The sequence below is a fragment of the Mesoplodon mirus genome (assembly GCF_964341445.2).
Source record: "Mesoplodon mirus genome assembly, chromosome: 7".
Taxonomy (NCBI): Eukaryota; Metazoa; Chordata; class Mammalia; order Artiodactyla; family Ziphiidae; genus Mesoplodon; species Mesoplodon mirus.
In genome coordinates this window covers 66,346,464-66,490,642 of record NC_138983.1, presented here as the reverse complement: position 1 = coordinate 66,490,642, position 144,179 = coordinate 66,346,464, and the positions used below count along the sequence as shown (strand labels likewise).

General features: G+C 39.4%; 1 protein-coding gene, 1 long non-coding RNA gene and 1 pseudogene across 5 annotated transcripts; 2 read left to right on the top strand and 1 right to left on the bottom strand.

Annotated features, from left to right (window-relative positions):
- Positions 1 to 50,512: 50,512 nt before the first annotated feature.
- On the bottom strand, positions 50,513 to 125,700 carry FAR1 (fatty acyl-CoA reductase 1). Of its 3 annotated transcripts, none has more exons than XM_082627919.1 (13): positions 125,553 to 125,700; positions 123,734 to 123,829; positions 91,088 to 91,283; positions 80,693 to 80,868; positions 73,643 to 73,822; positions 70,523 to 70,700; positions 69,428 to 69,472; positions 69,186 to 69,304; positions 68,193 to 68,260; positions 66,524 to 66,695; positions 59,338 to 59,467; positions 56,827 to 56,954; positions 50,513 to 54,254 (listed from the first exon to the last, which is right to left on the bottom strand). In XM_082627919.1, the coding sequence occupies exons 3-13, from the start codon at positions 91,274 to 91,276 to the stop codon at positions 54,092 to 54,094; spliced, it is 1,548 nt and encodes a 515-aa protein (XP_082484045.1). In that variant the 5' UTR covers positions 91,277 to 91,283; positions 123,734 to 123,829; positions 125,553 to 125,700; the 3' UTR covers positions 50,513 to 54,091. The 3 variants fall into 3 exon arrangements, with proteins under 3 accessions (XP_082484045.1, XP_082484047.1, XP_082484046.1); XM_082627921.1 differs by lacking the exon at positions 125,553 to 125,700 and adding an exon at positions 125,212 to 125,351; XM_082627920.1 differs by lacking the exon at positions 123,734 to 123,829.
- Positions 107,405 to 114,383, top strand: LOC309807965 (small ribosomal subunit protein eS24-like; annotated as a pseudogene). Its single transcript has 2 exons — positions 107,405 to 107,466; positions 113,873 to 114,383. The product of its transcript is annotated as a small ribosomal subunit protein eS24-like (transcript).
- A 364-nt stretch (positions 125,701 to 126,064) lies between the features above and the next one.
- Positions 126,065 to 134,204, top strand: LOC309807921. Its single transcript, XR_014294697.1, has 4 exons — positions 126,065 to 126,383; positions 128,665 to 128,783; positions 130,471 to 130,601; positions 133,593 to 134,204. It is a non-coding gene; the product is annotated as an uncharacterized lncRNA (long non-coding RNA).
- The last annotated feature ends 9,975 nt before the right edge of the window (positions 134,205 to 144,179 follow it).

Below are 144,179 nucleotides of genomic sequence, written 5' to 3'. Positions count from 1 at the left end.
AATACCACCAATATTTTGTATATATGTATACCATTTATATGTATGTGCTTTATACATAAAGCACATAACCAAGCACCCATTTTCACTCCCTTGGGGTGATATTGCCCCTGTCAAGAATGCATGGCCTTAAGATGATTTATACAATAAAACATCTAATTGGTCTTCACAATAAAGCTGATGGAAAATGCATTCAATGTGAGACATGAACCCATTTCTCAAAGGGCATACCTGGACCTAAGAAAGCAAACATGGCTGGAGGGGCCTGGTTTGAAGCCAAGCTGTAGTTACCCCCAGAGCTGCATATGACTAGCCTTAGAGGGAACTGTCTACTGAGAACCTGTTTGCATGAGGAGGCCAGGAGACTTCTGGAAAAGAGCACAAGTTTGGTTTAGAGACAGTGAGCCAGTGGGAGAGGTGAACAGAGGCCTGAGCCCAGCATGGGGTCTGTCTGTAGCTTGCTCTTCATCCCAATGGGCTCATGCTGAGTCCTAAAGCAAAGGAGCTGTAACATAAAAGAAATAAAAACTGAAATATCCTACATGCCCTCCCCCCCACCTCCCCCCGTCCCCATGGCATGCTGAGCAGCAAGGCACCTGCATCAGCAGTGCAGGGACTACGTGCGTACAACTGGTGGGAGGGCTCTCATGGCTACTGCAGGTAACTTGTAACTGTTGTCATCATGCCAGTCTCAGCTCCCCTCTGCTCGTGGCCTGGGAGCCCTGGATCATACCCATATTACAATGGATGTTGATATGCCCGCCCAATAGCATTCAACATCTCAGCATATCATTCAAGGTTCTTCATGAGAGAGGTTGAGCTTCTTTTGGGCTCTGGTGTTGAAGTCAGTTAGACTCAGGTTTGATTAAGCAACTTCCCCAAGATCAGCAGCAGAACTGAATTCAAATCCACGTCTTCTGGCTCGTAGCTCCTTGCTGTTCTATGATATCATGTTTTCTGTCTCTGATACTGAAGCAGACTTGAGGGTTGAGAAATAGTAGAGTCAACCTGTTTTAGGAAGAACTTTGAGGGGAGAATGGAGATATTCTGTGCTCATAGGATTGGTGTTAGGGAGTGAAAAGGTGGTAGCAGTGATTGTCCTTCTACATACCTAGAGGGCTGCCATCCTTTCCACAGATGAGGGGCCTGAAGCCTCCTCTGACCTCTACTGATCTGTATTCTCATCCTTCCCAATCCCAGTCCTATACACACACACACACACAATTCAGGTAAAATCCAAGAAAGAAAACACCTTTGAGCAAACATCAGTTATCAACTAGTATAAAGCTGGACTCACTTCCCAGCACAGGCATTAAGGGACCTGCTTCAATGAAAAGATCAGGCTTGTGATGAATCCAATAATGGCAGCTCCAAAAAAACCAGCCATCCTATTTTTCTCATTTTGGGAACGATGGATAATAACTTTTGAACTTCCCAAAGAATAAGAAAAACTGAATTTAAAGTTATCTCAATCTACATATTTTGGTAAAATAACTAAGTTCATTTATATTTGCTTTTTGCTGTGATGATCCTTTAACTCATCTTAGATTTTTGCATGCTTTGTCCTTTCCCATGGGTAGCATCCCCATGACCAGAATCTGCCTCCACTTGGTAGCAGCAATTAATTAAAAATTGACTTAAGCTCAGTGGCCAGTGAACTAAGCCTCAGTCTCACCAAGACCAAGGAAAGAAACACACTTAGGATAAGAAACTTCTGACTGTAAAATAGAAAGCATATTTCTTAACAAATGTCACAAAATAATGACCTGAGGGATAGAGCGCTTGTGCAAAGCTTGTGCTTGGGGACTTCGTAAGAAATGCTGACATCTCTGTAATGCCAGCTTAGGAATCAAAGCCCAGCAGTATTTCCTCCTAGAACAATTATCTACTTTCTTTGTATGTTTAGGAGACAATTAAGCAAGAGCAGCAGAAGATACTGTCCCCAGGACCCTCAAAGGGTGAGCTGTGTCAACAGACATTTCAAGGTGGGAGAAATGCCCACGTCAAGAAAAGTCCTATCTGGAGAGTGCCAGATGGGACCCCACCCCTGGTAGGTATGGACTGGTTTAGATATCCCTCTCCAAGAGAGTAGAAGTTTCTGTTTGCCCCCCTGGGCATCAGGATTGTGACTCTACATAGAGATTGGGTTGCTCTCCGAAATGACCCTTTTTATCAGTCATTGATTCAACAAGCGTTTATTGGATGTTTACTCTCTGCCGGGTACTGAGATAAAAATGGTCCAGCTAACATAGTAAGTCCAAGGCCTTGTGACAACCACCTTACATGCATTACCCAGTTAGTCCTCAGGATAATGCTAATTGGTTGCTATTTTCCCTATTTTACAGTTGAAGTCCCTGAAGCCTGGTGAGTCTATGTAATTTGCTCAAGGTCACAATGATAGTGGCAGAGAGGGGATTCGAACCCAGGCACCTGATTGGAGAGTCCATGTCCTTAACCACTTTGCTAGAATGAGAACAACCACTTAGGACTATTAAGGATACAAATTTACTAAGGCATGATTGTTCCCCATTCCCCCTGCTCCTTGCCAGGGAGCTCAGAGTCCCATCAGGAAGAGTCAAGGCAATAATATTTCAATACTGTCAGGTAAGAGCTATTGTAGTATGTATGTAACATGTATGTTGTTCAAGATACACACGTGACACCAAATGCACAAGTAACAAAAGAAAAAAAACTATCAACTGGACTTCATGAAAAATAAACTTTTGTGCTTCAAAAGACATCATCAAGAAAGTGAAAAGACAATCCATAGAATGGGAAAATTTTTTGCAAATTATATATCTGTGACATATCTAGAATATGTTGATAACTCTTTATATTAAGAGTTCAAATAACATAATGATAAAAGTGATATATCAAATGATAAGAAGAAAAATAACCCTATCAAAAAGTGTGCAAAGGAACCAAATAGACATTTCTCTAAAGAAGATGTATAACTGACTGAATAAACACATGAAATGATACATACCATCATTAGCCATCAAGGAAATGTAATCAAAACTGCAGTGAGATTCACCTTCACACCCACTAGGATGGCTACAAAAAAAAGATAACAAGAGATGGTGAGGATGTAGAGAAATCAGAGCCCTCATATACTGCTATGTAAAATGATGCAGCTGCTTTAGAAAAACTGTTTGACAGTTTCTTCAAGGTTAAACACACAGTTACCACCTGACCCAATTTTTGTATACACAAAAACTTGTACAGAGCATCTAAACATTCATATTCATATGTTACCATTTAAGTAGCCAAAAGGTGGAAACAATGTAAATGTCCATCAAATATTGGATAAAACGTTTATCCATAAAATAGAATATTGTTTGGCAATAAAAATAAATGAAGTACTGATATGTGCTACAATATGGATGAAATTTGATTACACATATTGTATTATCCCATTTATACCCATATCCAGAAGAGGCAAATCCATAAAGACAAAGTAGAATAGTGATTGCTAAAGCTAGAGACTGTTGGAGGAAATGGAGAGTGACTGAGAATCAGCACAGCGTTTCCTTTGTGGGCAATAAAAATGTTCTAAAATTAATTGTAGTGATGATTGCACAGCTCTGCGAATATACTAAAAACCATTGAATTACATACTTTAAATGGGTGAGTCGTATGGTATGTGAATTATATCTCAATCAAGCAGTTTTTTTAAAAAAGATACACTGGTAACAAACAGAATGAAGCAATCAGCTGGGAATGCCTGCATTCAGCAAAACGTGCTGGGGTGCCAGGTGCCATGCTGGGTGAGCGGTGATACAGAAGTGAATTGAGGGGGGTGCTTCAAGATGGCAGAGGAGTAAGATGTGGAGATCACCTTTCTCCCCACAAATATATCAAAAATACATCTACACTTGGAACAACTCCTACAGAACTCCTACAGAACACCTACTGAATGCTGGCAGAAGACCTCAGACTTCCCAAAAGGCAAGGAACTCCCCACGTACCTGGGTAGGGCAAAAGGAAAAAGAAAAAACAGAGACAAAAGAATAGGGACGGGACCTGCACATCTGGGAGGGAGCTGTGAAGGAGGAAAGGTTTCCACACACTAGGAAGCCTCTTCACTGGCGGAGACGGGGCGCGGGGGGGAAGCTTCAGAGCTACGGAGGAGAGTGCAGCAACATGGGTGCAGAGGGCAGAGCGGAAATATTCCTGCACAGAGGATCGGTGCTGACCAGCACTCACCAGCTGGGGCGGGTGGGGGCTGGGAGCTGAGGCTTGGGCTTCGGAGGTCAGATCCCAGGGAGAGGACTGGGGTTGGCTGCGTTAACACAGCCTGAAGGGGGCTAGTGCGCCACAGCTAGCTGGGAGGGAGTCCGGGAAAAAGTCTGGACCTGCCTAAGAGGCAAGAGACCATTGTTTCGGGGTGCGCAAGGAGAGGGGATTCAGAGCACTGCCTAAATGAACTCCACAGATGGGTGCAATCTGCGGCTATCAGCGCGGACCCCAGAGACGGGCATGAAACGCTAAGGCTGCTGTTCCAGGCACCAAGAAGCCTATGTGCAAGCACAGGTCACTATCCACACCTCCCTTCCCGGGAGCCGGTGCAGCCCACCACTGCTGTGATCCAGGGACAGCATCCCTGAGAGAACATACGGTGCACCCCAGACTGTTGCAATGTCATGCCGGCCTCTGCCGCTGCAGGTTTGCCCCTCATTCCATACCCCTCCCTTTCCCAGGCCTGAGTGAACCAGAGCCCCCTAATCAGCTGCTACTTTAACCCGGTCCTGTTTGGGCGGGGAACAGATGCCCTCAGGCGACCTACATGTAGAGGTGGGGCCAAAACCAAAGCTGAACTCCAGGAGCTGTGCGAACAAAGAAGAGAAAGGGAAATCTCTCCCAGCAGCCTCAGGAGCAGTGGATTAAATCCCCACAGTTAACTTGATGTACCCTGCATCTGTGGAATACCTGAACAGACAACGAATCATCCCAAAATTGAGGCGGTGGACTTTGGGAGCAACTGTAGACTTGGTGTTTTCTGTCTGTGACTGACTTGTCTCTGATTTTTATGTTTATCTTAGTATAGTTTTTAGCACTTGATATCATTGGTGGATTTGTTTACTGGTTTGGTTGCACTCTTCTTTTTTTATTACTTAAAAAAATTTTTTTTATCTTAATAATTATTTTTCAATTTAATTATTTTATTTTATTACTCTTTATTTTTCTTCCTTTTTTTCTCCCTGTTCTTCTGAGTCATGTGGCTGACAGGGTCTTGATGCTCCAGCCTAGTGTCAAGCCTGAGCCTCTGAGGTGGAAGAGCTGAGTTCAGGACATTGGACCACCAGAGACCTCCCAGCCCCACATAATATCAATTGGTGGGAGCTCTCCCAGAGATCTCCATCTCAAAGCTAAGACCCAGCTCCACTGAACGGCCCACAAGCTCCAGGGCTGGACACCCCATGTGAAACAACTAACAAGACAAGAACACAACCCCACCCATTAGCAGAGAGGCTGCCAAAAATCATACTAAGTTCACAGACACCCCAAAACACACCACCAGACACGATCCTGCTCACCAGAAAGACAAGACCCAGCCCCACCCACTAGTACACAGGCACCAGTCCCCTCCATCAGGAAGCCTACACAAGCCCCTGAATCAACCTTACCCACTGGGGGGCAGACACCAAAAACAACGGGAACTATGAACATGTAGCCCATGAAAAGAGGACCCCAAACACAGTAAGTTAAGCAAAATGTGATGACAGAGAAATATGCAGCAGATGAAGGAGTAAGGTAAAAACCCACCAGACCAAACATGAACAGGAACTGGGCAGTCTACCTGAAAAAGAATTCAGAGTAATGATAGTAAAGATGATGCAAAATCTTGGAAATAGAATGGAGAAAATATAAGAAATGTTTAACAAGGACCTACAAGAACTAAAGAGCAAACAAACAATGATGAACGACACAATAAATGAAATTAAAAATTCTCTAGGAGGAATCAATAGCAGAATAACTGAGGCAGAAGAACGGATAAGTGATCTGGAAGATAAAATAGTGGAAATAACTACTGCAGAGCAGAATAAAGAAAAAAGAATGAAAAGAATTGAGGACAGCCTCAGAGACCTCAGGGACAACATTAAACACACCAACATTTGAATTATAGGGCTCCCAGAAGAAGTAGAGAAAAAGAGAGGGTCTGAGAAAATATTTGAAGAGATTATAGTTGAAAACTTCCCTAACATGGGAAAGGAAATAGCCACTCAAGTCAAGGAAGCACAGAGAGTCCCAGGCAGGATAAACCCAAGGAGAAACATGCCGAGACACATAGTAATCAAACTGACAAAAATTAAAGACAAAGAAAAATTATTAAAAGCAACGAGGGAAAAATGACACCTACATACAAGGGAACCCCCATAAGGTGAACAGCTGATTTCTCAGCAGGAACAGCAAGCCAGAGAGAGTGGCAGGACATATTTAAAGTGATGAAAGGGAAAAACCTACAACCAACATTACTCTACCCAGCAAGGATCTCATTCAGATTTGAAGGAGAAATCAAAAGCTTTACAGACGAGCAAAGGCTAAGAGAATTCAGCACCACCAGACTAGCTCTACAACAAATGCTAAAGGAACTTCTCTAAGTGGGAAGAGAAGAAAAGGACCTAAAAAACAAGCCCAAAACAATTAAGAAAATGGTAATAGAAACATACATATTGATAATTACCCTAAATGTGAGTGGATTAAATGCTCCAACCAAAAGACACAGGCTGGCTGAATGGACACAAAAACAAGACCTGTATATATGCAGTCTACACAAGACCCACTTCAGACCTAGGGACACATACAGACTGAAAGTGGGGAGATGGAAAAAGATATTCCATGCAAATGGAAATCAAAAGAAAGCTGGAGTAGCAATCCTCATATCAGATAAAATAGACTTTAAAATAAAGACTATTACAAGAGACAAAGAAGGACACTACATGACGATCAAGGGATCAATTCAAGAAGAAGATATAACATTTGTAAATATTTATGCACCCAACATAGAAGCACCTCAATACATAAGGCAAATGCTAACAGCCATAAAAGGGGAAATCGACAGTAACACAATAATAGTAAGGGACTTTAGCACCCAGCTTTCACCAGTGGACAAACCATCCAAAATGAAAATAAATAAGGAAACACAAGCTTTAAATGACACATTAAACAAGATGGATTTAATTGATATTTATAGGACATTCCATTCAAAAACAACAGAATACACTTTCTTCTCAAGTGCTCATGGAACATTCTCCAGGGTAGATCATATCTTGGGACACAAATCAAGCCTTGGTAAATTTGAGAAAATTGAAGTCATATCAAGTATCTTTTCGACCACAATGGTATGGGGCTAGATATCAGTTACAGGAGAAAAAACTGTAAAAAATACAAACACATGGAGGCTAAACAATACACCACTAAATAACCAAGAGATCACTGAAGAACTCAAAGGGGAAATCAAAAACTACCTAGAAAAAAATGACAATGAAAACAAGACGACCCAAAACCTATGGGATGCAGCAAAAGCAGTTGTAAGAGGGAAGTTTATACCAATGCAATCCTACCTTAAGAAACAAGAAAAATCTCAAATAAACAACCTAACCTTACACCTAAAGCAATTAGAGAAAGAAGAACAAAAAACCCCCAAAGTTAGCAGAAGGAAAGAAATCATAAAGATCTGATCAGAAATAAATGAAAAAGAAATGAAGGAAACAATAGCAAAGATCAATAAAACTAAAAGCTGGTTATTTGAGAAGTTAAACAAAATTGATAAACCACTAGCCAGACTCATCAAGAAAAAAAGGGAGAAGACTCAAATCAACAGAATTAGAAATGAAAAAGGAGAAGTAACAACTGACAGTGCAGAAATACAAAGAATCTTGAGGAGTTACTACAAGCAACTATATGCCAATAAAATGGACAACCTGGAAGAACCTGGAAGAAATGGACAAATTCTTAGAAAAGCTCAGCCTTCCAAGACTGAACCAGGAAGAAATAGAAAATATCAACAGACCAATCACAAGCACTGAAATTGAAACTGTGATTAAATATTTTCCAACAAACAAAAGCCCAGGACCAGATGGCTTCACAGGCGAAGCCATCAAACATTTAGAGAAGAGCTAACACCTATCCTTCTCAAACTCTTCCAAAATATAGCAGATGGAGGAACACTCCCAAACTCATTCTACAAGGTCACCATACCAAAACCAGACAAAGATGTTCCAAAAAAAGAAAACTACAGACCAATATCACTGGTTAACAGAGATGCAAAAATCCTCAACAAAATACTAGCAAACAGAATCCAACAGCACAATAAAAAGATCATACACCATGACCAAGTGGGGTTTATCCCAGGAATGCAAGGGTTCTTCAATATATGCAAATCAATCAATGCGATATACCATATTAACAAACTGAAAGATAAAAACCATATGATAATCTCAATAGATGCAGAAAAACCTTTCAACAAAATTCAACACCCATTTATAAAACCTCTCAAAAACGTAGGCATAGAGGGAACTTTCCTCAACATAATAAAGGCCATATATGACAAACCCACAGCCAACATCATCCTCGATGGTAAAAAACTGAAACCATTTCCTCTAAAATCAGGAACAAGACAAGGATGTCCACTCTCACCACTATTATTCAACATAGTTTTGGAAGTTTTAGCCACAGCAATCAGAGGAGAAAAAGAAATAAAAGGAATCCAAATCAGAAAAGAAGAAGTAACACTGTCACTGTTTGCAGATGACATGATATGATATATAGAGAATCCTAAAGATGCTACCAGAAAACTATTAGAGCTAATCAATGAATTTGGTAAAGTAGTAGGATATAACATTAATGCACAGAAATCTCTTGCATTCCTATACACTAATGATGAAGAATCTGAAAGAGAAATTAAGGAAACACTCCCATTTACCATTGCAAAAAAAAAAAAAGAATAAAATACCTAGGAATAAACTTACCTAAGGAGACAAAAGACCTGATTTCAGAAAACTACAAGACACTGATGAAAGAAATCAAAGATGACACAAACAGATGGAGAGATATACCATGTTCTTGGACTGGAAGAATCAACATTGTGAAAATGACTATACTACCCAAAGCAATCTACAGATTCAATGCAATCCCTATCAAACTACCACTGGCATTTTTCACAGAATTAGAACAAAAAATTTCACAATTTGTATGGAAACACAAAAGGCCCCAAATAGCCAGAGCAATCTTGAGAAAGAAAAACGGAGCTGGAGGAATCAGGCTCCCTGACTTCAGACTATACTACAAAGCTACAGTAATCAAGACAGTCTGGTACTGGCACAAAAACAGAAACATAGATCAGTGGAATAGGATAGAAAGCCCAGAGATAAACCCACACACATATGCTCACCTTATCTTTATAAAGGAGGCAAGAATATATAATGGAGATAAGACAGCCTCTTCAATCAGTGGTGCTGAGAAAACTGGACAGCTACATGAAAAACAATGAAATTAGAACACTCCCTGACATCATACACAAAAATAAACTCAAAATGGATTAAAGACCTAAATGTAAGACCAGACACTATAAATAAAACTGTTAGAGGAAAACATAGGCAGAATACTCTATGACATAAATCACAGCAAGATCCTTTTTGACCCACCTCCTAGAGAAATGGAAATAAAAACAAAAATAAACAAATGGGACCGAATGAAACTTAAAAGCTTTTGCACAGCAAAGGAAACCTTAAACAAGATGAAAAGACAGCCCTCAGAATGGGAGAAAATATTTACAGATGAAGCAACTGACAAAGGATTAATCTCCAAAATATACAAGCAGCTCATGCAGCTCAATATCAAAAAATCAAACAACCCAATCCAAAAATGGGCAGAAGACTTAAATAGACATTTCTCCAAAGATGATATACAGATTGCCAACAAACACATGAAAGGACACTAAACATCACTAATCATTAGAAAAGTGCAAATCAAAACAATGAGGTATCACCTCATGCCAGTCAGAATGGCCATCATCAAAAAATCTACTAACAATAAATGCTGGAGAGGGTGTGGAGAAAAGGGAACCCTCTTGCACCGTTGGTGGGAATGTAAATTGATATCGCCACTATGGAGAACAGTATGGAGGTTCCTTAAAAAACTAAAAATAGATCTACCATACGACCCAGCAATCCCACTACTGGGCATACACTCCGAGAAAACTGTCATTCAAAAAGAGTCATGTACCACAATGTTCATTGCGTTCTATTTACAATAGCCAGGACATGGAAGCAACCTAAGTGTCCATCGACAGATGAATGGATATAGAAGAAGTGGCACATATATACAATGGAATATTACTCAGCCATAAAAAGAAATGAAATTGAGTTATTTGTAGTGAGGTGGATGGACCTAGAGTCTGTCATACAGAGTGAAGTAAGTCAGAAAGAGAAAAACAAATACCGTATGCTAACACATATATATGGAATCTACAAAAAAAAAAAACAGGTTCTGAATAACCTAGGGGCAGGACAGGAATAAATATGCAGATATAGAGAATGGACTTGAGGACAAGGGGAGGGGGAAGGTTAAGCTGGGACAAAGTGAGAGAGCAGCCCTGACATATATACACTACCAAATGTAGAATAGATAGCTAGTGGGAAGCAGCTGCATCGCAAAGGGAGATCAGCTCAGTGCTTTGTGACCACCTACAGGGGTGGGATAGGGAGGGTGGGAGGCAGACGCAAGAGGGAGGCGATATGGGGATATATGTATACATATAGCTGATTCACTTTGTTACACAGCAGAAAATAGCACACCATTGTAAAGCAATTATATGCCAATAAAGATGTTTAAAAAAAAAGATATGTTGAAATCCTCACCCCCAAGAATGCAATCATAGTTGGAAATAGGGTCATTGTAGATGTAATTAGTTAAGGTGAGGTCATACTGGAGAAGAGCAGACTCCCTAATCCAACATGACTGGCACCCTCATAAAAAGAATGCCACGTGAAGATGAAGGCAGATATTGGGGTACTGTGTCTACAAGCCAAGGAACATCAAAGAAGAGGCATGGAACAGGATTCTTTCTCATACCCTCAGAAGGAACCAACCCTGCCAACACCATGATCTCAGACTTCTAGCCTCCAGAACTGTGAGAGAATAAATTTCTGTTGTCTTAGCCACCCAGTGTGTGGTACTTTGTTATGGCAGCCCTAGAAAACTGATACATCATCCAAGCACAGTTTATGGGAGACGATGCCTTGGCCAATGGACTTTGCACATCCTGGACCACGAGGTGCAAGCATCATTCATTCCCTATATGTCCCTTAGTTCTGTTTCCACGCTTACCAAGTTATAGATAATTATGATACTTAGCCCCTCCCCATCCCAGGGAAAAGATTTTTCAGAACCAGTATGCCAGCCCATTGCCTCTCAGGGCCTGAGCTCTCCTGAACATTGACAAGGGAGAATCTCTGTCTCAGAGCAGAGAGCCAGACCCAGGTGGCCTCACCTTAGGCTGGTGGTTTCCCAAGTGTGCACAGAGTGTGCGAGGCAAGGGATGAACAAGATCTTCCATTGGGGGTGAAGGAAGGATATATTAGACGTTATTTAGAATTTCTTTTAAATTAGAAATAAAGTTTAATAGTATTTAATGCCTGATTTGACAAGAAAACCCGTAAATAACTCATGAATAAATATTCATGTGTGGTGGATGTGTGCTTCAAAACAGTTGCAGTGGTAGGACTTGGTGGTCACTGCCTTACACATGGCCTTAGATAATATCACTGCCGTTTTTCTGATTCATAAATCATAAAAGACCTTAAGTGTCAGGCTAAGGGATCTGGTTTCTATCCTGTGGGCTGTGAAAGCCCTCGGAAGGTCTTAAGTGGGAAATACACAGTAGCAATTCTGGGGGGAGGTTAACGGCATAATAATTAGTGTGGATTCTGGAACCAGGTGAATAATTTACTAGCTGTAATATTTCCTACCAGTTTAACCTTGGGCAAGTTATTTAGCCTCTTCAAGTCTCTGTTTCCTCATCTGTAAAACGAGGATAATAAGAGTAACCACCTCTTTTTATATATATATAAATTTTGTTTATTCATTTATTTATTTTTGGCTGTGTTGGGTCTTCATTGCTGTGCGTGGGCTTCTAATTGCGGTGGCTTCTCTTTGCAGAGTACGGGCTCTAAGCGTGCAGGCTTCAGTAGTTGTGCCACAGGGCTCAATAGTTGTGGCTTGTGGGCTCTAGAACGCAGGCTCAGTAGTCGTGGCAAATGGGCTTAGGTGCTCTGCGGCATGTGGGATTTTCCCGGACCAGGAATCAAACCCGTGTCCCCTGCATTGACAGGTGGATTCTTAACCACTGCGCCACCAGGGAAGCCCAAGAGCAACCACCTCTTGATGTTGTAGTAAGGACTGAGAGAAAAAGAACATTCAGAGCATCTCCTGCAGGGCAACTGGCACATGGTAGCCATCAATAGTGGTATGATTCTATTTTAGGATATCATTTTCTTACATCTCAATGTAAGATTCAGACCTCAAGTTGCTATGTTCTAGAACTAGCTCTTCGAATAGAGGTGGAAGCTGCCTACAAAGCAATATTTGACAATCCATCCTGGTTTACTCAGTCCTGGGCATAATGGCTTTGAAGGCCTCTGGTAACATGCAAAGGCATACCTGGAAGGTGTAAGCCATTATATGCATCATTTGTGTACAAGATTTAAATCCAGGTCACCACAGGCCAGCGTACCATTATTAATAATAATGGTACACTGTCATTATTCTAATGTGGTAGGCTCTAAAACTAGTTTCTCCTGAAGTGCTTTATATTTTTTACTTCCGAATAGTTTTACTTGCCAGTTTAACATCACAGTCTTGCGGCTGTACCTGCCCCTACCACGAATCAGCATTAATTGGATTTGGAAATCCAAAAGAAAAATGACAGGTAGTGTTATGTTCTTAGCCACTCGGCCTTTAACTGGTTTTAAAACTGCATTCCTCTCCCCCTTGGAAAATCCAAGTCATTTTCTCAGTTTAAGAAAGAGTATTTGCAGGTGCTGAATTTGTTATTGTAGCTCCAAATCTGAGGGGTCCTCTGGCAGATTACATTCAAGAGCACCATCTCTTGGCCAAAGTTTAAAATGAAAAGAAAATGAAAGAATAAGCAGGTGCCTAAATGGTCTTGTGCCTTTAATCAGCAGCTTAACTACTTAACCATGAGAATGAGCTTCCCCGGGCTAATGACAGTCGCTCAATTTGCAGAAACCGGGTGTTTATTTTTGTAGCACAATTTTCCAGCTGCCTGCATCCTGTGTCCTTTACAGTGTGTGGCATCTGCTTATGCTGTGTTGTTGGTGTATATAGTTTTGTTTAAAGGCTCCTCCTGGATGCTGAGAGACAGAGCACAAGTTAGGTCACCCAGGTTTGAAAATTGGATTCAGGGATCCAGAAAAATTCCTGGGTTCAGCCTATCAGGACCCAGGAATCAGATTCAAGTCTCTTTATATTTCAATACTAGACCAAAAAAAAAAAAAAAGTGATAAGACAGGTTGAACTTTGATGATACTGTATAAAAGCAAGGAAAGTCAATGAGAACTGAAACAATGTGGTCCAGGCTCAGCACATCTAGAGCTATCTACCATTTTGCTCTTTTAAAAAGTGCAAGTGTTTCTGCAATAATGAGATATATGTGTTCCTGTGGGAGAGGACAAAAAGACACGTTCTGCAAATTGCAAACTAAAAATAATAAGACTTATGGGGGAAAGAGGATTGAGGCAGACAGTTTAAAACTTACACAACTTTACAACTAGAACACTAACAAAAGCAATAAAAATCTTAATTTTAAAATATCAGCAGAGTTGAAAAAGAATGCTCAGCACTTAATAAATAAAATAAAACATTTTGCAGAAAACAAAGGACTTTGCCTGAAAAAGAAAAAAAAGAAAGAGAAGGTAATTTGATAGCAGGCAGTGTGGGAGAAGCGTAGTCTTCTGAGTCTTGGAAATAAGGGAACAATGCGCAGGATGGGGGCGCACTGAGCAGGAAGCACTCCTAGACCAAGGTGATGGCTCAGCTAAGGCGACAGGGAGGACCATGCACCAGACCGCCTCCCTCCTCAGCTTGCTGCCGTCAGCCGTGGTCCTAAACTTTGCCTTCGTCTTCTGACGGGCTAGGAGCATCTCCTATGAACCAGCACAACTTCCACATTTCACTGACACCATTCCACCATTTATCAACTACATTTGAGCTAATTTATGTTACAATCACTCACAAACACACAAGTGTTATAGCAAACAGACTGAACGTGGGATGCTTCCCTGGAACACATCTGACAATAACCCCTGCTGAAAGGATGGATCTGTCAGCCCTCTTTCTTGCTCTGGCTTCTCTCCCTACAAACTCAATGTTGGATTCACAAATGTCTCACCTCCTGCTAGGGAGGCGCCATCAAGGCTCTGGGCTCCCAGGCTTCAATTATGTCTGAGGTGCTAACAGGTAGTTAACAATACAGTATATATTTGACAAGTTTATTTTGGTTACTAGTGAGGGAACCTAAACCCAAACTGTCTTAAGAAAAGGATTACATTTTGCTAACCTAATCAAAAGTTCAGCTGTAGATATGGCTTTAGGCTCAGCTGTAGTCAGGGGCTCAAATTTGGTCCCTGTCTCTCTCACCTGAACTCTCCCCATTTTCCACTTTCCTTGGTGATAGCATCCTTCTTTTCCAGGCCCTCTCCCACTTATGGCACCTGGATCTTCCAGATTTATAATATTCATAGCTAGCAATGCCAGAGGAAAGAGAGCTTCTCTTTCCCCATAATTTTTGCAAAAATAATAATATTAACAACAACAAACAAACAAACAGAAATGGTCTCATTGGTGTGGCTTGATGCACTACTCCCTAACCTTGCCCTAGTCCACCAGGGATGATCAGAGGATCAGGTTATGGCTGACCCTTGGATTCAGGGGTTCAGTCGGCCCCAGCCAAACCACCTGTACTTGGAGAGGGAGCAGTCCTCAAATGAGAGACAGGTCCAGTGCATGGAAAGGAGGAACGGATCAACGCAGATACCCATCACCCACAGTGGTCCAAGCCAGGCACCCATCTAGTAGCTTGTGAGGTTTGGGGAATCTGGTTTCTGATGAATATGATATCTTAGACCAACTATTTATCTTGGATTTAAACAAAGGAACAGAAAAAGATGGATCCGGCCTGCTTGAATATTTTGTTTGGCTCAATAGTGCTGTTTTTTTGTTTTTGTAATTGGCTGCCAACATTTAGAACTTGCAAAATTTAGGGCTTCTCTTAAACTGGAGCCACACTGTGCCCATTTTCCCACATGGAGACATAGGCTCCATTGAATAGGGGCTGCCTCTTTATTGAGACAACCTCTCCTGTTCACAGAAGACCCCACTCCTCCTCCGTCCTCCCCCCGTTCACTTATTTTGTTATCCACCTGGCCCCTGGTGGCATTTGAATTTGCAATCTGCCAAGTGAGTTTAGCTCTGGCCACCCAGCCTCTCCAGTGGCAGTTGGCAAGAGTTCTCTGGTCAGGAAGGGCTGGGTCATGTGCCCTCTGTCTTCCTCTGCTGTCCTGTCCTCATAGTGTTTCAAACATGCCTGAAACTGAGTCATTGGTCAGGTGCTCTATTACTAGGACTTGCTGCCTTACCATTACACCTTCTAAAGTTAATTAGCAGGCAATTTACTGAGATATTTATTCTAGCTTATTCCCCCAGCTGAAGGCAAATGAAAAGGTAAAATTTCCCTCCCCTATTCCTGGAAGAACAGACAAACATTTGTGTCCAAAAGATCTAAGTGACTTTTGTCTTATGGGAGAATTAACAGGCTTTTATTTTCAAGGACCTAGTCACCTAGAACCTAGAGCTGGATTGTTCCAGAGAAGAAAGTATCCCAAGGGTTGAAGAGAGAGAAAACTTGCAAACAAGAAGAGAATTACACTCTTTAAGACTCAGGCTAGAGGGGAGAGGCTGGGTTCATAAATGACCATGACCTTCACCTCACTTAATATCCCCAGGATGAGCAGGACTCAATAATATTAGGATTCCTTCTATTGCAAATGAGAGAAGACACAGCCAAACAGGCTTAAAGAGGAGAAAAAAGATGAGGTTGGGTAATTTATTTGTTTGTTACTAAAAAGTGCATGGGTAACTAACTTCAGGTGTGGGTTGATCCAGGGATCTAAAATATATCACGAGGACTGTTTCTATTCATCTCTCAACATTGCATTTCCCTCTCTCTGTTGACTTCATTATCAAGATCCATGTAATGTTCCCCCAGCAGCTGTCTCAAACAAACAAACAAACTCTCACTGGCTTCTCAACAGAATATATGTCAATTACTGAGCCGATTACTAAAGCCATGAGACATAGTACTCTAATTGGCCAGTCACATATTTCTTCCCTGAAACTGTGAGAATTGGGTACTATAACTGGAAGAAGTCAGGTATGGATGCTGCGTAGCAAAAAACTACTAGAGGCTCCAAAAAGAGATGGTTAAGAACACTGGGCACAAGGAACCAGGGCTTAGGTAGGAATCTTGGCAAAGATCTCTGTGTTTGGGCTTGTTATAACATACACGGAATCTGCTGCTTCTGAATGGATCCAACAAGACATGACCAAGAAGTAGCAAGAGCTGCACCCACCTGCAAAAGCCTTCTTTTGGGAATACCCCATAAGCCCCCAGGGCTCTTGCATAATTGCTGGATAGGAAAGGTGTGCACATAGGCATGCACGTGTGCACACACATGCACACACACAGAGGCACGTGCAATGACAGACTTTGCTTTTCTCATTAATTCTGGCAGATAAAGGACTAAGCCAAATCTATTTGATTTGGACTGTGATGTTTCTAACACTTAAATAACCCTAGTGGATTGTTTTCATCATATAAACATTGTCTCCAATCTACTGTCTTTTTCCTGTGGTCTCTGAGCAATTACAACTGTATTCCACTCCTCTCTCCTCTTCTTTCATTGTCTCTAAGTCAACTCTTTCCAGGGCTCTTTCATCACCCAGTGCCACATTTCACTGCCCACACCTGTCTTGTTCTGTTGGCATTAAAGCTGTGTACTCTATGCAGTCCTGGCTTATCTACAGGCTAACCCTAAACTATACAGTCGAAGGAGATACTTACATCCCTTCAAAATTCTTCTTCATTTATGTTAGAAAGAACTGGCCAGAGGACAGACAGCTGTGCATGACAGAACTGGGTATTAAACCACCAGCACCCCTAGCACGGTTTGTAGGCACCAACCTGCATCGAGGAGTAGAAAAGCATGAATGGACTCAGCCTGAGCACAGGTATGTAGAAATACCTGGGGCGGGGGGGCTTTGGAACCACCTGGAACTCCTTTGTGAGCAGATGGGACTCACAGCACTCAAGATGTGGGATTCTATGTTAATTCAGTGTATTTTACACTCTCAGGCAGGTGAAGCCAGGGGGATTTAAGGTTACATAGGTGAGGTTAGCAGTGGCCAGCAAATAGTAGGTATGGCCTCTGTGGTCCTCCATCCACCCCTTTCCCCCTTTACAATTAAAGTCCCTCTAGCCCAGATTCTGCTGTCTTTGTGTTTCAATAAGAACCCTCATCATTCATTTCACCTTATTGGCATTGTAGTCCAGCTCTTCTATGTTATACTATGTATAAAGTGAACATATGGTCTCTGTTGCCTGGCAACGAGAAAAAGCTGATATACGAGGCTAAGTGAATAAGCAGAGATGATACTCATTCATTCATTCAACAAATATTTAGCCTAATATGTGCCAGGCATTGTGTTGGTTCCAAACCAAATTGTATAGTTACCTTAAAACAAATCTAGTAGCAGAACTGGCACATCTAGAAGATGCATTTTTCCTTCTGTATTATGCTTTTTACCTTCTGTATGAGATTTTACTATTGGAAGAACTAGTATTTACCATTAACATTAAGACACACACACACACACCCCAAAACCGTAGCAACTTCTGCCTAAACATCATAACACCCAGCACACCTTCCTGCTTTCAAATGTCATTCACTCTTTTTTTTTTTTCAAATGTCATTCGCTCTTAAAATCATGGTTGGATAAGCTGTCCCTCCAGTGAGTAATTACTGAGCATGATCTGGGTCCAGACATATGCTAAAAAAAAGCAGTGTAAAAATAACTCTGTCCCAAGAGAGCTTATACCCCAGTTGGAAGGATGAGATATATACCTAAAATAACAACATTCCCCTAAAAGGGACACTCAGTAGGACTACCTTCCTGGCCCCCTTGTGCAGGGATGAGGCCTTGTGACTAGTTTGGTGTCACTTTCAGGACAAACATTTAATTGTCCTTGCAAGACTCAGATTCTCTTTCCCTCTGGCACAATGACCGGCACCACTTGAGTTACAGCAGCTCTATCATCGTGGGTCTCTGAGTGTCTGCCATGAGCAGAGCCCTCTGCCAACCTGTGATGAATATGTATTGGGAATGAGAAATAAACCTGTTTTTGTTTGAAGCCATCATGTGTTGGAGGTTGTTTATTACCACAGCATAACCTGGGTTATTCTGACTGAAACACTAAAGGGACGAAATGGTCAAACTTCTAGAGCACTTTAGAGCATAAGGAAGGACATTAAAGAACTGAGACTAGCAAATGCAGTGATTCTTTTTAAAAGAGTGTTCCGAAACTACAGGCTGCCAAGCTTGGTGCTGGCTCTCTACAAGAGTCTGGAAGGAATAAGTACTGTGAAGAGAATGGTCTGTGAGCACTTAGGAAAAAAGCAGAGACCATAAGGAGTCAATGTGGTTTAAAGACAATCACAACCAACTAATTTTCATTTGCTTTGCAGACAGATTTTATATCAGTCTGGGTCTTGGCAAGTAACAGTGTACACATATTAGGATGGTTTAAAAGAGAGTCTTATACACAAAGATGAGCAGGATGTAGGAAAACCACAGGGAATAGTACAGTACCTTGGGCTAGAACAGTGGGGACGTTACCACCCAAGCCTGAAGGAGTGAGGGTGAGAGGGCAAACCTGGAAGCAGAGTGACTGTCTACAGGGCCACACCCCTTGGCCAGCTCAAGTAATCTTGAATTAAGGGACCTGGAGAATAAATATCCCAACTCATCCTTCTCTTTCCCTTCAATTTCTTGTCTCCATTGGCCAATTCCAACTGGAAATCCAACCAGAGGGCAAAGGAGTCATTGATGCAGTCCAGAGAAGTCAGCCTCCTGGGCACAGAACAGGCTAGAGAAGGGTGGAGGGCAGATCTGGAGGGGCAAATAGAAGACATCCAGCTGAGGAATACTAGGGAAATTAAATACACAACGTATCTGGACTTGAATGAGGTATTTGACAAAGGTTGTTGGGAATTTCTTAAAGAAGCAATATTGGTCACACCCTCTTCTGTGTGCCCACAGCTCTGTGCACTTGTACCCCGGAGTGGACAGTGGTAACTGTAGTTTTATCTTCTCATCATGCTTCCCCAGCTCACTTCTGGCAATAGCACCCTCATTCCCAAGGAAACTTGCCCCCAGTCCTTGTGTTTTGGATGTGGTCAATTACCACATCTTGTCTATGCCTAATCCCCAACTCCAAAGGGTGGACACCTGAGTCAGTCAAACCAGAGTCTTAAGAACATGCCTGCTGACACTAGCAAGAAAGATGCTATCTTACCTTCAGGTCACAGTGCTAGAAAGCTGCAAATTTGGAGCAATGGACAGCCATCTTGTGTAGCTTGGCAGGAGACGTCATTTACAGTAAGAAAGTTTGTGGTCATCACACAAAGAGAAGCAGGAAAAAAAAATCTAAGATTAAAAAAAGACATACTATTGTCTGAGTTTCTGGATTAAACTGTTCCTGAGGTAAGTCACCACTAAATTTCTCACTTATATGATCTACTCCATTACCATTTCCACTTTTGCTAGTTTGAGCTGGATTTCTTTTGCTTATATCAGAGATCTCTGATTAATCTACCTGTATTACAAAGCTTCCAACTTAACCTCAGTGTTATCAATAGTTATTTATTAAAATACATTTTAACCCAAATAATAAAGGCTAGTATGTGATAATAGCAACTACTACTGTGGAGTGCTCCCTAAACGTTCATGGGATGAATGATCATCACCAAAGTAAAAAAGCCTTGTCAAAAGACAGGGCAGGACCCAGCTGAGGCTACGTAGTCCTGTGTCCCTCTCTAGGAATTTCAGTTCCTGCTTGTCCTACCTCCCCATATAACGTCTGCCACTGCTGGAGAAGCCACAGAAGGAAAAGAAGGTAATGGTCAGTTTCTTCCCTCTTCCTTGCTCCACTGCCTTCCACTTGTTCAAGCTGCCATGTTGGGCCTTCTTTCAGGTCACATACGGGAAGAGCAGGAGATCTGAGGAAAAGGGCAAGGTCCTCCATAGATAACATTTTAACACAGGTTTGGGACACTCTGGGTGGGAGGTATCAACATCCTGGCTCCTTCTCCCATGGAGGCCTTTTGTGGGTTTCTCAAAAACTCCCTTCAGTGGGGCGCTCTCACTGCACCATCCTCAGCTGTGAGTGACACAAACTCTGGCTGGCTGCTCACACCTGGCCCCTCCATCCCTGCTCCTTTGGTGCATTCCATGCAGCCTTTCTGTCCTGGCATGTGGTCCTCTGGGCTGGCTCCTTCAAGGTGACTAGTGTCCCATGGAGAACATGCCCCTTGCCCTGCCATAAGCATGGCTCACCTTATTCACTCTGCAGCCCTCCCTCCCTCCTCTGACTTCAGGGTCAACCCCAGCCAGACTCATTCCCTGGCTTCTCCTGGCACTAGTCAGGCATCAGCTTCTGTACTGCACAGAAGCTTCCCTTATTTGGTTCAAATTGGAGAAAGGGAATAGCCCTCCTCTCCTCCATTAGTAGGGGAATGAAATCACACAGCACTCCAACAACTCTTTTCAGAGAAATTCTCACTCCCCAGTTCTCTTCCTCCAATCCCCTAGCTCCTCTTACAAATGGTCTAGACATTGATAGTGGTGGGCTAAGATTCACGAGCTGGCTTGCAGACTTCCAATGAGCAAGATCTTTCTGGATGGTGAAATTCCTTTCTTCAGAACCACACCACCCAATATGGCCGCTATTAGCCTTGTATGACTGTTGAGCACTTGAAGTATGGTTGGTCCAAAGTGGGATGAGTTATGTCACCAAGACACCAGTTTTCAAAGACTTAGTATGAATAGAAGATTGTAAAATATCTCATTAATATTTTTATATTAATTAGATGTCGAAATAGTATTTTTGATGTATTGCATGAATTTACTATCTCATTAAAATTGATTTCACCACTTTGTCCTTTTTTAAAACATGGCTACTGGAAATTTTTAATTACATATACAGCTCACGTTATATTTCTATTGGATAGCACTGCTTTAAAATGCATGGGCACATGGCTTCAGGGCCTGGTCCAAACTCTGAGATAGGAAAAGTCCCATTCAAGAGGCTGTTATGTGATGTTTGCAAATCCCTTAGACCGCTGCCTGGCACATATTAAGCACTCAGTAATTAGGACAGAGGAGAGAGTGGAGGTGGAAGAAGAGATGTTATTTTTATAGTAGTAGCTGGTGTTGTTAATGATATTATTCATCTCCCTTTGCTCATCTGAAAAATAAGAATAATAATTTAAGCTCTGCCGACTCCCAAGGTCGCAATGCGCTTTGCGTGAAATAGTGTGCATGAAATAAAAGCTCTTTAAACTGTAAACAGCTGCATAAACAGTGATTGCCACAGTGATAATAATCATGATGGTTGCGAGCGCCTCCGTAACTGGGCCTCAGGAGCCCAGGCTGGGGGCGGGCTGGCCGCGGGCCCAGCCGCTCTTTCCATTGCATCAAAGCGAGCGCTGGGTCGCCGCCAGGTGGCAGTGGAAGCCCAGCTGCGGTCCCGCCGGGTCTCCTGGAGCGCGCCCCGCCCTGCCTGGGAAGACGCGGCGCTACTCCGAGGCACCCAGGGTGAAGCACCTTTTGCATCTCGAGCTTGATGGTAGGCACTGTGAGGACTACAAAAAAAGCTTCTAAGATGTGGTCCAGCCTTCAGGGGCTGCAGGTTAACGAGGGAAATCGACCTCCAAACAACCCGTCCAATAGTGGAGATCCCAGCAGGGTCAGAGGGAAGGACTGACTGTGGCTGTGACTTGGCCTGCGGGGAATTAGGAGGAGCTTCCAGAGATGTGATGCTTCTCTAGGTGGAGAAGTGGGGGTGGGAGGGACATTCCAGGCAGAGGCTCAGGCAAGTGCAAAGAGCACCTGGTGCATTTGGAAAAGGGGGAAGGCATTTGGAAATGAATGGTAAAGGGGTGGGTGCAACGGACATTTAGTGAGTGGAGGCCAGTGAAGTCAAATGTCCTGAACCATGCAGGACAGTCCTGTATTATGAAGACATGTCCGGCCTGAAATGGCAGTAGCAGCCCCACTGAGAAACTGAGAGTCTGGGTGGGGAAGGACAGCTTGAGTGTGAGATGTAAGTGAAAAGATAAATTAGGGCCAAATCGTAAACGGCCTCATGGCTACATGATGGGCTTTGGGCCCTCCTGCAGGTGACACAGAGCCACTGAATTCCTTCTCGTCTGCAGGGAACGGCTCCCACCATTTCTAAAAGCCAGCAGGCATCCCTGCAGGCCTCTGTGGGGAGGTGCTGTGATGGATGTGCTCACAAGGTGCCCAGGTATGCTCCCTAGGCTCCTCCCCTCCCCCACAGCTCTTGCTCAGATTCCCAGTCGTCCTGTCCCTGGCCCCAGAATGATGCCATCCTCCCTTTGAAACTCCTGACTAAGTGTGGATATAAACAGGCAACTAAAAAACATTTGCCAAATTGAATTCACTTCCAAGACCTGGTGCACCAGCTCAGTGAAAGTAAACCCTTGTTCCGTGTTGCTCGTGTATATTTCCATTGGCTAAAGTGACACCACTGGATTGTCAGAATATTTGCTCTTAGCCTGTACAAGGGCTTTCATCCCAGGAGGAGGCCAAAAAACTTGCTCTGCCAGCTTGCCTGTAATGATGATAAGAGCTAGCATTTATTAAGCAAGCTACTCTGAGTCAGGCGTTGTCCCGGTACGTTACATGAAATGATCACAGTTCATCGTCGCAGTGACTCATTTTGCACTCAGGTTAGAAAACTGAGGCTAGGAGAAGTAAATGAGTTGCCTAAGGTGCCCAAGTGGAGAACCAGGCCTTGAACCCAGATCTTTCTGACTCTAAAGGCCTTTGCCCTTTCCCCTACACCGGCCTGGTCCTCTCAGTCACAAGGAAATGGTAGTTTCTTGAAAGGGAGGAAAGGGCCCAAAGCCAGGTAACCCCCAGGCAGTGAAGACAGGCATGCTCTTTCAGCCGCCTGGCAGGACAGGTCTGCAGAGGACTACAGTGGGTTCCATGCACGATGGTGCGAGGGCTCCATGCCCACTACTCTCCGGGCCCTCGCTCAGCTCACAATAGGGCCAGGAGAGCTGCAGAGTGGACGCAGGAAGGGGAGTAGAACTTGGGTGGGGTGTTCTCTTCCAGGGCTGCCCAAAGTTGCCTCAGCCAATTCCTCGCTTTCGGCTGGCGCCTTGGCTGCACAGGGATGTACAGATCTAGCCACCTTTACATGGGGAAGAGGAGCCAGACCCTGTGGAGGCAGCACCTCATGGAAGCACTCCCCTCTCCCCAGGGCACCATAAAGGCCCACAGCTCACAGTCCCCAGAGCCAATGCACAAGCCAGATCCACCACTGAGTGTTTTTCTTTGCATCCTCCTGGGTGAGGGTCAAGTCTCTCACTGTCAGAGGACTATTATCCTGCCTGAAGAAACAAGAGAAAATTGCTATTGGGACTGGCCTGGGCAGGACTGCTATGGCCTCCTTAAATCCCTTGGATTTGGGGCAAGGAATCAATAGAATAGTCTTTTCATCCATCCGTCCATCCAATCATCCATCCATTTATCATCTGTTATGTCCAAGCACTGTGCTTAGCCTCAAGGAGTGAAAAAGGAATAAGAATACTCCAATCCTTAGATTTTGGGGGTCCAGTATGGGGAGACTGAAAATATAAACTCAATGTCCCCAGTCCTCAGCAGCTTATGAATACAGATGGGGGCTCATGCATTCAAATAACTCACTCAGAGACTTTAATTCCCTAAAAAGAGTCCCTCGAATATTTCTTGAAGTTTCCAAGGACTGTTTGACCTATAATCATGAATCAACCCATCAGTTTAACCAACACTTAACCCCTACCCTATAGCTTGCCCTGGTTCTCTCTTGTCAATGTCCTGTGTCCTCACAGGTGCACAAGGGAGCCTTTCCACACCCAGAAATGACAGTGCCCTTTCCAGGAAAGCCATGGTTACTCCAACAGAGCCGCCACAAGACCATAAAATCTTCTATGCAAAGCAGAGGAAGGTCTTGCTTACTTTGGGTGGACTTGAGCTCTATTCCCAACCCTTTGTCCGGGAGCCCACGTGGAAGTCACAACCTGTGTAACCATACAAGGTAGGGCTGGGTGCCAAGGATGCTCCCCAAACCTCTAGACCTCAGGGTGCCAGACTGATACTGGTCCATGCTGAGGAGAGAACAGCCTCTCCTTACATTTGCATTGTACTTCGTCACCTGGGGGCCAACTAATGCTGCCAGAGCCCAGAGCTGCACAAGGTTTATGACTCACCCTCACCAGGACTCAAATTTCAAGGGGCTTGGCAGAGAATAAATGCCTCTCTGCACAGCCCCAAATGTCCTCCTATCTCCCATCTTTCTCTCAGTCATCCAATTGTCCAATCTCACACTCAGTACTTCCCCCTAAACTACCCTCATGCATATCAGCTCTTGCCAAAAGAATCCAAGGGCTGTCCAGTCCACCAATTCTGACTCCCATTCTAGGCTCACTTAGAACACTCTTTTGCATAAGTCACTACAGTGCAATGGTGACACAAGCTATCATAGGTGCAAGCTCGGAGAAGGGGCATGTAAATCAGATGTGTGTCTTGGAGAAGGAACATCAGAATTGAGCGTTAAATAAGGAGTAGGGAAAGTGAAAGGGGAAATATAAGGAGAACAGATTCCAGACAGAAAGAACAGCATGAACAAAGTTACAGAGGCATCAGCTTGTTGCTGGAGTGTAAAATGCAAGGCATGGGGGGAGAAGGGAAGCTGGAGGAGTCGACAGGAGCCAGTTCAGAGATGGTTTTATAGACTACAATGAGGAGATTATACTTTAAGAGAGCCATTGAAGGTGTCTAGCAGAGGAGTGAGATGATCAGCTGTGTGCTCTGTGAGATTGTTCTGATTACACAGAATGAGTTTCAGGAGTGTCAGACAGGAGGAGGTGACTCTACTAGGGGGCTATTGGAGTGACTGGAGTAAGAGGAGATAAGGGCCAGAGTAGAGCAGTGGTAATGGAGGAGAGAGAGGAAGAGGGGGAGGAGGAGGGGAGGGGGACTGAGGCAAGTGCACAAATAGAGGAGCAAGGATGACTCCCAGGTGCTTGGCCTGGGCAACCACATGTACTGAGTGACTAGGACAGATAACACAGGAGACATGACTAAGATAACACAGGAGAAGGGAGAAATGGAAGGTGGGAAGACGACCAGTTCCTTTTTGAAAATGTCTATGTACATCCTCAAGGGGTGACAGGTGGAAATGTGGATCTGAAGCTCAGGAGAGGTATCTGAGCTGAGGATACAGACTTGGAATCACTAGAGGGGAACTCATGCTTGTGTATGGGTCACTGCCAGGGAGCACTTGAAGGAGAGAAGAGTACTGAGGACAGAGCTTGTGTAAAGAGAAGGGGAAAAAAAGGAAAGCAATGTCAATAAAGGAGACTGGGGACACCCAGGATACAGCTGTGTTAGGGAAAGCCAAGGGAGGGGAGAGATCAAGGAGAATGGAGAGGCCAACTGTGCCAACTGGTACAGCAAGGTCAAAGGAGATAAGGACTTGCGGACAAGGATCTGTTGGATGTGACTAGCCTGAGCACAACGTGCTGAAGTGTGGGTGGCAGGGAGGGAGCCAAGATAGAAAAGCAAGAAAGAACTGCTCTTTCAAGATTGGAAGTGACAGGAGAGAAACAAGAAGGCATTCGTGTGAAAAGGAGCCAGTGGAGAGTCTCTGTCTCTTGATGGGGTACATCTGAGCAGGTGGCTAGGGAAGAGGAAAGGAAGCAGGGGGAGCGAGAGGTTAGAAAGAATCATAGAGAGGTTAAGTGTCCTGGAACAGTCAAGGCAGGAAGGGCACCTGAGGACAGGGGTGGGCCTGGCCTTGACCAGGTGGAGGGATGCAGCTTCTGAGACCCAGGGGAGGGCGGCAGTGCCGAGCGGTGAGTCTGTAAGTAGAAGGGTTCAGGCCTGAAGGTCTGTGATTTGGGGGAAAGGAGTCTGGACTGATGTGGGAACTTGCAGAGGGTGAAGAAGAGTACTAAATGACCACAACAGGAAGTGGGCGAAGCCACCCACCAGGGGTGCTCAGAAGAGTTGTGCTTTGTATTTTCCCCTGCAGCCTAGGTGCAAGAGAATCTGCCCCAGCAGAAAACAACAGCTTGAGCATTCGTACTAATCCTTTCTTTTTTCTTTGGCTTTTCTCCAAAAGGCAAGTATCTTGCAAAACCTTCAGCTGTCTTTTTCTTGCCATAGATGCAGCATGGGCCAGGGCTTTGAGGGAAGGCCTAAATTGCCCAGAAATAATATTACTGCTGAAGTTTCTAAAAGGCCGCCCTCAAGTCTTCAGGTCCGCTCCCTTAGGCCCCGGTCAGGCAACGCCTATTGGAATATTGGCTGCAGGGCTCCAGACCTTCCGAAGGCCATTTTTCCTCACAGCCTGACTGGATCTGCCTGGGTGAGAAGGTGATGTAAGCAGGTATGTTTTGGATATGGGAGCTGTGTCTCTGCAGCAGGCAGAAGAAATATTTCCAGGTTGAAGCATACTGTAGGAGAGTTTTGAGCTTGCTTTAAGCTCCCCAAACAGCAGAGGCCTGAGAAACGATGGCTGCAGCCCTAGGTACACCCAGGGCATCTTCCTCCGCCTGCCCTCTGTTGGCTGAAGTCCTCAGCAGAGGGTCATCATCAGCCAAGTGAGGCTGGTGCCCATTTCAGGGCTGGTCTTCCTGTTTCTCATTCACCGTGACTTTCTCTCTTTGAAGATCAGCCTCCTCCTAGGTCAGCTCTGGGTCAGGGAGAAGGCAGCAGGAGCACGAAGGAGAGAGTAAGGGACCACAAAGTAAGCTCGTCTGAGAAAGGACATTTAGAAACAGGACCCTCAACCCCAGAAGGAAGCTGACCTGTCTCCACTGTCTGAATCTGTGCCCCTCCCACCTGTCACAGTCACTACTGGTGCCCCTCACCCCACTCCACTCCTATGTCCACCCAGCCTGTTTCCTCCCCCCTCATTTCTGGATTCACTACACTGTCTTCAGTTCCTCAAAGCTCAGCTGCACCCTGTGCCCAGACACCTCAGGGCTCTGGCCCATCAGGATTGCCACAGAGCCAAGGGCCTATTTCTCCTGTGCCACCCCAGGCACCTCAGCCCGAGGCCTGACCGTTTTATGCCAGCTATTGCCAGCCCAGCCCTGTCATGGCCTCATGGCTGCTACTTTCTCATGTGGGCTGACTTCGTAGTGCCTCCCATTTGCCTTGATACTGGCTTCTGGGCCCAGAAGCAGTGGGACAACTGACTAGCTGAGGCCCTCCTGCTGTGGATCCAGTCATCTGCCCAGGTCACACTGAGGGCTGCTGTGCTCTCTGTGATGTCACCCTCATTGACTCTGGGTTCCTTGAGGACAGAGAAGGTGTCATAGCCACAATTACCTTCCCAACACATGTCTAAGAATCTGGCACAGGGAACATTTGTGGGTGGACCCGTGGAAAGACGGACAGATGGTTGGATAAATGGGTCAATGCTTGCTGGACTCCCTGCCATGACTTTACCCCAGTGAGGCTCCATGACAGTCCAGATCTCACTACTTCCTGGTATTTCAAAGGATGAGTCCAGCTGGCTCCAGAATTTCTATTTAGAAGGAGCTTAGGAGTAGCAATCAGGTTGGGAAGATTGGCAAGGGGATTTGTCTTAAAGTTGCATTTCCATGGCAAGCACTTTTTTTGTGTGGTAGACATGGAGGTTTACCACCACAGTCCCCTTCGAGGGAGGACTTGCTGCTCAGCTGCAGGGAGCATGGTCAGCAGACAGCCTTTGATGTCAGCTCCTACAGGGTCTGCCTCTGCCTTTGCCATGTCCAAAACCATGCCCTCACTGGGGCAGCCCCTATCTGGTGACTGAGGGAGGTGGCGTATCTAGGCTTAGCCATTTTGGCTTGATGTAAGACATCTAACAGGCAATGCTGACTCCTGGGCTCCCTGCTGGAGGGCTGAGGCTCTATCAGCATCCAACACAGTTTGATTTCCACCTCTACCAATTTCACAGGTGTTAATCCCTAACAAACAGCTTGATCCCAGAACCCCAACCCAGAGTCTATTCCCCAAAACCCAAACTGCCACATTTTTTAAAATTTAAAGATAAATACAAATATCAGTATTTTCTAAACTTCTTGTATTCAAGCTTTTCATACATTTGAGAAAAATCATCCCTACCGAAGAATACCAAGTGGTGGCTCCGGGGTGTTAGTGGAGATGATGGAGAAGCTGAAGGCCCTCCAGTCCTCCCTTTTCACCACACTGACATCTGGTAGAGCTTTCTGGTTTGGAAGCCCTGTGTGTACAGACAAACTTAGCAAGGAGTACATCAGGGACAGGGAGCTGGGTGCCCCAGGTGGATCTAGGGGGAGAAAGGGAGCTGCAGATTTCTTCCTGGATATCAGGCACCTCCCTAATGAGATGGCCAGAAACAGTAGCAAGATCACCTGCTTCTCTCTCAGGAGGGACTTCCAGAGCCTTGGGGAGCCCAGGATTGAGGGTGGTCTTCCTAGGTGGAGGAAATAGAGAGCAGAGTCTGGAGCCGCTGAGGTGCCTGGAAATTGAGAGGATATCAGAGAGGAGGGAGCTGCACAGGGAAGGAGCTCCTGCAATCTGCGTATGAACCCCCTTGGGTCTTTGACCAAATACTAACCTGTAGATGCACAGAGAAAGATACCACAGGTCTGTCAGAAAGGAATTATCCATTGTGGTCTGTATAAGCTAAATGAGGATTCTGAAGGTTGCACAGTGCTAAGACATTGGTGTTCCAACTAGCCAGAATAAAGTGACACCCCAGGCATTCAGTGGAGAGCTCAGAAGGGCCATATCTTAGAAGTAGGTTTACTCTAGCCTTAGAATAAGGGCTACTCTAGTCCCACCCTAATAAAGCCTAAAACCAAGTCCCAATTGGATCAAACTGATGTGCAGGGCCTCCCTGGTGGCGCAGTGGTTGAGAGTCCGCCTGCCGATGCAGGGGATACGGGTTCGTGCCCCGGTCTGGGAGGATCCCATATGCCGCGGAGCGGCTGGGCCCGTGAGCCATGGCCGCTGGGCCTGCGCGTCCGGAGCCTGTGCTCCGCAACGGGAGAGGCCACAACAGTGAGAGGCCCGCGTACGAGAAAAAAAAAAAAAAAAAAAAAAAAAAAAAAAAAAAAAACTGATGTGCAAATACATTAACTACCTAAAAGAACAAAAAGACAACACTCTTTGAGGGAAGAAAACAAATCCAGACTCTCAGTAATGTAATATCCACATGGCTCAGCAAGCAATAACAATCATTAGACCTGGAAAGGAGCAAGAAAATGTGACCCATAACCAGGAGTAGCAACAACAAAAACAAAATGGTCCAAAGAAACAGACTCTGAGAGGACACTGGAATTAACAGCCAAGGGCTTTAAAACAGCTATTATAAATATATTCAAGATTAAAAAAAAAAAGATGGAGGTAAAGGCATCTCAGCAGAGAAATGGAAACTATTAAAAAAAAAAAAAGAACAGAATGGAAATTCTAAAACTAAAAATTATAATATTTAAAATGAAATTTTGGGATTTCCCTGGCAGTCCAGTGGTTAAGACTCTGCACTTCCACTGCAGGGGGTGCAGGTTTGATCCGTGGTCAGGGAACTAAGATCCCACATGCTGTGCAACATGGACAAGGAGAAAAAACAAAAAATAAAGAACAAAACAAAACAAAACAAAAATTTACTGGATGGGCTTAACAGCAAGTTGGACACTACAAAACAAAAATCAATATATTTGAAAACAGGTGAATAGAAAATATCCAAACTGAAACACAGAAAGAAAAAGGATTGAAAAACACAGCCTCAGTGACTTATGAGATAATCTCAAGCAGTCTAATATATGTATATATGGAGCCTCAGAGGGAAAGAAATATCTGCACAGAAAAGATTTTGAAGACATAATGGCCAAAATTTTCTCAATTTGATAAAAACTGTAAACCCACAGATCCCAGAAGAAGCTCAATAAAACACAAGCAACATAAACATTAAAAAAAAAAAAAACTAAACTAAAAACCCATCATAGTCAAATTGCTAAAAGAAAATAAAAATAAAGCACCCAGAGGAAAAAAGGCACATTACATATGGGGGCCAATGATAAGAATAATCACTGACTGCTCATGAGAAGCAATGGAGATCAAAAGACAACAGAATGGAGACATTCAAGATGGCGGAAGAGTAACACGTGGAGATCACCTGCCTCCCCACAAATACATCAAAAATACATCTATAGGGTTTCCCTGGTGGCGCAGTGGCTGAGAGTCCGCCTGCCGATGCAGGGGACACGGGTTCGTGCCCCGGTCTGGGAAAATCCCACATGCTGCGGAGCGGCTGGGCCCGTGAGCCATGGCCGCTGAGCCTGCGCGTCCAGAGCCTGTGCTCCGCAACGGGAGAGGCCACAACAGTGAGAGGCCCGCGTACCACAAAAAAAAAAAAAAAATACATCTATATGTCGAACAACTCCTACAGAACACCTACTGAATGCTGGCTGAAGACCTCAGACTTCCCAAAAGGCAAGAAACTCCCCATGTACCTGGGTAGGGTAAAAGAAAAAAGAAAAAACAGAGAGAAAAGAATAGGGACGGGACCTGCACCAGTGGGAGGGAGCTGTGAAGCATGAAAAGTTTCCACACACCAGAAAGCCCCTTCACTGGTGGAGACGGGGGCGGGGGGGTGAGGGGGAAGCTTTGGAGCCACAGAGGAGAGTGCAGCAACAGGGCTGCAGAGGGCAAAGTGGAGAGACTGCCGCACAGTCGGGGGCTGGGAGCTGAGGCTCTGGCTTCGGAGGTCAGATCCCAGGGAGAGGACTGGGGTTGGCTGCGTTAACACAGCCTGAAAGGGGCTAGTGCACCACAGCTAGCCGGGACGGAGTCCAGGAAAACGTCTGGACCTGCCTAAGAGGCAAGAGACCATTGTTTCAGGGTGTGCGAGGAGAGAGGATTCAGAGCACTGCCTAAACGAGCTCCAGAGACAGGTGCGAGTCTCGGCTATCAGCACGGACCCCAGAGATGGGCATGAAATGCTAAGGCTGCTGCTGCAGCCACCAAGAAGCCTGTGTGCAAGCACAGGTCACTATCCACACCTCCCTTCCCAGGAGCCTGTGCAGCCCGCCACTGCCAGGGTCCTGTGATCCAGGGACAACTTCCCCAGGAGAACACACAGTGCACCTCAGGCTGGTGCAATGTCATGCTGGCCTCTGCCACCACAGGCTCAACCCTCATGCCGTACCCCTCCCTCCCCCTGGCCTGAGTGAAACAGAGCCCCCTAATCAGCTACTACTTTAACCCCATCCTGTTTGAGCAAAGAACAGACGCCCTCAGGTGACCTACATGCAGAGGCGGGGCCAAATCCAAAGCTGAACACCAGGAGCTGTGCGAACAAAGAAGAGAAAGGGATATCTCTCCCAGCAGCCTCAGGAGCAGCGGATTAAATCTCCACAATGAACTTGATGTACCCTGCATCTGTGGAATACCTGAATAGACAACGAATCATCTCAAACTTAGGCGGTGGACTTTGGGAGCAACGATTATATATATATATATATTTTTTTTTCCTTTTTCTCCTTTTGTGAGTGTGTATGTGTATGCTTCTGTGTGTGATTTTTGTCTTGTATAGCTTTGCTTTTACCATTTGTCCTAGGGTTCTGCCTGTCCATTTTTTGTTTTTGTTTTTTTTTGTTGTTGTTTTTAGTATAGTTTTTACTGCTTGTTATCACTGGTGGATTTGTTTTTTGGTTTGGTTGCTCTCTTCTTTCTTTCTTTCTTTTTTTTCTATTACTTTTTAATTTTTAATAATTATTTTTTATTTTAACAACTTTTTTTTTTCTTTCTTTCTTTTTTTCTCTTTTTTATTCTGAGCCATGTGGATGACAGGGTCTTGGTGCTCTGGCCAGGTGTTAGGTCTGTGCCTCTGAGGTGGGAGAGCTGAGTTCAGGACATTGGTCCACCAGAGACCTCCCAGCTCCACGTAATATCAAACGGTGAAAATCTCCCAGAGATCTCCATCTCAACGCCAAGGCCCAGCTCCACTCAATGACCAGCAAGCTACAGTGCTGGACACCCTATGCCAAACAACTAGTAAGACAGGAACGCTACCCCACCCACTAGCAGAAAAACAGCCTAAAATCGTACTAAGGTCACAGACACCCCAGAACACACCACTGGACACAGACCTGCCCACCAAAAGACACGACACAGCCTCATCCACCAGAACACAGGCACTAGTCCCCTCCACCACGAAGCCTACCCAACCCACTGAACCAACCTTAGCTACTGGGGGCAGACACCCAAAACAACAGGGACTACAAACCTGTAGCCTGTGAAAAGGATACCTCAAGCACAGTAAGTTACACAAAATGAGAACAGAGAAACAGCAGATGAAGCAGCAAGGTAAAACCCCACCAGACCAAACAAATGAAGAGGAAATAGGCAGTCTACCTGAAAAAGAAGTCAGAGTAATGATAGTAAAGATGATGCAAAATCTTGGAAATAGAATGGAGAAAATACAAGAAACGATTAATAAGGACCTAGAAGAACTAAAGAGCAAACAAACAATGATGAACGACACAACAAATGAAATTAAAAATTCTCTAGAGGGACTCAATAACAGAATATCTAGGGAGAAGAACGGATAAGTGACCTGGAAGATAAAATAGTGGATATAACTATTGTAGAGCAGAATAAAGAAAAAAGAATGAAAAGAATTGAGGACAGTCTCAGAGACTACTGGGACAACATTAAACGCACCAACATTTGATTTATAGGGGTCCCAGAAGAAGAGGACAAAAAGAAAGGGACTGAGAAAATATTTGAAGAGATTATAGTTGAAAATTTCCCTAATATGGAAAAGGAAACAGTCAATCAAGGCCAGGAAGCACAGAGAGTCCCATACTCTCTGAGATAAATCCAAGGAGAAACACACCAAGACACATATTAATCAAACTATCAAAAATTAAATACAAAGAAAAAATATTAAAAGCAGCAGGGAAAAACAACAAATAACATACAAGGGAGACTTCCGGGGAAGATGGCGGAAGAGTAAGATGCGGAGATCACCTTCCTCCCCACGGATACACCAGAAATACAGCTACACGTGGAACAACTCCTACAGAACGCCTACAGAACGCTGGCAGAAGACCCCAGACCTCCCAAAAGGCAAGAAACTCCCCACGTACCTGGGTAGGGCAAAGCGGAGAGATTCCCGCACAGAGGATCGGTGCCGAGCGGCACTCACCAGCCCGAGAGGCTTGTCTGCTTGCCCGCCGGAGCGGGCGGCGCTGGAAGTTGAGGCTCCGGCTTCGGTCAGAGCGCAGGGAGAGGACTGGGGCTGGCGGCGAGAACTCAGCCTGAAGGGGGCTAACGTGCCACAGCTAGCCGGGAAGGAGTCCGGGAAAACTCTGGAGCTGCCGAAGAGGCAAGAGACTTTTTCTTCCCTCTTGGTTTCCTGGTGCGCGAGGAGAGGGGATTAAGAGCACTGCTTAAAGCAGCTCCACAGACGGGCGCGAGTCGCGGCTGAAAGCGCGGAGCCGAGACGGGCGTGGGACGCTGGGGCTGCTGCTGCCGCCGCCAAGAAGCCTGTGTGCGAGCGCAGGTCACTGTCCACACCACCCTTCCAGGACCCTGTGCAGCCCGCCACTGCCGGGGTCCCGGGATCCAGGGGCGGCTTCCCTGGGAGAACGCACGGCGCGCCTCAGGCTGGTGCAACGTCACGCCGGCCTCTGCCGCTGCAGGCTCGCCCCGCACTCTGTGCCCCTCCCTCCCGCCCGGCCTGAGTGAGCCAGAGTCCCCGAAGAGGCTGCTCCTTTAACCCTGTCCTGTCTGAGCGAAGAACAGACGCCCTCCGGCGACCTACACGCAGAGGCGGGGCCAAATCCAAAGCTGAGACCCAGGAGCTGTGAGAACAAAGAACAGAAAGGGAAACCTCTCCCAGCAGCCTCAGAAGCAGCGGATTAAAGCTCCACAATCAACTTGATGTACCCTGCATCTGTGGAATACATGAATAGACAACACATCATCCCAAATTGAGGAGCCAGGAGTCAGTGCTGAGCCTCTGAGGTGGGAGAGCCAACTTCAGGACACTGGTCCACAAGAGACCTCCCAGCTCCACATAATATCAAACAGCGAAAATCTTCCAGAGATCTCCATCTCAACACCAGCACCCAGCTTCACTCAACGACCAGCAAGCTACAGTGCTGGACACCCTATGCCAAACAACTAGCAAGACAGGAACACAACGCCACCCATTAGCAGAGAGGCTGCCTAAAATCATAAAAAGTCCGCAGACACCCCAAAACACACCACCAGATGTGGACCTGCCCACCAGAAAGACAAGATCCAGCCTCATCCACCAGAACACAGGAACTAGTCCCCTCCACCAGGAAGCCTACACAACCCACTAAACCAACCTTAGCCACTGGGGACAGACACCAAAAACAATGGGAACTACGAACCTGCAGCCTGCAAAAAGGAGACCCCAAACACAGTAACATAAGCAAAATGAGAAGACAGAAAAACACACAGCAGGTGAAGGAGCAAGATAAAAACCCACCAGACCTAACAAATGAAGAGGTAATAGGCAGTCTACCTGAAAAAGAATTCAGAATAATGATAGTAAAGATGATCCAAGATTCTATTTCCCAGATCCAAAATCTTGGAAATAGAATAGACAAAATGCAAGAAACAGTTAACAAGGACCTAGAAGAACTAAAGATGAACCAAGCATCGATTAAAAACACAATAAATGAAATAAAAAATACTCTAGATGGGATCAACAGCAGAATAACTGAGGCAGAAGAACGGATAAGTGAGGTGGAAGATAAAATAGTGGAAATAACTGCTGCAGAGCAAAATAAAGAAAAAAGAATGAAAAGAACAGAGGACAGTCTCAGAGACCTCTGGGACAACATTAAACGCACCAACATTCGAATTATAGGGGTTCCAGAAGAAGAAGAGAAAAAGAAAGGGACTGAGAAAATATTTGAAGAGATTATAGTTGAAAATTTCCCTAATATGGGAAAGGAAATAGTTAATCAAGTCCAGGAGGCACAGAGAGTCCCATACAGAATAAATCCAAGGAGAAATACGCCAAGACACATATTAATCAAACTGTCAAAAATTAAACACAAAGAAATCATATTAAAAGCAGCAAGGCAAAAACAACAAATAACACACAAGGGAATCCCCATAAGGTTAACAGCTGATCTCTCAGCAGAAACTCTACAAGCCAGAAGGGAGTGGCAGGACATAATTAAAGTGATGAAGGAGAAAAACCTGCAACCAAGATTACTCTACCCAGCAAGGATCTCATTCAGCTTTGATGGAGAAATTAAAACGTTTACAGACAAGCAAAAGCTGAGAGAGTTCAGCACCACCAAACCAGCTTTACAACAAATGCTAAAGGAACTTCTCTAGGCAAGAAACACAAGAGAAGGAAAAGACCTACAATAACGAACCCAAAACAATTAAGATAATGGGAATAGGAACATACATATCGATAATTACCTTAAATGTAAATGGACTAAATGCTCCCACCAAAAGACACAGATTGGCTGAATGGATACAAAAACAAGACCCATATATATGCTGTCTACAAGAGACCCACTTCAGACCTAGAGACACATACAGACTGAAAGTAAGGGGATGGAAAAAGATATTCCATGCAAATGGAAACCAAAAGAAAGCTGGAGTAGCAATTCTCATATCAGACAAAATAGACTTTAAAATAAAGACTCTTAGAAGAGACAAAGAAGAACACTACATAATGATCAAGGGATCAATCCAAGAAGATATAACAATTTTAAATATTTATGCACCTAACATAGGAGCACCTCAATACATAAGGCAAATACTAACAGCCATAAAAGGAGAAATCGACAGTAACACAATCATAATAGGGGACTTTAACACCCCACTTTCACCAATGGACAGATCATCCAAAATGAAAATAAATAAGGAAACACAAGCTTTAAATGATACATTAAACAAGATGGACTTAATTGATATTTATAGGACATTCCATCCAAAAACAACAGAATACACATTTTTCTCAAGTGCTCATGGAACATTCTCCAGGATAGATCATATCTTGGGTCACAAGTCAAGCCTTGGTAAATTTAAGAAAATTGAAATTGTATCAAGTATCTTTTCTGACCACAGTGCTATGAGACTAGATATCAATTACAGGAAAAGAGCTGTAAAAAATACAAACACATGGAGGCTAAACAATACACTACTTAATAATGAAGTGATCACTGAAGAAATCAAAGAGGAAATTAAAAAATACCTAGAAACAAATGACAATGAAAGCATGATGACTCAAAACCTATGGGATGCAGCAAAAGCAATTCTACAAGGGAAGTTTATAGCAATACAATCCTAACTTAAGAAACAAGAAACATCTCAAATAAACAACCTAACCTTATACTGAAAGCAATTAGAGAAATAAGGACAAAAAAAACCCTCCAAAGTTAGCAGAAGGAAAGAAATCATAAAGATCAGATCAGAAATAAATGAAAAAGAAATGAAGGAAACAATAGCAAAGATCAATAAAACTAAAAGCTGGTTCTTTGAGAAGATAAACAAAATTGATAAACCATTAGCCAGACTCATCAAGAAAAAAGGGAGAAGACTCACATCAAAATAATTAGAAATGAAAAAGGAGAAGTAACAACTGACACTGCAGAAATACAAAGGATCATGAGAGATTACTACAAGCAACTCTATGCCAATAAAATGGACAACCTGGAAGAAATGGACAAATTCTTAGAAAAGCACAACCTTCCAAGACTGAACCAGGAAGAAATAGAAAATATCAACAGACCAATCACAAGCACTGAAATTGAAACTGTGATTAAAAATCTTCCAACAAACAAAAGCCCAGGACCAGATGGCTTCACAGGCAAAGCCACAAACATTTAGAGAAGAGCTAACACCTATCCTTCTCAAATTCTTCCAAAATATAGCAGAGGAAGTAACACTTCCAAACTCATTCTACAAGGCCACCATCACCCTGATTCCAAAACCAGACAAAGATGTCACAAAGAAAGAAAACTACAGGCCAATATCACTGATGAAAATAGATGCAAAAATCCTCAACAAAATACTAGCAAACAGAATCCAACAGCACATTAAAAGGATCATACACCATGATCAAGGGGGGTTTATCCCAGGAATGCAAGGATTCTTCAACATATGCAAATCAATCAATGTGATATACCATATTAACAAATTGAAGAATAAAAACAATAAGATCATCTCAATAGATGCAGAAAAAGCTTTGAACAAAATTCAACACCCATTTATGATAAAAACCCTCCAGAAAGTAGGCATAGAGGGAACTTATCTCAACATAATAAAGGCCATTTATGACAAAACCACAGCCAACATCATCCTCAATGGGGAAAAACTGAAACCATTTTCACTAAGATCAGGAAAAAGACAAGGTTGCCCACTCTCACCACTCTTATTCAACATAGTTTTGGAAGTTTTAGCTACAGCAATCAGAGAAGAAAAAGAAATAAAAGGAATCCAAATTGGAAAAGAAGTAGTAAAGCTGTCACTTTTTGCAGATGACATGATACTATACATAGAGAATCCTAAAGATGCTACCAGAAAACTACTAGAGCTAATCAATGAATCTGGTAAAGTAGCAGGATACAAAATTAATGCACAGAAATCTCTTGCATTCCTATACACTAATGATGAAAAATCTGAAAGAGAAATTAAGGAAACACTCCCATTTACCACTGCAACAAAAAGAATAAAATACTTAGGAATAAACATACCTAAGGAGAAAAAAGACCTGTATGCAGAAAACTATAAGACACTGATGAAAGAAATTAAAGATGATAGAAACAGATGGAGAGATACACCATGTTCTTGGACTGGAAGAATCAACATTGTGAAAATGACTCTACTACCCAAAGCAATCTACAGATTCAATGCAATCCCTATCAAACTACCACTGGCATTTTTCACAGAATTAGAACAAAAAATTTCACAATTTGTATGGAAACACAAAAGACCCTGAATAGCCAGAGCAATCCTGAGAAAGAAAAACGGAGCTGGAGGAATCAGGCTCCCTGACTTCAGACTATACTACAAAGCTACAGTAATCAAGACAGTCTGGTACTGGCACAAAAACAGAAATATAGACCAATGGAACAGGATAGAAAGCCCAGAGATAAACCCACGCACATATGGTCACATTATTTTTGATAAAGGAGGCAAGAATATACAATGGAAAATAGCCTCTTCAATCAGTGGTGCTGGGAAAACTGGACAGCTACATGTAAAAGAATGAAATTAGAACACTCCCTAACACCATACACGAAAATAAACTCTAAATGGATTAAAGACCTAAATGTAAGACCAGACACTATAAAACTCTTAGAGGAAAACATAGGCAGAACACCTCTATGACATAAATCACAGCAAGATCCTTTTTGATCCATCTCCTAGAGAAAGGGAAATAAAAACAAAAATAAACAAATGGGACCTAATGAAACTTAAAAGCTTTTGCACAGCAAAGGAAACCCTACAGAAGACGAAAAGACAACCCTCAGAATGGGAGAAAATACTTGCAAATGAAGCAACGGACAAAGAATTAATCTCTGAAATTTACAAGCAGCTCAAGCAGCTCAATATCAAAAAAACAAACAACCCAATCCAAAAAAGGGCAGAAGACTTAAATAGACATTTCTCCAAAGAAGATAAACAGATTGCCAACAAACACATGAAAGAATGCTCAACATCATTAATCATTAGAGAAATGCAAATCAAACTGCAATGAGGTATCACCTCACACCAGTCAGAATGGCCATCATCAAACAATCTACAAACAATAAATGCTGGAGAAGGTGTGGAGCAGAGGGAACCCTCTTGCACTCTTGGTGGGAATGTAAATTGATACAGCCACTATGGAGAACAGTATGGAGGTTCCTTAAAAAACTAAAAATAGAACTACCCTACGACCCAGCAATCCCACTACTGGGCATATACCCTGAGAAAACCACAATTCAGAAAGAGTCATGTACCACAATGTTCACTGCAGCTCTATTTACAATAGCCAGGACATGGAAGCAACCTAAGTGTCCATCGACAGATGAATGGATAAAGAAGAAGTGGCACATATATACAATGGAATATTACTCAGCCATAAAAAGAAACAAAATTGAGTTATCTGTAGTGAGGTGGATGGACCTAGAGTCTGTCATACAGAGTGAAGTAAGTCAGAAAGAGAAAAACAAATACCGTATGCTAACACATATATATGGAATCTAAAAAAAAAAATGGTTATGAAGAACCTAGGGAGAGGACGGGAATCAAGATGCAGGCCTACTAGAGAATGGACTTGAGGACACAGGGAGGGGGAAGGGTAAGCTGGGACGAAGTGAGAGAGTGGCATGGACTTATATATACTATCAAATGTAAAATAGATAGCTAGTAGGAAGCAGCCGCATAGCACAGGGAGATCAGGTCGGTGCTTTGTGACCACGTAGAGGGGTGGGATAGGCAGGGTGGGAGGGAGACACAAGAGGGAGGAGATATGGGGATATATGTATATGTATAGCTGATTCACTGTGTTATAAAGCAGAAACTAACACACCACTGTAAAGAAATTACACTCCAATAAAGATGTTAAAAAAAAAGAGAACAGAATGATATATGTAAAGTGCTAAAGTCAACCTAGAATTCTTTTTCCAGAGATAATATCCTATAAAATGAAGATGAAATATAGACATTTCCAGACAAAAGCAAAAGAATTCATCACCAGCAGACCTACACTACAAGATATGTTAATGCTTTCAGGCCAAAGGGAAATGGCACCAGATGGAAATATGAATCTACATGAAGAAATGAAGAGCTCCAGAAATGTTAAATACTTTTTCTTAAAAGTACTTTAGAAAATACAAAGTCTTGTTTTCATTACAAGAAAAACAGCTGACTGTTTAAAGCAAAATTATTAACAATTTATTACAGTTTATAACATTTGGAAAAGAAAAAAGAAAGAAAAAGAAAAATGTTTGGTAACAGTATCATGAAGAATGGGAAGGGGGTAATTGGAAATATACTGTTGTAAGGTTCTTATATGCTAAGTGGTGTAACATTAATTCCAAGTAGACTGTGATAAGTAGAGATATTAGCAAGCCAAACTCAGTAGTGTATACAAAAGACACTATACCAAAACTAAATTGGGTTTAATCCTAGAAAAGTGAGGTTGTTTTATAATTTAAAGTGGAATAATTCACTCTACACAAATTACAGGAGAAAAAAATAATCATAATGTTTTTCCTATTCTAGATTGTCCTTTTCCATTCTGACAAGCTAACTGTGCAACTTCTAACCAGGCCACATAGAGATGCTTAAGTTTGACAAAAGATGGCAGATATATTGCACACATGACATGTTTCTGTTTTCTGCACCCATGGCAGACATCACTAAATGATCATGCCTCGCATTCTCTTCTGCTGAGCCTCTCTTGGGTCTCAAATTTTTTCTCAATACAGATATTAGTTATCAACTGACTGGCAATAATACCTAAGATAAAGTCCGTTTACGATCCCTGATTTGGACCAGAAGAATGAGATGTGGAATGGAGTTTTATCAGAACTCTGGGATCACTTAAGAATGATAGGTTAGAAGACTAATATTATTATAAATAATAACAGTAATGATTATGATGACAGTAATAATGAATCAATGCTATCAACTGCCTGTCTCCAGATTTCTTATATAAGAAATATTAATAGCAATCTGTTTTGGGGTATTTGCCATTGAAAGCATTCTTGATACAGACTTGATGCCTAAATTGAAATGTGAAAGATGGGTGAGAGCTGACAAAATTTTGCAGGTAGAGGCACGTCGTGATCAAGACAAGACAGAGATTAGAACTTTGGTAGAAGAGCAAGTGGTTGAGGCATGAGGAACAGGAAAAACTGTAGGAGATGAAAATGTTCAGATCGTACTGAGCTTTAGAAATCTGTGTCATGAAGTACAAACTTTATCCTGGGTACAGGGTACAAATGGCAAGTCACTTAGGGGGTTGTTTTTGCTGTTGTTGTTGTTTTTTGCGGTACGCGAGCCTCTCACTGCTGTGGCCTCTCCCGTTGTGGAGCACAGGCTCCGGACGCGCAGGCTCAGCGGCCACGGCTCACGGGCCCAGCCGCTCCGCGGCATGTGGGATCTTCCCGGACCGGGGCACGAACCCGTGTCCCCTGCGTCGGCAGGCGGACTCTCAACCACTGCACCACCAGGGAAGCCCCCCACTTAGGGGTTTTAAGTATGGAAACCAACATATCAGAATTGTGATTTAGAAAGATCATTCACTTGTTGAAGAGAGCATGCTTTGGAGAGGAACCAGACTAGAGGCAAGGAAATCAGTTAGGAAAATGTCATCATGATCCAGGTAAGAGAAATGTTGGTCTCCGGACCACAGCGGTAGCAATGAAGATGGAAGGAAGTTAACATATCCCCAATGTTAAGGGAATAGAATGGCAAAGATCTGGTGACTAATGCAAAAATTAGTATAAAGAGAGGGAAGAGCAAAGAATGATTCCCATTTCTAGTTTACCTGGGTGGATGATGGGGTCCATCTGATGGGACAGAGGAGGAGAGTTTGGGGGACAGGGAGAAAAATATAAGAGATAATTTCCATTTTTGGACAACCTTGAACAGTCTCTTCCAGAGCTGAATTCATCTTAAGGAACGGATGAAGGGCTCTTTATTGAAGTACTACAACCGTGACTCCACTGACAAACAACAGAACAGTGTGTGTGTGCGTGTGTGTGTGCGCGTGCGCATGTGTGCGCATGCCTTTTTGGGAATGGGATGTATAGATGGGGAAGACACACTAGGTAGAAAGAGTGGGTTTTGTTTTCAGGCAAAGAATTTGCCTTCTAGATGTTGGTGGGCGGACCAAATCTGCGAATTAGCAATCGGTTCCACAGTGATATAATACATATGGAAGAGCAAGGATGATTCCCCTGTAATGATGGTGTGCCCATATCAGGTACTGACAAAGGAAGTAGTAGCCAACTTGAAAAAGTGAGAAAGGCAGTGAACATTTTTTCAGGACCAATCAGTAGGCTTTATTCCACCACAGTTGGGGTCCTGAACTGTGTTAGTGGAAGGTACCAGCATTGCTAAGATGTAGATGAGGAGCTGTATCCAAACCGGACAGGAAACAGATGGCACACTGAGAAAAGTAATAGAGGTCAAGGAAGGGACTACAAAAGTATGAGCAGGGTTAAAGCAACAACGAAGAACGGTGAAGCACAGGGCCTATCAACAGTGGGGAGCTGCAGGCAAGGGGAGGAGATGACGACTGGAACTCTGAGAACTGCGGAGCTGTAGGAGGGAGGCCACCCTGCAGCAGCATTGGCATTTGGTAGAGGAATGCAACCTCTGCCAAACCAGAGCTCGGAGGGAATGACTGAGGAGCAAACAGCCCTGTCCTTTCTCTCCTCTGGTCCTCTACTCCTGCCAGTGCCTCTCACGAGCTGAATCCAACTGGAAGCCAGAAGGCAAGGGAAGCCAAATGTGTCATCCACAGAGGTCAGCTTGATGTGGCAAAGAGCAGCGTGGAGAATAGAGTGGGTCTGCAGGGGCAAAGCAGAACATTCAGCAGGGGAACTTTCTTCTTGAGGGAAAAGGGTGAGGGGGTGCCTCTAAAGTGAGGACTGTGAATCAGAATTAGAAGCTCAAATGAAATAACCAGCAAGTTCTAACCAAGGAAGAAAGGTAAAAAGTAACTAGACTTATCTTGGAAAAAAAATTGAAGTCCAGGGTGGGGGTGGGGGGGGGAAGAGGGGAACCTGACAACTGATGTGGAAACACTGTACATTCTCCTTTGAAAATGAGAAAGAGTGAGAAAGCTGTGCAGAATGCCTGGCAAAGCAAAGAACCAAATCTAGAGCTAAGAATCTGTGATTTAACAGTATACAAATACACGTACCCTGCAATTTCTAGTTGTAAGTGAAAACTTCCTGAAGATTTTTGATTCTGAGGAAGAAGCTTTGTTCGAAAACAAAGATTTTAAATGTGTATGTGTGAGGGTGGGATGATTTCCAGAATTTCCTTCTGGATAGTTCAAGGCTTTTCCTAATTACAGGCCACTGATCAGGACTGAGGACTACAGAGCTAATGGAATGCGAAATGCTCCAGCAGCCAAGTTATATAAACAACTAGAAAAAATGGACATTTTGCAGTTCAAGTTTGTTTTATCTCTTTTAAATAAAAGCAAGAGGAGGGAAACTCCCCAAAGAATTCTTGGAACACAAATGAGGCCCAGGTCACGTGCTATAATCTCTTTACCTCAGCAAGAAGACAAACTATTGGGTTGACTACAGATCATTAGGGCAGATAAAGAGGGCCAGTTGTCTCAACATGCCCGCGGGTGAAATGACTAAGGGGGACTTATATTCCCGTATAAGGAAATTTTGAAGGATCCTTATTTTACCCAGTGGGCAAAGTCCTGTTGATTGCAGAAAAGCCACAGTGGAGAAGGGTGCTCAATTAAAGTGATAATAACATTAACACTGCAAGGTGTAAAGAGAACTGATTTCTTATACTTTTATTCAGAATGTTCAAAACTTGTATTCCTTAATGATTAAAAAAAAGTGGTATCAGGGACTTTCCTGGTGGTCCAGTGGTTGGGACTTCACCATCCAATGCAGGGGGTACGGGTTTGATCCCTGGTTGGGGACTAGGATCCCACCTGCCTCGGGGCCAAGAAACCAAAAACATAAAAGCAAGGGCAATATTGTGTCAAATTCAATAAAGACTTTAAAAAATGAGGACTTCCCTGGTGGCACTGTGGTTAAGAATCCACCTGCCAATGCAGGGGACACAGGTTCGATCCCTGGTCGGGGAAGATCCCACATGCCGTGGGGCAACTAAGCCCATGTGCCACAACTACTGAGCCTGCACTCTAGAGCCCATGAGCCACAACTTCTGAGCCCACGTGCCACAACTACTGAACCCGCAACATAGAGCCTGTGCTCCGCAACGAGAAGCCACTGCAATGAGAAGCCCGTGTGCCACAACGAAGAGTAGCCCCCGCTCGCCGCAACTAGAGAAAGCCCGTGCACAGCAACGAAGGCCCAACGCAGCCAAAAATAAATAAATAAATAAATTTATATATATATATATATTTTTTTTTTTTCTTTTTGCGGTATGCGGGCCTCTCACTGTTGTGGCCTCTCCCGTTGCGGAGCACAGGCTCCGGATGCGCAGGCCCAGCGGCCATGGCTCACGGGACCAGCCGCTCCGCGGCATATGGGATCCTCCCAGACCGGGGCACGAACCCGTATCCCCTGCATCGGCAGGCGGACTCTCAACCACTGCGCCACCAGGGAGGCCCTATAAATTTATATTTTTAAAAAAGACTTTAAAAAATGGCCCACATTAAAAAAATCTTTTAAAAAAAGTGATAGGGCTTCCCTGGTGGCGCAGTGGTTGAGAGTTCGCCTGCCGATGCAGGGGACGCGGGTTCGTGCCCCGGTCTGGGAGGATCCCACATGCCGCAGAGTGGCTGGGCCCGTGAGCCATGGCCGCTGAGCCTGCGCGTCCGGAGCCTGTGCTTCGCAACGGGAGAGGCCAAAACAGTGAGAGGCCCGCGTACAGCACAAAAAAAAAAAAAAAAAAAAAAAAAAAGTAATATCAGAAATGGGGAAATCATAGTATAAAATTGGAGAATATAAATTGCATTGCATTAGTATAACTAATTCCATAATTATTCCATAGTTTTATTCCTTAAGCATTTTTGGTGATTTTGAAGAAATAGTTACTCAACACTTACTATGTAACACACACTTTATATTCATTATATCATTTAATCCTTACAACCACGTTCCTGGGCAGGTATTTTACAAAAGTGGAAACTGAGTCTGAGAGGTTAAATGACTCATTCATAGTCACACAGCTGATAAGTGGCAGTTGATTCATGCCTAGTCTTACAGCAAAACTAATGCTTTTTCTACTATACAATTCTGCTTCTCTGTCCTTACGGAAGTTTTGTTGTAATAGTATTTTTTAAAATTTTAGAAGTAACTATGTACTTGTGCTCCAGTTACCATGGAACAGTATGTTAGAAAAGTAGACATGGAGTATTCACATACAAGAACAATTAGAGTATCTGTGAGAATCCCTTTCGACACTAATCTGTAACTGCTTAGTTATTATTATTATTATTATTATTATTAACATGCCTGTGCCACGTGGCTTGTGGGATCTTACTTCCCTGACTAGGGATCGAACCCAGGCCACGGTAGTGAAAGCACTGAGTCTTAACCACTGGGCCGCCAGGGAATTCCGCTTAGTTATTTTTTAAAACAGCAAATCCTTCATGTGTGCAGACCTTAGAGGAATTAAGCCTCCTAGAAGGAATATTAGTCCAATTCCCTGCAAGAAGAATATCAGTAATCCTGGAAGACTCACTGCAGCTGGAAAGGGAGTTTTCAAATGGGAAATGCGGAAGACAAGAGCAGAGACAGAACTGTCAAGAACTATGTGACAAAAGGCAGAGTAGCAATGGGACCAGAGTGGGCAAACAAGCAGTAGTGACTCTCAAACAGATGAGGCTAGGTTTTGGTACATTACCTGGGCTTTGTAAAGAAGTTCCAGAGCTGGAGTTTTAAAATGCCTCAAAGTCAATGTTTTCCCCTTGCATTTTTTCTGTGTTAAGAAAAAAAAGGTTTCTTTTCAGACAAAAGGGATTCCTCCTAGGATGCCCAACCTAGGGGATGGTTCTGTGTGTCTTTCTGAGATTATGCTAATACATATGCCTAGTGCCAAGGAGGATCTCGGGATACTCCAGGATCCCAGTACTGACATTTCTTGAAGAATTTGTCCTTATGCTCTGTGATGACCTAGAATTTTATGGTCTGTTAAGCAGCGTATTGATGTATATGGATACAATATGCTTGCAGGTAAAGTGCATCTGACAATTCGAGAAGTAGGAGGGTGCTCATAACATGGTATAAGTTTGAACAATACTGTAATTATACAATGAGGAAATTGAGGGTTGAAGTGATGTCAGAGCAGGGCGGGCATTTCATATAGTGTACTGAACATTACCCCTTGTGTCAAAGGGAAAAAATTCAAAAATTGGCCTAGGCCTGCAAGATCATTCTGGTATACTGGGGAAGAAGGCAGATGATATAGCCAGGTCAAAAATGTGCCATCAGGCCATTCTACTGTGCTGCCAGATGTTACATGCACAGTCGACCCTCCCAGTTGCTTTCGCACCACTGAGCTAAGCAGATTCATAAAGCTTATCCAGAGATTTTCTAATCTAAAGCACACACCACTAGGAATCACCACACACCAGGAATCAAGTTGCCCTTCAATCTAGACAACTAGATTTCTTTGGATAAGTGTCTTCATAAAGAAAAACTCTAGAAGTAGTACAGACAGCAGAACTAGTACTTTATGATCCACTAAGAATTCAGAAGATTGTATTTAGCATGACTTTACATTAGTGGATAGCAAAGAGCCAATCAATGCTTATCAAATAAAAGACTTAATAAAGTTTGTCAATTGTGGAGTTTCTAACTTGGAGCATTTGCATTGTCTTTTGTTAGCATCTCTAGGTGAGGGGAAAAAATGAAATTATTGGTGTCAACTTTAATATTCCTTTTGGCAAATTCTTGATTGTAAAATTTTGTATTATATAGGAAAAGGAAGCTTAACAATTCTGGGGCTGATAGAAGGAAGGACAAACTTCATATTATCAATTAAGCTGAGACATTTATTTATTTATTTATTTATTATTATTTTTTTTGCGGTGCGCGAGCCTCTCACTGCTGTGGCCTCTCCCGTTGCAGAGCACAGGCTCCGGACACGCAGGCTCAGTGGCCATGACTCACGGGCCCAGCCGCTCCGCAGCATGTGGGATCTTCCCGGACCGGGGCATGAACCCGTGTCCCCTGCATCCGCAGGCGGACTCTCAACCACTGTGCCCCCAGGGAAGCCCGAGACATTTATTGAGTAACTTCCATGTGCCAGGTTCCTTAAAGAAATAGGCCCTGCCCTATGGGAGAGCTCACAAGTGTATGAAGGAAACAAAGTAAACAGGTATTTTCAATCTAATGGGGTTAGATCCTGTTTTCATATAGCTTAAGGCAAACCCCCTAATCATTTCAGATTTTCTCAAGTAAAACATTCTAAAATTAGCAATACTTTCAACTGCCTGCATGCTTTGGTAATTATGCGAGGTCCCCATGGCACAGGCTCTAGAACCCAGTTTTGACGACAGAAACACCTTCTCAACCTACTAAGAGCTGAGCACGCTCTGTGACAGCTGACTCTCCATAAACTCACAATTAATTGATATATAAAATGAGCATTATAATGGGAATTACAATGGGAAAGTAAGCTAGTTGGAGGACTGTGGTAACTTGGCTGCACAGAAAGGACATACACTCATGGTCAGTACCAGATAAAGACCGAGTAAGAAACTAGTAAGCACAGAACTGAATATACTTACCGAGTTTACCAAAAACATAACAAAGACCTGGACAATTTCAAAGGCTATCATAGCATAGTAAGTTGTTGTTCTCTAACCATGAGACAAAAATGCCATCTCAAGATCTGGAGTTAAAAACCCAGAATGAATGAACTTTTTTTTTTTTAAGGCTTTTCTTATTTTTCCAGATTCCACACACCCTCATTTGTTACTGTAAAATAAAAACTTTTGCTTTAGTTTACAAAAAATTCAGGCTCATTGCAGAAAACGTAGAAAATATGAAAGTATAAGGGTCAAAAAGCTAGACCACCCATAATTATCACATAAGGCTAACTTCTTGAACATTTTGGCATTATTCCCGTGAGGCCAGACCATTTCCTATGTATTACTATGTGTTTTGTGTCATGTTTTATATATTGATTTTTAGTTTCAAGTGGGACCTTCCAGACCTTGTCCCAGGTCCTAGGAATGTACTCTACTTGGACCTTGCTGGTATCTCAGGAAGACTGACTACTCAGACCAGCAGTTCTCCAACTTTAGTGTGCATAACAATCACTTGGAGGCCACGTCAGAACAGGCTGCTGGGCCCCACCCAGTTTCTGATTCAGTAAGCCTGGGTGGGATCTGAAAGTTGCATTTCTATTGAGTTCCCAGGTGATGCAAATGCTGATGGCAGCTGGTCTGGGATCATACGTTGAGAATCACAGAAAACTGAAAACAGAGACCAGCTATTTAAACACTGGTGTGGTTTGTATTCTCAAAAATACTTAGTGTCACTATTTAAGTAGAATTTTTTCCCTTGATTTCATTCAGGAAATAAGTGTAATAGGTCAGTTCACTGAAGTCCAAAATCTATTCATATTTAATAGGAATTGGTGTGCTTTGGCTAGGAGGACCTTCTGAGTGTTTTTGACCACAGCCATTCCACATTCCATAGTGAATTCTGAGCATATAAAGGCCCTCGGTTGGCCCCCAATTGCCTCCCCAGCCTCATCTTCCCTTAGTCATCCTCCCCTTTGGCACCAAAATATTTCCTCATGGCTCCCCACACTTCCCTTTACACATGTCCTCCTCTGTTCCTGGAATGCTTCCCTTTCCCACCATTCTTCCAATCAGACTTAAAACCACAATTCAACTGTTGTATGTCTGTATGAGCTCTTCCCTGAAACACTAAATCACTCCTTTGTGCTTTTAGTATTTTGTTCTTTTCTTTATATGTTATATTAAAACTATGTTTACTTACCTATGTTAAGTCATACAACCCTAAAGGGTAGGTAGTGTGTCATACTCCGATCTGAACCACTGACAAGTTTAGAGTGTGTTGAGTGATACAGACAAACAGATAACTGCAATACATAAAACACAGTGCCTAACCCAACAGCATATAAGAGAACCTCTCTAAATGGTCCAGAAGCACGTGTTCCTATAGTGAAAGACAGTATAGTGTGATGGACAAGTGTAGCAGGCTTTTGACCTAGACTCACCTGAGTTCAAACCTTGGCTCTGCCACTAGCAGTGTAACATGGATAAATTACTAACGTTACACACCTTAGTTACCACACCTATAAAACATGGGTAACAGAGGTGCCCTTCTCAAAGGGTTGCTGTAAGGCACAAATGGGTTAATACATGTAAAATGCTTAGAGTAGTGCCTGGCACATAGTGAGTGCTCAACAAGTGTTCACTAATGTTATTTCTACAGTGTAAAAGGTGCGAGCTTGTTTTCCTCTCAACAACCAGAAATCAACAACCCAGTTCGGGAAAATGACAAACCTGTGAAAGATGTAACATAAAGCAGAGAAGTAGGTATTATATGTCAAAAAATTAAGTACTGATGAAATAAATATATATTCTCCTGGGATGACTATTTTAAATAAAATCCATTCATCTGTATGTTTAGGTTCAGGTGTGTTTGTTAAAAAATAAAACAAAAAAAGCAGCTCTAGTACTAGGGTAGAGTCATATGAGATTATCTTTGTAGTTCAAAGACCATCAAGTATTAGCATTTTTATGTGTTTCAACCTAACACTTTCTAGTTACACTTTGCTCTCAAAAACTGCAGATAAGCTTTCCACAGATATATGTGAGACAGAGAGAAAGAGAGAAAGAGAATTAGGTTTTCTGTATAACAGCAGAAAATAAAGGAATTCTGCCTCCAAAGCATCTTTGGAGGACACCTAATTCAACCCCATAGAAAAACAAAGTCAAATGTCTAGGAGAGAATCTCAAAGTAATTATTTTGAAGAGAATAATGAGGTATGCTTATATATTTTAATGAATTCAGAAAAATCTCCACTGCCTCTCATCTTTTTTTAAAATTTCTTGGCTGCGCCACGCAGCATGTAGGATCTTAGTTCCCTGACCAGGGATCGAACCTACACCCACTGCATCCCTGCATTGGAAGTGTGGAGTCTTAACCACTGGACTGCCAGGGAAGTCCCTGCCTCTCTTCATCTTGTATAAAAGTATAGGTACTATATGTGATCTGTGACAAAGGAAGGGAGGGAGGGAGGGAAAGAAAGGGAGAAAGAAAAGAAAGAAAATGACAATTATAGCCTTATTTGCCCACCATAAAGATATTAAACTCATATTTATCACTTTACATTTTTCTATATAAATGTATTTTTATAGCCATCAACTTGCAAAGGAGCACGTCAAACTTAATGTTACTCAAAGTTTTCTTTAATAAAGAAAAATCAAAGGAATAATTTAACAAATATGCTCAAATGACAAAGATGATTTGTTTAGGAATCTTAAGGGTAGCAGAGATGTGTGCTAAGAGAGTATCATCATAAAAAAAAGGCATTCATTCATTCTATGACTTGAAAATGTCTCAAGATAAAAATACTAATTCAATAAGAAAATATTTCATATTTCTTTTATCACAGAGACTGTAAATTTAATTAACTCATTTCTCTATCAAGTTATGCAGTATACCTTCCTTTCTTTAGCTTCTCATGCAGAAGATTAGGGAGTTTTTCTCAAAATAGAGCAAGTCAGTGCTAATATTTTCAAGTCACAGCTTGGAGTCAGCCTAGAAGAGCTTGGCTAGGAAGGACATTTATACTCATCTATACCCCAGCCTGATATCAGCTCTCTCCTTCTTTAGTTACCCTCTATTACTAATGAATGATTCCTTATACTTACTCAATAGACAAATTACAACAAATGTATTTATAAATTAATATAGTATCATTCAATGTGGAGGAGAGGAGCTGGAGCCTAATGACACCCTGGCACTGTTTTTAGAAAAACCACCTCATTCCAGCTAATAAATAAAAATAATACTTTAACAAAAAGTATTCATCCTGCCCATATGCTTCCCCTAAAATTCTGTGTAAGAGACTTAGAATTCAATAAAATTAGGATATAAAAAGTAATGAGTACACCTTTAAAAAGGTAAGAAGTATAAATGAGAACTGTTTCCTGTAATCCTAACCCACATTACCTCATGAGTAATTTTCAGGACAATTATTGTAAAAATACAATAAATACTATAATGGAAATATAGGGATTCATTTATTACTTTTTGGTTTACAAACAAAGGCACCCAATAATGCTTCTATTTATTTCTTATAAAAGACTATCGATTTACATTTAAAACAAAAAGCAAAAAACCCTGAAACAGTTCCTACAGACAAGCACAAAAAAGGGAGAGAAGATCTTTCCTCCCTGCTTCCAAGCTTTATTACACAGATTCAGAAAATATTTTATACCACCCTTAAGTCAAAGAATGTATTGCCATGCTTCTCTGTGTTGAGTTCTTGAACATATTAATGTTGCCAAGTCAAGTTTAAATATAGTTATAATGACTTCATGACTGACAAATGCATATGTCAGAATTATAACAATCAAGGGTGAATAGGGGGAAAAAAACCCAATGTTTAAAAAGCAGCTTTATCAAATGAGTTAAATGAAATATTAGATTTATTTAACAGGCTATCCTGTTAAAATTTGAGTTTGTGTGTAAAACACAATCAGAAAGAACTAAAAACCATGTCTAGCAAATGACATAAATACAAATGATTTCCAAAATCTTTGTTTGAGTTAAGCTTAAAGTCAAGTTGGTGAGGATTAACAACCTATATACTTTTTATACTAATTTTAGAACTTTAAGTTCCAGAATGACATATTAATTTATTCATTAGCTTTCTTTTGACAAAAGAATTCTAAACACACAAAATTAATGCAGTGGCCTCAGCACCCTCCCAGTTTTCATTCCTTTAAGTTAGATTACAAGAACAATGACAGAGTTCAGAGACATACACCTTCCATGTACTTCACACACCTGCCGAAGTTGTACCTGATTCTTTTGCAAGACACAAAGACAATTCATCTGATTCTAAGTATATTCAGCAGATGTGTAAAAATCATACAAATGTTAGCAACACATTATGGAAATGTATTTGGAGAGATGGAGTACTCAATGTATAGAGCATCTATAGTTAACTTTGTGGGCCACTTCAAATCAAAGGCATCATCATTTACTCCATTTTTAGACACTGCCATGGTCTCTCACACCTTACACAAGGTATGGTCCTAAACCAGAGACTTTAGTATCATTGTAAAGAATACATATGTATTTATATTTATATACATATTTCTTTTAAAATAATGTTTTAAAAGGTTTACTACAGAAAATCTGGCTTCAACATGTAAGCATTTTCCTTTTCAAGATTATACACCTGCATGGAAGAAGGTGGTTTCCTTTACATTTAGTTTTTTCACAATAACAAAATAAACTTCTTATACATTGCAATTAAATTGATGAAGAAAATTAAGATGTAAAGTTCTATGTAACTTTTTGTATTGTGAACTGACTTCATTAAACATATTCAAGATACACTGTTAATGATTTAAATATAGTACAACTTGATCAGCTAAATTAGAACATGTTATGCTGATATGTTAAAGCAAATGTGTTATAACAGTAAGGAGAGTTACCTACTATTAAGATTTAAAGGGGATTATAATGTATCATTAAAATATACATCGATTTTCTTGCTATTACTTGTTTCTATAATGAATTCCTTTCTAAAAGCTAAAACCACATGCAGAAAAAAATAAATGATATCTTTAAACTCATTCAACAGTTTGCTACTTTATGTGGTATGTAAATAAAGTTCTTTAATTTTATACACATACATTTTATGTATTATTTTGTTTTTCTGGAAGAAATTCAGCTCTCAAGGTCAAAAATTAGTATGTGTTTACACACATGAGAACATTTTCTTAATGCTATGACTACCTGCAAATACATTCTTCCATAGTAATGTACTTTTAGTTTTCATTGGAAAGACAGTATAAGCCTTTTAAAGTCCTATTAATAAAATTTATAAAGGGCAGAGAGCACAAGTATGGTGAATTCCTCCCTGAACCCACACCTGCTTGTCAAAGTCTCAAGTAATCATCCAGCTTCAAAATATGAACAAAATGTCACGGAACGGATTTTCATTTGGTCATAATGTGGTCAAGAAAAATGTATTCCTATTCTTTTTGATACTAACGGTCTCACTGAATTTTCATTTTCCTTCTAAAAACACATAGCATATGTTGACATGGATTCTCAAACTCATTTAAATCCAGTAGGGCCTCTATAATAATATATGGCCTTCTGATTATGAAAGCAGCTGACTGCTTATAGAAAAATGATATGCATCAGACCTCTAATCAGAGAAAGAAAAATGAGAACGTGTCTCTCATGTCTGAGACCACTCAGTAACTTACAGGATGAGGTGAAAATAGTTTGACTGTAATTTTAACAAAACTAAAACCCACTTGAATTGATGAAAAAAAATCAAACACTGAAGAATCAAATATCTACCACTTAGCTAGTATTCCTGTCCAAATAAATGTTTTCCACTGCACTAAATATTATAATTAGAAAATCACTGTATGTTAAGGCATATTTTAATTAATATGTTCCAGAATTGCACAGTTATACTGGTCAGTGTTCCTATTTCCCCACTCCTACCCTCACCCAACCCCTTTTCCCCAGGGATCAAAATGTTAAGTCATGGTTTTGGTGGCTATTATAGATTTGAGTTGGCATACCACAGTGTATTCACTAGGTTTTTATGAGCATACATTAAAATGTTACATAAAATATACCATAATTTACTCCACACTCTGAGTTAAGATGGTTTAATGTCTTGACAAAAGGTGAAATGACTTAAGTACATTTTATATTTTGTGCATTTAGACCACCATATGCATAGATGTTCTAATGCTAAATTCTTGTCTTCAGTATCTCATAGTGCTGGATGCTCGGAAGTAAGACAGAAACTTGTAACACAGACTAACCACGAAGTACCAGATGTTTCTTGCCATTTGTGATCTTGCGATAAAAATGCGCCAAATCAGGATCACGAGGATAGTATTGAAACCGTAACGTATGTTCCTCAACCTGAAAAGCAAATCAAGAAATGTACTGGATACTATTTTCTAGAATAGAATATTGTTGGACAGCAGGTAATTCATGCTCAGTTTTAATCTAATCAAAGTTCAAATCCATATTAAGCTGCAACTTATTTAAAAACTAACTAGAAGGGACTTCCCTGGTGGTACAGTGGTTAAGAATCCACCTGCTGACGCAGGGGACATGGGTTCGAGACCTGGTCCGGGAAGATCCCACATGCCGCAGAGCAACTAAGCCCATGTGCCACAACTACTGAGCCTGCGCTCTAGAGCCCGTGAGCCACAACTACTGAGCCTGTGTGCCACAACTACTGAAGCCCGTGTGCCTAGAGCCAGTGCTCCACAGCAAGAGGAGCCATCTCAATGAGAAGCTTGCGCACCGCAATGAAGAGTAGCCCCCGCTCTCCACAACTAGAGAAAGTCCACTCACAGCAACTAAGAACCAACGCAGCCAAAAGTAAATAAATGAATCTATTAAAAAAAAAAACCAACTAACTAGAAGTCCTTAAATTAGAAAGTTAGCAAACATCAAACAAACCTGACTGTGCACATTCTGGACAAGAGTCCATCAAACAATGCATTACCTCTATTAACAATGAATAATGCAAAGTTTTTTTATAACAGTACATTTGGGATGCAAATTTATTTATTTAACAAGTATTATTTAGCATCCTTCTGTATGCCCTATACTGTGCTAGTCAGCAAGTACATTAGTAGCTAAAATAGACACATCTCTTGCACTTCGGAGCTTCCTATCTAATCTAAAAAGGTAGATTCATCATATACATCATCCTACAGACAAAATAAACAGTTTTTGGACATCTTTAGCTGCTTACAAGTTGTCAGACAAGTGAATTTACTCCTTCAGTCACAGGATCAAAAGCCAACTGGACGGGCTTCCCTGGTGGGGCAGTGGTTGAGAGTCCGCCTGCCGATGCAGAGGACACGGGTTCGTGCCCCGGTGCGGGAGGATCCCACGTGCCGCGGAGCGGCTGGGCCCGTGAGCCGTGGCGGCTTAGCCTGTGGGTCCGGAGCCTGTGCTCCGCAACGGGAGAGGCCACAGCAGTGAGAGGCCCGCGTACCACAAAAAAAAAAAAAAAGCCAACTGGACAAGTCCTCATTCATGAATGAAACATGGCACTTGCCCTAAATAGGAAGACCCTCCTATTCTCAAAGAGCAACATGCACATTATCTTGCTCATGTTTCAAAACATTTTTGATGTTTTTTAATGGTGTTAGAAAGGAATATAAATCCTTTAGATATGCAACACTGTTACATAAATTCCATTAACTTCAACAGGCAGTGAAAGATATAGGACTACAGTTGATCCTTGAACAAAGTGGGGGTTAGGGCATCGACCCTCTAACAATCCAAGTATAACTTCACAGTCAGCCCTTCTTACCCGAATTTCTGCATCAGTGATTCAACCAACTTCATATTGTGTAGTAATATAGTATGTATTTATAGAAAAAAATCTACATGTTTCAATAAATGGACCCACGCAGTTCAAACCCATGTTGTTCAAGGGTTAACCGTACAACACACGAACAATGGGTGTAGACAAAAGAGCTTTGAATTAGGAGTCAAAGATCAGTATTCTAGTTTGCCCTGCCACTTAACACAATACGACCTTGTCAAACACAACTTTCCTAAGTCTCCATTTCCTCATCTATACAACTAGCTGCCCTATAAATTCTCAAAGAGTTGAAAGGACAAGAATAATAATGTGAAACCTTTGAAAACTGTTATAAAACTTGTATTAAAAAATTACTATGGGGGCTTCCCTGGTGGCACGGTGGTTGAGAGTCCACCTGCCGATGCAGGGGACACGGGTTCGTGCCCCGGTCCGGGAAGATCCCACATGCCGTGGAGCGGCTGGGCCGGTGAGCCATGGCTGCTGAGCCTGCACGTCTGGAGCCTGTGCTCCACAACGGGAGAGGCCACAACAGTGAGAGGCCCGCATACCGCAAAAATAAATAAATAAATAAATAAATTACTATGAATAAAAGAGATTACTATTAAAACTAACTGCATCTCTGAATAATGGATTAATAGTAATTTTTCCTTTTCTATTTTCTGAGTTTTTTTTAACAATTAGTATGTATTACTTTTATAAGAGACTAAGGGAATAATTACAACTATTTTATAAACAAGGAAAAAAGTTCTATAGTAAATAATGTATTATTATACCTCTTTTCCTCTTCTAAAGATGTATTTAAATAGGGTAAAAGAAACTTTACATTACCCCCTGTTTAAAATATATTTTTATTTTCTCCTAATATCTTTACTTCTTCACTAGCAATAAAGGAAGATAAAAGTGATATTTAAAACTAAATTCCACCTGACTTTATTACTAATGGACAGTATAATCTGATGAAAATAGTAAGGTTCAACAATCATAGGCTAAATTAATACTACCATAGTTACAGCCCAAAAGCAACCACTTTTCTTAAATATTGATACAATATATTATTAGCGGTATCTCAATTTATCAGCTTAGAAAAAACTGTAATATTTCATAAGGAAGACAAGATGAAATCAAACCCATATAAAAACGTACTTGTTCAGATGTTTTCTAGCTGCAGGGAGGCCAGACATTTCTTCATTCAATACATATTTCTTAGTTCCCATACAGTAGTTCTCTATATATTCTGCCCAATGTAACTGTCGTACATCAATATTAAAAGTCTACATAAACAAAAAAATTATTGGTTACTTTCTTGGATAATTTTTTTCACAACCAGTCAAAAATTCACACTTTTTCTAAAGGCTACTTCGACATGACATGATTACAAAACATTTACTATATTAATTTTTTAAATGTTACTGCTATTCACAAAAAAATTCTTATTCCTATTTCATATTGTCCATTAAACAAAGAAACATTTGAGAAGATAATCTGAAAACATGTCAGCTTTTAAAGAGGAGTACATGAAGAAGCCTGCACCATTAAAAATAAATAAATAAATAAACCAACAAAATCCCATTGTCCAAATAGACCTAAGAATTCCTTTTATACATGTATCAATACACCTGTTTCCAGTTTCCTTCTGTCTACACTATCTCTTCTTTTTGAACATCCTGCATATCACGCAGATTAATTTTCCTAGAGAAATAGTACTGACATCAAGAGATAGAATATGTTATGAAAGCTGGCTTAGGAATTTAGATAATTGTAAGTAGGCCATTTGATGAAAAGGGTAGATAAACCTGGAAAAGAAAGCCTTATAAAAATGCTATTTCATGACAAAATAAGAGGGCTATACACTGCTCAGTGCTCCTCCACACACAATCAGGTAATTTTTCTGGCGTAATAAATTATTCACAATTCAATTTACTATCATTTCTGAAAATAGCAAGTTCTAGGCCAAAAATAGTAAAGCTACCATAAATAAATCATTAAAGTACCAGTGCACTGAAATGGAGACTTAAGATATGAGATATTATGAGAAGGTCACACATATGTGCAACTGGATTCCCATACGAAGAGTGAAAAACAATAGAACAGAAGCAGTATCTGAAAAGACAATGGCTGGAAATTTTCCAAAAATGGTGAGACACCAAGCCAAAGATTCAAAACACACATATACCACATATACACATATATATCTACACATATTAGAGTAAAACTACTGAAAGTCAAAGAAAAAATTTTTTTTAAAAACCAGAGAAGGCACTGTGGATTACCTCCAAAGAAACATTAGTCTGACCAACTGACTTCTGAAAAGAAGCAATGGAAGCTGAAAGACTATGAGAAGATGTCTTCCAAGTGCTCAAAGAAAGCTGCTATCGTAGAATTCTATACCAGTATAAATATCTTTGAAAAATAAAATATTCCCAGAAGAATAAAAACTGATACAAACTGACATCAATAGAAGACACACACTAGAAGAAGTATACTAATGGGTACTCTTTAGGCAGAATGAAAATGATTCCAGATTGAAGTCTGGAATCATTAGAGGAGGATGGAGGATGGAGGAAGAAATAAGAGCAGTAAAAGGACAATTATGCCAGTAAATCTATATGAATACTAATTGACTAGACTACAACAGGAACGATTGTGAGGCACATAACATAAATACAGAATTAAAAAACATAACAACATAGCAGATAGGTGTTACCCTTTGCATTATCCAAGAAAAGGTAGAAGTATCAATATTATATTAGACCTTGCTAAATTAAGAAAGGATACTGTAAAGCAGCTGCAAATTAGACTGGCTTTTCAACACCAAGAATATAAGACAAATATAAAAAGAAAGTTGTCTTTAATGTGCTGAAATCATGCAACATAATCACAAACTGAGAATTCACTACCAACATACCTACAACTCAAAACATATTCTTGTATTCTGGATATATTTCAAGCAGAAAAAAAATGACCCTAAAGAGAAGATCTGATAGCAAAGACACTAGTAAATATATAGTTAAATCTAAGTAAAACTGAACAAAATAATCATTTCTAATTATTAGGTTTAAGTAGAGAACTAAAGTAACATATAACCATATAAGTTAATGAGGATGGTAATCAGAGCTAAAACATTTTATGGTCCTAAATATCATTAAGGAAGAGGCTATACAAATTGTTCAATTTAGACTTTGTTAAGTATGCATGTTCAAATATCTAAGGTAACCTTAAAAAGAAAATACAGAGTTTAAGTTTCAAACTAACAGAGAGCAAAATGTGGAATGGCAAAAAGTAAAAGAGTATACAAAAGCAATTTCTGAGAGAAGGTTTTCCTTAAAACTTAAAGAAAACAGAGTGTTTTGGGGGAAAATGCATAAAGAAGTCAAAATTCTCTTTGAATCTGACATTAAAGAGAAAAAGAGAATCAACATGTCAATCATGCTTTGAAAATACCTCTGCTAGTCTCATACTTACATTAGAAATTCTAGGATAAAGCAACTTTATCACCACCAATTATGACTGAAGCTTTAATGGGAGACTATAAATAGATCAACTTTCTTATTATATAATGGTTGGGGAAAATACTCAATTATTTCTCGGGTTGCTAATTAGCATACTCCAATTAGTATGCTACTTGTTTTCTAATATAAAACAGAAAATACTTGCCTTTTTATCTTCTGGGTTTAGTTGATTCATTAACATATTGACATTGTCAGTATTCCAAACCCAAGAATTACTTGTGAAATATTCAAGAAACACCATAGCTTTGTGAAGACGAGTTATTGTCTTCATCATCCTGTATTATAAGAAAAATTGAGATTCATAATTTGCATAGATAGGGAAAAAAATCTCATCACCACCCAGGGTACCAGTTTCTATTTTGAGACATTAACAATAAAATTGTAACACGTAATTCAATAAGTGTACCAAACCACCAGGAAATAAGAATATTTCTGCATCTTAGAAGAACATTTTATAAATCCAAAATGCATTTAATACAGGAGCAGTAAGTTTAAGCAGCAGTAAATGAATTTAATACTGCCTAAAGAGAGTTCTGCTGATATATGAAATTAATTTTCAAAGGAAATGCAATACTTCAAGGTCAAATTTTCTACATACAATACTAAGCAAATAAATGGATTCAATTAGTATTCCTTTCCTTTTTGTTCCTTAAGCCACATTTTAGTTCAGCTGCATTTTACTAAGATTATCTGTGAATTCCTAACATACTGTTCCATTATAATCTCAACTCTTCAGCATCATGGAAGCAAAGTATACAGAAATATTCATTTGCCATTTAGTCAACTCTCTCTATATATTTTAAATAACTTTCTCTTGAACACTAATGGGTACTGTGATTGTCTGGACGTGCCATGAAATCAATGACTCATGTTGACAGCTTTCTGAAATAGATATTCAAGATATTCACTCATCTTCCCAAGTCCCCAATATCCATCCTTATAGAAATAAGGGAGTTCAATACTTTTTTTGTTTCTTTTTAGAAGGGTGAAGGGCTTTAATCTTTAAATTTGTCATTTTATATATCATGGCTCACTATAAGTCATTGATATCGTAACACTAACCAGAAAAGCAACATCTATACAATAATAATTACCTATGGTAAGTAGAGAAATGGAAGAAAGAACTTTTTGAAAGAAAACACACACCAAAAATTCCTAACCTCTGGTAAACAGAAAAATTACGTGTGAAGTAATACTTAAAAAGAATTCTATTTATAGTCCCACAATAAGGATTAGCATTATATGCAGTTTAGAAGTCCCAAAATTAGGGGCTTCAGAAACGGGGGAAATAGGAGAAAATTAGAACATTAGAAATGGGGGGGAAATCAAAACAGTAACATTAGCTAAGAAATTCTGATGACATATACATTTAGAAAGAAACCCTAAATTCAGAATACTGAAAGAAAATGAGGCAACATGGACTATGTAAAGAAAAACTGTAATTCATGCAAGGAAGCAATTCCAAAATAAAACCTCCATTAAACACAAAAAGAATCATTGAGCATCAAAGGCTAAATCTGGACAGGAATAGTTCAAATAGAAAGTACTTGAAGGGAAAAAAAAACAAGACATGCTGCTTTTAGAAAAGAGATAAGGCAATTTTTTTCTAGAAAACAACAAAAAGATTTAACAGATTTGTAATTAATACCCACTATCACAGCCAGTATACTACACTTGAATCACACATATACACATATTTGGCTAATGTGATTTTCCAACATACATCTTACTAAAAAGTTTTTCTTCCTAACTCCTTTTTCACTGACAATTCTCACTTAGTCTTATTTTCAGATTCATTCAAGTGACAGAATTACCCTAAAACCAATCACTGATTCAGCCATAATTACAATAAAAAATTGGAGGGGGAGAAGGAAATTTGAAAGGTCATATATGTGTGAAGTTCACAGAATACTTATCAAGCAATAAAACTCTGGATTGAATACTATGGGGGATAAAAAGAAACTTAAAACTTTGCACCATCAATCTTTGGTTAAACATGCTGTAAGAGCAGATGCCTGGGACTACACTGCCATGTATGTTCTGAGTATTTATTCTTTATTACAGCAACCTGTAAAAAATAATCACAATCTTTTAGAGGCGGGCAAGATCTTAATGGTCATCTAGTCCAGGGTTTCTCAACCTCAGCACTATAGACATCTTAGGGCAGATAATTATTTGTGGTAGGGGGCTGTCCTGTGCACTCTACCCACTAGATGCTAGCAGCACCCATCCCCCAGTTGTGATAACTAAAAACATCTCCAAAAATTGTCCAATGTCCCTTGAGGGAGGCAAAATTGTCCTCCACTGAGAATCACAAAGATAAAAAATATCAGATTCAGAGAAGTTAAGCTGGAGAAAGTTAAGCTAAATAATAAAAAAAAACAAGACAATGGAAATATTTTTTTAAATACCATTTTAAGAGTGATGAAATATCTACTACATTTCAAGAGCTAGAGTAAATAATTTATACTGCTTCTACATGTGATAATATCATGCATTCTAGTCCCCAGTGACTATTAATCAGTAATCCATATGATGTGTATAATTTTTAAATTATGTCAAGATATACAGTAAGTCAGATTTTTATCTAGCTGGTACTCAGAATAATGTAAATGAGTAAACTGGACACCACGAATGACATGACTGACATTAGTTTAATGCAGAAGTAGGCATTATATTAAGGCCCCAATATAAGGTATAGAGGCCAGTACCTTGCTCAGTAAATATCTGAACAAATTAAATAATATAAATGATATATTTATATTTGTAAATATGTAATTTATATTACATATAAATTAATATAAAGTTACTATATTTATATTTAACATTTATAATATTGCCTAAATAAAAAACCTTTATGTCTCTTGTTGCTTTTACAATATAGGCTCCCAAAGCATTCCTGCTTTGATACTTAGGAAGCCTTGTACAGGACAAACCTCAGGTAAGAAGATTCTTTATTTGATGCTTCCTATTTGTTGCAAATTTTAATTTCCAAAGGTGGCTGTAAATATTATCTCCCATCTTACATGTTCACCTATAATATCACCTTAATTATCACCCCATTAAGAGGTGAAGGTAACTTATACAAAAAGAATGAGGTGGAAGTGACACTGTGTGACTTCCGTGGGGAGGTAAGAAAAAGTGATGTAGCTTTCTGCCTTGCTCACTGGAATACTCACCCTTGAAGCCTTCAGAGGTCATGTATGCTGTCCAACTCCCCCTGAGGCTGCCAGGCTGTGAGGAGGCCCAAATTAGTCCACGTGTAGAGACCACACTGAGAGGCTCTGAGACTATATGAAGAGAGAAAGATGCCTAGCCACCCAGCTGCTCTGTACCCTTTCTCTCCTTTACCATTCCTACAGTGTACCTGCTCCAGCCCCTGTGACTGCAACCACTTGAAAGATCCTGAGAAAAAAACCACCCCATCAAAGGCTTCTAGAATTTCTGACCCACAGAAATCATGAGCAATAAATGATTACTGTTTTAAGATACTAAGTTTGATGTCAATTAGATCTCAATTTTTTTAAAAAAAGAAAGATACTAAATTTGAAAGATTTGCTATGCAGCACAAATAATGGGAACTGAAAGATTTGTTATGCAGCACAAATAATGGGAACAGATATCAGTACTGGGAGTGAGGGACTGCTATAATAAAAATCTAAAACATGCAGTACTGACTTTAGGATTAGGGGGCAGACAGAAACTGGAAAGCCCTTGAAACCACTGCTAAAACCTGGAAGGACCAAGAGTGTTAGTGGAAAAACTAAAAGGGCTCTAAGGAAACTGTTGGTGAGAGTTTCAAGGTAAATGAGGAAAATAATGTTGGAAGTTAAAAGAACAAAACTGTCACCTGTGGTCACATGGAAAATAGAAAATGTTATCTAATAAACTCGATGATCTAGCTAAGATTTCCTCAAAGAGGACAAAGATGATCTTAAAAAATGAACTATCTGTTTGGGTGCAATTTGGAAGGAATGTAAAATTCCAGCCAGGAATTCTTTAAGAAACATCTTCTGGGGATAGATCAAATCCAGAATGTAAATATAAGATTCTTTGTTAGGACCTCAGAAAGATTTAAGGTAGTATACTTCATAGAACCTTTCAGACAAACAAAAGTTTCACTCTAGATGTTAAAGACATGTCTTAGATAAGCTCTATTGTTTAAGAGGCAGGATGTAAGAGTCTAAGGATCTAAGATCCAAGAGTGCTATCCCACAGCAACCTCATAAGGAACCCAAGATAGAGAAGGGTATGTCTCAAAAAGATACGTGGGCTTTGGTCTAATGGAGTGGATTGTTTTAAAATAGATACATGGGAAACCCACACAGTTTTAAAAGGAATCCTATCAGTTTACACTTAAAAGGACAGAGACAGTACCAAATGAAAAGAGGCCTCTGGATCAAGGGCCAGCAAACCAGAGCTTAGGGGCCAAATCCACCTGTTTTTGTAAAAAAAGTCTGATTGGAACACAGTCATGCTTATTCATTTACATATTGCCTAAGGCTGCAGAATTGAGTAGTTACAAGGTGGAAGCTACATTTAACAGCAGAGTTAAGTAGTTACAACAGAATCCATGGCTCACAAAGGCTAAAATATTTACTATATGGCCCTTTACAGAAAGTTTGCCAATCCCTGCCCTGAAGATTCCCAACTTTTTACAGGCAGGAAGTAGGGTAGGAAGGCTATTCAGTTGCAAACACAGGCCATTTTTTTTACGGGAATAGAAGGATGACTCAGAGGGGAGAGCCAAAAGCCTCAGAAAACCACCAGGGAGTGGGAATGAACCCTAACTAAGAAACCATCAAACAGGACCCTGCTGGAATGCAGAACTGTTATGGACCAGTGATTGCTGCATGCCTCTCTTTTTCTCTCTTTCGAACAAGACTGTCTAAAGTATTTCCTATGCTTGTCTCACTATTATATGTTGGGTGGACGGGCAGCAGGTAACCTGTCACTTTAGTTCACAGGTTTTCAGATTAATACTTGAGGAACTATACCTGAAAAAACACTCCTGAAGAGCTTCATCCACAATTTACCAGATTTCGCTGACCACACTGGCTTCAAGCTGATGTCAGAGAGGTTTTGGGGGGAAAAGGCAAGAGTATTTTCCATGTGGGAGGAATATGAATTGTTTGCACCAGAGGCCTGACTATAGTAGACTGCACTTTCCAAAAATGGCTGCAACAATACCTTTCATCTCACCCGTTCATTTACAAGATGATCTTGACTATTCTCTATATCCCTTCTTCTTCGATCTTGGAGGATCTGTGACTCGCCTGTGACTAAAAGAATGAGGTGGAAGTAGTGCTGCATGATTTCCTTAGGTAGGTCAGAAAATGCACATAGCTTCCACCTTGCCTGCTGAAGCACTTTTCCTTGAAGCCTTCAGTTGCCATGTAAGTAGTCCAATTCCCCTAAGGCTACCACTGGTCCTTGCAAAGAGACTCTATGAAGAGATCCTGACACAATATGAAGAAACAATGATATCAGCTGTTCCACTGCACGCCCCCCTTTCAGCTCCATCTGACCACAATCACATGAAAGACCTCTAAGACAAAGCTGCCCAGTGGATTCCTTCCTGAATTCCAGATCCTGAAAGAAATAAAATGACTACTGCTGTTTTAAGCCACTAAATTTGAGATGATTTGTTATGTAGCAACATCTACTATAAATTATTTAATAAACTTTGGCTCTTCATTCATTTTTTAAGTTTACTAAGCCCCATTTTCTGTGTAAGGCACTGTGATATATTTAACTTATTTTACTTTTTTGACCTAGTTTTGATTGTTCTGCTCTAATTTGCAACAACTTTATTAATATCAAGACAGCATCACTGCCATCACTCATAAATTTACATCTGCTTTTTAGCCACGAAAGAATGTTGCCAATGACAAATACTGCACTTTGCAGATCATTCTAGGAAAACTTGAAGATAGTTTTAATGTATTTTGGATCTTCTTTCCACTGAGTATTTCTTTACCTATGCTAAAGTTGTGCAATTCAACACCTCTCTTGTATTTCAATATTTAACATACAGGGTTAGAAACATAAGGGACAACTGAATCCACAGAAAATTCCCTACATGTAACTCAGATCCTGATACACTATAACTGGAAGATACCTCACTTTTTTTGGAGCAGTTGATGGAAGTTCTGGAATCAGCATCTTCTTTATACATAAATACTCAAATCCTGAACTCTCTAATCAAAGGCTCCACTATAATGCCAATGTAGTTAAAAAAATAAATATTTTTATAGTACATTTCACTATAATTGTGGTAAAGACAGTAGGATTACTTTATTTAAGTTTGTGGGGTTTCAATAAAAAAGAAAAGAAAGAAAGGCCATAACAACTATAATAGAAAGTTTTCCATTTGTTTTAAATTCTCAATCTTAAAAATTAGTCAAAAACGGTAATTACGATATTATAAGCTGAATAGGAAGCTGAGAGAGCTCAAGCAGTTAATTTTCTAGAAGCATCCTAGGTTTTTTCATATAAAACTGCACAATCCACTTAAAGCAAAACATTTAACCCTTAATCCCCTATAAAACTCACCTCCAAGTTTTTAACGGGGAGAGAAGGGCTCAATTTCAGCTTATAATAACAATGACAACCTTGACGCTGGACATTTCCTATATTATGGGATTCTGGAGGATCAATGGCCCAATAAGATGAGATCCACAGTTAGTCTCCCCAAATATCCTTAATTTCTAAGAAATGTCCTAGCATCCTGACTGTGATTGTAATTAATCAGGTTAGTAATTCTAAAGGTAAAGCTCATGCTAGCGACTTTTTGTCTCTCCAGCAAGCTTCCACCACCTTACCAATACATAGTGTATTTACTGCTATTCTTCTTACCACGGTTTCTGACCTGTCAACCTGAGTGCAAGATCGAGCAATAATGCAGGTACTGTATGTCTGACACCCTTCCAATAATGAAGCAATAAGTTGTTGGAATACAACTTAATATTGGGGCGCCTGAATACTTGGTTTAAAGGATTCATCTTGAAGGAATGATTTAGATAATATCCTGTAGGAAAAATAAGCGTCAAAGCATTTTGAATGTTATTTGTTATTCAGAAAAAATACCTGAAGTTAGACCTAGAATTCAGCACATGACAATAATTTATCATTCAAACTTTAGAACAGTGAATTATAATACCACCTTTGCTTTTCTGACAAATTCTTAAATTCAAGAGTCTTCTCATTCACAAAAGGCCATTAAGCCTTATCATAAGCATAAACAAATACAGAGTTAATATGCATTTTAGTGTAAGCATGGGTTGCTTAACAGTCAGAGGAACAGAGAAGACAGAGCTAGTCACCATTACCTTGGGCTTCTTCCAGTCATCCTGAGGTAGATATCATACAGGAATGCTGGGGCCTTATGGCTTACAGCAATCCAGTAATGATATAAAAGGTGATTGGAGGTTAGATTTACATTGGGCCGTCTGAAGGCCTGTTCGAGAGGATTCCTCTTGAAAGTGGAAATTACATGGTATTCTGAGGAAGAAAAGTTGTGTAACAGCTTTGATAATAACCATGTAATGAAGTTTTGAAAAAAAAAAAAAACACGTTTTTACAAAGCAAAATATTTTACCAAAGATATAAGAGTTTGCTCATTTAAAAAACAAACTTTTCCATTTTCTATAGTAGCTAAGAGAATATGGGTATTAGACTGCTGAACTCAAATGGTTTTAGAACTGCCACTATTTATGAATTTTAATTAGATGAATGAATTTTTGCTAAAATTCACTCTTAAAAATCCTTTTAGTGTTTTACCTACATCAGTTTACAATGTCACTTTCTATATTTCACCTCTCACGATAGCTTCTTTCTTTCTGTTCCTCTTTCCAGATTCTTATTACTGTACTTACTTAAAAAAGAAAAGGGAAACCACCATCCTTTGCTTGTGAATAATTAAGTTGCTCAAATTAACATATATCAACAAGCTTAAAACAACCCCAAATTAACTTCTGTTGTAATTTATTTAGGTTATGCAATATCAAAATAATCAAATCTATTATGTATGTTAATACTTCAATGGAAATGTATACTGGAATATTCACTAAAATAAAGCTCAACTTGATTTTTGCTAAACTTCATAACACAATGAAAGACTACAAAAAACCTAACTCATTAAAGTGTTTCAAAATTCTTAAAAGAATACAAATAATTATCATAAAATTAAAAGCACCCTAGATTTTTTTTTCTTATATGCTCTAACAGTCAATCTTTCAATTGAAATAAAAATGCCATAAAAAACCCTAGGATGAAAGACAAAGATTTACTTTAAAATCAAATCGCTCCTCAAGGGTAACAAAAATTGTTCAATTAGAGGTAAAATAAGACCTAGTACTAAATCAACACTGTAAATACATTTTACTTTAAATTTGAAAACATATACCAACAACTTAAAAATGATTCAATTTAAGTAGGCCTTTAAGTTATACTATTTCTATTCTAAAACAAGTAACATAGCATACACAGTACCTGCTGTGAATCTGTGAATTTAAACAGATTAATAAATGTAATAGAAAATATTCTGGCAACATGTATTCTACTTGCTAATTCCTTCAGTTATTACTCTTAGGACAACTAGCTATCTCCTACAATATACCAACTCTTGTAGTTGGAAGTGATACTGCCTGTGAACAGGGAACATCAGGATTGAGAGTACCCACGAGGGAGGAAAAAAGCATTATTTCCATACCACGAGTATCTATAGGCGTTGCTGCAAATGGCAGCAGAGAAATAGTAAGGGTCAGACAAGGGTGGGATGAGGAAGGAATATACAGCAGGATATTTTAAAATTTATGAAACATTATTAAGGACCAAAAGGCAGTACTAGTAGATATTCTAACATGGTAATTAAAATAAGAATAAATTGGTAACTGGTGGCTTTAATGCCTCATGGGTTATTCTAACGTACAAACTCAGTGAACATTTTAAGTTCTTTAAAATTTATTCTAACATTCAAAAACACAGGTAAAATCATACCAATTTCACCCCAGTGGAAAGGATTAGTGCTGCCTGTTGTACAATTATACACCATGATGTTTCTTGGTCTGCAAAGACAAAGATCAAAGCAATGAAACATAAAAAGAGGCTAAACTTAACCAATCTAAATCTTACATGATACTTAAGTAGGAAGAAATGAGGATGATGGGTACCTTTTCTACAGTGAATATTTAAAATATTATCTTTAAAGGATTAATTTTTGTGTCTGAACGACTATTTACACTACCCTTTTTCCCTAACCTACTAAAAAATTATTTATAAAAAATAATATAAACTTCATATTTTCTTCTTTGTATTAGCAGGAGTGTCTGTTTTTCATGCGAGGAAAAGGAACAACAAACAACCTCAGCTCTTCCTATCTCCTTCCCATTTTCAGAGGCTCTAGCTGAAAAAATTATGAATTGAGTTCCCTTTCACCAGAAACAATATATTCATATAATCATATCCCTCCTTTTTAAGATATAGAATACTGACTTCAAAAATAAGGGCAGTTTATTATTTAGAAAAAAAGTTATTGAGAAGCTTAGGTGTTCAGGCTTAGGTGTTACCTGTAAATGCTACTAGTCCCTTTTAAAAGGAGGCCCATGAGTTGATTAAAGTGCTTTAGTGTGCATGTTTGATATATGTAAGCCATTCTCTGCCAATTTTAGCTCTTTATATATGCCAAGTTTATACCAAGTTCTAGTTTGGATTAAAAAAAAATCATGTTTTCTTTTTTTTTTTTTTAATTTCTAATGACCTTGTCCATCCTGTGGGTAGTACACAAGAATTTATGTCAATTCTTAATAATTGCTGATGGAACCACTTCATCGTCTATTTAAACCAACTCTTGCAGTTGAAAGTGATAATGCCTATATAATATTGGTATGGGTTAATAAAACTGATAAATATCAGTAATGAGGGATTATTTAACATTAGTATTCCCATCTCAGTTATTATATATTTAACAAGCGACATTGTCATCTCATATACCTATTAACTCCGGAATACCAGGCTGCCGCAAGACTCATGTTGACAACTACATCTACAGGAACAAGATCTGCAAGGGCATTGTTGGAGGCACGCATTGTTCGAAGAATTCCTTTCCCTGCCTTTGTTGAAATTAAAAACAACACCTTAAGATATATAAGCCAAAGCACATATACACAATATACAGATACACAGAAAACAGAAAAAAAGTACAGAATATTCAACAAAACAAAAGGCTTACTTACCGCAATAAAGAGACCACTTGGTCCATTAAAGTTATCAATCCATCCCTAATACCAAAAATTAAAAAAAGGGAGGGAGCTTAGAAATATTATGAAACTAGAGATTTATCATTTGAAATCTATAACTCTACATATATACTTGGTAGTTTTCTTCTAAAAACTAAAGAACAGACTAGATTCAGGCCAGAATATTTCTCCCCATCTTAAATAGAAGCAGTCTTCCTCTGAGATTGCAAATGACTAAGTAAAATCGTTTTCAAAGGGCTACCCACTCTTCCATTAACTCTCTGCAAAGAGAATTTTTAAAAAAGGAGTTTATATCTGTCAAATATTTTAGCTAAATGATGGCTGTTTAAGTTTGATTTTGTGCTATTTACTAAGGCAGTAGCCTGAGATTGAGGGAAATGGTAAATCCTCCTCAAAATTACTGAATAAAACAGAAGAAAACAGAATAATGCCAAAGCAACAGAAGAGATACTATCATTTACTACCATTACAGAGACCTAAGTTTTTCCTAAATCAATTTATCTCTTATGTTTTCTCTTATTTCAGGGATTCACAAATACCATAATGCCTTGCTTTCTACAGCAGATCACAGAAATCTCTTATCTTCCTTAGCTTGTAATCTATACAGGGAGGAGTCAACCTCTTGGAAGGCCCGCCTCTTTTTGGTACTAAAAAGCAAATGAAATAAAATAAGATCTGAATATTCTCATCTCTATTTCCTTCACCTCCGCAAGGGAAACTAATCTGCAAATAATTTTAAAAGCCAACAAATGTTGACTTGTCAGAGTCCAATCCCTCATCAATCATGAAGAAAACTCATGGTCTCCTTTGACTCCAGACAACACCATAGCCTTCGATTTAATTTTCAATTAACATTTTAAAAATTGATCTGCGTATCTATACGTACAGCATTACATTAGAAATAAAAGTACCAATAAGAGTGTCTCTTTCTACAAATAGAAACAACTTTGCCATAGTAAGCCATGTTCAGTAAACAAAACCTGCTCATAAAAAATTGCCAAATCTTTTTGTACAGAATTATGCCTTAAAATTCCCAATTCCAATTATTTACAAAGATTTCTAACAACTTACTGGAAAAGGTTCTTTCCAACTGGCACCAACAATTGATGGCCTTACAATCGCCACATTTAGCTTTGCTCCTTCTTGTTGTACAACATACTCTGCCAATGCTTTTGTGTATATGTATGTATTAGGTCTGTCTCCTATCAATTTTGGCGTGATATCATTTACTAGGCCGTCATCCATCCACCTGGTAAACAAAGAAATTGCATGCAAAAATATTTTCGGATGTTTTACTATAAAATGAAAAACCACTTGGCATATTTCAAACATATCTGTTGCTCTGACTCAAGTGATTTGACAACAACTTATACTAAAAAAATGGAAATTAGCTTTACTTTCATAAAATATCAACCAGAACTCCATATCTCTTATATCCAGTTTCTATATCCACAAAGGTCTGAAAACCAAGAGTTCTTTCATAAATCATATGGTAGGTAGCAAAAGTGAACCAGAACTGATTTATGGTCTTTTTTTTTTAAAAAAACATTATTTAGTTGTAAGTATTCATATACTTCATATGTGTTTGATGAGGGGTGCTACCCCGAATCCAGTTGAAGTTATTTCATATTACACAATACATAGATTATTATTTCCTTTCTAAAGTCTAAATAAATTCTAAAATACATCTGGTCCCAAGGGTTTCAGATTAGGAATTATAGGTTTGTATATAATCACCATAACAGCATAACATGTAAATTATATACCTTTTAAATGAACATATATTTACAATCAACACAAAAGATCTAGTAATCTAAATATTTAAGGTGAAGCACTAAAAATTGTTATGCTCTCATTAGCAACACTAACAAATACTGGGGTAAATGATAAAAATAAATTGAACCACGCTATAAAAATTCAATTAGCAACCTACTATGAAGTCACAAAATTCCTCCAATTCTCTCAGTGTCTCTGAAGAAAAGTTCTACTATGATAATCTGTAAGAGGAGGTGATAATCTGTAAGAGGCTAGGTGATCTCTATAGTCTTTTCCAGTCTAAATTTCTAATTCCAATACATTATGTACTTGTTTTCAGATAGTTTTTCTTCCTGTCTATAATACAATGCATACTTGTATGCATACTAAGTATTCTATCAGTGCACAAATGATACCCATACTAACTGATAAGGATGCATAAAATGGAGACTATCAAGATAAACTTTCTTCTGTATGTGGAAGTACTTTTTGCATGCAGAAGGAAAAGAACACTAACAAAATTAAAGGGAGGTTGCTACTCAACTTAGGAAAAATTCCATAGTTCGAGATGAACTTTGAAAAATGGAAGAGAGAGTTGCTATATTAAAAAAAAACAAGGGCTTCCCTGGTGGCGCAGTGGTTGAGAGTCCACCTGCCGATGCAGGGGACATGGGTTCATGCCCCGGTCCAGGAAGATCCCACATGCCGTGGAGCAGCTGGGCCCGTGAGCCGTGGCCGCTGAGCCTGCGTGTCCGGAGCTTGTGCTCCGCAACGGGAGAGGCCACAACAGTGAGAGGCCCGAGTACCGCAAAAAAAAAAAACCCAAAACAAAACAAAACTGGCTAAACCAAGGAAAGACTTTTAGAGTCAGTAAGCCTCATCACTGGAGTGAGTTTACAGAGCCAATCTATGAGTTATCCTAAAATTATCTGTTGGCCAGTTGGTCAGATTTCTTTGTAAGCAAAGAAAGGAAATAATAGAATTAGAAGGTTATAGGCTCTTTCTCAGCAACTTCGATGTATGGATATACAAACTGCTAATAAGAGAAAAAGTAAAAAGATTTATTAACTTCCACACCCAGCTTTTCCCAGAGATATTAAACACTTCTGCCTACTGACCTGAGGAAAATGAGGTAGACATTTGGGACCATCTAAGAAACGAATTAGAAAACAGAAACCAGGGAATTACCATAAGAATGTCTCAGTAAGCTCCCATACTTATTAGTTTTCTTACAAATCTGTCAACTCCCTCATATTTCCAGGAAAGCCTTAAAGAAATGGACTTATGTGTTTATTTTAGAAGAAAACTTGGAGAAGGAGCTACCAACATTCTGTAGCACCCTTGGGAAGAAAAGAATTCGACTGAGAAAACAGGGGATGGTAACTGAAGAGCTGAACGTGAATAGGATTCCTTGGAAGAAAAGAGACCAAAGAGCAAACAGAATAAAGGAGGATAAAGCCCACAGGAATATTATATGACGATTAACAAATATGTGAAGATATGGATACTGGAATTTTCTATAATTATTGTCTATAAAAGAAAAGACCCTCTATTTATTCTTGCTCTGATACTGTTTGTTTCACTCGATGAGAAAGTAAAGGCTGAAGCAAATGAAATCCTGGCCATGCCTATTTGTATCCATCAAATGCAAACATTTCTCAAGTAATAATTGATGACAGGATCCTAGTCCTCAGAAAGATGACAAAAAACACTAGGAGTATCAATTAAAGGACCATGACTCCTCCAATTCCCTAATAATTCAAGCCCCCTCTGTAGATATACAGTTGACACTTGAAAAACATGGGGTCGGGGCATTGACCCCTGCGCAGTCAAAAATCCACATATAACTCTACAGTCAGCCCTCTGTATCGTGGTTCTGCATCAAAAGATTCAACCAACTGCAGATTGTGTAGTGATAGAGTACTTATTTATTGAAAAAAATCTGCATATAAGTGAACCCACATAGTTCAAACCCGTGTTGTTCAAGGGTCAACTGTACTCCATTGGGCAAAATAAAAGGATAATCTTTTAATAAATTAGACCTTGCTATTGAATAGGCAGTCATTAGTCTCCATGGATATCAGGCACTTCTTAGAGGCTAAGATTGATTCCTCGGAAAAACAGAGACTCTAATACCATGGATGAGTTGTTCAGAGGCTTTCCTCCAACCATCACACCTGGTCAAAAGTGAAAGCTCTACACTGACTTTACACATTGACTTTATGGAGAGTCATTTAAGTACAAATCTATACAATAAAAACAACATAGTAGATACACAATAATTTGTTGAATAAGTAAGAGATAAATGTATACATAAGTGTGGGTGGAGATTTAGAGACAGAAACTGAAACAGACCAAGAGATACATGTAAATAGATAAACTCGGATCCAAAGTTTGAGGTCAAAGCAAATGTATATAAATTTCAAACAAACGTACTCTAAAGAATCAATCAGCTTCTTGGGATCCACAGGGGGTGGATAGACTACTTCATCAATATGCTTTCGATTGCAGTAGGCATATGCCGTTGATACATGCATGAACACTTCCAGATTCTTCATCTGTTGTGCAAGCAGAATAAGCTGTCGTGTAGCAATCACATTTAACTGAACAGCATCTCTGTAAAAGAAAAAGTGACAATAAAAAATTGGGAAGCTGTGTCATTTTTTCACCTGTTAAAAAAATCTTATTTCCATTTTAGAGCATCAGAGACAGAAAGGGACAAAGAGGTTTTTGTTTCTTTACAACTGATCCCTTAGCTCAGATTTTGTGTGTTATTTCAACATGAAGTACAACCATTCTATCAGTTGTGTTTAAATTTTTTCTGATTATAAAATAAACTTCATATTAGGATTGTAAAAATAAAAGCACAAATTAAAAATTTTAAATTACCCAGAAGTAGACACAGATCATTTCAGTCTTTGGCTTTTATGCATACATTTTTGAAGTCATTTTAGACTTCTTTTGCCTCTTAATTTTTGAAAGCATACTGTTTTATGAATGGCTATACCACCCGAAGAAGTAAGAATCATTAAGTAATTTTAAAATGCTATGGTAGAGTCATCAATAAGGGTAAAACAGTCAAAGAAAACTCAAAAACATTAAATTATATTAACATGTAATCAAGTAAAAGTATGCTGACTTCTCTCTTTGTAGCAATTAACCCAAACACCTTTTTGAGACTACCTTACAAAATTCAAAGGGGTGTTATAACACATTTGTTACAAGAGGCAAATGCAAGACCCCAAGATGATCTATATATTCCCTTCTTGAAATTTATTTGAGGTAAATAATTTCACAAATGCAAAAGTATATATGCCGAAAAATAATCGATGAAGCATCATCTAGTAATAGCAAAAGCCTAGAGAGCCCAAATATTCACTATGAAATGGTATAATAAAGTAGGTATCTCATCACAATGAAAGAATACAGCCATTAAAATAATTGACAACTATAAAAACATGGAAAATCTGTGTGAATAATATTTTTTAAATATATAGATTATGAAGTGAAACAGGATTAAAAACAAGACTCTGGAATAAGACCTGGGTTCAAACCCTGGTTTAGCCTGCCTATCAGCTAGGATTAGGTGACCTTGTAAAGTCATTCAAGCACTCAGGCCTCAATTTCTTCTTCTGTAAAGGAGAATACGTAATGGAGACTAACTACTAAGATTTGTATAAAGTTAAATTAAACAAAACAGCTTGCAAGTATTCAGCATTATTCTTAACATAGTCCCAAAATAGGCATTCAATAAATATTACTTAAGGGGTGGATAGTTTTTGCTTTCTATTATACTTTTGTTTATAACTTACTTGAAGGAAAAAAAGTTGAAATACCCAAAACCAGTAATACTGTGAAAAAATTGGCAAAGTAATACACTGTTGGTGACACTATAAACTGATACAACTGATCTGAAAGAGACTAGGTCAAAGTACCAGGAATTACAGAAATGACAGAGTTATTAATCTAGTTAACCCACTGAAATTAACTGAGAGGAAAAACTTGTTCTAACCGTAATTTTTCAAACAGAAAGAAATTAAGATTCCCTAAATTTGTTTTTTGGGTTTTTTGGTTGTGTTTTTGCTTTTGTTTTTTAATTGAAGTACACTTGATTTACAACGTTGTGTTAGCTTCTGGTGTACAGCAAAGTGATTCAGTTATACATATATATTCTTCTTCATATTCTTTTCCATTATGGTTTATTACAGGATATTAAATACAGTTCCTGGTGTACACATTAGGACCTTGTTGTTTATCCATTCTATCTATAATAATTTGCATCTTCTAGTCCCTAACTCCCAATCCAACCCTCCCCCGCCCCTACCCCTTGGCAACCACAAGTCTGTTCTCTATGTCTGTGAGTCAGTTTGTTTTGTAGATAAGTTCATTTGTGTCATATTTTAGATTCTGCATATAAGTGATATCATATGGTATTTGTCTTTCTCTTTCTGACTTACTTCATGTAATATGATAATCTCTAGGTCCATCCATGTAGTTGCAAATGGTGTTATTTCATTCTTTTTCATGGTTGAGTAATATCTGTGTGTGTGTGTATGCACACACATGCACACACACACACACACACACACCACCACCACCACCACATCTTCTCTATCCATTCATCTGTTGATGGACAGTTAGGTTGTTTCCATGTCTTGGCTATTGTAAATAGTGCTGCTATGAACACAGGGTTGCACATATCTTTTTGAATTATAGTTTTGTCCAGATATATGTGCCCAGGAGTGGGATTGCTGGACCATATGGCAACTCTATTTTTAGTTTTTGAGGAACTTGCATACTGTTCTCCATAGAAATTGGCTGCACCAATTTACATTCCCACCAACAGTGTAGGAGGGTTCCCTTTTCTCCACACCCTCAGAAAAATTCCCTATATTTGCTATACTAAGTGAACATGACATAAATTACAGTATAGTAACATGATGAAATATCATCACATCATGAAAATTATAACTATGAAAAAGTTAGAAATATGGCAATTGTTTCAATAAGTAAAATTACAAATTCTATGTTTACGTTTTATAGAAAACATATTTTCAAAGACAGACCACAAGAAAAATTTTTTTTAAATAAAAATAGTTTTGAGTACTTTCCAAAATTCTTACATTTTCAGTATTTAAGAAGAAAAAAATCCAACTGTTCTTTTAAAAGGCCAGGATATGTCACAGATAGAATCTGGTCTACTTGACTGTAAAGTAGTTCTTTGATGCGTATCACATTTGCAAAACAGTGGGAATGGGGAGGGTACTGTTTTGGAAAAGGTATACAGAGAATATCCTGTTACAGGTTTCTGAGGACAGAACAACAAGTTCTGGGTCACTAGGAATAAGAAATAATTCATGAGAGGAAAAACTCTTGGGACTTATTTTTTCTTTTAATTTAATATTATCTGAGAACCTATGAAAACATACTAAAAGGAAAAAACATTTTTAATGGACTAATTGGGTTGGGATCTTAAAAACATGAGTATATCTTTTTCCTTCCTTATCTCAACTGAGGGAGGAAAATCTATTTAAATAGATATCCAGCAAAAAAGACGCTTCACAGAGAGGATACTGTCCGCTAGACTATAAGGCAATGTGCTATTTTCTTTTGCATTTGCAAAACAATAGTGGTAGGGAGAGCGATGTTTTGGGAACAGAACACAAAGGATATTTTGTTACAGGTTCCTGAGGATGGTGACAGAATTTCTGGGTCACTGAAAATAAGGAATAACTTGAGAGAGGAAGCACTCCTGAGCTTTGCCTACTCACCTCTTCCCATCCATCCACACCTGACAGCGCAAACCTGAAGGCATTTTGTGCCCATGTAAATAACTCTTAGTATCTCTGCCAGGCTAGTATCCTCACTGTTTTACTACCATCCAATTTGTACACCTTGAACTTTAGGCTGAGACCCTGACATGTTAGATCTGAAAGCATTTAGTAGTACCAAACAAACATAAAGTTCTCACTATGTTTTGGTTATGGGGATTCATAAACTCATCTTATATAACACTGGCTTTTGGGGGGGAGAGCAAAAAGGAACAAATCTTTGTAATTATGGTCCATCACTAATGTAGACAGAAACCACTTTAATAAAGGAAAAAGCTCAACTTGAACTGCCAATAAATTTTCTTATTCACCTGTCTTCTATTGACATATTGGGCTGTTCAAAATCTATGCTGATAACACTTCTAAGACCTTAAACCAGAGATCATGCTTTGCTTGACAGACACCTGTGAGCTTATTAAAAATGCAGATTGCTGGACCTCATCTTCAGACACTTTTTAATGTGTCTTAAATCACATCTTTTTTTTTTTTTTTTTTTGCGGTACGCGGGCCTCTCACTGTTGTGGCCTCTCCCGTTGCGGAGCACAGGCTCTGGACGCGCAGGCTCCACGGCATGTGGGATCTTCCCAGACCGGGGCATGAACCTGTGTCCCCTGCATCGGCAGGCGGACTCCCAACCACTGCGCCAGCACGGAAGCCCTTAAATCACATCTTATATAAGCTCCCCAGGCCATTCTGATCTCTCCCTCATCACTCCCTTCCCCACCTCTGAGAAAATACTACCTACATGAGATCTCATCACTATACTGCTGCTGAATTTTTTTTAACTTAATGAAGATATAGAAACAGATGTCTATTAAGGGGACAATTAATCAATCAGGGTAGGGGATCCAGTCATTTGTAATTTAAATCACACCCTAGGCTCTTATTAAAAATGAGGATTCCTGGGTATTATCTCAAAACTAGAGCGTCTGAATTTGGCAAATACAGTCCAAGACTATGCATTTTAAACACATTTTCCAGTAATCCTTAAGATTCATAATACACTCTAAAGTTTGAGAATCCATGCCCTTAGGCTCAACAGTTTCTCGATCTTTTCTAAATCATCTATCTTTACTTCCACTCCTTTCTGAACACCTACTCTCATATTCATACCCTGGGCCCTCTCACCCAAAATTGCTCTAGCTTTAAAATCTTATACTATGAATTTTCCCCAGACCACACTATCTGTCCTCCCATTTCTGCCCGTAAGCCTCTTTTCTATCCTCATCATGGTCTTTAGTCTCCTGATACTTCTTTACTCTCAAGTCCAATGGCCCTGTTCTACCTTCACTTTCCTTACTAAGAGATACCATACCTATGGTCAACTATTTAAGTAACTCCCTTTATTATCCTCAATATCACTCTCTCCTCATCTTTTGTCAGTATTTCTTTATAATTCCTAATCTTGATATCCATTTTTTCCCACTTCAAGATTTATAGACCACAATATCTGAAAATAAATGAGCTCTGTCACCTCTCAACTCTCACAGCACTTTAATGTATGCTCTTCAGTAACTCCACATTTTCTATCCTATTTTATGGTTATTTAAGTATATTCCATTTCCTCTAAAAGACAATATGGACTTTGCAAATAGGATCTGTGTACAATTTATTTTGATTTCTCCCAAAATACAGAGTATAATGTTGGGAGTAAAATCTGGATTTTCTTGTCCCGGCAGTAAAGGCTCTGAACCATTTTTTATTTGTGGGCTAACTTAAAAAGTGGTTATAAAGAATAATTGTTTTGTAAGTAGTTATTATATGTCAACTTACAGTATTTTAGAATGTATCACCACTTAGACATCAATATCCATTAAAACTGCTCCACAGAAAACAATAATTTCAACTAAAGACTAGGATTAGGTCAGTAAATATGCATGCCCTGACAAGGAAGAGAAGAACAACAAATTTTCTTGTTCACCTGTCTACCTCCTTCCACTATGGTATCTCTAGTGAAAAAAGAAAGAATAATAATAAAAAGATTTCCCTTTTGTTAATGGTAACCTTGCTTACCCTGAGGGGAAGAGAAAGAGGAGAGAACATTCCCCAAAAGTATTACACTTTGGTCCTCCTCATAAGGTTACTTGGATGAGTTTCACCCTAATGAATGTTGCCTGTTTGCAAAACAATTTCCCCTTCAAAAGCATCTGATTTTCCCTTTGAGGACTATACCATAATTATCAGGTATCTATATACCTCTTTCCTTGAAAACAGTTTCATAAGGCTATGTGAACTCTTTCTTTTGGTTATGAAAAAAATGAAAGCTAGAACTACCGGGAAAAATACCAGTTAGATGGACTATTTCATATTAAAAACCTACCTATAATCGCACTATCCAAATATAATAACTAGCCAATATTAAAAGATATGTATATAAATACACATCTATGTACACACATATTTTATGAAAATGAGATTATACTGTAGTTCTAATAAGATTCTTTTGTCACTTTTGAATCCTGAACACATAACTGCTGCATAAAAAGAACTAAAATGTAAATAAATTATTACCACCAGATAATAAAGGATAAAGTCAAGATTAGAACTAAGGTATGTAATTCCAAAGCTCACGCCCTCTCCATTATACAGTGCTGCCTCAGCTTCCTCAAGTATAAAATGGATTTGACCATTACATTACATTGGGTAACATTAAGCATGGAATGAAATAATGAGCGAGAAAACACCCTGAAACTATAAAGCATTGTTAGAGGAATCTAAGGGACTATTACAGTGTCCTTACCTGCAATATAGGCAAAACTCACTGTAATGCTTTGGCACTGAACTGTCATGTTATACACTGTCGATTAAGGTTTATACTTCTATATTTAGACAATATGGGGGATAATCTCAAAACCCTTTATAATCATAATTGAACTTAAAAACATTTTAAGGAGGCCTTCAAGCAATTATGAAACCTAAAGAAGTGTGCACCATTTTAACTGATATAAGACCATACAATTAGATTAACATTATAAAACTGTATACAAAATCAAAAAATGCTCTGAATTAAGCACCATCATTTGAAATGTGTATTTGTTAGATTTTTAAAAACATAGTGACCATTTAAAATGTTATTTTTTTCTTGAAATAGGGCATTTTGAAGGAAGTCCAAACCGTTTCTAAAGTAAACCTATATCCAATGTACCCTGCCCTTAACACTGATACCGAAGTTTTAAAACAAAAACAGGGTATGACTTCAATGTATAAGCCATTTCATCTTACTCTGCAAAACCTGAGCCCAACTTTTTAAAATTTTCAGATGAATATGTGTGAAGTAGACAAAGCTGCTGGGGTATACACTTCTGAAAGAATGGAGGGCAGAGGAAATAAACACTATTAGTTGTTAAGACTAATACTCCTACCCAAGGTAAACTTCTCTTTCTTCTACTCCACACTTCCCATTTCTTGCCTCCTCCCTGCCCCATATATAAATTCATGGCAACTTCTAATAAACATATACTAGCTATCCGATGTTTTTAAACTGTTAAGAAGAGAAAGAAAATTCTTTTAATACTCTGTAGGACACGGAATGCTACAATTAACAGAGAGCAAACATTTTCAAAACACTTTCAAATGACTTGACTAAAAAGTAGAATTCAAATTAGATCTTTTAACTGTGCTGCAGTTCAAATATCATATAAATACCTTTACTTACCTCAAATTTTCATTAAACCTTACTGTAGCTGCACAGTGGAATATAATATTGGTAGACTCTATGATGATCTCTTTATCTTCTTCACTAAGAGCCAGTTTAGGTTGGGTGAGTTCACTGTTGACTGCTATAATTTTCTCCCTAAAATCTGGATTTTCATCTCTCAATCTGTCAAAAAGCTATCAAAGGGGAAAAACATTTTAGGGCAGTATTTTTCAACTTTCTAAAACCCATCATCGCCACCTTTTCCTCCCCCAAGGATCACTATTTTTTAAATTTCAACTACGTGAATCCTAAGGTTGCTTAAATTGCTATCATTCTGCATGAAAAACACTCTATGGGGTCCACACTATTATCCCCATTTTATAGATGAGGAATCTGAGACACAGAGAGGTTAAGTAACTTGCCAAAGGACACAGGGCTGGTAGCTTGCAGAGTTAAATTTTAACTGTCCATGCCTTTGTTGATTAGATTATATTATCTCTCAGAATAGACATAAGCAGCACAGACATCAGAACAATGTTTAAAATGATCATTCAGGGACTTCCTGGTGGCGCAGCGGTTAAGAATCTGCCTGCCAATGCAGGGCACACAGGTTCGATCCCTGGTCTGGGAAGATCCCACATACTGCGGAGCAACTAAGCCTGTGCATCACAACCACTGAGCCTGCACTCTAGAACCCGCGAGCCACAACTACTGAAGCCTGCGCACCTAGAGCCCATGCTCTGCAACAAGAAAAGCCACCGCAATGAGAAGCCGTGCACCTCAATGAAGAGTAGCCCCTGCTCTCCACAACTAGAGAAAGCCTGCATGCAGCAACGAAGACCCAACTCAGACAAAAATAAATTACATTTTAAAATAAATAAATAAAAATAAAATGATCATTCAGATTTCTAAAATCCAAACCTTAATTTATCACTTCATTTTATTTTGGTTTTAGTCTCTTTTAGTAGATTAAAATACCATTAATTATACTCTACCTAAAATCTTAGAAAAATTTTAAAGGGAAAAACAAAGTAAGTATGTTAAAGGAAAAAAAGTTGGTAAGCAAATGTGAATATGAAGTTGGATAAACTTGAGATATACATATAGGATTCTAACTTGAAAATAGAAAATTCAGTATTCCTTAAGTATACTCAAAGGAATAAATTTAACTAGAGAATCAGATCCCAAAATGGTTACAGTATAAAGGTACATTCAATTGTGAGTCAAATTTAATTTTTTATCCCAGATTTTATAGAGGAACACTGATGTCACCTCTGGATCACTGTTCTATTACACCCTGACTCTCCACTCCATTGAAAGTCCATATTTGTATCTTAAGCAGAGATTCTGAAATCTGGGGAAAAAAGTCTATAAAACATGTATGGTACTCGCTTTCACCTTCCCAGGTGACTTTTAGTAAGTAACAGTCTTCCCCTCAACCACTGCTAGCTAGTGACTTCAATATTATTGTTTTCTTATATTAATTAATAAAATATTTACTAATCATTTCAGATGAACTAAGTACCTTCTAGACACTGAGAAAACAAGAATTATGACCTTTGCCTCAGGCTATTTAGAGTCTAATAGGAAAAATTAGACAAGTAAACAGACAGTTAAAATATAATGTTATAAATAATAAAATAGGGATAATATAAGTGTTATGAGACTGTACAGGAGCAACATCTAGCCCTGCTAGTTGGGAAGGACCTGAGATTATAAAGTAGAAGAATAGTGTTTCAGGTAGAGAAAGTAGCATGTACAACCACCTAGAAGTAACAGAGCATTAATGTTTGGGAAATTTAAAAAACTCAGTAAGACTTGGCCAATGACTGGACGAGGGATAAGGAATGTAAACTCCACGTGGACAGGGACTAGGTCTATTTTGCTCAGAACAAAGGCCCTAGATAACAGAGTGCCTGGCAAGACAGTGACATGATAAACATTTGTTAAATGAATAAATTCATTAGGTGGAAAACACTGGAAGAGAAAGAAGTACAGCTATGGAGATATGAGTTCAGTTTTGTGAATGTTGAGTATAAAGTGCCAATGAGAACACCCCAGAAGACTGGTCTAGTAGAGATAACTGGCTCTGTGGGTCCTGAGTTCAGGGAAGAAAGAGCCAGACTACTGATATAGATTTTATTAACCACACAGGTAGCCCTGGGAGAATATCACCCAGGTAGCAACAGTGATGAGCACCCAAGGTCCAGACTATATGAAGCTTTTTCCAAACCTAATTTAAAATACAACCTTTCACCTCACACAAAACACAAGGTGCTGAGTAATTACCTAACTGGACCTAGTAAGAAGAGATCAAGGCCTAGGACAGAATTCTGAAGAATATTTAAGGGGCTAGCAGAGAAAAAGGAGCCTGAGGAATGACCAGAAAAGTACTGTTAACACACTGAATTCAGACTTTTTCATTCTCCCAGACTGCCAATGACCTTTAATTCCCCTTCATATCAGATATCTCCACCACTACCACCAATATATGATCACGCTGCTTCACAAGTTACATCTCAAATGTGATGCTCTTCCTTTCTTTAGCTACCATCTCTTTATTCAATACCATCTTTTCCAAAGTTTTTAACCCACTGGTACCCCAATTAGTTCCTACTTTACTAAGTCTACTAATGCCCTCTTTAATGTATTTTATTCCCTTTCCAGAATTTATTTCATGGTCAACTATTTGCACTCCTTGCCAGCAATGAGGTTTACCTTCCCAGAGACATTCCTGTAAATCAGTGGTTCTCAAGCTGGGGCAATTTTAGCCCCCAGGGAACATTTGGTGATGTCTGAAGACATTTTTCTTTGTCAGAACTGGGATGGTGAGGAGAGGGAGCTGCTGGCATTTAGTGGGTAGAGGCCAGGAATGCTGACCACCCTACAATGCATAGGACAGCTCCCCATAACAAAGAATTATCTGGCCCAAAAGGTGAATAGTACTGAAGTTGAGAAATTCTGCTATAAGACAATGTCCCACTATAGTATATGCTCTATGCCTATGCTCTTTTATTCCCGTTTCAAAATCATAGAATGCTCTACCTAAAAGTTTCTTAACAACTTTAAGTGTACATATTCACTGCTACTTGATATAAAAAGAACTCATTTTATTGATTCACCAGAAATGCTATACATAAGTGGGAATGAATGGCCCTAGGAGTAAGTGGTGGGATGTGCCGGGGGGAATTAAAAGCATAAGATAAAATGACAAAATTTTATAGAGTATTTTAGTCAAATATTTATTTAGACAAATACTTGGGGACAAGGCATTTTTATATTGAAAATAATGGCCATATGTTTAGACTAAACTATAAAAGTTCAATGAAATTTCAGGCTTTCAGTAGAAGATAATCATTTTCTTTACAAATCAGACTTACTGGTGAGGAAAAATTTTAGAAGCATTACCCTGGAGACCCCAGAGAAGATGCCCAACTCTTTCACATTTTACTTAGGTCCTCAGTTCCAACCAAGACATCAGCTTCAATAATTGCTCCTATCCAATCCTCTTAACACCTCTACACTCTCTCTTCCTTCCCTCCTCCCTCTTAAAAACTCTCTAGACTGCAGGCTCCATTAAGGCAGGGACTCTTATTTATTCCTGAATTCAACCCCTTACATCAAGTCAAGTGCCCAGCACTGAATAGGCACAATAAATGTTTTCTGAAAAATAAAAAATGAATAAAAATAAATAACCTCTCACTAGGGGGAAGGAGGGTGTTGGGAATTACAATATACCAATTACAAGTGGTTCATGATAAAATGCCAAGATGAGTAAACAAAGGGCAGAGATGGCAGCAAAACACACATGCAGGCATTATTACTTAAAATAGGCCTTGTGGTCTGATAGCCCCCTTGATGACTCCCTTCTCACAGGTTTTCAGGGAAGCAAAGAATTCCAAAAGGATTTGGCAAAAAATCAGAAAGAGGAAAAAGAAGAGAGACTAACATACACTATCTGAGTAGTTAAGAAGTTTAGGGATAACTTCTAAATTTTGGAGAAAGGATTTTACATCCTACAGTTAAATAAAAATAAAAGCAACATGTTAAGTATCTGCTGCATGATGTCAAAGAAAAGCTACTGTGACATGACAATTAGTTCTAATCCAAAGAACTATCACAAAGGTATACGAAGTTCATTCAAAGTAAAAAGTCTGGTTAGTTGTTATGTAAGGATTTGCTAATTTTTTTGTTTTTTCCAACAGGACTATAAGAATTTAGATAGACAAATGAGCATCATTCTCTTCCAAAAAAAAAAAATAATAATGCTATCATTGACATTTCTTTGGAGGGATATGCCTATAGAGTCAGAGCCCTTGCAAAACTGAGCTCACAGCTTTCTAATCACTTTTGTTTCTGACTCCAATTTTATTCTCTGAATCTTTACTGCCAAGCTTGGGTTCAAATTAATCTTGGATGTCTGCAAAAGTCAACTCTCTCCTTAAAGCATGAACATTTGCCCCTATTCAGTATATCCATTAGAATGTGCCAGTAGGCTGTCCCCACATGGTCTAAGCAACACTGTACGCTCTGAATCAGCACCAGTTCTCAAAGTGTGGAAGATCCTAGGAGTCCCTGAGACTCCTACTTAGGGAGTTCACAAAGTCAAAACCATTTTCATAATAAAAGTAAAACATGATTTGCATTTTTCACTTTCATTCTCTCACAAGTATAGAGAGGAATTTTCCAAAGCTACATGTGTAATGACATCATCACTCTCGATGGCTCATGGAATGTATGCTTGTATGTATATTCTTTTACTTTAAAAATTTCTCAATTTTAAATGGGACCTAATGAAACTTAAAAGCTTTTGCACAGCAAAGGAAACCCTACAGAAGACGAAAAGACAACCCTCAGAATGGGAGAAAATATTTGGAAATGAAGCAACTGACAAAGGATTAATCTCCAAAATTTACAAGCAGCTCATGCAACTCAATATCAAAAAAAAAAAACACACAACCCAATCCAAAAATGGGCAGAAGACCTAAACAGACATTTCTCCAAAGAAGATACACAGATTGCCAACAAACACATGAAAGGATACTTAACATCACTAATCATTAGAGAAATGCAAATCAAAAGTACAATGAGGTATCACCTCACACCAGTCAGAATGGTCATCATCAAAAAATCTACAAACAATAAATGCTGGAGGGTGTGGAGAAAAGGGAACCCTCTTGCACTGTTGGTGGGAATGTAAATTGATACAGCCACTATGGAGAACAGTATGGAGGTTCCTTAAAAAACTAAAAATAGAACTACCATATGGCCTAGCAATCCCACTACTGGGCATATACCCTGAGAAAACCATAATTCAAAAAGGGGCATGTACCACAATGTTCACTGCAGTTCTATTTACAATAGCCAGGACATGGAAGGAACCAAGGTGTCCATCGACAGATGAATGGATAAAGAATTGGCACATATATACAATGGAATATTACTCAGCCATAAAAAGAAACAAAACTGAGTTATTTGTAGTGAGGTGGATGGACCTAGAGACTGTCATACAGAGTGAAGGAAGTCAGAAAGAGAAAAATAAATACTGTATGCTAACACATATATATGGAATCTAAAGAAAAAAAATGATTCTGAAGAACCTAGGGGCAGGACAGGAATAAAGACTCAGATGTAGAGAATGGACTTGAGCACAAAGGGAGGGGGAAGGGTAAGCTGGGACAAAGTGAGCGAGTGGCATGGACTTACATATACTAACAAAGGTAAAATAGATAACTAGTGGGAAGCAGCCCATAGCACAGGGAAATCAGCTCGGTGCTTTGTGACCACCTAGAGGGGTGGGATAGGGAGGGTGGTAGGGAGATGCAAGAGGGAGGAGATACGGGGATATATGTATATGTATAGCTAATTCACTTTGTTATAAAGCATTAACTAACACACCATTGTAAAGCAATTATACTCCAATAAGGATGCTAAAAAAAAGAAAAAAAAGAAAAGAGGAAACTAGAAGAGGAATACAGCGTAAAGCTTACTTTGATAAATCTATACACAGAAAAAGATGGGTGAAGAGCTGAACTGGGGAAGCATAGATCATACCTACAGTGTGAATACCTGACTGTTTGGAAAATTGTTCTTGTTAAATAACTCTCAGCACTCGATGAATGATCTAGCAATCCAGTATAAAATAATATTAATATTAATATTGCACTACAATTATCATAAGTACTAAATCACTATCATTGCTATTACTGCTTCTATCATGTTTTGAGTTTTTACTATGGCCCAGGCTTTGTGCAAAATGTTTTAAATAGTAGTATCTTATTTGAATCAATCATTCAACATGTATTTAACACGTGGTCTGTGTAAGGTATTGTTTAAGTCTCAAAACTTTATAAAGAGGTGTTACGGACTGAAAAAAAAATTCTCAATTTTAATCTCTACTACGATAAACATCAATAAGATATTTGAAATAAAACCTCACAAAAACAAAATCTCTTTGAAGTCCTCAATAATTTTTAAGAGTGTACAGGGGTCCAGAGATCAAAAGTTTGAGAATCACTGCCTTAAATAAACAGAATCTTTCAACCTATTTGGATGATATGAAAAAATATAGCCATAAAGTAATAATATCAGTCTGCAATACACTGCAGTCAATATACATTATCAAATAATTTGCTCAAGAGTTTTAATTAAAAGTCACTTGGAAAAAAGCTATAAATTATATGTTTTTTAAAAAGTCCTTATACTAGGCTACCAAATAGTTTTAGTTTTAAAATGATATTGAATACAGTTTAGTTGATCTTCCCAGTTCTCAGGAAAAACTGAAAATGACCTTTTGTCAAATGACCTACCTACCACACTTTAAGATGGCAAATTCTTCAAGCATAGTTATTATGTAGCTAGATTTTACGGTAGTAAATACTGAAATATTAACTCACATCTTTTTTTTATTGTCTCTAAAGAATTTAGAAACAATAATGAAAATGACTAAAACTTGTCTTTTTTTTTTTTTTTTTTTTTTTGTGGCCATGCCACATGGCACCCGGGATCTTAGTTCCCTGACTAGGGATCGAACCCATGCCCCCTCCAGTGGAAGCAAAGAGTCTTAACCAATGGATCGCCAGGGAAGTCCCTTGTCTTTTTTTTAATTGAGATAACTAACACTGGTTTATAACATCATATAAGTTCCACGATTAGGACATTATATTTTGACTCCTATATACACTATAGCACGCTCACCAACAAAAGTTTAGTTTCCATCTGTCACCATACAGTTGACCCCCTTTACCCATTTCACCCTACCCCCAACCCCTTCCTCTCTGGTAATCACTACTCTGTTCTCTGTTTTCACGTTTAAACCACATCTTACTTTTAAAAATAAGTACATAGAAAGTTCATGTGATAATTCCTTAATCTAAGAGTTTAAAGTTAATACTAGCTACATTTTTCTCAGGTGTAAGTATAAATATTTGTTTGAAGCCCTCTTCCTCAAGTCAAACAAGCAAAAATTTAAAAGAATAATTAACAATTTCAATTGTATTTTAAAAGGCAAAAACCTCACTTGGGGAGAGGAAGAGTGTTAGGAGGAATACTCCAGCACTTAGTATTTAGTTTACATGCCTTATACAGAGTCCAGTAAAGCAAACACCACAGCTTGCTCTGACACTCTTCCAACCTGCCAAGCAGTTCTCAGAGCCTTTGCCCATGCTGTTCCCTCTACCTTTAACACTCTTCCTCCACTTACCACATGGATTCTTCCTCACTTCATCATTCAGGTCTCTGACCAAACGTCACCTCAGAGAGAACTTTTTCTGACCATCGTATCTAAAGCAGCACCTCCATCACTTTCAATCCCCCTTTTCTGCTTTACTTTTTAACAGCACGTGCCACTATTCAACATGTTATATAGTTGTTAACTTGTCTCCCTAACTAGAATGTAAATTCCAAATGCTGGGATTTTGTTTGCTTCACTGCCGTATCTCTAGTAACCTGAACAGCTTCTAGTATATAGCAGGACTCACATCTTTGTGGAAGGGAGGGCAAATGGGAAGAACACAAGTGCACGAGAGTTTGGGGCAATGGGAAGAACGTTACTAGAGTATAACCTCCTTTGTGAGCTATACTGTCACTGAGTAGCCCTCAAAGAAGTAGATTTGTTTTAAAAAGTAATTCAGAGAAAAGAAGTTTTTCTAGTTGAAGTAAAGATTATTTAAAGTTTTCATGTGGGGACAAACTCAATAAACAGTGGGACAAAAGTAAATATTATTTTTATTCTTTAATGCCCTATTAATAGTTTCAAACAATTTATTTTTAAAAGTAAAAACAAATATTAATTTACACCTCACTGTTAAAACCCTGTGGGTCTAGGATTACCTCTTAATGGGGAGGAGGGGGAATACAAACAAGAAAAATGTGGATGCTTCACAAAAGAGAGTTTATCTTTCTGAACCAAAATTATATTTGAATGGAAATCATTCTCAAACAATGTAACATCTTAGTAAAGAAAACATTCTAAATATAGTTTAACCTTTTCTTAATTTATCCTAAGTCACTGTAGTGAATATTGGTGATTGTATTTTATTATAACACGTAATGTTAAGAAAATTAAAAGTTATATTTAAACCCTCCCACACTTCTGTACAGGTCCTATTGTGTACCTTCTCTTTTTCTCTTAATTGTTTTTCTGTTATCATACTTTATCACTCCTAGGAGATAAGCTTCCCACTACTGCCCTAACCCATAAACTGACTCTTATTCCTTCTGATGTTAACCTCTGTTATTCACTGCCCTTCACGCACTTCTCTTTTGCTTTTGTCATCTTCTCTTTTAATTTTTGTAAACTTGGGCACCAAGCTTTTTGCCATTGGCTTCAGGAAATTAAGCTATTTTTACTCAGTGTGTACCAGCTACAATATTTACAACTAGTAAGGTATCCAACTCTCAAGATTACTTTTTCCATTTTATCACAAAGCGTTCCATCATCTCTGCCTTACTTTCTTATCTACTGGGGAAGTAATGCTATAAAGTAGAAAGGGATTTGTAATCAAGTCATCTGCGTTATATCCGACATCTATTAGCTACACAACTTCAGATAAAATAACCATCTCTGAGACTCATTGTCCATATTTGTAAAATGGGGTATATCAAAATCTGTCCCTACCAGAGCATAAGCTCTGGGTTCAATCGTCAGAGTCCACAGACATTGGCTCTAACACTAACTATATGACCTTGTAGAATGGGAATAAGACCAGTACTTACCTTGAAGAGTTCCTGTGATAATTAAATACATACAAGGTGCTTTGCACACAGTGCCTGGCACAACTTAAGCACTCAATAAATGTCAGCCACTATTAACTATGGATTTCTACTGAAAGATCAAAACAGGCTGGAATACAAATCATGTCTAATAAATTATTTATTAACTCTAGAGAATTGTTAACCTATAATTAATCAACATATCTTTTGATACTTTTCAGCAATTCTTTCACTGCTCAGAGTAACTCAGAGGTTTCTAGTTTTGGTCTTTTTTGTTTTTTTATACATAAGTCAAAGCTGCCCTAGGTTAAAAGGTACCAGATACCTACCTAATAACTAAAAAATTACATAGCTACTATACCAAACTTACTAACAATGAATGTCAGATAAATTCTAAAGCTTAGGACTGTGAAATAATTTTACTCCAGCTCATTTCCATTTTTTCTTAGCCATATTTTACTAAAGGTTCAAGTGTATGACATACTCTTGTATTCTATATAACCCCTCTGTCACCATGTTATTATTTGTCAAATGGGAATATGTGATTTTGCTACTTCCTAATACTTTTGTGGGGAGCAATTAGTGCTTACAAATTTTTTTTTTTTTTTTGCGTTACGCAGGCCTCTCACTGTTGTGGCCTCTTCCGTTGTGGAGCACAGGCTCCGGACGCGTAGGCTCCGGATGCACATGCTCAGTGGCCGTGGCTCACGGGCCCAGCCGCTCCGTGGCATGTGGGATCTTCCCGGACTGGGGCACGAACCCGTGTCCCCTGCATCGGCAAGGCAGACTCTCAACCACTGCGCCACCAGGGAAGCCCGCTTACAAATTTTTAACTGTTATCAAAGCACTGTGTCTCACAGCATAGTAGGAGTTAGAAACTAACCCATTATTATTATTCTGAAACTATTTAAACATCTAGTAATTACAAATAACCTGCCTCAAATATTCTAAAAACACATTAAACCTTTACCATAAGGTAATTTAGAACTTGTTATATAATTTTGTTCATCATAGAAGAAAGCTTTTTTCTCCTACTGATCACAAGTCATATTCAGTTTACTGCCATTCTTATAGGATTTTTTTTTTACCAATTTTTTTCAGGATAGTTAAGAAATATTCTAAGCTGATGATGATTACAATAATTACATGCACAAACACACACTTTTTTCTCTCTTCCAAATGATCATTTTCCATACTTACCTTGCCACTAATGACTTCTTCTACTCGCTCCTGGGATGTCTGTCCAGCTTTCTGCCTCACCAAAACATACACTGAATTCACCTTAGGACAAGACCTCAGCAACTTTTCCAGAAGTACCTTCCCTAGGAAACCAGTAGCTCCAGTGAGGAGGACATTCTTGCCTTCATAGTATTCTGGGATTGAAACCATTCTGATCCTAAAGAAAATATGACAAATAAGCATCACTTCAAAGATTTATGTTCATTGTTACATACCGAAAATCTCTTGGTATTCAAATAAGTATTTTAAAGGACAGGCAAAAATCAAAGTTCAATGTTAACACAAAAGGGGACATTAACGTTTGGCTCATTGTAGTAAGGTGGAAAGTACAATGAACTGCAACACTGGCTTCTAATCCCTGTTTTTACCTGGACCACCTCGGACAAGTCACTCACCTACTCTGGGCCTGGGTTTCTTTAGTACAGTTTGTACCAAGTGACCTCTAAAAATTCCTTCAGCAATAAGAATCCAAATCTTCACTTAAACCTCAGTTAAACCCCAAACATGAATAAGTGGTGTTTCTCTGTCTCCAAAAGTATTTATAACACCAAATAGAGGTCAGCAGCAAGACTCAATTGCCTAGCTTGTATAACATGGTGAGGTGTCATATTCACCTATCATCACCAGTTGAAACAAGAGGTAACACCAAGTCCTTTCTTTTACATGTCTGTAGTGACAATATATTCAAAAGGTACTTAAATCTCCCTTTTAAAAAAGTCATAGCAAGAAATATATAGACTGACTTATCCTCCCTACCCAAGTTCCACTGAAACAGCAGAAAAGAGAGTATACTAATAGAATGAACACACAAAAGAACCATGATGAGTAGAAAAAACAAGATGCAGAAGGACTCATGCAGTATGTCACTATTCAAGGCTCAAACACATTCAAAATGATGCTATTTATTGTTTAGAAATGCATACACATGATAATATTAATAAATGCATTAGAGTATAATACAATCAGAGAAGAGAATAAGAAGCTTCAACTGTATTTATGTTTTGTTTAAGCTAAGGAGTAGATACCTGTATTTGATATCTAAATTTTTCATAATAATAAAAAGTTAAATTCATAACAATCTGAAAACCCATTAACAAGCAAAAAGAAAAGAAGGAAGGAAGGTAGGAACGAAGGCAAGAAAAAAATAATTTCCACAAGAAATAGATGAGACTAAATTGATAGAGAAGCCATAGCATAAGAAATAACAACCTAAGCAAAACAAACATAGGAAAGCACCATAAGGAGGCAAGAGCTGTCTCAACCCCCTAAATAGAAAACACCAAGTTCAGGATCGAGAAGCTGAATAAAAGCATAGGGAAATTAAGGTAACTAAGGGTTGCTAACAGAACAGCAGAGCCACTCCTGACAGTCTTACTTCCTGTATAAACTTTGGCCCCCAGGCTTAGTATCCAGATCTGCTGAGAACATCCAGCATGGGTGCTAAGGACAAAAGAGAAGTAGGGCTGAGTTTGAGGTTGCTCTGTACATCCACAAATGGAGGTGGGGCACTGGGAGAAAGGAAACAAAAACAACCAAAAGGAAAAAAGTCTTCAGAGCACTTGTGCCCCAGAAATATTTTAGGTCCTCAGATTATCTGGCTGCTGCTGGCCCTTAAAACAAACTCATACAGAGCTCTCAGTAATTCCACTTGGAGAAAAGATCTCTTGGAAAAACCAGGCTTCAGAAAACTGAGAGGAAGGCGGTATCAGCTACCAAAACCAATCATACTAGTCCTTCAAAAATATGGATAACTAAGGATCATCAGATATTTAAGAAATATCTACAAAATTAAGAAGGACCAAAATGAAAAGCAACAGAACCAATCACGAAGAAAACTAAGGTAATCAAAAATTTACAGGAAATTTAAATTCTAATAAATACTCTCCAAGTCATTCACAAGAATACTGCATCCAACGAGTAAACTACTACGAAAAAGGAACAGAGAATAAGAAACCATTGGAGACGGAGCTCTGCCCACCACAGCAACAGCCAGCTCTACCCACCATCAGTCCCTCCTATCAGGTAACTTGCACAAGTCTCTTAGATAGCTTCATCCACCAGAGGGCAGACAGCAGAAGCAAGAAGAACTACAATCCTGCAGCCTGTGGAACAAAAACCACATTCACAGAAAGATAGACAAGATGAAAAGGCAGAGGGCTAATGTACCAGATGAAGGAACAAGATAAAACCCCAGAAAAACAACTAAATGAAGTGGAGATAGGCAACCTTCCAGAAAAAGAATTCAGAAAAATGACAGTGAAGATGATCCAGGACCTCGCAAAAAGAATGGAGGCAAAGATCAAGAAGATGCAAGAAATGTTTAACAAAGACCTTGAAGAATTAAAGAACAAACAAACAGAGATGAACAACACAATAACTCAAATGAAAAACACACTAGAAGGAATCAATAGCAGAATAACTGAGGCAGAAGAACGGATGAGTGACCTGGAAGACAGAATGGTGGAATTCACTGCTGCAGAACAGAATAAAGAAGAAAGAATGAAAAGAAATGAAGACAGCCTAAGAGACCTCTGGGACATTAAACACAACAACGTTTGCATTATAGGGGTCCCAGAAGGAGAAGAGAGAGAAAAGACCTGAGAAAATATTTGAAGAGATTATAGGCAAAAACTTCCCTAACATGGTAAAGGAAATAGCCACAAATGTCCAGGAAGCACAGATAGTCCCATACAGGATAAACCCAAGGAGAAACACACTGAGACACACAGTAATCAAACTGGCAAAAATTAAAGACAGAAGAAAATTATTGAAAGCAGCAAGGGAAAAACAACAAATAACATACAAGGGAACTCCCATAAGGTTAACAGCTGATCTCTCAGCAGAAACTCTACATGCCAGAAGGGAGTGGCATGGCATATACAAAGTAACGAAAGGGAAGAACCTACAACCAAGATTACTCTACCCGGCAGGGATCTCATTCAGATTTGATGGAGAAATCAAAAGCTTTACAGACAAGCAAAAGCTAAGAGAATTCAGCACCACCAAACCAGCTCTACAACAAATGCTAAAGGAACTTCTCTAAGTGGGAAACACAAGAGAAGAAAAGGACCTACAAAAACAAACCCAAAACAATTAAGAAAATGGTAATAGGAATGTATCTATTGATAATTACCTTAAACGTGAAAGGATTAAATGCTCCAACAAAACACACAGGCTTGCTGAATGGATACAAAAACAAGACCCATATGTATGCTGTCTCTAAGAGACCAACTTCAGACCTAGGAACACATACAGACTGAAAGTGAGGGGATGGAAAAAGATATTCCATGCATATGGAAATCAAAAGAAAGCTGGAGTGGCAAAACTCATATCAGAAAAAATAGACTTTAAAATAAAGAATGTTACAAGACACAAGGAAGGACACTACATAAGGATCAAGGGATCAATCCAAGAAGACATAACAATTATAAATATATATGCACCCAACATAGGAGCACCTCAATGCATAAGGCAACTGCTAACAGCTATAAAAGAATAAATCGGGGCTTCCTTGGTGGCACAGTGGTTGAGAGTCCGCCTGCCGATGCAGGGGACACGGGTTCGTGCCCCAGTCCGGGAAGATCCCGCATGCCGTGGAGCGGCTGGGCCCGTGAGTCATGGCCACTGAGCCTGCGTGCCTGGAGCCTGTGCTCCGCAATGGGAGAGGCCACAACAGTGAGAGGCACATGTACCGCAAAAAAAAAAAAAAAAAAGAATAAATCAACAGTAACACAGTAATAGTGGGGGACTTTAACACCTCACAGACATCAATGGACAGATCATCCAAACAGAAATTAATAAGGGAACACAACCTTTAAATGATACAGTAGACCAGATAGAATTAACTGATATCTATAGGACATTCCATCCAAAAACAGCAGATTACACCTTTTCTCAAGTGCGCACAGAACATTCTCCAGGATAGATCACGTCTTGAGTCACAAATCAAGCCTCAGTAAATTTAAGAAAATTCAAATCATATCAAGCATCTTTTCTGACCACAACGCTACGGGATTAGAAAGCAATTACAGGGGGAAAAATGTAAAAAACACAAACACATGGATTGATTTGCGTATACTGAAGAATCCTTGCATCCCTGGGATAAATCTTGATCATGGTGTATGATCCTCTTAATAGGTTGTTGCATTCTGTTTGCTAGTATTTTGTTGAGGACTTTTGCATCTATATTCATCAGTGATATTGGTCTGTAATTTTCTTTTTTGTAGTATCTTTGTCTGGTTTTGGTATCAGGGTGATGGTGGCCTCATAGAATGAGTTTGGGCATGTTACTTCCTCTGCAATTTTTTGGAAGAGTTTGACAAGGATGGGTGGTAGCTCTTCTCTAAATGTTTGACAGAATTCCCCTTGAAGCCATCTGGTCCTGGACTTTTGTTTGTTGGAAGATTTTTAATCAGTTTCAATTTCAGTGCTTGTGATTGGTCTGTTCATATTTTGACAAAACAATATGTTACAAAATAACCAAGAGATCACTGAAGAAGTCAAAGAGGAAATCAAAAAAATACCTAGAGACAAAAGACAATGAAAACACAATGATCCAAAATCTATGGGATGCAGCAGAAGCAGTTCTAAGAGGGAAGTTTATAGCAATACAAGCCTACCTCAAGAAACAAGAAAAATCTCAAACAACCTAACCATATGCCTAAAGGAACTAGAGAAAGAAGAACAAACAAAACCCAAAGTTAGCAGAAGGAAAGAAATCATAAAGATCGGAGAAGAAATAAATGAAATAGAAACAAAGAAGAAAATAGCAAAGATCAACAAAGCTACAAGCTGGTTCTTTGAGAAGATACACAAAATTGATAAACCATTAGCCAGACTCATCAAGAAAAAGAAGGAGAAGACTCAAATCAATAAAATTAGAAATGAAAAAGGAGAAGTTACAACAGACACCGCAGAAGTACAAAGCATCCTAAGATACTACTACAAACAACTCTATGCCAATAAAATGGACAACCTGGAAGAAATGGACAAATTCTTAGAAAGCTATAACCTTCCAAGACTGAACCATCACCCTGATACCAAAACCAGACAAAGATACTACAAAAAAAGAAAATTACAGACCAATATCACTGATGAATATAGATGCAAAAGTCCTCAACAAAATACTAGCAAACAGAATCCAACAACACATTAAAAGGATCATACACCATGATCAAGTGGGATTTATCCCAGGGATGCAAGGATTCTTCAATATATGAAAATCAATCAATGTGATACACCATATTATCAAATTGAAGAATAAAAACCATATGATCATCTCAATAGATGTAGAAAAAGTTTTGACAAAAGTCAACATGTATTTATGATAAAAACTCTCCAGAAAGTAGGCATAGAGGGAACCTACCTCAACATAATAAAGGCCATATATGACAAACCCATAGCAAACATCATTCTCAATGGTGGAAAACTGAAAGCATTTCCTCTAAGATCAGGAACAAGACAAGGATGTCCACTCTCACCACTATTATTCAACATAGTCTTGGAAGTCCTAGCCACAGCAATCAGAGAAGAAAAAGAAATAAAAGGAATACAAATTGGAATAGAAGAAGTAAAACTGTCACTGTTTGCAGATGACATGATACTATACACAGAGGATCCTAAAGATGCCACCAGAAACACTATACATACAGAATCCTAAAGATGCCACCAGAAAGCTACTAGAGCTAATCAATGAATTTGGTCAAGTTGCAGGATACAAAATTAATGCACAGAAATCTCTTGCATTCCTATATGCTAATGATGAAAAATCTGAAAGAGAAATTAAGGAAACACTCTCATTTACCATTGCAACAAAAAGAATAAAATACCTAGGAATAAACCTACCTAGGGAGACAGAAGACCCGTATGCAGAAAACAATATGACACTGATGAAAGAAATTAATGATACAAACAGATGGAGAGATATACCATGTTCTTGGATTGGAAGAATCAATATTGTGAAAATGACTCTACTACCCAAAGCAATCTACAGATTCAATGCAATCCCTATCAAATTACCAGCAGCATTTCTTACATAACTGGAACAACAAATCTTAAAATTTGTATGGAGACACAAAAGACCCCGAATAGCCAAAGCAATCTTCAGGGAGAAAAATGGAGCTGGAGGAATCAGACTCCCTGACTTCAGACTATACTACAAAGCTACAGTAATCAAGACGATATGATGGTACTGGCACAAAAACAGAAATATAGATCAATGGAACAGGACAGAAAGCCCAGAGATAAACCCACACACCTATGGTCACCTAATCTATGACAAAGGAGGCAAGGATATACAATGGAGAAAAGACAGCCTCTTCAATAAGTGGTGCTGGGAAAACTGGACAGCAACATGTAAAAGAATGAAATTAGAACACTCCCTAACACCATACACAAAACTCAAAATGGATTAGAGACCTAAATGTAAGGCCAGACACTACAAGACTCTTAGAGGAAAATATAGGAAGAACACTCTTGGACATAAATCACAGCAAGACGTTTTTTGATCGACCTCTTAGAGTAATGGAAATAATAACAAAAATAAACAAATGGGACCTAATGAAATTTAAAAGCTTTTGCAAAGCAAAGGAAACTACAAACAAGATGAAAAGACAACCCTCAGAATGGGAGAAAAATATCTGCAAACGAATCAACGGACAAAGGATTAATCTCCAAAATATATAAACAGCTCATGCAGCTCAATATTAAAAAAACAAACAACCCAATCCAAAAAATGGGCAGAAGACCTAAACAGACATTTCTGTAAAGAAGACATACAGATGGCCAAGAAGCACATGAAAAGCGGCTCTACATCACTAATTATTAGAGAAATGCAAATCAAAAGTACAATGAGGTATCACCTCATGCCAGTTAGAAGGGGCATCATCAGAAAATCTACAAACAACAAATGCTGGAGAGGGTGTGGAGAAAAGGGAACCCTCTTGCACTGTTGGTGGGAATGTAAATTGATACCGCCACTATAGAGAACTGTATGGAGGTTCCTTAAAAAACTAAAAATAGAATTACCATATGACCCAGCAATACCACTACTGGGCATATACTCAGAGAAAACCATAATTCAAAAAGATACATGCACATCAATGTTCACTGCAGCACTATTTACTATAGCCAGGTCATGGAAGCAACCTAAATGACCATCAACAGACAAGTGGATAAAGAAGATGTGGTACATACATACAATGGAATATCACTCAGCCATAAAAAGGAAAGAAATTGGGTCATCTGTAGAGACATGGATGAATCTAGAGACTGTCATACAGAGCGAAGTAAGTCAGGAAAAGAAAAAAATACCGTATATTAACACATATATGTGGAACCTAGAAAAATGGTACAGATGAACCAGTTTGCAGGTCAGAAATTGAGACACAGTTGTAGAGAACAAACATATGGACACCAAGGGAGGAAAACAGCGGGGGGGTGGGGGGGGTGATGAACTGGGAGTTTGGGATTGACATATATACACTAATATGTATAAAACGGGTAACTAATAAGAACCTGCTGTATAAAAAAATAAATAAAATTTTAAAATTTTAAAAAAGGAAGCACTGGAAATCAGAAATGCAAATGTACATAGAAAATTCAATCAATACATAAGTAAACTATTAGAATTACCAAGTGAATTTGAGAACTAGATACAAGGGTTATACAGAAAAAAAACAAATGTATTTCTATACACCACCAACACACAAGAAATAAAGTTAAAAAAAAACTATACCACTTATAATACCATCCAAAACACCAAAAAATTATGGAAAATATCAAGTATCAATTGATGAGGATGCAGAGAAACTGGAACTCATGCACATTGCTGATGGGAATGAAAAATGATTCAGCTGCTGTGGGAAAGTTTGGCAGTTCCTCAAAAAGTTAAACAAAAAACTATCATATGACCCTGCAATTCTGCTCCTAGGTATACACCCCAAAAGATCTGCAGATAGGTACTCAAAAAGTACACATACACACTTGTTTATAGCAGCAGTGTTTACAACAGCCAAATAGTACAAACAGCCCAAAAGTCCATCAACAAATGAATGGATCAACAAACCATGGTATATATAGTGGAATATTATTCAGTCATAATAAGGAATGAAGTACTGACACGTACTACAATGGGGGATGAACCTCAAAAACATACTAAGTTTAAAAAATCAGATATAGAAGATCACATACTATAGGATTTCATTTATATGAAATATCCAGAATAGATAAATCCATAGAGACAATGCAGACTGGTGGCTGGCAGGAGCTGAAGAGTGGAGAGAGTGGGCAGTGGAGGAAAACTGCTTCAGGAGCTTTACTTTGGAGTGAAGGAATTCTGGAACTAGACAGAGGTGGCAGCTGCACAACATTGTGAATGTAGCAAATGTCATTGAATTTTTCACTTTAAAATGATTAATTTTATATTATGTGAATTTCACCTCAACGAATTTTTGGTGGGGGGCTGAGTTGGGTCTTCGTTGCGGTGCACGGGCTTCTCATTGCGGTGGCTTCTCTTGTTGCAGAGCACAGGCTCTAGGCACATGGGTTTCAGTAGCTGTGGCTCATGGACTCTAGAGCACAGGCTCAGTAGTTGTGGTGCACAGGCTTAACTGCTCCGTGGCATGTGGCATCTTCCCAGGTCAGGGCTCGAACCCGTATCCCCTGCATTGGCAGGCAGATTCTTAACCACTGCACCACCAGGGAAGCCCCTGAATTATTTTTTTTTGAGAACACCAAAAATTAGAAATAAATGTAAAAGATACTAATGGAAAACTACAAAACATTAATAGAAATCAAACAATACTTAAATAAATGGAGAGATGTACTACATTCCTTAGATTCAATACAATCCCAATCAAAATTTAAGCTATTTTTATTTACGTATGGAAACTAAGACTCTAAAATGTTACAGAAATGCAAAGGGCCAAGAGTAGCCAAGACAAGCATTAAGAACAAGAAAGCTGGAGAACTTATATTACCATGTATCAAGATATATTATAAAGCTATAGAAATGTGGTATTGGGACAAGAAGAGAAGAGTACAATCAATTGGATATCCATATAGCAAAAAAAGAATGTTGACCTCTATACCGCACCACACACAAAATAATTCCAGACAGACTATACACCCAAATGTGAAAGGTAAAATAGTTATGATTCTAGAAGATGACACAGAACATCTCCATGATCATGGGGTAGGCAAATATTTATTAAATAGGACACAAGAAGTGCTAACCAAAAAGGAAAAGTATTGATAAACTAGAAGACACTAAAACTGAGTTCATCCCACAACACCATTAACAGAGAGAAAAGGCAAACCAGGTAAAAGATATTTGCAGTAGTATGTATAAATGACAACTGATTACTACCCGGAATATATGAACTACAAATCAATAAGGAGAAGTGAAAAAAACAAAAGAAAAATGGGAAAGGCTTGAACAGAAAAGGAAGCATAAGGGAGAGTATCCAAATGACCAATTAGCACATTTTAAAAAGCGCTGAGGACTTCCCTGGTGGCGTAGTGGTTAAGAATCCACCTGCCAATGCAGGGGACACGGGTTCGATCCCTGGTCTGGGAAGATCCCACATGCCACGGAGCAACTATGCCTGTGTGCCACAACTACTGAGCCCACACACCGAGAACCTGTGCTCCACAACAAGAGAAGCCACCGCAATGAGAAGCCCGCGCATACAAATGAAGAGTAGCCCCCGCTCCCCGCAACTGGAGAAAGCCTGCGCACAGCAACAAAGACCCAATACAACCAAAAATAAATAAATAAAAATAAAATACAGTTTAAAAAATAAAAAAAGGGCTGAACTTCATTAGTTATCAAACCTCAATGTGATCCTGGTACACTGTCCCCAGAATGGCTAAAATGAAAAAGACAGACAATACATAGTACCGGTAAAGTTTCAGAGAGAGAAAAATGGAACTCTCATCTACTGCTGGAGGAAGTACAGATAGTTATAACACTTAGTAAAAGTGGTACAACCTAATAAAGCTAAACAATCACATATCATATGATGTAGCAGTTCCATTCCTGATTATATACCCAACAGAAATGAGTACATTTGTTCACCAAAAGACTCATAAACAATGTTTATATGTTTGTAGCAGCACTATTCCTACTGACCCAAAATTTTAAAAACCCAATGTCTGGTCAATAGTATATTACATAAATTATAGTATATTCATACAATGGAATATTAAAAAACAATGAGAATGAAGGAATTATCCTATACACCACATGGATGGGGATCACAAAGAGAACACTGAGCCAAAGAGGCCAGACACAAAAGGTGTATACTGTATGATATCATGCATATGAAGTTCAAAAACAGGCAAAAATCATCTACGGTTAAAAGTCAGAACAATGGTTATATTCCAGGGGAGGAAGAGGTAGTGACCAAAAAGGGTGTGAGGGAGGCTTCTGGGATACTGGTTATGTTCTATTTCTTGATCTGGGTGGCTCATTTTTTAAAACTCGTCAAGTTGTACACAGGATTTATGGACTTTCTGAAGGTATGTTACAGGTCAATAAAAAGTTTACTGTAAAAAATAAAAGTAAATATAGGGTGACCATATATGTCCCGGTTTTCCTGGAATAAGCCTGGTTTTACACATTATTCCAGCTTAACTTTGATTAGAGCCCCCTCTTCTCAAAAGTGTTCCAATTTTCATAGTATGGTTACTCTACTTATAACCTGCTTCAGGTCTAATAAGACTATTTCAAGACTTTGTTGACCCCCAAACCTAATTGAAACTATAGAGCATTAAAGTTAAAATGTTGTCATAGGGGAGAAATGAAGAATAATTCTGCATCAATACACCTAACAAATCTGGTAAGTATTAATGACAATTACATACTAAATATATATTAAACACAGTGTCCTAGACACATGACCTAGAACAAGTTATTTAAATCTCTGAGCTTCATTTTCTTCATATGTAAGAATCTATTCAAGAAATATTTATTAAGCACCTACCAGATACCAGGAACCAGAAAGTTTTCCATAGGTGTACACATGCATTTAAGACAGAAAAAGATACTAAGTAGTTTGCCCTTTAATAATTGAGGATTTAGGGGCCTCCCTGGTGGTGCAGTGGTTGAGAGTCCGCCTGCCAATTCAGGGGACACGGGTTCATGCCCTGGTCCGGGAAGATCCCACATGCCGCGGAGCGGCTGGGCCCGTGAGTCGTGGCCGCTGAGCCTGCGCGTCCGGAGCCTGTGCTCCGCAACGGGAGAGGCCACAACAGTGAGAGGCCCGCATACCGCAAAAAAATAAATAAATAAAATAATAATAATAATAATAATTGAGGATTTATAGCCTGAATATGTGATTGGCTCAACCCTTCCTCACCTACCGGGACACCCTCCCTATAAAAATCTGTTAAAACCAAACAACAGAAAATTTTTACCGAACTTAATACTCTCTCCTAATAACAGTATAAAGATTATTTGCTAAGAGAGTTGTAGAATGAAACTACTTCTTACCAGTTTCAGGTAACTAGCTTAAAGCTAATTGCATGTGATTTTATCCTTAAGGTTCTCTTCATGGAAGAAAGAACAGATTCCCACAGCTCCCCAACTTTATCACAGCGCAACCAAAAACTTTATGAGCACCAAGTATTTTTAAACTCTGTCTCCAGGTATTCTTGATTCCCCCACCCACCAATATACTTTACCCTATTAACTTACTGGCAAAGCAAGTACAAATGAGCATTCCTTTTAAGGAAAGTCTAGACTTATCACATCTTCCACATAGTCCTGCTAGTATGGCCAAAAGCTACAGGAAAAGCAGAAGCCAGGAAAGAAATGCTGCCAATCCTTCCAGAGCATGCTGTTTAGATTCCTACTGTGTGATTCTACTTACACAGGAAAATATCTAAAGCTCCTATCAACTGTTAAAAAGTAGCTGCAGCACTGCAATAATGAGAAAAGCAGCAATATTATTCCATGTGCCAGGGCAAAGAAACTGTGAAACATGACTCATATTTATTTTCACTGTTCCTGAGATGCCTTAGGATACACCACCTAGCAGTGGCAGCTGGGTATTTTCTTCAAAAAGTACCTTATCCTATGGTTCAAAAGTTAAAGACGCAGAAAATCTTTCAGAAGACCAGCAAAATGGTGGGTACCAAATATCACAATTACTTTTGAGGCTTTCTTGCTAAAGTGGGTTTTCCTAGTGGGTTTTTTGTTGTTGTTGTTTTTTGCGGTACGCGGGCCTCTCACTGTTGTGGCCTCTTCCGTTGCGGAGCACAGGCTCCAGAGGCACAGGCTCAGCGGCCATGGCTCACGGGCCCAGCCGCTCCGCAGCATGTGGGATCTTCCCGGACCGGGGCACGAACCCATGTCCCCTGCATCAGCAGGCAGACTCTCAACCACTGCGCCACCAGGGAAGCCCTCCTAGTGGGTTTTATATTATGCACATAAACTTACATTAAGAGAACATATTACAAAGCTACTTAAACTAAGACACCTACACTTGCTAGTGGCTGAGGTCCAGGCTCCGCCACTTTGAAGCCATGAGATCCTAAGATAACACTACTATTCTTAACCTGTTTCCTTATCTATAAAAGGAGAACATGCAGGCTCATGGGCCAAAAGAGCCTGGAATGGACGCAAATGGAGAAACCACAGATAATTCTAAGATAGCACTCACCCAATCAATATAAACTGCACCCTTGTAACATAATTGTAGTCTCTTAATAGATGTCCTAAAATTAATGGAAAGCCAATCATGTTATCTCATTATTTTCAGAAACCTAGTTAAGATAAATAATTAGAGACAAGTTCCTTCTCTCATTTTCAACTTTTTAAAAAAGAGTTCTTTATACTGTGTATAAAGTGGATGACTGGTGAGAGTCTGCTGGGTGGTACAGGGAGCTCTACTCGGTGTTCTGTGGTGACCTAGATGGGAGGAAAATCCAAAAAAGAGGGGATATGTGTAAAAAACTAAAAATATAAACTTAAATTTTTAAAAAAGGGTTCTTTAAATAGACAAAGCAATCAAAGTGAGAGATTGGGGTATTACAGTAACATGAAAACCACAAAAATCTGCCAAAAAAAAAAAAAAGCAGCTCTTTAGTGCCAAGAAATGGGAATTCCTTTGCCTATATTAGCGCTAAAAACAACTCAAATTAATTAAAACTTTTAATATACTGTCAAGTAGTTGTTTCAGAAACTTGCTAAGCAGACAGACAAATGTGAACAAGTACATGGAGATAAGGATATGGTGAGAGGAACGAGGTGGGTCCAAGGGCTTGAAGCAAAGTTTTACAGAAGACTCATCAGTGATGAGAAAAATAAATAATAAAAGGAAGACAGGAAAAGGAGAGATTAAGCACAAAAAACTATATCTCTCATGCTTTCCGATACAATTTCCTACAAGTCTTCTTAATAATTTTTCTTGTCTAAGGTCACTCAGCACCTGTATATAGACAGAGGCAAATTTAAACCAGTATCTTCTAACTAAATTCCACATTTATAGAGAGTATAAAAAGTTTCCACTTGTCCGACAGTGAGGTAAAAGCATCAACTCATGGGTAAGGAGTGAGTGCACAGCACTGGAAGAGAAGTTCAGGAAAGTGAAGAGGCTGGAATAGATGGTCTTCCTTTCCATTTCTAAAGTTGTATGATTCACTGTAAGAGGAAATGGACAGTATCTTTACTACAGGGTCTTCTTGGCATATAACAGACAAGAATCTGCTCCACAGAAAATTTTAGCAGATAAAATAAGGCAAATTCTGGCTGAAAAATCCTTAAAACTCCACATCATTTCACAGTAAAAGTTGATGGGCCAATTCAGCAACACGGTTTAGAAATAATATTAACTGGTTCAGGTAGACTCTTAAACAATTAAAGCTCAAAAGCAATTAGACTTTTGAGCTTTAATTGTTTTTTGCTTCAGTATTTCCCTGAAGGCCATTTCCAGAGACACCCAACAAAGAGAATGAGAAAGGAAAAGGTCTGTTGTCCAACTTAGAACTCGACTCACAAGACCACCGAAGCGGACTTAATTATCGCCACTATCAGTTTGAATAAAAAGACATCATTCTCAAGTTAAGAAATAAACACTTATCGAAGGTTAGTGGATTTATTTCCAACTCTACTCTACCCGACCCACTGAAAGACCTTTCCTAAGCAACTATTTATTGGAAGACTAGAAACAAAAAACTCAGGGCAGTAGAGGTAATAAGATAAAGACAAGAAGCTCTGAGAGCTTCTTAAGGTCTTGCTTAAGATTAATAACAAAATTCAAACATGTTTCTATAAATATCTATACCAATATATATACTATGTATCACACTTACCTACCTTTGAAAAACAGTGAGTTCTGTGTAAGGGAGTATGGGATCAGAATTTGCACCCCAAAGCTTATCACTAATAGTACATGGATTACTTTGAGCTGAAGGAACTGAGATTCAACAGACGCAGAAAGAATTCTTCTCAGAGCTTCCCTCATCTGATTAAAAGCAGAAACTTCCAAGAAATGAGGGCAGCCATAATGAGGACTCTCTGGGTGAGTTTAATGGCCATGAAGAAGATGGAATGTTAGCAACCGATACCTTCTATTAGTTTTCCCACATATTTACCTTCCCACAATTTATTGCCCCTAGAAGCCCAAACTCCTTTTCCTTTGTCTAGTCACTTCTCCATAATTTATAACCCTTTGTTAATATGGTATATAAACTCTCAAGTCTAACCATCTTTTTTTGGGTTTTCACTTTTCTGTGAAGCCTTTATGCACATTTTGAAAATATACATATGCCTTTTCTATTAATGTCTTTTGTCAGTTTAATTTGCAGGCATCAGTCCTAGAACATAAAAGGATAGAAGAAAAGTCTTCCTCCCTTACATAAGCTATTAAGAAATTAAGTCTCTAGTGAAGCCATTTTCAGTACTCTATTGAATCTGGCCCTGTTATAAACTGCTTCCTGATAAATAAGGTAGGCCCCCTTTGTGGAAACAAGTCTTCCAAATAACCCAATGCCATGATGTAGTGGGGACCTTTGGGCTCTGAGTCTAGCAGGGCTGGGCTGGAATCCAGGCTCATCCATTTATCTTGGGGGTGAGCTTACTTATCTGTTTGTTTCTGTAGTTTCCTCATCTCTAAAACATATAGACAGCATATACACCCCCACCCCTTCACTTCATAGCATTTGTATAAGGATTAAGGCTGGGCACGTAATTACATTTCCTTATTCATCTTCCCCCTACTTCTTTGGCAGTGATTTCTCTGTGGTCCCTCAGCAGTCAGTCTGATCTGTAATATTTCAGTCTAAAAAACTTTAATTATCTTTTTTTATGGAAATAATCATTTACTTATGAGTGTAATTTTTAGACTAGGAAAAAATTTTTATTACCAAAGTAAAACTAATAGCTACTTTATCTCTGGACTGTATACTGTTACAGTCACATGCACATATACCCATTTTTTAATTCTGGGAAGGAAATTAATGATTTTAGGAGAAGTAGGTTTAAACCAAACCTCTGAGGACTAAAAAAGGAAAGAGGTGGTTCAACTTATACTGATATGAAACACAGCATTCATGATTAACTTTAAAAGCCAAGATGTAATATTCTGTATGATATACCACCTTTTATGGAAAAGGAATGAAAAAATGAATGCATATGTTTATAAATACACAGATTTTTCTGGCAAAAAAGCCAAAAAACTGGTAATAATGGTTGCCTCTGGGAGGGAGACCTGGGTAACTAGGGAAGAGAAATGACGGGCATTTGCTTTTCACTATATATCCTTTTGCACAATTTAAAATTATGTACAAAGTGCATATGTTATATATTTTTAACTACTGGTGCAGAAAGAAACATACAGGTAGAGCCAGTAAATAGAAAAATCAGAAGGTACCAAAAAAATATTTGAAAGCATATATTTTCCCATCAATTGGCCAGTCTATACTATCTTTTGTCCTCTAACAATTTACAAACTCACTTTCATCTATGAGAAAAAAAGTATGAAAAATCTTTTCTAAAGTGAAAAATAAAAGACGAGCATTGTGTTAAGAAAAAAAGTGTAATATCTTTCTTCTGCTAATCTTTATTACTTGAGTTTTTATTTCATTTCTTTATTAGATGGCAAACCTACTAGATTAAAAACCAGATGATGTTTTAACTATGAAACCTTTAACAAGACTTTAGCAGGCTGGATTTCCTAAATGTAATGTGAGAAATTCTTCCCCCGGCTGGATGATGATGATCTTTGGATCAGATACCACTCTCTCCCATCTCCTGAGAGGACCCCTACGCTCACCATGTTCACCAAGAAGTCAAGTACACAGAATTACCAAACACAGTTCTGCAGTGAAGTTCTGCAGTGAGACTGGCTCTACCTATATGTTTCTTTCTGCACCAGTATTTATTGAACATACAGTAAAAACTGACAAAAGTTAATTGTAAGAACTCTTAGTTCCTTGTTTTAGCTGCTATAAATTTATTTAGGGAAACTAAGCACTGAATATGAAAATCTCTAGACAATGTCTAAACATTCATTCCAGCTTCCTATAAATTTCCACCTACAGCTACACCTTAAAGTAGGATCTACTTAGTTGTCTTCCTCTTAAAAAGTGGCTCCTCTGTGCCTCTAGCATGTAAACAAACCCAAAGTAAATAACTTACCGATGGAGACAGTGGGGAGAGCAAAGAGACAAAGAATAAGGTATTTCATCTATCTTTTTATTGGGAGTCACTGATTGACTCCCAATCAGGGGCAGTTCTGTGTTTAACACAGACACATCCAATGCTGTTTTGTCTCATAATCCTACTACACCTCTAAGCTGGAGGACCACTTGGCAGGAGTACTGGAGGAAATTCAAGCAGCAGTAGATAGAATGCTGAGCTAAATGGTCTTTTAATATCCCTTAGATTCCATGGCTGAAAAAGTTAAAAAAATAAATAAATAAAAGAATTTCAAATATCCTTAAAAGAGGGGGAATTAATTCCAAAATATTCTAAACCAAGAGTTGGCAAAGGTTTCTGTAAAGGGTCAAGTAGTAAATATTTTCAGCTTGTGGGTCATACAATCTTAGTAGCAACTACTCCATTCTGCCATTTGGGACACAAAATCAGCCATGAACAGTAAGTAAACAAATGGGCATGGCTCTGTTTCAATAAAACTTTATTCACAAAGACAGGAAAACAGTTTGCAGGTCACAGTTTGCCAACCCCTGTTCTAAATAAAGATTCTGAATATTCCACATTCAGAAAAATGAACTACTAAGAAAGGCATCAATGGGAAATCAGCACAGTCTAAGTATCCATTGCCTATGATTTCACTATTCCTAGAGTTACTATGCATATCACTCTAAAATGGACAGTAAATAATCGATATAATATTTTCAAAAAAAAACAATAAATGAATGACAGGCTTCAGAAACAGATATTCCAGAGACTAAACACAACACAAAGACATGACCTATAGCCTTTTTCAAGGTGTACTTAAAAATATGTATTTTTAAAAGGAGAGCCCATTAAGATAAGATGTTCAGGGGTGAAGCTTGGGCGATATTATTTTGGAGAAAAGGCTACAAGTGAAGAAGAGCACAGAATATAATCCTGTCGCAGACTCAGAAACCCTAGACCGCTACCATGTTCAAAAAAATCTTGATATAATAATAAAAAAATAACACAGAATTTAAAGAGGTCAAGAGTTAACCCAACACTGTTGCAAGATACAAAGCTTTGTTTATATACTGTGTACAGGTCTAAAACTACATAGATTAGTCTTTTCTATGTAAAAGTATAACATTACTTATAATTTTATGTAGCCAAAGGTTATACGTGGCTAAGGGAACGGGAATGGAAGCAGAAAAGAGACTACGCACATGGTAAATATCACAGAATTATGAAAATTCCCCAAAAAGCTGCACTGAGCTACAATGACCATGAGGGGATTCCATATACATACTTCTGCTTCCTCATTATTTTTTCTTTTCATTTGCTTTTCCACTAAAAGGGAAATAGAAATTAGGTATCTGTAACTGATGGGAATTAATAACTCTCTAATCCAGAAGTTCATCAACAGGCTTGGGGGGTGGCAGGGAAATCCAAGAACATGTTAAAGTTTCATGAAAAATATTGTTTTGAGTGTGTTTATGTGTGTGTGTACAAGTGTGCACTCCCGTGCATATATCTGTACATTCTTTCTAGGGGAAAAAATCCACTGCTCTTATCAGATTCTCAAAAGGGTCAATGAGCATAAACAGTAAAAAACTACTATCAAATTTTATGTGTAGTATGTGTGTATGCTAGAGAGAAAGGGGACCTAAACTGCAGAGAATAGAGCTTCATGGTCACTGATTAAAAACCCCATTCATACCTAATCTGGAGTAAAAATGTGTAAATGGTTAAAACATAATTGTATCAATCTCCCTTGAAGCCTGTTATGGATTGAACTGTGTTCCCCCTAAAAAGATATGTTGAGGGGCTTCCCTGGTGGCGCAGTGGTTGAGAGTCCGCCTGCCGATGCAGGGGACACGGGTTCGTGCCCCGATCCCGGAGGATCCCACGTGCCGCGGAGCGGCTGGGCCCGCGAGCCATGGCCGCGGGGCCTGTGTGTCCGGAGCCTGTGCTCCGCAACGGGAGAGGCCACAGCAGTGAGAGGCCCGCGTACAGCAAAAAAAAAAAAAAAAAAAAGATATGTTGAAATCCTAATCCCTAGGACTTCAGAATGTGACCTTATTTGGAAACGGGGTTGTTGAAGGTGTAATTAGTTAAGGTAAATGATATAACACTGGAGCAGAATAGGTCTCTAATCCAACATCACTGGTGTCCTTATAAGAGGAGAGGCATGTAAAGACAGAGATACACAGGGAGAACTCCACCCGACAACAAAAGCAGAGACTGGAATTACACAGCTACAAGCCAAGGAATATCAAAATTGCTAAGAAAAAACTAGGAAGAGGCAAGGAAGAATTCCCTTACAGGTTTTCGACAGAGCATGGATTTTGGACTTCTAACCTCCAGAACCGTGAGACAATAAATATCTGTTGTTTTAAGCCACCCAGTTTGTAGTACTTTGTTACAGCAGCCCTAGGAAACTAAGAGAAGGCCAAATACCATAGTAACTAAAATTAAGGTACAGAGCAAAAGGCCTTCTAAAGATGATCATATGCTCTCATGACATAATAAACATACCATGGACACTTTCCAACAAACATGACAGTTTCAATTACCAAAATACATTCTACTAAATAGTTAAGGATGGAATGGCTTTTCCAAATGGGTACAGGAAAGAATGATAGAAAAAAGTTTTATATATCAAAGGTAAAGACCAAAATAAAGTTAATGTTCAGATCCCAGAACAAACCACTGGGGTATATCACTGACTGTACATCTGTACACTGTATTTAAATCGCAGTATATAGTAGCAGATTCAGGGAAAGTAGTGTTCTGATGATCTATTGCTATGTAACAAAATCACTCTAAAACAACATCTTAAAATAACAATAATCATTTTTATTCTCTCTCATAGTTTCTGAGAGTTAGGAATTTGGGAAGGGCTCGAATAAGCAGTTTTAGCTGAACAGTTCTGGCTCCTATCTTAGAGTCTCTTCACGTGGTCTGTGCACATGAGGCAGTCTGGGTTTCCTTATAGCATGGCAATCTCAGGCTATACTGATGAAAAGCTGTTGAAGACTTCAAGACCAGTATTTTGGTGAGCTGGATAGAAGGTCACCTTTTCTGACCTCACCTTATTGCTCACAAGTGATTCACAAGAACACCCAAATTCAAGGGAAGGGAACATAACTCCACCTCAGGATGAGAGAATGGTCAAGGTCACAAGAACATGTGAGAAGGGACACATTGTTACAACTACTTTTAGAAAATACAATCTGCCACAAAGAATATGGTAAAGTAACTGCTCATTACTCCTGAGATGGTCAACCATTTGAAACTGTCCCATAGGTTAACAGAAACTGATGACTAAAAGAAATTCTTGAGCTTGTCTTACAGAACAGCAGCTAAGGGGAACAGCTTATTAAAAAAAAAACCCTGCTTGTAATATGCTTTCACTGATCAAGCTCATCTTAATTATTTCTTTTGGCTCCTTAACCACCACCCTTAGATAACACCTCTGTCGTATGCGTCCCTACAGTATTGGGGGCTTATGCTGTTTTCCAGAAACTTGGGAGTCAGCTCTTATCCAGTTCAAGTTGGCTAAGATTTTTGGTTGGGACCACTGACCCTAAAACTGGGCCTGCAAAGGTGTCCAATAAATGACCTTTTGACGTCAGAGGACTCAAAACTCCACCCTCAGATCATGCTAAGTGCCTCCGTTTTTGAACATGCATCTCAAGAAGAAGCATGTAACTCAGATATGCCTGCAAAGAACACCAATTACCTCACCTTTTCCCTACCTCCAATCACCTTTCCCCATGCCTAATACCACCCTTCTTCTTTATCCCATAAATATTTCAAACCCCTTGCCTTCAGGGAGGCAGATCTGAGATCTGCTCTCCTGTCTCCTGACTTGGCTGTCTCCTGAATAAACCCCTTCTCTGCTGCAGACCTCAGTGTCTCAGTGTTTGGCTTGCTGCACATCAGGCAAACAAACCTGGTTCGGTAACACATTTAATCCATGTTCAAGTTACCCAAAATGCCTTAAAAAAAATATGGCCCCACGGGCCTCATACTTTTAAGTGCAGATGATCCTTGAACAACACAGGTTTAAACTACATGGGTGCACTTATGCACAGATTTTTTCAACAAATGCAGATTACAGCATTATACAACCTGCAGTTGGTTGAACCTGAGGAGGCAGAACCACAGATACAGAGAGCCAACTGTAAAATTACACACAGATTTTTCTGACTTCTCGGAAGACTGGCACCCATAACCTCCACTGCTGCTCCAGGGTCAACTGATTTTGCCTACCAAATAATCTCATTCACTGAATAAAAATTTCACTTTCCCATATCCACTTAATTGTGAACTTCTAACCAGTAGATTTCTACTTGGAGTTGACATACTTGTAGCCAAAAACAAGCCAACTCACTTTAGTTAGACTATTAAGAGGCCTCATACTATAGGTAAGCATATATTTTCTTTTAAAATTTTTGATAGACTCTCATCTGGAGGCATATCGGGAACCACTGGTATAGCGTCTTTTTACTATATTTTAATAACTCTAGAATATTTAGTGTTTTGATTAAGACTCAACGTAAAAGAAAACCTCTGCAAGTGAGCTGTAAACAACAAAAGAAGGACTAAAAAATGCAAACTCAAAATGTACAAGTTGATAAGAATAGTGGGTTCCTTTTTCTTTTCAAAAATTAAGGCTTACAAAGCATTTTTCAACAAACAAAAGAATAACTCTAGCATCTTGGTTTTCAATAAAAGATGCTAGTGTCCAACCCTGTTGTAAGCATCCATTGAAGTGAATATAATGGCCACTCTGTTTGCCTACACAGACATTGACATACCAATATTTAACTCTCTATATCCAACCTTCCCCAATGTCTATGACACATCTTGGTAAGGAATCTCAGTAGGTTCATTGGTTCTTAGGGCACTACACAACTATTTTGTATACTGATGTTACTCCGTAAGCATGGCACTTTGGCAAGTTAAAATGCCTCTAAAACCTCATTATCCTGGAAAATATTAGACGTTAAGAAAAATCGCACTCAGAATTCCTCTGAGTGATGTAAAAATCAAACACAAAAACATCCTTAAAAGTCAAGTTCTGGGCCTCCCTGGTGGCGCAGTGGTTGAGAGTCCGCCTGCCGATGCAGGGGATACGGGTTCGTGCCCTGGTCTGGGGGGATCCCATATGCCGCGGAGCGGCTGGGCCCGTGAGCCATGGCCGCTGGGCCTGCGCGTCCGGAGCCTGTGCTCCGCAACGGGGGAGGCCACAACAGTGAGAGGCCCGCATACCGCAAAAAGAAAAAAAAAAAAAAAAAAAAAAAAAAAAAAAGTCAAGTTCTACTTCATCAGAGAGGAAATGTCAATTCTACAGCATTAAAATTATTTGCTGACAAGAAAACTTAAATTTTTTAGCAATACCCATTTTCCTTTGTTTCTGTCCTCAAGGCCTGTACCAGTAGGGTAACTTCTCTACTGTAAAGCCTACAGAAGAAGGGCTGTGCTCTTGTTAACACAGTTTGGTAATAAACAGTTCCACAGCTTGCAAAAACATGTATCCAATTCCATTCTGGGAGAAAACAATCTTAAAAAAGTAACCTCCAAAAGTCATACATGATTTTCTTTAGATCAACTATTGTGCTACAGACTCCTTACCTTAATAAAAATGTTTTCATGTTAAATATTGTAATTTTTATCCTAACACTTTCAGACTCAAAAAAGTGAAATACAATATACAAAGGCATACTAGTATTTCAAGTGTATTAGCAAAGATAAGGCTTCTTAAACTTCTCCAACACAACACAGAAATCGAAATATCCCATTCTGCTTAAAAACTCATTAAAGTTGTGCATCTGATTCCATAATATACCTAAGAATTAATATAGGGCTTCCCTGGTGGCGCAGTGGTTGAAAGTCCGCCTGCCGATGCAGGGAACACGGGTTCGTGCCCCCGTCTGGGAGGATCCCACATGCCACGGAGCAGCTGGGCCCGTGAGCCATGGCCACTGAGCCTGCGTGTCCAGAGCCTGTGCTCCGCAACGGGAGAGGCCACAACAGTGAGAGGCCCGTGTACCACACACACAAAAAAAGAATTAATATAAAAATATTTCACTCTTTTCCTCTCTGGCTGCTTGAAGATCAGCAACCATCATAAATGACACAGTAGCTCTCCAGACCAGGAAGTTCATGACCAACCACTACTTTAGCAGAAACAACTGGTCATCGACATCCTTCACCCTGGGAAGGCAAAAGTAGCTAAGAGAGATATTCAGGAAAAACTAGCCAACATGTATAAGACCACACCAGATGTCATCTTTGGATTTGGATTCAGAATCCATTTTGGCGGTGGCAAGACAACTGGCTTTGGCAGGATTTACGATTCCTTGGACTACAGAAAGAAAAATGAACCCTAACATAGACGTGTAAGACATGGCCTGCAAAAGAAAAAGACCTCAAGGAAACAGCAAAAGCAATGAAGAACAGAATGAAGAAAGTCAAGAGGACTGCAAAGGCCAATGTTGGTGCTGGGAAAAAGTGAGCTGGAGATTGGACAACAGAAGGAGTAAAGACTCTGAAGTGACTGTATCTGTGGTGACTGTGTAGATTTTTCATGAGATGATTAATAAACTAAGAACTTTCACATGAAAATATATACACGTTTCAAATTACTCGGCAAAACTGACTTTAACATGAAAATGTTCCATGTATACCGTGAACATTACATATAGACGTACACATACAAGTTTACCCAAAAAATTGACTCAGGCAGATTACTAATCATGTATCTTGTGTGGTCTGATTTAAAACTACCAAAGCCTACTCATGAAGATTAGTAACTTTAAGAACAAGTTGTTAGAATCAGGTATTTCACTAGTTACAGGAAGTAGACTTTGTTTGAAAGCTGTTTATACTCAGTCTGATTATTATAGCAAATAACCTGCAACTCTTAACTACGGAAAAGTGCTTTGAGGCTCCTGCTGTATGCTGTATTTCCTCTCTGCTTCTCTTGTGTCACTTTCTTATGAAGCCTTCTGAATCTGTTCCCAAGGCTGAACCTAAAAACAGGCTCTAGTCCACCAAGGCAGCATTTTCCAAATTGTGGTAAATGGGGCTGGGAAGCTGTACACTTTATCCCCAACCAGGAGAGCTACAAAGTGTATTAGCATATCAAAGACCTACAAAATGTACTGAAGTAAAGAAACTCCTAGACCTCTTTTTTTAAATTTAATTTTATTTATTTATTTTATACAGCAGGTTCTTATTAGTTATCCATGTTATACATACTAGTGTATACGTGTCAATCCCAATCGCCCAATTCATCACCCCCCCCACCCCCCGCTGCCTTCCCCCCTTGGTGTCCATATGTTTGTTCTCTACATCTGTGTCTCAATTTCTACCCTGCAAACCGGTGCATCTGACCTCTTAAGGCTGGCCTTTCACCAATTTCCCAACACCACTAGGGAAACAATGCTCCTGAAAAGCTCATTATTACCACATCAGCCTTCGAAGGTAATGACTATACAAACATGGACCAAACCTCCCACGGTCTACAAATGATTTAGAAAGCATGACCTTCCATTGATCCACAAAGTTACTTATGAATACACTATAAAGCCAGTTATTAAGAGTTGCAAATATGAGTATGTTATTAGAATGTATCGAAAACTTCAGTTTGTTTACAATTAATAACTCTGCTTGCTGCAACTCACAATGCTGCAAAGCTTCTACCAAATATGCACACTCAAAACCTGGAATTCTGTAATTTTCAAGAGGAGCAATCAATCACTGTCAGTGAAACTGGTCATGGTTTTCAATTATCATTATTCTTACTTCTAATTAAGTTGAGCTTCATTATTATCATTTTAGTTGTTCTATTAAACCAGCAGAATGTGTTATGTAATTCTATCACTAGAATTTGAGACCTACAGTTTTCTAACTAGTCTAGACTTTAAGACAAGTATATTTTTTGTGATTCAAATAGGAACCATCCATTTCCCTAACTGCGGAAGAAAGTCCCTCTCCCCCCCAAAATGCTTATACCTTGACAATTTATTTGTTATTATTCCACTAGAAAGTGGGAATTACTGAGCTAAAGAATGACCCAGCTAAAGGGCCGGGATTAAAAGAGCTGGAGGGTCACTGTTCTAAAGGTCTTTACCCCAGCTATAAGGGCAGGTCTTCTCCTTGGTCACCAGGTCCACACCAACCAAATGTGGCATGAGGACATGGAATCAGAGCCCTTCGTGGAAGTAATAGAAACTTCTCTGAACTTGAATGTCAACAATCCCTCCAGTCTCTAGTTTTGAGTAGGAAGCTTCCAGCAATCTCTTTAAACAACTGAATCCCATAACAAAGCCTCTTCTCAAAAATCTTCCTGGTCTAGCTTTAAAACCTTGCCAGGTTCTTATGTAAAGCTTGCAACAAACAAAATGCTGTCAAGCACAGAAAGGTATAGAAAACAGGAAGGAAGTGTTTGATGACTTTGTGGATTCTTAGAATCTCTTTCCAGCTCTGAAACTGACTTAACGCATCTAAGAAGCCCAGCGAATTCTTAGGCAATTTATCAATTGAGAATCAAAGTCACAATGCTAAAAAACTCTGTCAAGATATTTCCTTCTCCATAAACTGAGATCCAGAACGAAAAGACAGCCAAGATAAATAAGAGCAACAGACTACACTGTTGGGACTGCCACTGACCACGTGACCTTGGGCAAGTCAATTAATTGCTCTGATCAGTCATAAAATTCACTGAAGGGGAGGCTAAATCACTGATGGATAAATCCTCTTCTAGCTCTCAAAGTCTATGTATTACTGTATATTAGAATAAGTTATTTCCTAGTAATACATTAAATACTCAGAAAATAATAATTAACTCCAATGGGTCACAAGGTTATCACTTTAAAGCCATACACCTAATATTCACTGATCTTCAAACAACCTATGCTCTGCTCTGCAGTCAAATGTCCCATTTAGCAGCTAACTGATCTGTTCCTATCTCCTAAGGATTCTGCTTATGCTAATAACCATTATTATGATTATATTTTAGGTACAATCCACAAATTTTTAAAACCCCATACTTACCTCACACCGGTCAGAATGGCCAACATCAAAAAAAAAAATCTACAAACAATAAATGCTGAAGAGGGTGTGGAGAAAAGGGAACCCTCTTGCACTGTTGGTGGGAATGTAAATTGATACACCCACTATGAAGAACAGTATGGAGGTTCCTTAAAAAACTAAAAATAGAACTACCACATGACCCAGCAATCCAACTACTGGGCATATACCCAGAGAAAACCATAATTCAAAGAGTCATGTACCACAATGTTCACTGCAGCACTATTTACAATAGCCAGGACATGGAAGCAACCTAAGTGTCTACTGACAGATGAATGGATAAAGAAGATGTGGCACATATATACAATGGAATATTACTCAGCGATAAAAAGCAACGAAATTGAGTTATTTGTAGTGAGGTAGATAGACCTAGAGTCTGTCATACAGAATGAAGTAAGTCAAAAAGAGAGAAACAAATACCGAATGCTAACACATATATATGGAATCTAAAAAAAAAAAAAAAATGGTTCTGATGAACCCAGGGGCAGGACAGGAATAAAGACGCAAATGTAGAGAATGGACTTGAGGACACGAGGAGGGGGAAGGGTAAGCTGGGACAAAGTGAGAGAGTAGCACTGGCATATATGCACTACCAAATGTAAAATAGATAGCTCGTGGGAAGCAGGTGCATCGCAAGGGGAGATCAGCTCAGTGCTTTGTGACCACCTACGGGGGTGGGATAGGGAGTGTGGAAGGCAGACGCAAGAGGGAGGGGATATGGGGATATATGTATATATATGTATACATATAGCTGATTCATTTTGTTATAAAGCAGAAACTAACACACCATTGTAAAGCAATTATACTCCAATAAAGATGTTAAAAAAACAACAACCCATACTTCTAAGAAATATATTTAGGCCCATCCTTCAAACTAGATGGACAATAAACACTTATGATCTCAAGGTTCTACTGAGAATCAATCCTCTGTCAGACCAATACATATTTCTAAGCCTCTGTGTATCATATCTAGGAGTTGTTTTAACACAAATGTGAACCTCAAAATACTTTAACAGATCCTTTCCTCCACAGATCTTAACTAATTAAGGGCAAGAGAGGTCAAAGAAGTTTTTTCCTTTACCTCTGAAAAGGTGGTATTTATGTATTTATTCATCCTTAAATCATATTCTACTTCATCTTAATTCAGGATGGATAGCAGCCATTATATAAAGTTCCATACACTTATTCCCAAATCTTTGGTAAGATCATTCCTACATATTCAAACTGGCTACAGCTTGTTTTCCCCCAAGAATCCAATTAAGAATTGGTCTTTTAAAAAATTAGGCATTTGCATAATGAATTTTGTAATTTCACTCAATAATGAAAAACACTTGTTTGACTCAAAATTCCTGCAATGACCATTGCTAAGAATGCAGGTGTTGAAGGATCACTGATAGTTGAGAAAATTTTGCAAAGTTCTTCAGAAGTTGGTTATGACACTATGCTTGGAGATTTTGTGAATATGGTGGAAAAAGGAATCACTGATCCAACTAAGGTTGTAAGAAGTGCATTACTGGATGCTGCTGGAGTGGCCTCTCTGTTAACTACAGCAGAAGTCGTAGTCACAGAAATTCCTAAAGAAGAGAAGGATCCTGGAATGGGCGGAATGGGTGGGATGGGAGGTGGGATGCGAGGTGGGATGGGAGGTGGCATGTCCTAATTCCTAGAATAGTGCTTTACCATCATTAATGAGCTGTGAAAGGAAGCTCAAGGCAGCGTTCCTCACCAATAACTTTAATAAGAGAGGTCAGCTGAAGGAGTTGACTGAAGAAAAGGCTGGCTGATGTTTAAGAAAATCACTATAACCATCAGTTACTGGTTTCAGTTGACAACATAGAATGGTTTACTGCTGTCATTGTCCACGCCTACAGATAATTTACTTTGTATTTTTGAATAAAGACATTTGCACATTCCTGGTAAATGAGTGTAAGAGCCATGTACCAATGTACTGCTTTCAATTTAAATCACTGAGGCATTTTTACTACTATTCTGTTAAAATCAGGATTTTGGTGATTGCCATCAACAGATGAGAAGAAGCAGCCTTTCTGTGGAGAGTAAGAATAATTGTGTACAGAGTAGGGCAATATCCAATTATGTGACAACCTTTGTGTAATAAAAATTGTTTATAAAGTTAAAAAAAACAAAAACACTTGTTTGTAAAAGGTGAAGAGCACAAAGAAATAAATATAAGTTGAATTTTAGCAGTATGCTATCTGCCTATACATTAAAGAATGGATTATTAAACCAGAATCTGTAAACCTTCAAAGATATCTGAATGGGTTTTGAAAGTATTATTAGCCTCCTGAAATTATTAGAAAAACTAATTGTATATGTATATTTTTTCTGAGGAGAAGAGAGCACAAAGCTTTGAGATGCTCAAAGAAGTTTATGCCCTTTGACTAAGACTCTGCATTATGGGATATATTTTAAGATTTTAATTCTCAGTTAATAGTTCAAAGTTTTTAGGTCAATACTCCAAAATAATAAGATATAGTGGTAAGAATTCCTTACACTCAAGAAGGATTTCTCATGTGGCTGCCATGCCAACATTTTTGGCAAAAATTCCATAAAGGACAAGAATGATCTAGACTAGATATCTCAAAGTAATAGTAAAACTGTCAAACAGTTAAAACTTAAACACACGCACACATACATACACACACTCCACCAATGTCATTTCCCATTTAGAATCTCTAATACTGGCATATGATCTTACATTGCTACATTCTGTTTTATATATGTATATTCAGTCTCTCCAACTACTTATCCCTGTCCTACAGTAGATTATTAAATCTAATTTCTCTTGCTCAGAACAGTATAATATACAAGTCTCAAATATATTTATATGAAGAAATTTCCACTTCACTTAGATTAGCATGTCTATTGTTGCACTTATCATGCTGTATGGTAATAACGGGTAAAAATGTCTAGGGACTTGTTTCAAAATTAAAAAGGGGGAGGGGAGTGGGTGGAGATACAGATGAAACAAGATTGACCACAAGTTGAAAAATGTTAAAGCTGGTGATATGCATATTATTGTATTTTTATGTTTGCAATTTTCCATAATACAAAGTTTAAAGACATTGGCCTCGCCTATTAGAACAGAGAGCTTCTTAAAGACAGGTGCAGGAGCTTTCCTCTTTGTACATCTGCCCAGTAGAGAGCAGATAGTTACTTTGCTAAACACATTTCATTCTTTATGTGAAAGGCAGCAGTACTATCCTTCAATGAAACTTCAACAACTCTTTGATGGTATTTTATTTAAACAATTATTTTATTAACCCAGATAAAACATATTCATTCATTCACTACTTACTGGTTACCTACTTTTCTCAGATATCCTGTCTTGATAAATGGAGGATATAAAAAGTAATTCATACTCTCTAATAAATTAAGAATCTGACAATACCCTCAAGGATCCATGGAAAAAAGGGCAGGGAGGGAAGACAGGGAGATGAAGAGAAAGAAAAAATAGTAAAAAGCAACAAACACAGTATTTTAAGAAAGGGCTCTAAGGCATCCACATTTTTAATTAGAAAGAAGGCATACAGTTTCTTTAAGCTGGACAGGTCTAAAAGTTGCCCTCCCCACTCTATTCTACAGATGAGGAAACTAAAGCTCAGAGAGGGGAAGTGACTTGCCTCAAGTTACACATCAAGTTGCTAACAAAACCAAAATTAAAATTCAGATCTGCTCATTCACAGCGCAATGTGAATTTTCTACATAAAAAATTTTCTCCTACACCATAATATTCACTACCTAAAGAGAATGACTATTTTATTATTAATAAACACTTCAATTTTGTATTCTACCATACTAAAAAAAAAAAAGCAATACACTAAGTAAAGGGAGGAGGCTGGGAAGAAAATGCAAACAAACTGCTAAGACAGTTATACATGAATACTATATGCACATACCACACTTCCTTAATTCTGAGACACATTTGACTTGAAGACAAAGTATCCATTTTGTAAACATTTTTAAAAAAATATAGACACTGTAAAATCTTCATTTCAAAAAATATTAAAATGTGAAAACACACACCTCTAAAGCAATAAAATATAACGCACCCTATAAGACACAAAAATCACTATCATTTAAGACCCCGTGTCACGGGCACAAACACACAGAGCAAGAGTCCCATCTTCTAAAGTAACGAATAGTTACTAAATACCTAAGGCTATGTGGCATTTTTTTCAGTTGTATGTATTAATCAACAAGCCCTTCTTGCCATACATCTCATATGCATGAGCTCTGGAGTCAGAGAAAGCAAATTGGAATCTCCAGCTCTGCCACTTAGCTCTCTGGCCTTTGGAAAGTTACTAATTTCTCTAAATCTCATTCTCTTCATAAAATAAGATAACCACCTTAGAGAATTGCCTGAGAATTAAATGCAATAATTTATTTAAGGAACATAGTACAGTGCCTAGATGAAATACTAAGTTTCCTTCCACAATTCTTATGGACCAAATGAAATTAAAGCTAAAAACTACGTCCCATTCTTGACTTACAAGATTGGAATAAATCTGTACTAACCCTAGGGCAAATACTACTAATTTGCTTTGGAATAATTATTTGATAAGAAAAGCTTATTTTCTTGAAATTTATCTCTTTTCTTCTTCAAATTGGGAACAGAAAACAATGACGACTTTTTTTTTTTTTTTTTTTGTGGTACGCGAGCCTCTCACTGCTGTGGCCTCTCCCGTTACGGAGCACAGGCTCCGGACGCGCAGGCTCAGCGGCCATGGCTCATGAGCCCAGCCGCTCCGCGGCATGTGGGATCCTCCCGGACCGGGGCACGAACCCGTGTCCCCTGCATCAGCAGGCGGACTCTCAACCACTGCGCCACCAGGGAAGCCCCAACAATGACGATTTTTAAGTGTTTAAGTTAAATTTGTTATACGTAAGCTCAGCACTTTCATGTTGCCTTACTGAACTGAGACTCTAAGCCCAATACAAACCCACTGAAGAGAGGAACTACAAGCCTACGTGTGGGAGGAGAGAAGGGTATAAGGCCAAAAAGACACAGTTAAAATGACTCAATGTACGACTGGTTTGGATTTTTTTTAACCTTAAATTCATTTATTAAACAATGTTCAGAAAAGCCAAGACCATATCTCCATGATTCAGGGTGCTTTAGTAACCTGATCCCTCAGATTAAGCAAATGTAGTTTCAGGTTGTTTCCAACAATAACAAGTCATTGCCAAGACGGGACTGTGCCTAGCGAAGTGGCTCATATGCGGTAGACACTGAAATAAGACCATCTTCTCTCCTACCCCAAACATAGTACAGACTAGACCATCCACATATTCTCTCACTATTAGTTCATTTTAGTTGAATGATTTTTCCCCACTAATGATAAAAATAACAATGCTTTTTTTTAACCTTGGAAAAATACAAAAAGTACCAGCATTTTTAAACTACCCATGATCTTATCAGCCAATAACTAAAATATTACAAAAGGACATACCAACATCTTTCCTATGAATTTGACCATAATTGTGATCATACCAAACTTTAATAAATTTGCATAGAGCACTTGCCACTAAACACAATTAACTACCAGCCTGTATGTTAGTATCTTTATTTTGGCTTTCTTGAGACCAAATTCACACGATGTTTTTCCTTACTCAACTCAATGGTTTCTTCTCAATCTTTGCTCTTCTGAGTCTCTCAGCTACATATTTTGCTGATGATCACTTCCTTTTTCTTAAAACTCTATCCTAAGTTTCCCTAAACAGTATATTCCTCAGTGTCTACAAAAGTCTCTCCAACTAATCTTTTTCTATTTCTTCACTGGCTCTCTCTTCTGTCAACTCCTGACAATCTATAAAACATGGCTCAGTTTTGACCTTGAATTTGCTTGTCAACCTTGAATCCCTAACACTTAATATCACAATGCCTGGCATGAAGCAGATGCTCAATTCACGTTTACTTACTGACTTTGCCAACCCTGACCTGCCACCTACTAGTTGTGTTACCTTGGTTAAATTAAATCTTTCCGAACCTCAGTTCACTCATTTATAAAGTAGGGATAATCAAAGGAAGATGATGCTTGGAAAGCTCAAAACAGTTTCTGGCACAAAGTAGCACCCAATAAATTTTGCTATTATTATCAACATAATCTAGTACAGGAATCAAAAATATTTATTATTATATATGGTTGAACACCAAATCTACCTCTCAACAACCCAATTTACTTTCACCATATTCCTCTTATCATAAGTATCAAAAAACATTTTTGTACTCTTCACTACTTATCTCCAATCCATCATCAACTATTCTAATTTTTCTCTCCTAGCCACCATACAAAACCATCATTTATCAACTAAGCTATAACAACAGACTTAGTTGATTTCTACACCTTTACATCTTCATTCATGGGCTTCCCTGGTGGCGCAGTGGTTAAGAATCCACCTGCCAACGCAGGGGACACATGTTCGAAACCTGAAGGAAGATCCCACATGCTGCGGAGCAACTAAGCCCGTGTGCCTCAAGAAACTACTGAGCCTGCACTCTAGAGCCCGCGTGCCACAACTACTGAAGCCTGCACACCTATAGCCGGTGCTCCACAACAAGAGAAGCCACCGCAATGAGAAGCCCATGCATCACAAAGAAGAGTAGCCCCAGTGCACCGCAACTAGAGAGAGCCTGCGCGCAGCAACGAAGACCCAACTCAGCCAAAACTAAATAAATAAAATAAATAAATTTATTTAAAAAAATCTTCATTCAAATCTTCATTCCTCCTTAAAAACCATTTTTAATTTGTCACTCTTGTCCACAGTTGCTTATAACATGTCCATACTACTGAAATGCCATCCTCTTACCTTGCAATAACCCATGTCCCAACTCCTAGTTCAAAAGATGGCTCAACACTCACCTCTTCCAGGAAACTTTCCCTGATTAACTCCACACCACTCAGATTACTTCTTCTCCGAGTCGCCTCAGCACCTCAGCACTTAGGTACTCTGTTATACTAAGAGTAAAATGTGATCAGTGAATAGCATTACCAAGAAATTACTTCCACAAAACTATTTCTACATCCTAAAGAATGGTCCATTACCTATAATGCTTTGTTGATTTGGTTAATTAGGAAACATCCTATTTGACAAATGCCCTCTTTGGGTTTTGTCCTTAACACTATACTACTTCATGTTGGTAAAGAAGCACTTAACTCTTCACAATCCTTTTGTCCTATCCTCAGGCAGAAATTATACCTCAGTTGTATCACCTCCTCCTCTTTAAATCCAATGGAAATGTAGTAATGGACCATTTTCTTTTCTACTAACTTTTCTCTGCCCCCAACCTCTGCCCATACCCCGCAAATAAAACCTCCAAAGTTTTAAACAGAAAGGTAGCAGCAGTGATACCATGTTTTTCTTTCCTGTAAGTGAAAAGAACTTGGAACCTATTTAGCTACAAAACTCTTCCCAAGGCTGAAAAATTTCCCAACAAGTGTGATGCATAATCAAATTCTACATCAAAATGCTTGATTCTTATAGAGTAACAGAATTGTACTTATGTTCACTCTTACTTGTGTTACTGTAAGAGATCTTGCATCATTTTTATGACACATGACTGTTGAGAAACTCCCCTGTACTGCAGTTTTTGGAAAGTAACCTGTGATGTTGTCTTTAAACTAACACATTCTACTTTTTTTTGATATAAGAATTAAGCGATTCCTCACTGCGATCCAATCAAAAGCAAACAATATTTGTGCCATGGCTTGTGAGAAGATGAGTTCGTGTGCTGCTGAGGCAAAACAATGAGATGAACTGTCACACGGGTGGGAGAAGGGTTGGGGAGGACGGAGGAAGGTTGGGGAGGGAGGACAATCAACCTCAGCAGTGAGAGTTAACAAGTCTGAGAGTTTGGCCATCGACGAGTAGTGAATGAACCTATGGACCTGGCTGACTGACTCCTACCTGACAAAACCGACAGTTATTCTTGCTGCCTTACTCATAAAAGATCCACACCCTTCAGTTACCATACTTAAACCTATCTCGTTTGCTCCTTGTATACTTTCTCCTAACTGGCCACCTAACGCCTTCTAATCAAACAGCCTCCATCCACACCTCACCTAAAACCTCTGCCTCTCAATCACCTTCCGGCTTTAGTAAGTGCCTCTTACTCCAGATTCACGTGTCCCAAGCCTGTCCTCCCTTCACTCCCAGCTGATTTCCCCCCAGTCTCAATCAATGCCTACTTCCAAGAGGCCAACCACACGCCCCGGCTCCGCACCTTCTCCCCGGGCACCCTTTTCTGAGCATCACCCTATTCCCATCACTTTCTTCGTCCCCAAACCCAGAATCCTGCTATCACAGGCCTCCTTTCACTGCCACCCTCAGGCGCACAAACCTGCTCCTCCGTTAACTACCCCGCCCCACCTTCGCCACCTCTACGCGGTCTCTCCGCCCCAGGCGGCGGCCCCAGGATCCGCGTCTGCAAACCAGGCCCCTCCCTATGGCACCGCTCTCAGACCCGGCTCTCCAGAGGGCGGTGGCCCCACCAAGCCTCGCAGAGACCATCCGGGCAGAAGCGGGCGCCCCCCGCTCTACGCAGCCGTGGGCGGGGACGGGGCAGCGGGTGTAGCCCCCGCCTCGGCCAGGCCTGCCTCCCCGGCTCCCAGAGCCGCGGCCCCGGCCAGGCGAGGAGGGACCCGCAGCCCGCCTCTCCCGCCCGGCGTCCCCGCCTCTCACCTAGACGCAGAGGCTCGGGCCTCGCTTTCCTCCTGGCAGTCCAGAGAGTGCTCTGTCGCCGTCGCCGTCGCGCTCCCTTCACTCGCTCTTCCACCGCCCCCGACCGGCCGCTGAAGAGCGGACGGGTGGTGGCACGCCCATTGGCTGCGGCCCGCGCTCGCGTCAGCCGGCCCCGACCCGGACCTCGGAATGTGACTGGCTGACGCGGCGCCTCTTTTCCACGTCTTGTCCTGATTGGCTCTCTCGCGCCCCCTTACTAGGAGGACCGCTCACCCTCCTCCTGGCTTCGGCCTCCCACCCCCTCAACCCCGTTTCCATCCGGGCGGGAGGAGGACGCGAGCGGGCGCGGGTGGGACACGAACGGCCAATGGGAGGGCGGAGAGAGGGCCGGGAGGTGGGCTCTGCTCCCGGCCAGCTCGCGGGGAAAGTTCATCCAATGGTCGCGCGCCCCACATCCCGAGCTCACGAGCGCCCCCGCGGGTAGCTCGCGTTCCGGCGGGTCGCGTCCAGGGCCACACCCGGGCTGCCCGTCGCTTGGGAGCGGCGCCCACTGGAAGTGTGGGGAGGATGCGGCGAGGCGGCCGCGGGTGACCGCTGGCAGCCATTGTGGCGTGCTCCCGCACTGTCTTCGTGAGTCCCGACGCGCCTCTTGGCGGGGCTGGTTTGGGTCGGTGAGAGCGGAGCCGTGGCTCTGTGGTCCCCTGGAGCCTCCGCGGGGTGCCCTATAGAGAGGGAGCCGAGCGTGCGTCTCGTCCAGCCCCGCGGGACTGTGGGTCAAATATTTCCACTTAACACTGCTTCCAGAGTAATTTCATACAAAATTTAAACATGGTGAGAGAAATTAGAATAATGGTTATCTCGCGGGGGGAGGAGGGGAAATGGAAAGGGCACAAGGGAACCTCACGGAAGCTTGGAGCGTTCTGCCTCTTGATCTGGGTGATAGTTACCGAGGTGGTGTCTGCCTAGGTAAAACTTCACCGAGTCGTACACTTAAGATTAGTTCACTCAACGCACTTTATGTATAATATCTCATTTTTTTACATGGTAAAAGGATTGTGAGAAAAACTCTAATATTACCATAACCTTAGGCTCCATGGGACACCCATGGTATAAACCATCCCACTAGGATTTAGCTATCATTCAAAAACTAGAAACCAGAGGAAGAAAAAAAGGACTGTGAGAATTTAAAGTGAGTGAAAGCTCCTGGCACGGTGAATAACACTCACAGGTTGGTGCTTTAAGGATGAGCTAAGATGGTTCAGAATGATTTTTCTCTGAGGATTTAGAGCTTGTTTCAGTGCCTGACACTGTTACTAGAACTAAAGCACCCATGGTGCTGCACCCAGTTGGAAACTACAGAAGTTTACGGAGCTGCGTACTTTACTTTCATTTGAACACCATGGCTTCTGCCTTGGAGGAGCTCACAGTCCAGCACAAAGTTCAGTCACCCTCTGTATCCGTGGGGAATTGGTTCCAGGACACACTCTCCCCATCCCACCCCACCCCCCGCAAATACCAAAATCCACAGATGTTCATGTTCCTTATGTAAGATGGTGAAGAATCTTTGTTTCTGAACTTGGCATATAAAGTTAGGTAAGATAGATTTTCCACAGAGCATAGGATATAGTAAGGACACAGACATAAACAGATAATTCCACTATAATGCAGGATGAGGGAATACATATAAATAGGATCTTACCCAGCCTAGGGAATTTAGGGGCATCTTCTTAGAACATGCAGAATTAAGTTAACCACTGCTAACATAACCACTGTGCACATCCTCCCACATTCTTTAAATCATCTCTAGTTAACTTATAATACCTAATAAAACGTAAATGCTATGTAAGTAGTTGTAAATACAATGTAAATGCTGGGTAAATAGTTGCTGACAAATAGCAAATTCAAACTTTTGCTTTTTGGAACTTTTCTAGAATTTTTTTTCTGAATATTTTCAATCCACAGTTATTTGAATTCACAGATGTGGAACCCACGGATACTGAGACCGTCAATACAGTCATTCCTGGCAGAGGGCACCGAACACAAAACTAATACAGCTGCCTACCCTCAGGGATGAGTCATTTCCCTAGGCTAGGCAAGATGTGTGTGTGTCTAAAACCCAGTCCATTAGCAAAATTCTGAAATATCCAGGGTCAGATGAAACACTTCTTAGCTATAGGTCAATAATATTCTTCCCAAAATAGCCACAGGAACTATGGGCCAAATGCTAGCCTGTGAAAGGGCATCAGCAGCAAAACAAGTTAAAGATTACAGGATTCGTGTTTATTAATTCAGTCATTAAGTTGTTCATTTCTGATAAATACCTTTGTTTAAAGTACTTGTCCCTGATGAAGCACATAAAGTTAGGTAAGACAGTATTTCCCACAGAGCATAGGGTGTAATAGGGAGGCAGACATAAACAGATAATTCTATTATAATGAAGGATGAGAGAATATATATAAAAAGGATCTAACCCAGCCTAGGGAATTTAGGGGCATCTTCTTAGAAGACACAGAGCTAAGTTAACCACTGCTAAGGTTTATCACCATACCGTAAGCAATTAGGCACTATTTCTGGAGAGTACTTTCATTACAAATTTTTTAATTTTTGTGCAAATACCTTGATTTTTAAAAAATAGTTATATGTAAATATAACAATATAATGGCTATATATAAATATAAATTAATACTTAGTTCTGAGGAAAACGTGAAGAAATTAAGTAATTGCTTAATGAATACATTATGACTTTCAAAAATAACTTTAGGGTTGCAAGCTTAAAGGCGTTCATTTGATTCAAGTCGATGTGTATGTAACATGTCCCTCCAGCAGAAACCCCCCACAGATGAGCAGCATGCATTCTGGAAGAGGACTTAAAATTAAAACAACGGTTTACTATCCAAGATGGTACAGTCTCATGAGCATGTTGTGTGGCTCGTGTCCCTTGTAGTGCACCACCATTTTTACATGAATTCCAAGTCATTTATCTATAAAAAGTGACTAATAGTCTTCACAAAAGGTAATGAAGGATTTTGCCCAGAGTCAAACACTTAAAATATAGTAATACCAAAAAATAATAATAATTCATTCAAATGCTTTTCCCATCTCTTTTCAACAGGAGCCCCGAAAATTGGGCTGACATATATTGGAATCTACTACATTGTAATTTTATTCACGTATGGAACACCTGTATATACTTTTGATTCTTGCTACAGAAACACAGTTCTGTAAATGAAGGTAAATTATACCAAGTCAAAAATGTATTACTATAATTTACAGCCTAAGGATACCATATATTACTGAGAAAATAAATAGGAATAGACACCAAAAACACATATGTTACTCATAAACTAGTTATAGCTATTTGTGCATTCCCTCAGACTTCCATAACTTCTTTAAAAACAGAAGTCAAGTAAGGTCAAGCATTCATTTTTTTATGCAAATAGTACCTCTTCCTGCTCTGAGGAAATACTTTTCTCATGGCATGTATCATTTTCTAACTCATATGATATATTCTTCTGTCAATGTCTCATTAAACATAGATCTGTTGAGGTTCTTCACTCCATCTTTATAACAGCCCTATGCAAATGCTCATCTATTCATCTGAATTTTGTAGAAGAGAAAATTGAGGCTCAATGAGACAAGTAATTTGCGCAAAGTCACACAGCTGTTAGGTGGCAGAAGTGGAATTGAAATCTAGGTCTATTTGATGGCAAATTCCATAATCTTTTTACTATGCCACATTTGCCTCCTCCAAAACAAGACCTGGTCATTTTGCCTTCTCCTCCATACATCTTTGTGTTCCCCACAACGAGTAGCACAGAATCTTACGTATGTCTCTCATGGAACTCATGGTGTTAATAATTATTTTCACCATGCTTTATCTTTACAGATTTCATGACAAAGGAGAGTGTGAACTATTTAAAAGTAACTACTTCTTTTGACAAAACTAAAGGGAACACAACTTTGTAGTTGCAGTGAAAAACCCATTACAGCTATCTAGAATGCATCAGAGATGCTCACTTTCATAGCATAGACTGAGCACAGCATAGAAAGAGTTTCAGGCAGCTTTTCTCAAGAGAACCAAATTTCTAGTGAGTACAGTTACTCTCTGCAATTCATTTGGTGATCTCTACCTTGTTCGGTATTCAATTATGACACCCAGAATTGGTCTGCTTTAAACATATTTTTAAAGCTTGTTATTAAAAAGCAAACAAAAAAATTCTACCGAGTTTCTAACATTTCTGCTAATACATCAATTGTCAGTCTGAACGAGTACACACAGGTTTCTGTGGCTTCATTTCGTCATCTCTAAAAGGAGGGTGAAACTTAATGCCCAGTATCTGTTCTGCGTGTTTTAGAGATCTGTGAAATAAGTTCGGTTTTCACCTGGAGGCGAATCATCTGACCCTCAGTTATTCAACAGCTTTAATCTACATGGAACAAAAATGGAGCTGCTATGTTCTTGGCTCTTCTAAAATATTCCTTGTGTCCTGACCACTGACTTTCTGGTTCTTGAAGAGTGGCAGAATATGCCACCCCAAAATATGCCACTTTAGCATAAGGATTATTTTGAGCTAAAGTCACCTAAGAAACAGCAGATGCAAGAAGAGCCTTCTAAGCTCCCCTTTTCTTCCTGAAAACAGGAGATAAAAGCTCCCATGTGAAGGATGCTCTTATACCAGAAGAAAAGAAACATTCTTCAGTGGCAAATCAAAGCCGAGTATCCTGTATACATAGACTTTGTTAAAATAATTCATATCTTCCTTTAGCCTCCCCATATAATTTACTTTTTCACAATTGCCTTTATTTGTTCAACCTAGTATAAAAGCCTATAGATTTTGCCATTTCTTTGAGTCTTCATTTAACATAAATGTGTATACAATTCTACTGTTAATCTGTTTTATGCCAATTTAATTCTCAGGCCCAGCCAAAAAACCTTAAGAAGACAGAGGTAAAATTTTGCCTCCCCTACAGTTTCTGGTTATGAGGTTGGGATTTCAATGGTTGGGACACTGAGAGATCCTGGGACAGCTGACAAAAAGCCAGCAGAAGGTAAGAATTCTTACACATCAATCCCTTAGATCTCTGCCTGCATGGCCCAACCAAAGCAAGAATAATGAAAGTCTCTCATCTTTTTCCCTTTCTAAATGTAGCTTGGCAGGAGAAAAAGTATGTAAAAATTAGTTCTTTGAGTTATGACCTTTGTATTTGGTTCTGAGTACCCATTGGTTATAATCCACAGCCTCCTAGTCTTTGTTTCTTTGTCTCTGTCTTTAGGGGTGCTTGTCATAAGGAGCAAAATCATAAAATGAGCTGCTCCATTCATCTTGTTTCACATCTTCAGAGCTTGGCTTTGTGACCAGGGAAAATATTCTCTCTGATCTCCACCAGCTGGACTGGACAGTACAAGTATTGGCCTGACTCAGGTAACCGGCCAAACAGGCTGGAAATCAAGACACAAAATGACAAGCAGCATTCTCTTTGTCCAACCCTGCCACCTCTCAGAGAAGTGTGTCTTAAGAGAGATTCCAGTTTGTCTTGAGAGATTCCAGTCCATAAGGAGCCTTTGTTGTCTTACCTTTGTTGTCTTCATAGTGCTAGGAAGCCCTTATCCTAATGTCACCCACCCGATGCCACAAATTAGCTGGTCTATAGCTGGAGATATTTCAAGTTCCTGTAGGAAACAAGAGACACCAGTTTCACAAACACTATTCTTACTGCCTGTGACAGTAAAGCTCTTTGCATTCTTAGGCTAACTCTGGGAGTGAACTTTCTGGATTTTTGGGAGGGCTGCATCTTTTGTACTCTCTTTGGGGATGCCTCTCATGTCTGTGGCTAAGCCATAAAAGGCTTATTGGTTTTGAGTCATAATTAAAATCGGTATACTCTTGAATATTTGGACTTCTGTATCTAAAAGGATTTTTTAGAGAGCTCTCACCCTATACAATTATCCTATTGTTACCTATGGGAAGGTCAAATTGAAAGGAAAAAATTAATAAGACGAAGATAACTCTTGTATAAGTTAGTAAATTTTGTGTTTCTATATTTATACCTAACTCATGGCTAAGGTTTAAAATGAAAACTGTAAGATCTCTTTTTGTATATGTCTCTATATGTCTATGTATATATGTAATATTTTTCTACCTCTGGATGATACTGCCAAAATTACTCTGTAAAAGAGTTCTATTTAATTGTTTAAAAAAATAAATGCTTATATAAAGTATTCCTGAAACTCTCAGAAATATAGAAACTAACCCAAATGTTTCTCAGGTTCACAGGATCTGGGATAAAAGCTTGTTTAAGTCATGTCTTCAGAGTTGTCAACAATAAATATAATGAAGACATAGCACTTACTCTATTTGGGTTTACTAGTCAAATGAATTTATGTTATCTCTACTAGATGTTTAAGATTGTAAAATTTTAAACTCAATTTAAAATCAGGATGTATAGTAAAAATAAATTGCTTGATGCATGTCAAACACAGCAGTACATTAAAAAAGTTGGAGAGGGCTTCCCTGGTGGCTCAGTGGTTGAGAGTCCGCCTGCCGATGCAGGGGACACGGATTCATGCCCCAGTCCAGGAAGATCCCACATGCCGCGGAGCGGCTGGGCCCGTGAGCCATGGCCGCTGAGCCTGTGCGTCCGGAGCCTGTGCTCCGCAACGGGAGAGGCCACAACAGTGAGAGGCCCGCGTACAGCAAAAAATAAAATAAAATTAAATTAAAAAATAATAATAATAATTTTTTCCTAAAGTAAAATGACTAAATGTTCCAGAATGAGAAAGAGAAAATGAATAGGACAAAATCAAAATGAATATAGAAAATTACAGAAGGTTTGTAGAACAGAAATTTTTTGTGACAAGGTCAAAGCTGGCTAAAATTAAATGCATTTACTTATAAGACTTCTTTAAATGAGCGCAATAATGTACTGATACAAATCTAGAGTTTAATTTTCTCTGTTAACATGACAAAGTTTATTAGATTGTCTGCTTTTTTTTTTAACTTATTTTTTTTGGACAGTTTTTTGGGGTTTTTTTTTTTTTTTGCGGTACGCGTGCCTCTCACTGTTGTGGCCTCTCCCGTTGCGGAGCACAGGCTCCGGACGCACAGGCTCAGCGGCCATGGCTCACGGGCCCAGCCGCTCCACGGCATGTGGGATCCTCCTGGACTGGGGCACGAACCCGTGTCCCCTGCATCGGCAGGCGGACTCCCAACCATTGCGCCACCAGGGAAGCCCTTTTATACACTTTTTAAAGGTTATGCTCCATTTGGTCTGCTTTTAATAAGAGATTATAAAAGGTTTTTTTCTTTACCTTTCATATAATCTGTCAAGGAAACAAAGATTTTGTGTCTTATCGAAATAATTTCCTATGCTTTGCATTTTCTTTATCAGGTCTTTGATTACTTACAAAAAGTGAGTCTTCAATATTAAAGAAGCTGAGGGTTTTTTATTTTACAGTTATGTAATTTTTTTATTTACCTTTAAAATCTTTCAATTGTCAACCTTAATTAGATGGGTAACTAAGTATCTGTTTTTCTGTGACCTGTGATACTTACTTAATCAAGTGTTTTAAACCTTTTGACAATTTTGCTAAACTTACCCAAATCAAATTCAAAATGAAGACTTTTTTTTTTTTTTGCGATACGCGGGCCTCTCACTGTTGTGGCCTCTCCCGTTGCGGAGCACAGGCTCCGGACGTGCAGGCTCAGCAGCCATGGCTCGCGGGCCCAGCCACTCCGCGGCATGTGGGATCTTCCCGGACCGGGGCACGAACCCGTGTCCCCCGCATCGTCAGGCGGACTCTCAACCACTGCGCCACCAGGGAAGCCCTGTATGGGCATATGTTACTAATATTTCAAAAATTTTACAAAGTTCCTAGAAATTTGTCAGTACCCTAATTATCTGTATAAGCAATCATAAACCCAATTATTATTTTGAAACACTGCATGTCACAGAAATAACCAAATGTCCCTTATAATTGCATCATTTCTTTAAAGAGTGAACTCTCACCAGATCTTTTTTTTTTTTTTTTGCGATACGCAGGTCTCTCACTGTTGTGGCCTCTTCCGTTGCGGAGCACAGGCTCCAGACGCGCAGGCTCAGTGGCCATGGCTCACGGGCCCAGCCGCTCCGCGACATGTGGGATCTGCCCAGACCGGGGCATGAACCCGTGTCCTCTGCATCGGCAGGCGGACTCTCAACCACTGCGCCACCAGGAAAGCCTTTGAAAGACTTTTAAAGGTTCAATCTAAGATTCCTTATTAAAAGTTCTAACAAAGCAGACTTATAAAGAACCTATATGATAAATCATTCTTGCTGTACTTATGTAAATAATCATGCCAAGTTTAACAAGACTAAACGTACTTTACAAACAAAAGTCTTACTGTAATTATATTTAATAAAAATGGGGTTGACTCTAGAGAGAAAATTATGTTTCAGTGAAAAACTATAACTCACTCTTGTGATTACTAGATTCTAGCTGTGTTCACTGTCTTTGAGGTTTTGTTATCTACTTATAAACTGGTCTGGATCCTGAATTCTTTTAATTTCCTAAAATATATGGCTACAACTCTCCAAGTTATCATTTCCAATTTTTCTCCCACTCTTCTGACTTGAAATCACTAAGAACTAAAACTGCCCTTTTCCCCAAGCCCTACAAGCTAAAGCTAGATGACTTGATATAAACTTCAGAAAAACCACCACAATAAAACATATATAAACAACCTTCATGCCTGCTGCTGTGTGGGCCACTCAGAAAATTCACCAGAACACCCAATGCCATAACCAGAGACATTCAAACTTCAAACCAGGAAATTTGTCAAATTACAAACTGCTATCCTCATTCCACCATCTAAAGATGCTTCTAAGCTTAAATCTAGAAATCTTATTACCTGTTGTCCTCTGGACTCAGAAACTAGATTTCCAACTATTAATATTTGTTTTTCTTTTGTTTCCATTAAAAAATATCCCTCACTTGGGCTTCCCTGGTGGCGCAGTGGTTGAGACTCCGCCTGCCGATGCAGGGGACGTGGGTTCGTGCCCCGGTCCGGGAAGATCCCACATGCCGCAGAGCGGCTGGGCCTGTGAGCCATGGCCGCTGAGCCTGCACGTCGGGAGCCTGTGCTCCACAACCGGAGAGGCCACAACAGTGAGAGGCCCGCATACCGCAAAACAAAACAAAACAAAAAATACCCCTCACTAAATGCCTGATTGTTCACATCATATAGAGATCTAACTTAGATGCGCTACTGCTCTCACCTGCACCACTGCCTCCTGAACTAAGACACAACTGTTCAAATAAACTGACCTATTCTCAAGACTAATTCGAGGAGAAACAGAATAATCTGCCAGCTCAGATTCTGCACTATGAATCTTTGGGGTGAAGTTTCAGAGGGGAGCAATAAAAAGTGGCAGAATATACCACCCCAAAATATGCTGCTGTGACATAAGGATTATTTTGAACTAAAGGCGCTTGAAAGAATAGCAGATGCCAAAACGGCCTTCTAATCTCCCCATTTCTTCCTGAAAACAGGAGATAAAATCTCCCACGTGAAAGATACCCTCCCTATACCAGAAGAAAGAAACATTCTTCAATGGGGAATCAAAGCTGAAAGAATCCTGTATAAACAGAACTGTTAATTCTTATCTTCCTTTAACCTCCCATATAATTTAGTTACTTTCCCACAATTTCCTCTCTTTGTTCAACCTAATGTAAAAGCCTGTAGGTTTTGCCATTTCTTTGCGTCTTCATTTTCTTATCAGAGCCCCCCGTTTCGCATAAAACGTATAAATTTATATACATTTCTCCTGTCTTATGTCAGTTTAATTCTCAGGCCCAGCTGAAAACCCCTAAGGAGGTAGAGGTCAAATTTTGCCTTCCCTACATTCTCAAGTGTCTCCTCCAGACCCTGTTTATTGCTAACAGCATTCTGGTGTTACCTGACTCACAGGTATTGGGAGGAACAGGAACAGTATTTGTAACGTTTCTTTAAATACCATCTGCTGTCTTTTTTCCAAGTGTCACTGTGGAAAGAAGTAACCATCTTGCTGGCCCGTTTCTTCCCACAACTGATTTGGTGGTCATTTGCCCTTCTTTTGTGGGTGGCATTGTCATTGTTTGGAGCTCACTTTGGGGGCAGTAGTAACTCAGTAGGACCCTGAGACCTGGAGATTATTCTTTTTTTCTTTTTCTTTCTTTTTTAGGGATTTACTCTGTTTGCACATGAGTCAGAACCGAGCTGCTTCAGATGCCCAGAAGTGGGAATCACTCGTTCATTATCTGTGTTAGAACATCACAGCGTGTCTAAGGTGTAAGCCACAGACTCTGACTCCCCTATGTCCTGCTCTCTGGGTGGTGCTTTTTGAGAACTGTGCCTAAAGTCTCTGAGATCAGTATCAGCTCACCCTTGAGCTTCTAGAGAAAGGCCTCTTCCCATAAACAGTTAAAACAAAGGACCTGAACTGGGAGAACCTCAGACAGCAAACCACACCTATGTGTAAAAAAAAAACTATCAGGGTATACACACATGTATGACCCTTAAGGAAATAAAACTTATATTTAACTCAGTTCCTAATCACTTATTCTGCAGATCAGAGAACAGTGCGCAGATTAGGTTCTCCATAAAAAAGCCATTTAACCACTCTGTTATGATATTTATTAGAGCAGCCAATTGTAGGTTTTTTCTAATAAATTAGTCAGTGGTTGGCTTGAGAAGAATAGAGCAGTGATTAAGAGTCCTGACTCTGGCACTGAACACCTGGGTGTAGAATCGAAGCACTACCACTTACTATGTGTGTGACCCTGGGCAAGTTACTTACCCTCTGTGCCTCAGTTCCCTGGGGCTAAAATGGAAATGAGAGTAATAGCACTTACCTCATAGGGGTGCTGTCAAACTGAATGAGTTAATATTTTTAAGCTTTTTATCACAGTTTCTGGCACATGGTAAGCCCTATCTAAACTGTTACCTTTACGACTGTTAAATCCTAAGGGGGAAAAAATAGAATGAAAGACTTCTCAGAACCAATAATAATGTCTTCTGTTTTTAAAGGTATACTAATATGCCAAAGGCTTTATAGATATTATTTCCGAACCCCACAACAGGTAGCTATTGTCTCCATTTTACAGGGAAGAAGTGGAAGACTGGGAAATTTAATTTCATTGCCTAAGAGCACATAGCTGAGTAGTGGAGCTGGGAATTCTAACCAGGTGTGCCGAATTCCAAAGCCTGTGCCCTTCCACTGTGCAACATTGTCTCCTAAAATTTATCTGATCAGTCATTGTTTTCATGACTCAACTCTAAATGCTCTGCATTTATTTATATCCACACTATTTCAGAACTTGTCTAAGACTCACTTTGCCCATCCCCTCTGTCTTTCACAAGTAGGAAAACTGAGTTCTTAACAAACAAGTGGCTTTCCCAAGACTAATTACTTAATGACTGTTAAGTAGCCATTGAATACCAACTAAGCATTTGCTTAGTAGGGAAAAGGTAGGGAAAGGAATGAAGTTACGTATATTGCTTACCACAGTGCCTTTCACATGCAATCAGCAATAGCTGTTTTTATCATTGTTCATTTATTCATTAATTCATTTAGCAAGCATTTGTTAGGCATTTCTGACAAGTCGAACACCTGGAAATACAAAAATTAACAAGATATGATTCCTTTTGAACGTCATACTAGTCTTTCAGTACAGGAGCCATTAACCACATGTGGCTACTGAGCACCTGAAATGTGGCCGGTCTGGAGTGGAATATGTTATAAGTATAAAAAACATGCAGAATTTTGAAGACTTAGTACCAAAAAATAAAATACCTCGTTAATAAATGTTACATTTGCTACATGTTGAAATGATATTTGGGATGTATCAGGTTAAATTAAAATATTTAAATTCTTTTAATCTGTTTCTCTTTACGTTTTTTAATGTGGCTACTAGAAAAGTTACATGTGGCTTGTATTATATTTCTATTAGACAGCATTGGTCAAGATAGCAAAAAAGATGAACACAACAGAATGTAAGTCCAATGAGAAGAGTCACTAGAACGTCTGTGGGAGCACAGAGGAGAAACTGCCCAGGAGTCAAGAAAGTCTTCACAGAGGAGGTAATATTTGACTTGAATTCTGAAGGATAAGTAAGAATATTGTCAGGTGAGTATTTTCCAGGCAGAAGATGAGCATATAGAATGTCACATAAACATGAGAGAATAACCCACACATTTTCAATTTGGGGATGGAAGAATGAGAAAGGAAGAGAGGAGATTTAGATGGCCATAACTTGGGCAATGGTAATGGGAATCCATAAGACAGGGCCACAAAAGATATCTCAGAAATAGAACTGACAGGACCTGGTAATTCATGTCAGGGAAGCAACAAAAAGAGAGGGATCAAGAGAGATGCCCAGTTGTATTTGTACATGGCTATGTAGTGACATCTCCTTCTGTTCATTCACAAAATATTTACTGAAGGCTTACTTATGTGCCAAGTAGTAGGTAGTAGTGCTTAATGGGCTCCTGGGACAATGTCTTAACGTTATGTGATTATAGGGATCAGAAAAGAAAGTATTAAATCCACATTTAATTACTGGCCCACTAACGAAACTTTTATTTCTGTGGAATAATCTTATTTTCAGGGACATTAAATGGTCAAAGGTCTTGTGCTAAGGTGAGAGTGGCAGTTCCTCCTCTAATGAGATAGAGCAGGAATCTGATCTCTGAGGGGAGAGATCAATCCACAGACTGGCAGATATGAAGTCTGATAATATAAAGTTTAAGAGAGGATGTGAAGAAACAGGAACTCCTTCATAAACTGCTTGCAGATTAGTACGTTGCATTTAGAAAAGCAATTTGGCAGTTTGCAGTAAAACTGAAAATGTACATTTTGTAGAACTTGGCCATTGGATTTCTCTACCACCCCAGGCATGTGTGGGAAGAAAATGTGAGAACTTCTATTGATGTGTTTTAAAAATATGTATATATACAGAAATGAAAAAGAAATTGAGCTTTACTAAAATTTATTATAAGGACTGAAGCTTGTGCCTTTATTCAATCTGTATGTCAGATATCATATGGATGCTGACAACTCCTAAATTTAAACATCCAGGCTTATCCTGTCCCCTGAACTTTGCCTACTAAGAATCTTCACTTGGAAATATGTGAGTACATTGCAAAGGTGGAGAGACTAGGCAGTTAATTGATCATTCATTGATAAAACAAATGAATCAAGAGATAGTGGTATATGCTTATTCTTTAGGTTTATCAAGATAAATGACAGAATTCCATCTTGAGGTGCTAGAAGCAAATCTTTCTTCAGTACCATTCCCTGGAGGTGCTGTTCTCTTCCCTCTGACAATGAGAGTGGGCCTTCTGCGTTACTGGCACTGGTGCAAGAACAGCATGACAATGGAGTAGGGTGTGGTATGGTTGAGGAGCAGGGAGAATAAGGGCTGACCAAAGGCTGAAACATGAGGCAAGAAATTAGTGTACAAAGAGCCTAAAGAAAGTTCTATGGAAAAGGGGGAGGCATTATGTCAGGGAGTGGGAGAATTAGGGTCTGAAGCTGTATTGGGATGGAGTTTACCCTTTCTCACTCCTTCTCCTTCTCCTAAAATCTCAACTTGGGAAGTTCCCAGTCCAGTCAGCCTTTCTTGACCATGAGGGTAGTATAAAAGTTAAGAAGGAGGTGATGCAGAAGGACGTGGTGTTGACTAATACCGTGGCAACAGCAGGTTGGGCTTGTCTTCCCCTTCCTTGCTTGCTTTCCCCTTCACCTCACCTACTGTGAGCACAGTATGGAACGGGGGACCAGAATGAAGAGGAAACTGAGTCAAGGCCCTGGGACCCTGGCAAGGATCAGCTCCCAGAGAGAAGAATGAGGGAGGTTAACTGCTCATCCACAGTGTAAAGGGAAGGAAATTTCCCACTCTTTACACAATCCTGTGAGAGAAATATACAGAAGTCAGGCATTTCAAGGTCCAGGCTTGTCTGTAGTAATAAGACAAAAATTCTCTCAGTCAAAAATCACCCCATCCATTTCTCAAAGTTAAGTGTGTATTTACCGTAGGAAACATACCCACACAAAATTATATGTAATCAAGTTCGAATAATGAAAAGGAAACAAATATTCGGCAATTTTACTTTTCATTGCGGGTTACACAAGAAGATGCTCTGCATGCCTCTGCTTGATTCACTAACACATTTCTGTTTTTAGTATAAGGTTTGGTGAACTTTGAGTGGAAAGAAAAGCTCTCAGTTACAATAGTTACTAAAAATTATTGACAACCAGGTTAGAGTCATGTGGGCCAGAAGAACTTGATGTTCAAGGCAAAGTTTTAGAATGGATAAAAAAGCGAGAAAGAGGAATGACTTCATACTTGAAATACAAATGACATGAGTACTTCTCTCTTCATCTCTGAAAAGGAAAGTGGCAATTCAGGTTACATAGGCCTTCAAACATAGAATGATAAGGAAAAGCACAAGTAATGTACACAGAGATTAAAGAAAAATTAGTTATACAGGAGGGAGAGAATCAAGTTCTTTTCTTTCAGCACAGTAAAAACCTGGTAGAGGCTGTATTCTAAAGTCATTGTTTATTGGTGTTGTGCTTTAATTTTTCTAGGATACAGCCACAACATTTACTTAGTAAAAATATCAAGGGAGCTGAGGGAATCTCACTTTTTAAACTGGTATTCATGTTATTCAAGAAAGTAAAAGGGATGCCAAGATATCAGAAATACCTTGTATATAGCTGGTATGGTGTTCCTGGAGGTATCACTGGGAGAGCTGACTATTGGGAGGCCTAATGGGCTGGAACAACAACGTGGATAGAGGGGTGCTGGGAGTGGGGGTGGGGAGGAATTGGGGAGGGAACCCACCAGACTGTAGGGTCTGAATTTGAGGCTTGCTAGTCCAGAAAATAGACTTTGGACCCTAGAATGAACAGGTTCTCAGTGAGAGATTCATAACAGAATTTTCTGAGTTGGTGCAATTAGCTTGAATGCTGGATGATTGATTTATAATAAGGGGATATGTCTTTCTAGTGACATTATGCTCCTGTGCCCTCTTCACTGCATTCCTTTCCCAGGCCCACAGTTCCTTGTAGGCTGAATCAACATTCTGAAAGTTGTTGGATAAGCAGGGAATTCCAGTCAAAGCATATAGTTAGACCTGAGGCATATTTCAGCCAGCTCAGGCCTGGGGAAGTATTCTTGACCCACAGAAGAACGTTTTTCTTATACTAGGCACTCTGTCAGAGTTTGCTTTTCAGAACCACCCTATACTTTTGGAATAATTTTAGATTTACTAAAAAGTTGCAAAGGTAGTATCAAGAGTTCCCTTGTACCCTTCATCCAGCTTCCCCTACTGTTAACATCTTAACACAAACACGGTACAGTTGTCAAAACTAAGAAATTAACATAGTTATAATACCATTAACCTTGCACTTTATTTGTATTTTACCAGTTTTTCTGCTAGTGTCCTTTTTCTATTTGAGGAACCTACCTGGTATCCCATACTGCGTTTAATCATCACCGTTCCTTAATCCCCTCCAATCTTTGACAGTTTCTCAGTCTCTTTGTTCTTTATGACTTTGACAGTTTTGATGAGAGCTGGTCAGATACTTTGAGAATGTCCTTCAGTCTGGGTTTTTCTCATGATTATATGAGAGTTATGAGTTTTGGGGGAAATTACCACAAAGGTGAAGTGCCTTCTCCGCACATCATGTATCAGGAGGTATATGATATCAAAATGATTTATTACTGATGATGTTAAACTTATTCATTTGGTTAAGGTAGTACCTGCCAGTTTTCTCCACTGAAAGTTACTATTTTTCTTTCCCATACTTTCTTTGGAAGCAAGTCACTAAATCCAGCCCACACTCAAGGAGAGGGGAATTATCTCTACTTCCTGGAGGAGGAAGTATCTACAAATATTGTTTTGAATTCTTCTGTAAGAAAAATTTGTTCTTTCTTCAGCACTTACCTATCTACTTATTTATTCAATTGTTTATATCAGTATAGGTTCATGGATATTTTATTCTTTGGGTCATAATAGAGTACTGTCATTATTTTGTTGCTCAGATAGTTCCAGCTTTGGCCAAATTTTTCTAGCTTTGAGAGCTATTTCAAGTTACCTCCAGTATCCTTTTATTGGAGAATTATACTTAGAAACCAAGGTTTGGGTCCTGGGTGTGCTCTTTGCTACTGAGTTGCCACTGTTTCTCAGCCCACTCAGTGAACAAAGCTAGCAAATGTGTGTGTGTGTGTGTGTGTGTGTATGTATGTGTGTACATGTAGATACTATCCCATGTAAACATACATATATATGTTTCTGTATCTGTCTGCATGTATCTTAAAATAAACATGAGTTCATACATCCCCAACTCTAATACAGCACTATAGGATTAACTCTAGCCTCTTTCTCTGTAATTAATTTTTTGACTATTATCTAACAGTTGGAAATCTGCCTCCTATTATCTACAACTTATTTAATTCTTCTATCCTAGTATATATATAAAGCAGTTTCAGAAATGCTAACTCATGTCACTAGTTTTGTCTTTAGCCTTAAAGTATCCAGTCAAAACATGGTTTTCCAAAGTTACTTAAGTTAGCTCCTGTTTTCCTCACTTCCTTCAGTCAAGTTTTATTATACATTTGTAATACAATTATGTTCATTAGTCATTGTCTGCATTCCATCCTGGGATCCCTGGGCATCCTGGTTAATATTTGTGAAATGTGCATGCAGAAATTCACTATTTGTGATGCATAATTCTATGTGTTGTGACAAAACATAAGTCATCTGTCTAAAACTACAGTATCATATAGAGTATTTCCATCACCCTATAAATTCCCCTGTGCAGCCCATTTGTAGTCTGAACTGCTTTAAAATACTAGTTTTTCCTATTAATTGATTTATTCACTTTAACTATGTAGCTGTTCTCAGGGCCTAGGAGACATTTTGCTGGCTTCTTATGTGTTGAGTTGATAGGTTTAGGATTCAAAGAGCAGCATTCTTTCTCATTTCTAAAATTTCAGAAGGCTCCTCACTGCTGCTCACTCCACTGCCAGGAATTAACTAAATAGCTCACCCATAAAATTATAATGACCCAAAAATTGCTTCTGAAAGACTCATTTGGGTCTGAACTATGGGACCATTCCATCCCCCCACTTTGCAATATCATATCAGAGTAAGATATAGAAAACTTTGTTGGAAAGCAAAGATTTATATTTAATCTATTATTTGCAGTTGGTGAGGACTTTGTATTTGTGTAATGAGTAACTCCCAGGGCAGTTGGTAAGGGTGCTGCTTGTTCAGACATGAGAACCCAGCCTTCAAATGTCAAAAATGGTCCATTCAGTTTAGATGTCTGGCTATAGTGGCTTCTTGACCTTTCTTGGCCAGTCTCATACCCTTCTAGTGTCTTCTGAGAATATGGTGAAAACTATGGAGTTATCACCCAGAAAAATGAACACACATCAACTCAAAATGCTATATATAATTAGAATGTTTCATGGACCTCCTCCCCCCACCTGAAGATGGGAGACCCTCTAGAGGTCCATGGATTCCAGATTAAGAATCTTTATCTAAATACTAGTAAGGCAAATTGTTGAATACAAGGGATTTGTTGTTAATTAATGAGTGTATTCTACTATAGAGTTAAATGTACATGTGTACATTGTGATGGTTAATTTTATCTGTCAACTTGATTAGATTATATGCTCAGTTGTTTGGTCAAACAACAGACTAGATGTTCTGTAAGGGTTTTTTTTTTTTTTTAACATGTGATTAACATTTAAATCAGTGCAATTTGAATAATATGATGGGGCCTCATTCAATCAGTTCAAGGCCTTAAGAGCAAAGACTGAGGTTTCCTGAAAAAGGAATTCTCACAACTGCAACATAGAAGACTTACCTGAGTTTGTAGCCTGCTGTCCTACAGAATTCTCAATACTGCAACATCAACCTGAATTGCCAGGCTGCTAGCTAGCCCTACAGATTTCAAACTTGCCAGCCCTCCCAATTGTATGAGACAATTCCTTAAAACACACACACACACACACACACACCACCTCACATATATAAAATCTCCTATTGGATCTGTTTCTCTGGAGAACCTTAAATAATACATTCATCAAACTGTAAGAAATACACAGTGAATTCCCATAGAAATGTCCAGTTTTCTTACTATGAAAAATGATGAAACCTCTTAATTAGTGTTTAGCTAGGTATTGCCTCTGTTTTGATCCAGTTTTGATTCCTCTTGTCTTTTCATTGTCCAAGTCCTGTAGATGATCTTTGCTTTGTCTCATGCTGTTCTTATTGTACGTCAGCCTGTACTTGGATGCTCTAATGCTGCTGTAACAAATTATCCCAAACTTAGTGGCCTAAAACAACTTAAATTTATTATCTTACGGTTCTGGAGATCAAGTCTCAAATGGGTGTCAGCAGGGCTACATTCCTTCTGGAGGCTCCAACAGAGAATCCATTTCCTTTCCTTTTCTAGTTTGGGGAGGCCATCTGCATTCCTTGGCTATGGCATCACTTCAACTCTGCTTCTGTTGTCACATTTCTTATTCTGACTCTGACCCTCCTGCCTCCCTTTTGTAAGAACTTTTGTGATTACACTGGGCCTCAGAGG

Coding starts and splice junctions, on each gene's coding strand:
- FAR1 (XM_082627919.1), bottom strand. CDS start 91,276: ATGGTTTCAATCCCAGAATACTATGAAGGCAAGAATGTCCTCCTCACT. Junction 73,823..80,692: donor AGGTTTAATGAAAATTTGAG/GTAAGTAAAGGT, acceptor TTTCTTTTACAG/AGATGCTGTTCAGTTAAATG. Junction 69,305..69,427: donor CAAGTGGTCTCTTTATTGCG/GTAAGTAAGCCT, acceptor ATTTCAACAAAG/GCAGGGAAAGGAATTCTTCG.